The following is a 144179-nucleotide window of genomic DNA, read 5'->3' as shown; positions in this document are numbered from 1 at the left end:
GGCTATGCATATCCTTAAATTATGGCATATATCAAATGTTCTGATATGTCATAGACCCTTTTGGCATTCTCATGAAGCCCAAAAATGCCTTCTCCAAATAATTTTAAATGCATAAAATAAAATGCATATGATTATAAAGGAAATCAATTTTATTGAAATGCAGTCATCAAATATTTTTTAAAAGAAGTTCACAGACCCCAGTTTCAGAACGCTTATTTAGATTTTGGCCAAGGACTCTAATAACAAAGAATAAAAAGAGGGGAGACCAAACTGTCTTTCTCCTTTTGTCAGTGAGATGGGGAAGGGCATAAAGGGGCAGAATGTCAGAAGACGTCACAATACCCATTATTTTTGCTTAACTGTTTTACTTCATGATGAGGAAGGTGGTTTCAATTATGGTAAAAGAGCCTATATTCCGAAATGACTATACTGTGAAAGATATAACATTAATTTTTTTAATGTTTAAATAGAATGGAGTGCCAGCCTGAATTATCTAGAATTTTTTTGAAGAAATAATTTTATTATTTACACTACATATTGAAATGCTAAGCGCTATACAGGTGTCAAGAAAAAGTTCTAACAAAATAGCAGATAAAGCTTCTACTTGGATTGTAAATTGAAAGAGTCCTAAAGTGTAAGGTTATTGCAGCAAATGCATTGAAGATAATATTAACACCTACCTCACCTATTATGAGGATCAAATGATATATAAGATAGATAGATAGATAGATAGACAGACAGACAGACAGACAGATAGATGATAGATAGATAGATAGATAGATAGATAGATAGATAGATAGATAGATAGATAGATAGATAGAAGTCAACAAGAATTTATTAAGTATTTACTATGGGCCAGATACTATGTTAAGCACTGAGACTCCAAATACAAGTGGAAGATATATGTATGTACACCTATGCATATACACACACAAACACATACTTAACATATATATACATATATACACATGTGTGCATATATATGTACATATATATAGTGCTTTGTAAACCTTAAAGTGCCCTACAAATGCTAGCTATTATTAATCAGTTCTAAATGTATCAGTCTTCAAAAAAATATTTTTCTGGGATGCAGCCTTCCCACAATAAATACCAGGGTAATTTTGAAAAATGAAATCATAATCTTTTTCTAGATACTCAGCATAAATTGCCATTCTCTTCCCAAGCAAATAGCTATTCATCATTGCTGCATTTGGCCTTGCAGCTCAGGTTAAAACAAATACCTGGGCTCAAAAATTTCCAGGAAATTCGTTCTCAGGAAGATGAAACAATAATAAATTTATTACCATGCGACTGGCAAACAAAAAGCATATATATATATATATATATATATATATATGTGTGTGTGTGTGTGTGTGTGTGTGTGTATGTATATATACATATATATACGTGTATGTATATGTATATATATATGTATATATATATATACACATACACATTCTCCAAGAGCTGATTAAGGAAAACTGCCCTGAGATACTAGAACCTGACAGTAAAATAGAAATCGAGAGAATCTACCAGACACCTCCTGAAAGAGATCCCAAACTGAAAAGTCCTCAAAATGTTGTGGACAAACTCAAGAACTACCAGGTAAAAGAGAAAATACTTCAAGTGGCCACAAAGAAACAATTCAAATATCAAGGAACCACAGTGAGGATAGCACAGGATTTGGCAGCCTCTACACTGAAAGATCGGAGGCAGTGGAATTCAATTTTCTGGAAGGCAAAAGAGCTCGGGTTACAACCAAGGATCACCTGCCCAGCGAGACTAAGCATATTCTTCCAGGCAAAGAGATGGTCGTTCAATGATATAACAGTTCCAGACCTTCCTGATGAAAAAGCCAGAGCTCAATGGAAAATTCAATCTCCAATTACTAGATGCACAAGTGACACAGAAAGGTAAACAAGGAAAACACACACACACACACACACACACACACACACACACACCCTGTTATTTAATAAGAGCAAACTGTTTATAGACAAGTAGAGGGTATGAGTATAAAATACACAAAATAATGCTTTAAAAATTCTTATTAAGGGCTACAAAGGGACTGCAATGGAAGAAGAGGAATGAATGAAATAGAAAAGGGTAAATTATGCCACACAAAGAGGTATAAAAACAATATAGCAGAGGAAAAGAAGGGAGGGAGATGAGTATTATGTGAGCTTTTCCCTCACTGGGTCTGGTGCAAGGAGGGAATAACAACCAGTTAAGCATAGGACTCTATGGAGAAGAGACACAAAACGTATCATATTAGACGGAAAGAGGGGAGGGTGAAGAGCTTTGTATGAGATTTGTTCCTGTCACTCTTGGTGCGAAGAAGAAATAACATACTTCATTAAGTATAAAAATATCCTACAGGCAGTAGGAGGGGGAAATGGCTATGAAAGTGGGGGGGGATGGTTAGTAGAGAGGGAAGAAGGGGGAAGGGGAGGAAAAGGGAAGGGGACTAATAAGGGAATATTGAGGGAGGTGGTGGTCAAAAGGAAAACTATTAAGGAGGGGAAGGGAGAAGGGGAGAAAAAATATAAGCCTTAATAGGGGAGGGAACAGGATAGAGGGAAAGAAACAGATAATAATCATAACTGTGAATGTGAATGTAATGAACTCTCCAATAAAACAGAGGCAGATAGTAGAATGGATTAAAAATCATAATCCTAAAATATGCTATTTACAAGGAACACATCTGCAACAGAGGGATATACATAGGGTAAAGGTAAAAGGCTGGAGTAAAATATATCATGCCTCAGCTAAAGTAAAAAAAGCAGGGGTAGCAATCCTTATCTCAGATAAAGCAAAAGCAAAAATTGATCTATTTAAAAGAGATAAGGAAGGAAACTATATCCTGCTAAAAGGCACCATCAAGAATGAAACAATATCATTACTTAACATATATGCACCAAGTGGTATAGCATCAAAATTCCTAGAGGAGAAGGTAAAGGAATTAGAGGAAGAAATAAATAGCAAAACTATACCTTAATCTCCTCCTCTCTGAACTTGATAAATCCAACCTCAAAATAAACAAGAAAGAAGTTAAGGAGGTGAGCAGAATTTTAGATAGGTTAGATATGATAGGTCTCTGGAAAAAAACTGAATGGGGATAAAAAGGAATATACTTTCTTCTCAGCAGTTCATGGCACATACTCAAAAATCGACCATGTTCTAGGACATAAAAACCTCACAATTCTGTGCAGTAAGGCAGAAATATTAAATACATTCTTCTTAGATCATGATGCAATAAAAATTATATGCAATAAAGGGCCATGGAAAGACAGACTAAAAACTAATTGGAAATTAAACAATTTGATCCTAAAGAATGAGTGGGTCAAACAAGAAATTATAGAAACAACTAGTAATTTCATTCAAGAGAATGATAATAATGAGACAACATACCAAAATTTGTGGGATGCATTAAAGGCAGTTCTTAGGGGAAGTTTTATATCCTGAGTATATACATGATTAAATTAGACAAAAGGGAGGTTAATGAACTGGGCATGCAATTGAAAAACCTAGAAAAAGAAAAAAATTAAAATCCCCAATTAAATACTAAATTAGAAATACTGAAAACCAAAGGAAAGATTAATAAAATTGAAATTAAGAAAACTATTGAATTAATAAATAAAACTAAGAAGTCTAAGACCTGGTTTTATGAAAAAAAAACCAATAAAATTGATAGACCCTTAGTCAATATGATAAAAAAAAAAAGAAAATCAAATTATGAGTATCAAAAATGAAAAGGGTGAATCTACCTCCAATGAAGAAGAAATCAAAACAATAATTAGGAATTATTTTTCCCAATTGTATGCACATAAACTTGACAATCTTAGGGAAATGGATGAATATTTACAAAAATACAAGTTGCCCAGATTAACTGAAGAGGAAGTAAATTACTTAAATAACCCCATCTCAGAAAAAGAAATTGAACAAGCCATCAGTCAACTCCCTAGCAAAAAATCTCCAGGGCCAGATGGATTTACTAGTGAATTCTATCAAACATTTAAAGAACAATTGATTCCAATACTCTACATACTATTTGGGAAAATTAGTGAAGAAGGAGTCCTACCAAATTCTTTTTATGACACAAATATGGTAGATACCTAAATTAGGAAGAGATAAAACAGAGAAAGAAAATTATAGACCAATCTCCCTCATGAAGTCGAATTTGAACTCAGGTCCTCCTGACTCCAGGGCCGGTGCTCTACTCACTGCGCCCCCTAGACACCCCTTATCACCCTCATTTTACAGATGAGGAAATAGAAGCAACCAAGGGTTAAATAACTTGCCCAGGGTCACAAAAACAATTAGTGTCTGAGGCCAGACTGGAATTCAAGCCTTCCTGACTCCAGGGCTAGTGCTCTATCCAGTGTGCCACCCAACTGCCCCAAAGAATAAACTCAAAGAAACAGAGGCAGCCACATGCTCACAGATGCATAGAGCCTGGATGGGAGATAAAGAAACTGCACCTGACTCTCTGGACAAATTTGAAACACTTTATACACTTCACAGACAGAAGAGAGATAGAGACAGACAGACAGACAGAGGATTCTAGACACTTCTTATACCTTTCCTATGATTTCCCCAAGTCATCAATTAGCCAAATAGGGAATTCATCATCATTATACAATACAGTTCCCTGTCCATGTCTAGAAGTACTTCACCCTGCCTGCCTCTTTCCTCTACCCATACTGTGTATTCCCCAAGCTTCCAAGGGGTAAATTGGTAACAAGAGAATATCTATGTAGCTTCAAGAAGGTCCTCTGGGCCTTGTGTTACAAGGCGCCTAGGACAATACACAGGTCCTGGAGAGAGAGCTGGAATACTCTTTGCTTCCCATTGCCACTTCCAGACTATTCCTTTGCTGTCATCACTCAGCAACATTTTCTCCTTTGAATTTATAGTTTGAAATTTTTCCACCCTATTTAAATAGGGAGTTGTGTACTGGCTTCCCATTCTCCTTCCTTTCTGAAGGAATTTAGCATCTGGCCCACCATGTTCTTATCTTCTCCAACTCCTGCCTTTAAACTAGGGAACTTCAGAATCCATATTGATGCTCCTTCATATTCCCTAACCTCCTTCTTAATCACCTTAGTTGATAGTCAATACACCTTTATTAAGTCCCTACTATGTTCCAGTCACTATGCTATGTACTGGGAATACAATATAAAAAAAGATAGCCCCTGCCTTTAAGGAGCTTACAATCTAACAGGAGAAGACAACACACAAAAGAATGTTTAAGAGGAAGGAGGTATCCAGTTCAGGGTCATGGTGGAGAAGTCAATCAGAGAAGTTCCAAAATAAAGCAACCAGGTAAGAAATGAGGAAATCCATAAATCTTATGACCTGAACTTTGGATTTACCTTAGCCCACACAGAACTGGTCACACACTAGATCTCATCATTACCCATAAGTGTTCTACATCTTTAATAAATACATAAATAAAATTTTAAAAAATTTCTTAAAACTCAGTCATTCCTCTATCTTAGAGGTTCTTAACTTGGTAAATAGATTTTTGGGGGTCCTTGAATTTGGATGAGAAAAAAATTAAATCTTAATTTTTAACTAACATATTAGATAAAGCATTTACAATGTGCAAGGCAGTATGTTAAGCACTGAGAATTAAAATACAAAAAGAAGGAAAAATGGTCCCTATGTGAACATAAAAGGGAGTTGAAAATGGGAATGGAGAGGGAAGGCAACATGAGGGTAAAATAGAAAATAAATCTGTAGCAAGAAGCTGAGTTCTGTTAGAAAACTGGCCCTAGCTTCAGGAGACCGGGGATCGGTCCCGGCCTCAGATACCTGGCACCCACATAAAAAATAACTGGCTGTGTAACCTTAAGCAAGTTACTTAACCCCAACTGCTTAAAAAAAAAAAGAAATGAGCAATGCTAAAAGAGTCCTTGTTCCAGAATCATTCCAATCCTGCCTGTGTGATTTTGGTCAAGTCATTTTATTTCTCTGGGTCTCATTTTCCTCATCTGTAAAATGAGGGGGTTGAAGAATTTGACCTCTGAGGTCATATCCAGCTCTAGACTGAGGTGCACACGGTAGGAACTTAATAAATCTTTCTTAAAAAAAAAAAAGAAGTGAGCAATGCTGGTTTGGGTACTTCCTCAAATGGAATTTAAGAGGAACTCATTAATCAGAGATAGAAACTATAGAAGTAGAGGCATTTCCCTTGTGAGAAGATTGCTGGTGTTGAGATAGAAAAGTGGTCTAGAAAGTCAGGAACCAAGCTGTCTTACAGGACATATAACTTAAATTTAGCATTTCTTTCAATTATGAATTTAGGCAACAAACCACAGTAGTATTAGCCTTCACCAGATGGCCAAAGGGGTAACCTTTGACACCTGAATTATCTGGCTATAATTTCCTATCATTCCATCTCTCCCTATTCCTCTCCTCCTAAATCTATTCAGCACCCTGACCTTCAGTTTCTTTACCCACCCATCTCTAGTACTTTCTCAAGCTGTTACTCCTGCTATGATTTCACTTTTCTCCCTTCCCAGGTTCTATTCATAGTTATGCAATTTAAATCCAAAGTCATCAATTCTCTAACCTAGCAGTCCTCAAATTTTTTAAAGTTCTCAGGGTTCTTTTATACTTTTAAATATCGTTGAGCACTCAAAGAACTTTTGTTTATGTGTATTGTAGTTACTGTTGTTTACTGTATTCGAAATTAAAACATCTTAGTATTATTATGAAAACATTAGTCTTAACCTCATGAACCAGACCCACCAATGGGGGTCCCAAAACCACACTGTGAGAAACATTGCTCTAATCCTCTGCCTTCCCCCCATCTTCAGCCTTGTCTAGTGACTATTTATCCCATGTGTGTGAAATGGAAGAGTTCGGAGTCTAAATCTGAGATCAAAAAAGGTCTTTATTCTTTCTCATGAGAAAGGGCCCTGCCCCTGCCACTCAAATGTCAAACGGCATTTGCCAGGGAGAGCAACATGTGGAAACAAACCCATGGTTATATATTCCCTAATGCAGAAACCCCAACCCCCAACTGGCCTTCACTCCCATTGGTGGGGAGGCAGGCTCACAATCTAAGAATGGGAATCTATCTGAGAGACAAAGAACACGGAGACATGTGGGTGTCCAATGCAAGGCCAGGAAAGCAGTTTTGTCCTTATTTGGCATATCTTGTACTGGGGTGGCCCTGGGGAGGGTCTCCATTGCTCTAAGTCCCAGATTCCTGTAAGGTCAGGCAACTTCTAAACTTAGGCCTAGTGGATGCTGAAGCCACTCTAAATTTGATGTTTCAGAATGGGGAAACTTCACTGCAAGTTATCCCTCACACTTGCTAAAACCCCATCCATAAATTTCTCCTTCAGTCTGTTTCTTCTACTCTTATTCACATGCTACTGAATGCAGCTAAAGGAAATCAAATAACTGTGATGACTGGGTACACTATAAATTCATGTTATATAATTTCAATTGGGCCCTAACTACAGAAAGGCAGTCCTTCAAGTATAGCAACCCCTCTGCTACAAAGAGAGATCCTTTTATTTTATTTTTCCCTAACTGAATCCTTATATCACTCATTATAATAGCTATCCTTAACCTTCTCTTCTTTTCTCAAATCTCCCAAACCTCCCTCTCCCCATATTCTCTCAGCTAAGGACTTTACCTCTTACTTTCCTGAGAAAATTGAAACTATTCTGTATGAATTCCCTCTTTTCCCCTAATCTTCATCTCAAAACCCTTTGACATCACTCTCCATAGTCTTCCTTTTCCCTAATATCAGATAATGGGGTATCATAAAGGACTTTTGGTTCCTTGTTAAAGTTAATCCCTCTACATGTACCCTGAATGCCACCTCATACCATCTTCTCCAGCATATTTCCCCTCAATCAGTACCACTTTCTTACCTTTAACCCTTCTCCAATGCCTTCAAACCTGCCCATGCTTCCACATTGTAGAAAAAAATCTTCATCTTGAGAAGATGCTACAACTACCTTCTAAGTTTCCTCCTAACTGACATACTTTGAGTTTGTGAAATACAGCTTGAATGCTGCAAAGAAAGCTAGAAATAACTTATATAAAGCTAAAAATGGAGTCAGATGTTTACAGATAGGGTCTAAAATGTAGGTAGAAGGCTATAAATGCAGCCATAAAACTAGAAATACTCATATAAAGCTACAAATAGAACTAGAACATAGGAAACGTATATAGAAAAACCAAAAATATGGTTAGAAACCACGTAGTACATCCAGACTGTTATAAAAATAGTTGAGATATACACCAATCCAACTGAAAAACTGAGAATGTAAATATAAAGTTACAAAAGCAGCTTGCAAGCCAGAAAAGAAGGTAGAAAATTATAAATATAGCTAGGAAAGCTACAAATACCCAAAAATCTCAGTCGTGTTAGTCATCTCAAGTTATAGGTTCAAATGGAAAATAGGAGACAGAAAGGTAGGTAGGAAGATAGGTGGGTAGGTAGGTAGGTAGACAGACAGAATGACAAGTTAGATAGCTAGAAAACTACAAATACCCTTTCAGTGATGGAAATTTAGCTAGAAAGCTTCAAATTATGCTATAAATCTACAATTGCAATGGAATTAGCATTTGAAGATGGTAAATATAACAAGAACTTTATATTTGAAGCTGGAAATCTCAGTAGAAATTGACAGATGCAACTAGAATGCAACAAGATCATTTAGAGAATCACAAACATGGCTGGTAAGTTAGGAATCAAAATTTTAAAAGCCACAAAAAGAGCTGAAAAGCAAGATGTGCATTTGAGGAGTTAGAAAATTAAAATACAACTAGAAAGTTGAAAAACAAGTTTACAAATAAATCTAGAAAGCAACATATATCTATAGAAATACAGATATCATTAGAACATTGGACATCTAGCTTGAAAGTTCAAAGTCATGTCAGAAAGCTTCTTATACAACTTCAAATCTAGTATGAATTCTCCAAGTCAGAAATTTACAAATATTCTTATAAAACCAAAAGCCTTCCTAAACTTTTGAATACAGCAATGAGCAAGGCAATTGGGGAGAGAAGCCAAGATGACAGGATAGGAAGAAGTATAGGTGAGCTCTATCTCACAACTCCCAAAAGATCTTTTTTTTTTAAAAAGTGTATCAGATTGACTTCTGATTGGGAAATCCAAGGAAAAATCATAGTGAGGCATTTTTCTAGCCAGGTTATCATAAGGAGACAGATCACAAATCTCTGGATTTGGAGTCTCTTAAAATCATGACAAGAATAGGCAAATACAGGACAAAAGGGGCGGCCAGGTAGCACAGCAAGTAAGAGCACCAGCCCCAGTGTTGGGATGACCTGGAGATCGAATCCCGGGCTCAGACACTTAGCACTCACCCAGAAAAACCTGGCCGTGTAACCTTGAGCAAGTTACTTAACCCCAATTGCTCAGGGGAGGCCAGGTGGCTCAGCGCGTAAGAGCACCAGCTCCAGGGCTGGGATGACCTGGGGATCAAATCTGGGCTCATATACTCAGCACCACACCCAGAAATAACTGGCCGTGTAACCTTGAGCAAGTTACTTAACCCCGATTGCTTTAAAAAAAAGAAAGAAAGAAAAAGAGCCTAGAAATCATCCTTCAAGAAATTCTCAAGGAATATTGCCCTGATATTCTAGAACCAGAAGGCAAAATAGAAACTGAAAGAATTCACCAATCGCCTCTTGAAAAAGATCCCAAAAAGAAAACTATTACAAGCTGTCAAGAAGAAATAATTTGAGTATTGTGGAAACACAATCAGGATAACACAAAATCTAGCAACTTCTACATTAAGGGACTGAAGGGCTTGGAATATGATATTCCAGATGTCAAAGGAATTATGTTTAAAATCAAGAATCACCTACCAGCAAAACTGAGTATAATGCTCCAGGGAAAAATATGCTCATTCAATGAAATAGAGGACTTTCAAGCATTCTTGATGAAAAAACCAGAGCTGAACAGAAAATTTGACTTTCAAATACAAGAAGCAAAAGAAGCACGAGAAGGTAAACAGGAAAAACAAATAATAAGGAACTTATTAAAGTTGAACTATGTACACTCCTACATGGAAAAGCAATAATTGTAACTCATGAGACTTTTCTCAATATGAGAATAGTTAAAGGGAATATATATGTATATATATTTGTGTATGTATTTATATATATGTATACATATACGTATGTATAGGAGGGTGTATGTGTGCATAAATATATGTGAGTGTGTGTATATGTGTGTACATGTATACATAGAGGACACAGGATCAGTTGAACATGAAGGGATGATATCTAAAAAATAAAATTAAGAGGTGAGAAAGGAACATATTGGGAGGAGAAAGGGAGAGACAAAATAGGGTAAATTATCTCATATAAAAGAGGCAAGAGAAAACTGTTACAACAAAGGGGAAGAGCAGAAAGGTGAAAGGGAATGGGTCAACCTTACTCTCATTGAATTTGGCTTAAGGATGGAATAACATACACACTCAATTGGGTGTCTTCCTCTACAGGAAAGTAGGGGGGAAGAGGTTAAGATGGGGGATGATAGAAGAGAGGGCAGATTAAGGGAAAGGGTAATTAGAAGCAAACACTTTTGAAAAGGGACAGGGTAAAAGTAGGAAACAGAGTAAGTGGGGGGCAGGATAGGATGGAGGGAAATATAGTTAGTCTTTCACAGTATAACTACTATGGAAATATTTTGTATAACTACACATGTACAACCTATATTGAATTGCTTGTCTTCCCAGTGGGGGTAGGTGAGGAGGGAAGAAGGGAAAGAATCTGGAAAACAAAGTTTTAAAAACAAATGTTTAAAATAAAATTGGTTCTTTACATACGAGTATAGAAATCCATCTTGCCCTACTAGAAATTTAGGAGGAGCATAGGGAAGGATATAAGAGAGAACAGATTGGGGGAAGGGGTATTCAGTAGGCTCACTATTTTGGGGTGGGGTAGGATAAAGATGGAGAGAAAATTTGTAACTCAAAATCTTGTGGAAATGAATTTTGAAAACTAAAAATAAATAAATAAATTGGAAAAAATAAAACAAAAATAGTGAGTTAAGGATCAGTATAAGATCACCTATTCAAAACTTGTCTAAAATCCTGAAGTACTAGCACTTTTTGGTGCAGAGCATTTTCTCCTAGAGGATTCTGACACTTCAAAAACTTACAAAATGAATTTAATGTAATCCCAAAGATTAAAACAAGGTTTAGATTAAGTAGTGATCCATCACATTTGAAATTTAGTCAACAACAAAGCTATGTGTTCTCACTTTTTTCAGTTTACTCTGTACTTTATCATTTTTTAACATATGAATGCAATTTTAGAAATTAGTGTATAGCACAACTCTGGGCTATCTCTCCATACCTAGCTCTCTTATCTCCTACCATGAGTTACACTTATCAGAACTGTTTCCTGCCTCAACTGTTGATTGGGCTTATTCCCTGAAAGATATGACTATTCTCTTCTTTGATACAAAATGCCATGGATAACAGCAGGGAGAGGGATGAGATGTGATTCTTTCTCAAGAGTTTGGTTCTTCTTCCATAACGGAAGATCTTCTTCTCTATTGTAGAGATCACATTCTGTAAAAGGCTATCTTCTATCTCAACTGCCTACTAAGGAGTATGTCTTGCTTTTTAAAAGCCACCAGGAACATGTCACATCCTTAGTTTTCCAATGGTTTGCTGCCCTTTAATTCTATCAGTTTTAGTTACAAAACTTCTTCACAACTTGAAAATGGTTAACAGAGTATATGTCCTTCTTTACATTTTACTTAAGATGTTAGCACCTCTTTGTCTTTGTTACTTAGCTCTTACCTTCTGTGATTTCTTCAACTGTGTTGGACGTAGGAAAAGAAATCAATCGACCAAGGGTATTCTGCTCAATTCCTCCAAAAAAAAAAAAAAACAACCCTTATGTTTCATTAACATTCATGATTGTTGATGTTAAATGTCTTTCACTGTACTGGACCCTGCTCTTTTTGTGTCTGTCTGCCCACCAGTCACGTCCAGGATTTGAAGGAACCAAGTCACACAGACACAGTCACCTTAAGCTAATGAAAGAGCTTAGTGATAATATGCAAACTACACATAGAACACTCACTCACACAAAAGAGATACAAAAATAAGATGCTTCTGCTTCATTGCCACCTTGATTCTTCATCTTGATTGGCTCTGTGGAATGAAACCACATACATAAACACTCCCAGAAAATTAATTCTCTCTAGCCAAATATAGAATGATTCTAGTTGGTTTGCAGTTGTTAGAGGCTAAGTGGTTTTATCCAGAGTTAGACAAAAGCAGAGAGATCCTTTTGAAAGTACGCCAATTTGGGGCAGCCAGGTAGCACAGCGAGTAAGAGCACTGGCTCCAGTGTTGAGAAGACCTGGAGATCGAATCCCGGGCTCAGACACTTAGCACCCACCCAGAAACACCTGGCTGTGTAACCTTGAGCAAGTTACTTAACCCCAATTGCTTAGGGGCAGCCAGGTGGCTCAGTGAGTAAGAGCACCTGCTCCAGTGTCGGGATGACCTGGATAAAATCTGGACTCAGCACCACACCCAGAAATAACTGGCCATGTAACCTTGAGCAAGTTACTTTGCTTTAAAAAAAAAAAAGTACACCAATTTAAGGTAATCAAACTTCAAGTACCTTTGAACAGATCATTCTTGATTAAGTTAGATGAACATTATACACAGGAACTGGTAGAACTCCTTTGCATTAATATATTCAGCAGTCATTCTCTCTCTCTCTCTCTCTCTCTCTCTCTCTCTCTCTCTCTCTCTCTCTCTCTCTCTCTTTCTCCCCATGCCACCTTCTTTCTCTGAATGAAGAGATCTGATCAAACCATCCTCCCACAAACCTGTGCAAGAAACCAAATTCACAGGTGACCTTGACTTTCTGTTTCTAAACCCATTCTTCTAACTTGTTGACTCATAACCTGACACTACCTTCTTGCTCTCCTCAATTTCTAGACCTACTTCTTCCCAGATTCCATCTTGCCACCACCCCCTCCCAATGTGGAGTAGACCCACCATTAATTCAATAAATATTTATTAAGTTCCTACTATGCGCCAGGCAGTGTGCTAAGTGCTCAAGCCTGCCTCCCTAGCTCTCTGTTGCCTTCTGCTGATGCTGGTTATGTAAACAAACTAAAGACTCAATTGTGTTGTAAAAATGAAGAAACATTCTATTTCCTGATTGGCTGATTTTGATTCCCAGATTATTTCAGCCTCTCCTAGATAATAAGGGAACTCAAGCAGATCAAGGTGATTTATAAACTCATCACTCATTCCATTTCTACATGTTAGTGTCCTCATCTAGCAGTTCTCTCTAGAAACAAATCTAGTCAGCCTTCCATAAATAGAAGCTATAATCACTTTTAGAGAAGAACATTAATTCATGAAACTAAGATCATTAGAAGAGTTTGTCTTATTTGTGAATTCTTCTTTGTTCACTTTCAATAAGATTAAAAGAAAAATCCTTACAGGAAGTGTTTAAAGAAGAAGGAATTGGTTTCAGAAAGATATCTCTTCCAAGGTGTTCAGTGTTACTATTGTTCTGTTTGGTAAATCAAAAACCCTACATTTAAACCATGTATCATGTTTTACTTTGCTAGGGAATTTTTTCCTGTTTCATGATTACCATGAAATATAAGTTGGAAATTGCTTAGAGGAAGAGAGGAAATTCTGATTAGCAAAGGAAATGCTATCTGTCTGGACTACTCTCCAAGCAGAAGGGCTTGTATATTCATAAATTGTCTCTGACGACTTTTGGCTAAAACACAGAGTAGAGCTTGCTTTCTTCCACCACGTGGTAAAATCCTGTTGTGAATCAAAGCATTTTATCATACATGTACTAGCTGAATAAAGAATCCAAAATCTTATATAGACATCCTGTTAATTTTTCATTTAAAAATCAGTTCACATAAAGCTCAACAATTTATTAGTAGTTTACATTTTGTAGATTTTTATCTATAAAGGGTTACAGATTTATAAATATAATTAGTCCATTAATCATGAGTTACATTTGATTTAAAGATAACTGACGGTTGTGTCTCTATCCTTGTGTTTATAGTAGGGTGTTTGCCCATTTCCCTTTGAGTCACAGGGCCTACTAAGGACATGATAATAAGATCTACCATCTCCTTTCTCCCTTCTCCTTAAGAGATCTTCAAAGAGGCAACCAGGGATAATTTGCATAACCCAGATTAGCTGCCCTGAAGGAAGATGGGAGCTAGAAAGAATTAATGTGCCTTTCTGAGAAACCAGTGGGAGAATCTTGAGAAAGAATTATATCATATATAGACCCTGGGGAGGGGATGGGGAGAAGAGAGGAGGCAAATAACTATTGATTCACTGTAAGCCAACCTGGAATGAAAAACAGGTGTTCATTTGAGCAGATCAAGAAAAGTGCAATCACACAGCAATCTGAAAAAAAGATCCTTTTAGTTATGGATGGAATTACAGAAACCAAGTATAAAACAACAGGTTTAAATAGGCCAGACAGGAAAGAGCTTTTAAAATGTCAGCTGAGGCACTAGTGATCAAAGGAAAGAGATCAGAAAAGCAGATATGAGGATCACAAAAGTGACAAAGAGAGCAGTGGGAGGGGTGTGAAGGACCCTGCCAGTAACAAAGAATAGTGAAAGAAGAGGAGCAATGACAAGAATAGAGTGGCTTAGGAAAGAGGGATAAGACACAGACCAATGAAGTGTAACAATAAACCCTGACATACCCTCTGGGAGCCTCTCCCAGGGTTGTTGTGTATGTCCTTAAGGAAGAATGTGGCCCAGCAACGGGATGGGAGAGACTCTGGACTATTCTGTAAGGTCCTATATATACATTTCTTCTATATCCTTTACTATATAAGTAAAACTAGTCTATATTTTCAAGCCTTGTGATCCCAAAAGCTTATAAGAAGGATTAGTGGTTATACTGGGGGAAGTGACAGACACCTGAAGACCTTGAAATCTCAAGGTTCTACCTGATGGACAATAAACCAGATAAGTAAAAGGTCCCCAAAGTATACTAAGTCCCTTTGTGTCAGGGGAAATACAAGGGTCAAAGTCCAAATGTGATTTCTATGTCAAATGTATGACTTTATCTCTGTCCATAGCAACTTACTATATTTTAAAATCTATAAAAATAAAGGTCATACTTCTTACAGTTCTAGCAGTTCTGAACTAGACAACCTTTCTTTTTTTATTAACAGTGAAGCATTCATAGAAAATATCAACTGAGGGTGTTAATAAGTGAAAATGGCAGAATAATAAAAAGTAAAACATTGTGGACTTTTAAAAATATTTTATTTTTCCAACTACATGTAAAAATAATTTTAACATTCTTTTTTTAAATTTTGAGTGCCAAATTCTCTCCCTTCCTCATCTCCCCCTTCCCTGAAAAGGCAAACAATTCTATATAGGTTATACATTTGCGGTCATGCAAAACATATTTCCATATTAGTCATGCTGTGAAAGAAGACAAAAAAAAAGAAAAATTTAAAAAAGTTTTTTAAAAAGTAATACTTCAATCTGAATTAAGACTACATCAATACTTTCTCTGGAAGTAGATAGCATTTTTTCATTTATAAACCCTTCATAATTATCTTAGATCTTTATGTTGCTGAGAATAGCTGTCATTCACCATGGATCTTCATATAATATTACTGTCACTATGTACAATGTTCTCCTGATTCTGCTCACTTCACTTTGATCAGTTCATGTAATTCTTTTCAGATTTTTGTGAAAGCATCCTGCTCATCATTTCTTATAGAACAATAGTATTCCACCATAATCATCTACCATAATTTTTTCAACCATTTCCCCAATTGATGGCCACCCCCCCAATTTCCAGTTCTTTGCCACCACAAAAAGAGCCGCTATAAATATTTTTGTACATGTGAGCCCTTTTCCCTTTTTTATGGTCTCCTTGGGATCCAGACCTAGCAGTGGTATTGCAGGATCAAAAGGTATGTACAGTTTTATAGTCCTTTGGGCATAGTTCCAAACTGTTGGATAAGTTCACAATTCCACCAACAGTGTATTAAGTGTCCCACATTGTACACTTTAAAAAAATTTTTTAAATACAGATCATAAAACTATTTAGTTAATAGATATAATGAATAATAAAAATATGTTTCAGTTCCATATTATGAGCGGAAGCTTAAGCCAGGGTAGAACAGTAGCAATAGGGATGATATACAGCGAGAAAGAGATGTAAAGGAGAGACAGATAAAGAAACAAAATGCTCTAAGGTCCCTATCTTTAGCCTCAGAGAGGACTACAATTTTCCATGAGTTACCCTGCCTACTCTCTTTTCTCCCAGCTCATTCATTCAACCATTCAACAACTATTTATTAATGACCTGTTGTGTTGAAATGACCATACTTAGCAAGAGAAGAGATTGAAGATCAGCTATGCTATAACAGTAGAATAATATATAATAATAACAATAGAAGGAGCACCTGGGTTTAAATCTCTCCTCCTCAATTTACCTAAATGACTTTTGGTAAATCACTTTTTAACCACCAGAGGTAGCTTGTGAGCAAGTTCAGCCTCTTGAACTTGTAGTTCACCATCTTGCTAGGGAGCATCACATTGGTAGCTAGTTAAAATTTTCCTGCTAGGTCAGGATTTCTTAATATTTTGTGTCATGGAACACTTTGGTAGTCTGGCCAAGCCTATGGATTTCTTCTCAAAATAATTTCTTTAATTGTTATTGTCGTTGAGTCATTGCAGTCACATCTAACTCTTCGTGACCCTATTTGGGGTTTCCTTGGCAAAGAATACTGGAGTGGTTTGCCATTTCCTTCTCCAGTTCATTTTACAGATGAGGAACTAAGGCAAAGTTAAGTGACTTGTCCAGGGTCACACAGCTAATAAGTACAGGAGGCCAGATTTGAATTCAGAAAGATGAATCTTCTTGACTTCAGCGCTAGCATTCTATCCACTGTGCCACCTAACTGTCCCAATTTCTTTAATATATAAAATTAAATCCATATGATTATGAAGGAAACCACTTATAGTGAAATACAGTTATCAAAATGTTTTAAAAATAAATTCAGTGATGCCACACTATGAACATCTCTTAGGTTATCATGCAGAGGAGAAGTCCTTTCTCATGTACCCTTCCCTAGGGGCTAGCTTTCATAATGCAGAGAGGACAACTTACCATTCCAGCTTCTTTAGCTAATATAGCATTAACTTTTGCTCACAGAGAGCAGCTTTCTTACTTGTGGTTTCTTTATGAAAAAGAAGGCAAAGCTTTACCTAGGGCTCTATCTTTCTGTATTTGATCTCTGATATTTCTACAAGGCTTATGGAAGATAACATCAGCCATCTTACTGCCTCCATTCAGTTCCATGTCTTTGGCTAAACTGTGGCTTCACCCCCAGTTCACTGAATATCTCATCTTTGGAGAGGAAATACTTTCTATTTCTTTTCAAAAATGTGCACAAAAGAACTAAGCTAAAACAAGTTTTTAATTATATGCATTTTAAATCATACAGATAATGGGGGGGGGAAGCAATTCAAGAAATGGAAGCCTTTTCTCTCTGATTGCCACAGCTGTCTAGCCTTCATATTGAGTAAGGAACAATGCAAGTACTTAAAGGGTTATTGCTTAGCAGTGGGAGAATCTTTTACCTGGATTGACAGAGAAGGAGCAGGAAAGAGCTGTTATGTGGGCTGAGGTCCCTCATCCAGTCTACCACTTCCTTCTGCTTGTGATTGTGCTATCCTTTGTTAATGCCAGTATCCATGAGTCTACCACACCTTCTCAATCCCAGTACTCAACAAACAACTCTAAAAGGCAATTTGCTCCAATTCCCCACTCCAGTGCAGCATGGCTTTTCCTACATCTATCCACAATTACATCATCAAGAACACCCTTCCCACAATCCTTCTTTTAAGTCAAGATCAAAGACAGATCCCCAGAATGTGGGAGATGCTGGGTATTAAACTCTCCTTTCTTCTAAGATACTAGATTTCTTCCCCAAGTGTCCTAAATCACTGTCCCCTGTAGGTAAAACCAAAAAGTAAGTTACAATTTAATCTCTCTTGGCCTCAGTTTCCTCATGTGTAAAATAAGGGTACTGGATGACCTCTGAAGTCTCGCCCAGTTGCATATACTCCTATGACTCCTGCTGTCCTGGACCTTATAGTCAAACAGGAGGAATACCACAAACACAAATTATAGTATTGCACAATAAATATACAACTACAGTGAAAAAATAGATTATAATAAGAATGTAAGAGAACTACAAAGTGATATGTGAGATCAGAGGAATGAAAGATCATTTTCAACTAAGATCAGTAAAGGTTTCATTCACAGGCACACAGAGCTGCAGAGAGCCACACGCACAGAACATGGTAAGCTTTTACTGGAGTCATAGCTCCATCTTGTGGCCTTTTAGCATATTGTCATTAATTATTTTTAAAGTCGTGGTAGGGACAGTATCCCCTGGTATTTGCCCTGAAGGACAAATAAAATTTTGTGGGATGTCTACTTGTTCCAGTCCACTTCAATTGAACACAGAATACAGAAGAAGGGAGGCTCTGATTCTCTGAGTCCAATGCCTTCATGTTAGTGACCACAGATAGAAATAACACAGCTTTGTGTATCTGCAATTCCTTCTTTGGAAAAAGACTGATTTATTACTCCTCCACATCCTGTCATTCTGTTCTTCTCTAAACAGTATATTCCAACTCCTATCTCCATGATTTCGTACAAACTATACCTGAATTGCATTCCTTCCTCATCTCTCCCTCAAAGAATGCATTTAGCTGCTGTTGTTCAGATGTTTTCAGTCGTGTCTAACTCTCCGTGACCCCGTTGGGGTTTTCTTGGCAAAGATACTGGAGTGGTTTGTCATTTCCTTCTCCAGCCCATTTTACAGATGAGGAAACTGAGGTAAACTGGGTTAAGCAGCCTGCCTAGGATAACATAGCTAGTAAGTGTCTGAGGCCAGATTTGATCAGAAGATGAGTCTTCCTGACTCCAGGTCTGGTTCTCTATCCACTAAGCCACCTTGTTGTCAACATATTGGTTGTAGATAATGGCAATATTTAGAGTAATAATCATTTTCAAAGTTGAGGTCGGCATCTATTATAGACCAAGCCTGAATTAGGCTGGTCTGGTGGTTTAAGTTGGAGATAGGAACAAAATGAGAAACTTAATGGACAGTTAAGAAAAAGAGGTTTACCTAGCCACATCAGGTGAAATGATATTTGGCAAGGATACAGTACTGGTCCAGTTAAACAGAGGGGTATCTAGGTGGCACAGGGGATAGAGTGCTGGGCCTGGAGTCAGGAAGATTCATGTTCCTGAGTTCAAATCTGGCTTCAGACATTTACTAGCTGTGTGACCCTGGACAAGTCACTTGAACCTGTTTGCCTCAGTTTCCTCATCCATAAAACGAGCTGGAAAAAGCAATAGCTAACCACTCCAGTGTCTCTGCCAAGAAAACCCTAAATAGAGTCATAAAAAGTTGGACATGATTAAAATGACTCAACAACAAAAGCAATTAAACAAAAGATCACCAGAATGAACAATGACCAAGAAATCCAAAGAACAACAGAAGAAAGTTCATTCATTCATAACCCACAAACTCCTTCATTTAAGGATAGAACAGACAGTTCTTCCACCTGGGAGGAGGTGCCTTAAAACCCTTTTCAGCTTTCTTTTCTGTATTATCTTCTTCCATTAGATCGTATACTCCTTAAGGGCGGGACTGTCTTTCTTCTTTATGTTAGTATCCTCAGTATTTAGCACAGTGACTGGCACATAGTATGCACTTAATAAATGTCTATGGACTATTAACTTTTCATTCCAAGACTGTATAGAACTGCTCAAAAAGCCAGCCAGAAACTGAGGAGCAATTAGAAGAGGGACCATTACTAAAGTCAACACCAATGCTGGCAAACAAGCACCTCACAGCACAACCAGAAATGGGCCCAGAGTCTATAGCGTCTGAAGAGACAACAGAATGGAAGGTTCCCATAAGAAAACCACACAGAAGTCAGAAACTGGACCCTGGAAACCTGAGGAAGTAACAGCAATCGATGAGGCCAGAGCAGTGCTCAGACCAAAAAAACCTAGGCATGCACGGGCTCCAAGCACTCTCTAGTACCCTATTCTCAGACATCATACAAGGTTCTGAACATCTAGCATGCTGAACCTCATATTTCCAGAGTGACTTAACTCTGGGAGGGAGAGGTAAACACACAGGAATAGGAATCCAGAAACTCACTGCACCCAGTACAGCAGGGGTCAGAGCCTGGCCCTGGCACAAAGCCCCAGTTTAGGAACTAAATTGAAATGATGAGCAAACCAAGAAAGATATTATTTTTCAGTCATGTCTGACTCTTCATGACCCCATTTAGAGTTTTCTTGGCAAAGATACTGGAGTGGTTTGTCATTTTCTTCTCCAGCTCATTTTACAGATCTGGAACTGAGGCAAGGAGGGTTAAATGACTTACCCAGAGTCACAAAGTTGTAAAATCTGAGGTTGGATTTGAACTCAGGTCCTCCTGACTCCGGAGCAACACTCTATCCACTATGCTACCTAGCTGCTCCAAAGAAGATATTGACCAATATACAAAATTACTGTAGATCTAGAGATCACCCCTCCAAAAAAAAAAAAGCCTACAAGGAGAGACTATAACAACTGCATAGGAAAAGGGAAAAAGGAAGGGAGAAGAGGGCAATAAAAGGCTTTTCCACAAGGATTATATGAATACCTAAAATAAATACAAGAGATAAAAGATGAATTTAAAAAATGAGAAAATTGAGGAAAGAATGATAAAGGAAAAAAGTAGCACAGAAGAGAAAATGATAAAATTTATCCAAGTAATGGGCTCCCCAGAACTAAAAGAAGCTAAATAGAAATTAATGACTTCATGAGACAGGAAGAAATCAAAAGAATGAAAAATAGAAGAAAAGGTGGTATGTATATCAAAAACAACTGACATGGGAAAAAAGTTCAGGGAAAAAGAAATTTTAAAATCACTAGACTCCCTGGAATATTTTAAATAAATAATAAATATTTAATAAATAAAAATATTTTTTAAAGGGGGAGGTGGGACTGGAAATCAAGAAATCATCCATGAAATCTGTTTAGATGTATTAGAACCAGAGGACAAAATAAAAATGTGCCAAACAACTCCTGAAAAAGAACCCCAAAAGGATAAATCCCAGAAAGCCAAAATCTCGAACTCCCATGTCAAAGAAAAAAAAATGCTGAAAGCATCCAGAAAGAAGTAGGTCTTTTATACAAATAAAATCAGATTTAATAATTTGAGAAATATTAATTGTTCACAGGTAGGTAGGGCTAATACAATTAAAATTGCAATCTTACCTAAACTAATTTGTATATTTAATGTCATCCAATTAATTTACCAAAAAATTACTTTATTCAATTAGAAAAAAATAACAAAACTGATTTGAAAGGACAAAAAGTCAAAAACTATCAAAGGAACTAATGGAAAAAGAAACGTGAAGGAAGGTTCAGCAGTACTAGATTTTAAACTACATTATAAGGCAGTAATTATCAAAAACTATCTGGTAAGGGGCGGCCAGGTGGCTCAGCAAGTAAGAGCACCAGCTCCAGTGTTGGGATGACCTGGATCAAATCTAGGCTCAGATACTCAGCACCACACCCAGAAATAACTGGCCGTGTAACCTTGAGCAAGTTACTTAACCCCGATTGCTTAAAAAAAAAAAAAAAACTATCTGGTACTGGCTAAGAAATAGAAAGATCAGTGGAACAAAGTAGACATACAATTTATAGCAGCAAATAAATATTTGGATTTGACTAGTATAAAGACTTAAGTTTGGGGGATAAAAATGCATTATTTGGTTTAAAAAAATTGTGGAGAAAACTGAAAAGTAGTATGGCAGAAATTGGGCATAGACCAATATGTTACATCATTTACCAAGATAAGGTCAAAATGTAGATGGGACCTAGATATAAAGAGAGATATTACAAGAAAATTTGATGAACATGGAACATGTTACTTATCAGACTTATGGACAGGTGAACAATTTATGAATAAATAAGAAATAGACAGCAGAGTAAGGTGTTAAATGTATAATTTCAATTACATTACATTTAATAGTTTTCATATAAAAAACAAATGTAACCAAGATCAGAAGGAAGGCAGAAAATTGGGGAAAATTTTTATAGACAGTTTCTCATATCTCAAGTATATAAAGAACTTAGTAAAATCTATAAGAATGTGAGTCATTCTCCAACTGATAAATGATCAAAGGATATGAATAGGCAGTTTTTAGATAAATAAATCAAAACAATTTATAGTCATATAAAATGCTCTAAATCATTATTGATTAAATAAATACAAATTAAAACAACCTTGAGACATCATTTTATACCTATCAGATTGACTAAAATGACTGAAGGGTAAAGTGACAAATTTTAGAGGGGATATGGAAAAACTGGGACAATAATTCACTATTGGTAGTATTGTGAACTGATCCAACCATTTTGAAGAGCAATGTGAAATTATATCCAAAGAGTTACTAAACTGCCTATACTCTTTGACCAAGCAATAAACTTACTAGATCTATTTCCAAAGATGATTGGAGAAAAGGAAAAGAGCCTATATGTTCTAAAATATTATAGAAGTTCTCTTTGTGTTGCCAAAGAATTGAACATTTCAGGGGTGTGGTGCTCATCAATGGGGGAATGGCCAAACAAGTTGTGTTAGATGATTGTGATGCAATAATACTGTGCTATAAGAAATGATGAGCTGGAGATGGCTATCATTAGACACAAATATATATGTGTGTATGTATGTATATATGTATGTAAAATCATTCTATACAAACTATATGTGTGTATGTGTGTGTGTCAAATGGCAACCATCTCTAGGGCAGAGGAGGGGGGAAGGAAGAAAAAAGAAATTTACATGATAACCTTATTATATATTTAAAAGGAATAACAAGTTGTACATAATAGATTTGCAGTTTCACATGCAATCATCTTTTTTTATTATACTGTGTTACAGAAGTACTTTTTTATTCCATAAATTAAAAATAATTTTTTTTAATTTCAAGTAGGTCAAGTACCAAGGAACTAAAGTCAGGATCATGCAAGACCTGCCTTCTACACAAATGAAAGGAGAATTTGGAACACAATATTCCAAAAGGTGAAAGATATCAATTTACAATCCAGAATAATTTATCCTAAAAAGCTTATTCTACAGGGTAAAAAAGAGTGGGAAGGAAGATGAATCCTTAATAAAATAGAGGTCTTAAAACCATTTCTGATGGAAAAAAAAGCTGAATAATAACTTTGAAATACAAACACAAGAATCAAGAAAAGTCTTAAAAGGAAATTTTGTTGAATATTTGGAAGGAGCTATATAATATAGTGCTTAACTTTCTGATGGGCAGAAAATGAAAGAAAAATAAATTTCCCTTCACATCCTTAATGTCTTCAAAAGGTAATGATAGAGTTAAAGAAGAAAAACAGGACTTGGAGATGGACTTATTCTCTTCTAAGAATTTTAATAGGGGGTAAAAAAAAGAAGGTAAAAGCATTACACTAGAAAGAAAGGAGGAAGAAGGGGAAGGAACTTGTCATTTCTCCTGAGGGGCGCATGAAAAGAGGAATATACAACACAGAGGAGGGAGTGAGGGAATCAAGTATCAGATGAATCTCATAATCTTATCTGAAGTTGGGAAAGGAGGTTTGAACACAGTCACACATACATACTCATCCACACACATAAACACACACATTTTTGGAATAGAGATATAGCAAACTCATCAAGGAAACAAATGAGGATAGGGAAGGGATGTTACCAGAGAGAATACTACTAGATCCCTGGGGTCCAATTGGTCATATCACATGAATGTCTTCTTCCATCCTCATGCCTCACACAAAGTTAGCCCTTCTTGTCAAGGCAAATCCCTCTACATTCACACAGCATCCCATTCCATCCCATCTTCTTCAGCATATTACTCCCTCTGTCATCTATACCTCCCACCAATCTTTAATCTCTCTTTGTCTACTGATGACCACTTTCTTCTTGCCTACAGACATATCCGTATTTCCTTGATCTCTCCCCCCCCAAAAAAAGATCCTCATTTAATGCCACCACCCTATATATTTTCTCCTTTTAATGCCTAAACTCCTTGACAAAGCTATCTACAAGAAATGCCTTCACTTCCCCTCCTTTTTTCAGTAATTTTTCAGTCATCTCACTTTTTGTGACCCCATTTGGGGTTTTCTTGGCAAAGATACTGGACTGGTTTGCCATTTTCTTCAAGGGTTCATTTTACAGATGAGGAAACTCATCCTCTACTCTTACACCTTCTAAAGTCTTTGAAGTCTAACTTCTGATTTGGTGACTCAACTGAAACTGCTCTTTCCAAAGTTACCAGTGATCTCTTAATCACCATCTAATCATTTTTATTCAGTTTTATTCAATTCTCATCCTTCTTGACTTCTCCATAGCTTTTGACACTGTTGATAACTCTTTGATACTCTCATTTCTCTAAGTTTTTATAACATTGCTCTCTCTCATATCTTATCCTACCAATCTAACCACTCTTCAGTCTCCTTTGTTGAATCTTAATCCAGATCATGTCTACTCACTGTGGGTGTCCTGGAAGGGCCTCTCCTTATCCCTCTTCTCTTCTCCTATATTATCTCACCTGGTGATTATCATCTCCATGCAAATTCTATTTATTCAGTCCTAAGCTCTCTCCTGATTTTCAGTCTCATATCTACAAATCCCTTTTGAACATCTCAACTGGATGTCCCATTGCCATCTTAAATATGCCTTCAGTCAATTTTCAGTCATATCCAACACGTTGTGTCCCTATTTAGGATTTTCTTGGCAAAAATACTGGAGTGATTTGCCATTTCCTTCTCCAGCTCATTTTACAGATGAGAAAACTGAAGCAAACAGGGTTAAGTGACTTGTCCAGAGTCACACAGTAAGTGTCTGAGGGACAGATGTGAACTCAGGAACATAAGTCTTCCTGATTCCAGGTCTGGTATCCACTGTATGACCACTGCCTCAATGTCTAAAACAGAGCTAATTATCTTTCCCCTCATATCATCCCTTCTTCCAAACTTCTCTATTGCTGTTGAGTGTACCACCATACTTCCAATCACCCAGACTTACAACATAGGTGTAATTCTTCATTCCTCACTTTATATTTACCCTACTGTGATAGTAATGGAATATAAAGATCCCCCTGTATTGGCTTGATTTTCAAATTGATTGTGTTAAAACCGAGAGCTTGTTAATCCCACCTGTGGGATGGACTTGTTGACTTGAAAAGAGAGACACGAACTGGGAGGAGCTGGTGACGTAGATTTGGAGAGATAAGAGAGAGGCAGAAGAACTTTTTGGAAGCAGCACCCTCCTGGAGGCAGAGAGAAATTGAGAGGATGGCTGAAGGCCACTTTGAATCGCCCTGGACTTTTGAGACCTGCCCCCGGAGCTGCCAAGGACTGAGGAGACATGGCTGTTTTGCTGGTACTTGGTCTGTCTGTTTTGATGTTGTTTTGCCAGATTTGTCCACTGGTGAAAGACAGTCCTGTTGAAGAAGTCCTGGAACCTGGCTGTTGGCTAAGAGCTCCAGAGACTGTCCTGCAGACAGAGAGTGAATACTGTCCACTGGTGAAGGACAGTGCTGTTGTTGCAGGGGTCTGGGAACCTTTCTGTTGGTTCAGAAGCCCTGAAGAAGGATTTTCTTGTTGTATGTTTACAGAAATCCTGGGAGAGGGCTTTGCTAATGTTTTCAGGGGTTCTAGGGACTGTTCTGCAGACAGAGGATGAATTAATGAAGAGACTGGCAATGTATCTTGTGGCCTTGCTAAGCGTTGTCTCCCCAGGAACTAAGATTGCTGAGAATGTGCCTCGTGTCAAGATGAAGAAAAGATCTCCATTTGGGTATTAAGTGCTGTGCTTAAACTTGTTGTAACTCTGGTGTAGATTCAATTGTGATCCAGGGGTGGGGAACTTTTGACCTTTTTGTGTTCTATGGTTGAACAAATGAACGCACTTTACTTATGATTGGAAACTAATTTCCATTTGAGAAGAGGGGTTTTGTGATGGACTAAATGAAGGTACAGCCTCGGGGTGGAGTAGTATTTAGAACAGGGACTTTGTAATTGATTGAATGAATGGAAGGTCCTGGGGTGGGGTAGTACTTGGAGATTATTTAATCACACTTAGTAAATGCTGTATTTTGAATGATGTCATATTTTGATCTTCTCTGTTCTTAATTTGTCACTGAATATAATGGAGACCACCTATGCTGGTATTTTGAACCTTGGGAAGTTGCCTTTCCTTGGCATTACATTACACCTACATATCCACTATGCTACCAAGCATCTCTCTTACCGTGTTTCCCCGATAATAAGACACTGTCTTATTATTTTTTTTGGACAGAAAACCACCAGAGGGCTTATTTTCAGGGGAGGGCTTATTTTAATGAACATTGACAGCAATTTTAATAAACAGGTAAATGTGAACAAAAAAATGTACCTTTATTCAATAATGATCATGTCATCTTCTTCAACAACATCGTCATAAGTGTCCATACCCTGAATTCCGTCCTGGATGTCTTGCGCCTCCATTTCCTTCAGAAGAAGTGGACCCAATCTGTCATGTCCAGCAATATAGCTCTCTTTAAATGAATATGTCTTGTCCAGGTAACCTGCTCGTAGTGCAGCTCGGAGCGCGGTGTGCGTTTCACCGGGGGGGGGGGGGGGAACAGTGCATACAGAGGGTACTGTAATGTAGCGTGTAGCGCAGGGGATCACCTTCACTACAGTAGCAATCTCAATAGGGCTTATTTTCGGGGGAGGGCTTATTTTAGAGGAATCTTACACAGTAAGGGAAGGGCTTATTTTCGGGATAGGTCTTATTATCGAGGAAACATGGTATATGACCCTTTTCTTCACTCACACAAGCTCATGCCTGGACTATTACAATAACCTTCTGATTGGTCTACCTTCTACCTACTTCAGTTGTCTACTCATTCCAAAGTGATCTTCCTAAAGTTAAGGTCCGACCATGTCACTCCCCTACTCTACTCTAGTGGCTCCCTATTCTAAAAACCTTGAAGATAAAATATAAAATTCTGTTTGGTTTTTAAAGTCCTTCCCTCCTTTCTACTCTTCTCACACTGTACTCCCCTCCACATACTCTACAGTCCAGCAACACTGACCTCCTTACTATTCCTTACCTATGACATTCTTATACTTCTGGGCATTTTCACTTATTGTCCCCCATCCCTGGAATGCATTTCCTTCTCACCTCCATTTCCTGGCTTCTGACTTCTTTCACATCTCAGCTCAAATCCTACCTTCTGCTAGAAGCCTTTCCCAATTCCCTCTGGTACTAGTTCCTTCCCTCCTATATAACATGTTTGTGTGTATGTGTATGTGTCTGTATATATATTTACATAGCATTATGCAGTGGTTTGCATGTTGTCATCTCCATTAGCACATGAGTTTAATGAGGGCATAAATCATCCATCAACACCTAGCAGAGTGTTTCATACATAGTAAGTACTTCACAAATGTTTATCCAACTCAATACAAGCAGATTGTGTATCAGTAGTTATAAGAATCATTTTGATAATGGATGCTGATTCTTTTGGGCTTAGCATTCATTTTTATGAGTAGGAACATATTACCTTTCCTATAGTCAATTCATTTTGTACAGTGAACACTTCTCTTCTTCGTAGGAAAACTCGAGATTTTTGAGCTATAATCTAATTTACTATAATTAGCGTCTGTTATTAAGTCATGTTGGACTCTTGGTGACCCCATGGACCACAGCAGACCAGTGCTGTTCATGGAGTTTTCTTGATAAAGACACTGAAGTGGTTTGCCATTTCCTTTTCCATTGGATTAAGGCAAACAGAGGTTAAGTGACTTGCCCAGGATCATACAGGTATAAGTGTCTAAGGACAGAATTGAACTAAGGTCTTCCTGACTCCAGAATCTAGGATGCTAATATAAAATTAGCAGTAGGGCAACAAGGGGTTATGTAAGAAAAGAAAGCTTATTCTCTCTAAATTAGAATTAGGCTCCCCCAGAAGTGGAACCATTCCAAACTCTATGCCTGGGTACAAAAACTTCACTCTAACCATCATTGCCCACCAAGCTTTCTCTGTCTCTCTCTCTCTCTGTCTCTCTCTGTCTCTCTCTCTGTCTCTCTCTGTCTCTCTCTCTCTCTCTCTCTCTCTGTCTCTCTCTCTCTCTCACACCCAGGGCATCCATCTCTTTATTTATACCAGAATGCATTCCTCTGGATTTATCTTTCCTGCGCCTACAGGTGCCAGGTACTATCTCCATATCCCTCTTTCCTTTTCAACTTCCTTTTATGTATTGTCTTCCCTTTTTAGAATGTAAGCTCCTTGACGGCAGGGATTGTCTTTCATTTTGCTTATATTTATATTCCCAATGCTTAGCACCAGTGCCTGTCACGTGATAAGTATTCAATAAATGCCTGTTGACTGGCTGAGAACAGGTAAGAACCATCGCCCCCTACTCCTGTTGGCCCAGTAGTGTTGTCTCAATGACATACTTATGCTACTTAGTTGAACATGTCAGAGCTAGAAGCAATGGGAAGGGAAGCAAATTTAGACTTAATATAATGGAAAATTTCCTAAGAATTATCCCAAAGTGAAATAGAATGCTCAGTAGATAATGGGTTCCTCTTCACTAAAAGTCTTCAAGTATGAACAACTAATTGTTGGATTTGTTGCTATTTTTCAAATTATGTGCTGAACAAGGACACCTTTGAGATGTCCTTCAACTCTGAAATTCTGTGATTACAATTAAAATGCACATCTTTACTCTCTTAACAAAAGTTAAACTACAAAAGTGAAAAATGATACACATTCTCACTAACAATCACTTCACTAGGCAGTTTGGCTGAATTATTTACATAATCTACTGATGGGGTGCTTGGGATCTATTTTTGTAAAATCAATTTGTAACATCAATTTGTAATACCAATTTGTAACATCAGTAATGATGGGGTGCTTGGGATCTATGTTTGTAACATCAATCTGTAAAACCAATTTGTAAAACCAGTCTGTAAAATCACATTTCCCTTTCCCAGCCTCAAACTCTTCCCCTTCCCCCTAACTGCACTCTGCCTAAGCAACAACTTGAGACTCCTTTGTCCTTGCTTAATCTAGCCCTATTGTAGTTGCCTCATGTCTCCTCCTCTCTGGCCCAAATCTCATCTCCAAGTTAAACTCCTCAAACTTTTATCTATGCACTGAAGTCACAAGTTAGCCTTGGTTCCCTTACATCCATCCTGTAGGCCCTTACAATGGCAGCCCTACCCTTTAAAAGTAAAAGCCTGTGCCCCCTTTCACTTGCAAAAAGTCCCCTAAGGACTCTTGCCCGCTTCATTAAAAACATAAAAATAAACTTTCACTCCAATTAAGCCTGAGACTATTGAATTCTTTCCAGATGCTATGGCAGGTTTTCTGGTCTTAGATAAGATCAGAGCTCCTGCTGAACCTAATAGCCCATCCTCTTCACTACTTTGACGGGGCTTTCTCACATACCTGTTGGAAAGAGTCTGCTGTGTCAAAACAAAATGCATCTGGGAAGACATATTAATTGATGCAGGGTACAATTCAGAAGAGCCAGGAAAACAATAGGCAATGCAAATGAAACGACAAAAAAAAGAAAAAGGAAAGTGAATTGTGTGCTTACAATGATCAAATTTGGCACTGGAAAAGAGATTTTAAAATTCACCTCCTCTTGAGAGGTGGGAAATTACAGACATGAAACAATACACATACTGCATATCCCCTTAATGAAGCCTGAGACCTGGGTTCAAATTCTAACTCCACATGCTACCTGGACAACCCTGGGTGTGTCACTTCCCCTCTCCTGTGCCTCAGTGTTCTCACCTGTAAAATGGGTGAGTTGGCCCACAAAGTGCATTCCAGTTCTAGCGCTAGTATCTTAGGAGTTAGGATTCTGAGTCTTAGCTATCTCGGCCATAAAGTGAGAAGGAAGAGTTGCTCTCTTCCCAGGTGCCACAGGTTCCACAGGTTCCCTGTGTCTCACATCCGCTAGGGTCCTGGGGCTGACAAACAACCTAGGGCATAGGACCCTCCCGCTTTAGCCCCATCCCTTCTGATAGGCCATTTGGGTCACGTGACAAGGACACACACACACACACACACACACACACACACACACACACACACACACACACCCCTCCCCCATTCCCTCTCACTGGCTTCCCCCATTCGGCGGGGCGGAAGTGACGGGTGGGTACCGGAAGTGGGCTGATTTTTCCCTACTCGGCGTGTCTGGCTTGTACTCCTGTTCCCTTCAGTCCGCGAGTTTAGTGGCAGTTCTTCGGCCGAGCCAAGATGTCGATTGAAATTGAGTCGTCAGAGTAAGTGCCGGCGACTAGGGAAAGGTCTGGGGGGCCGAGCCTCGCGAGAGGGAAGAAGAAGGCGGAAGACCAGGGACGCTTCCTGCTGCCTGGGCGCCGGGGCCGCGTCCGACCTGATGGGGCCTGCCTGGAGCAGGAGTCTCCCCGCCCCGCACCTCCGACGCCGCCCTCCCACCTCTCTCTGCGTCCCGATTAACCCCGCGGAGGGAAATTACCAGTAACCAGAGGGTCGTGGGGCAGAGAGTTTGGAAAGGACCCCGGAATGCCCTCTAGTCCAGTATTTTCATCTTACATATGAGGAAACTGTGGCTAGAAGGCGGCGGACGTGACCCGCCTGAGATCACACCTGGGTCTTCATTGAGCTGGGACTAAAACCCCCAAGGTTCTTCCCCACCCACCCCCCTTACAGTGATAACCATTGAGCCTTTGCACTCAGGCTTTCTGGGTTCGCACTGTGTCTGTAGCCAGGCAGCCTAGTTCTTGCTGTCATGTTACTATTCCCAAGGTGAATTCGATCTGCCACCTTCCCTCACTCCCCAAGTTTAAGGACGCAGTTTCCTCATTTCTGTTTCTCAATATAAAGTGCTAACTAATAATAAAGTACTCTGAATTAGTAAAGTATTTTTGTATATTAAGGTAGAAGGAACAAGTCTAAACTTGTACTTACATAGTGATAAAGAATTTGAAGCTAGTGGTGAAAGTAACCACAATAGAAAATACACAACGCTAATAGAAATAGCAATGTTGATCTATTATGTGAGGTTCTTAACAAAAATAAATTTCAATCCCTGGTCAAAGCAGTAGCCTGGCTAGCGAGTTCTAGAGTATGAGTCTGTTAACCTTAGAGTTTTGTGTTCATTTTGTTTTTTATGAGATGCAACATGATATAGAGGAAAGAGTAGTGGACTTTGAATCTGGAAGACCCCAGTTCCATTTCAGTTTCTTAGAAGCTGTGTTTCCCCTGAGCAAATTGTTTAACCTCTCTGAACCTCAGTTTTATCATGTGTGAAATTAGGGGGTTGGGTTTTATAGACTTCCATGTTACTTTACAGCTCTAAATCTGCAATCCTATAGTTAAACTCATGGTATATTTCTTCATTTTCAGTGTTATACGTCTCATCATGCAGTACTTGAAGGAAAATAGTTTACATCGAGCCTTAGCCACTTTGCAGGAGGAGACAACTGTGTCACTGAATACTGTGGACAGCATAGAAAGTTTTGTAGCAGATATTAACAGTGGTCATTGGGATACCGTTTTGCAAGCTATACAGTCCTTGAAATTGCCAGATAAAACACTGATTGACCTCTATGAACAGGTAAGCTTATGTTTATATTCATCCTCTTTGAAGAAAATGGCACATTTAATGCCATTCTATTTTTATTTGTTGGTAGCAAAAGATCCAAAGGAAAATGTTCTTAAGTCAATGAGATTGTCCATGTTCAAGACATTTAACTCTGATTAGAATTTATTTCCCTTCTCTGGTCAGTTTTGTGTCCTACCTCTACCACTGTCTTGCTCCTCCTAAACTTGTTCTTCATCCTCACTGTGATTTCTGGTCCTTCAGTGCCTCTAAGTTCTACCATTTATCACCCTTATTCAGGCTTCATTTCTCTCCTGAACAGTTTTAGCCCTATGATAACAGGTTCACTGAGGTTCACCTTTAAATCCCTTCTTCTTAAGCCCATTATTTTCAGCTCAACCCTGGTCATTCCCATCATAAGTTTCCTCTTTACCTACTCTAGTGCTAATGGATGTTGCTAAAAGAAATAGTGAAATTATATAGACTGAATCTACAACAAATATATATTATTTAACCTCTCTGAGCTTTCAAACACTGCACAGCAATCCTTTTCTTTCAGTAGCTATTACATACCTTCTCAAACTTCCAGCTTCTCCCCAAATACCCGTAACAGCAAGTACCCTAGCATACCCAGGATGGCTGCCAGCACAGGTTCTTTGATCTGCTTTACCAAAGGAAAGCAACTTTAAAGGGGTCAGTAATCTTTAATTAAGCATACACACACACACACACACACACACACCTATTACACACACATTGATTGATTGATATATATCTCATTCACTTAGTTCAGGAGAAAAAGTCAGCACCCTGAACTTCAGAAAATACAGACAGAAAAAATAACATAATTCAACAGACTGACAGACAGGGCTTCTAGCTGTCCAACTGTTACATACATACATAGTTACCAAAGAGAGAAGCACCAACATCTGGGTTGGAGGGTTAGTGCCTGACCAAATCATACAACTCTTCCCTTAAGTAAGCCCCAAAGCAAAAGCTCACCTCAGAGTATTTATACCCTTCTTCAGGGTCAGAGGACATCACAACCGTTGTCACCCACTACCTAATTACAAAGTAACAAAAGGTGTGGGCCTTCCTGAAAAACAAGTCTCCCCCCAATTAAGCCCCTCCTGTTGGGTTCCACTTGAGACCCATTAAGGGGCAGAGAAGATCTTCAAATTCCCTAGGCCTATTAAGGGGCAGGCAAGATCTTCAAATTCCCATTACAGTACCTCTCAAAAGATAACCTCCCCTGCTTGATTGAAAAAAAAAACAAAAGATTGAGACCATCTGAATGAGCTCTCTCATTCTTTCCTCCACACCTCAGAACAGTATGTCTTCACTCATCCTCACCTCATATTTTTCAGGTCTCACGAGAATGAAGTGATCCTTCTCTTTGTAAAGGTTAATACCCAGATTTGTGTCCGTGATCCTTTTTCCTTCAGTTTATGCCAGCAGTTATTGTGTGTCACATCTTCAGCTTCTTCCTATTTCCTAACTTTTTCTTGTCACCTACAAATATGTTCTCCCCCATCTTTTCTAATCTTGCAGTACCTGAAAATCACCATCCAAATCTCAGGGGGGCGGCTAGGTGGTGTAGTGAATAGAGCACCGGCCCTGGAGTCAGGAGGACCTGGGTTCAAATTTGGCCTCAGACTCTTAACACAAAACTAGCTGTGTGACCATGGGCAAGTCACTTAGCCCCAATTGCCCCCGTCCAAAAAGCAAAAACAAAAAACATCCAAATATCTCTTCTCTTTGAGTTCTGAAAGTGCTGAAAGATAGGCTACATTTTCTCCAACGACTTCCTACCCATTTTCTTTCCAACCCCTTATAGTCTGACATTCAGGTTTCACTATTCTGCCTTAAGAATCACTGTTCAAATTCCCTCTCACAGATCACTAATGGCCTTTTAATTGCTAAATCCAGTGGCCTTTTGTCAGCACTCATCCTTGACTGCTATATTCTCTCCTCTCATGGCTTGTCCGTCTAAATTCATGTGCTTCCCTCAGCTTCTTCTCTTTCAGCTTTCCTTCTCCTTTTCTGCCAGAAAAACCACAGTCTTGGAGTTGGAAGGGACTTCAGAGTACATACCAGTAATGTAAGGCTGGTTCAGTATTAGGAAAACTATAAGTATAATTGATCATATTAACAACAAAAAACAACAGAAACAGCTTTTGACAAAATAAAACGCTCATTCCTGTTTAAAACACTAGAAAGCACAAGAATAAACAGCTTTCCTTAAAACGATAAGTAATATCTATCTAAAAGCAAGATCCAGCATTGTTTGTAATAGTGATAAGCTAGAAGCTAAGGGATGAAGTTAGGATGTCTGTTATCGCAATATTATTCAGTCTTGTTCTAGAAACACTAGCTATAGCAGTAAGATAAGAAAAAGATCTTGAAAGAATATACATAGTCATTGAGGAAACCAATCTACCACTTTTTACCAATGATGTGATGATTTACTTAAAGAACCCTAGACAGTCAACTAAAAAGCTAACTGAAACAATGAATAATTTCAGCAGAGTTGCAGGATTTAAAATAAGCCCACACAAATCAAATATTTCTGTATATTGCCAACAAAACCCAACAGGAAAAGAAAGGAAGAGAAATTCCATTTTTAAAAACTACCAACAATATAAAGTGCTTAGGAGTCTACCTGTCAAGATACACTATATGGACATAATTAAAAAACACTCTTTACTCAAATACAGATCTAAATAATTGAAGAAATATTAATTGCCTGATGTTAATTAGTAGGCTAAGCCAATATAATAAAAATGACAATACTACCTAAACTAATTTATTCAATGCCATATTACTCAAATTACCAAAGAATATAGAGCTAGAAAAAAATCATGACAGAGTTCATCTGGAAGAACAAAAGGTCAAGAATATAAAGGGAATCGATGAAAGAAAAAAACTGGAAGGAAAGGAGAGTAGCACTACCAGATCTCAAACTATACCATAAAACTGTAATTACCAAAACCATTTCATACAAGGTAAGAAATAGATTGATCAGTGGAATAGATTAGCTACATATTATATGGAAGCAAATGAACACAGTTACCTAGTGTTTGATAAAACTCCAAAATCCCAGCTACTGGGGCAAGAACTCACTATTTGACAAAAACTGTTAGGAAAACTAGAAAGTGGTCTGGCAGAAGCTAGGCATAGAGCATCCCACACCATACTAAGATAAGTTCAAAATGGGTATACTGTTCAAATATAAAGGGTTATATATGCAGATTAGTGGAACATGAAGGAAATTACTTGCCAGATCAATGGATAGGGAACAGTTCATAATGAAACAAGATATAGAGAAGTTCACAGGAAATAAATTGGATAATTTTGATTAGATAAAATTAAAATGGTTTTACATAAAACCACCACAGCTAAAATTAGAAGAAAAATCAGAAAATTGGGGGAGGGGGAATCTTAGCAAGTTTTTCTGACAAAGGCATCTCTTCTAAAATATGTAGGAAGCTGAGTCAAATTTACGATAGTAAGACCATTCCCCAGTTGATAAATGGTTAAAAGATATAAATATGCAGTTTTCAGAAGAAGAAATTAAAGCTATCTTTAATTTAATTTAACATTTTTTAAATGTTCTGAATCACTGACAATTAGAAAAATGAACATTAAAAATACCAGCTCACAGTCCTCAGATCAGCTAAGATAGAACTGTGCCCCAACAGCTATTAAGCTGTATTTACCCTTTGACCCAACAATACTACTACTAGGTCTGTGGCTCAAAGAGATCAAAGAAAGAGGAAAAGGACCCATATGTTCAAAAGTATTTATAGCCTCTCTTTATGTGGCAGCAAAAAACTGAGTGGATGCCCATAAATTGGGGAATGACTTAATGAGTTATGATATGTGAATGTGATGGAATATTACTGTGCTGTAAGAAATGATGAAGGAGATGGTTTCAGAAAAATTCACTGTGTGAAGTGATCAGAATCAGGAAAATAGTCTGCACGGTAATAGCAATATTATTAATAACTGATCAACTGTGAAAGATTTAATGACTGCTCAACACAATGTCCCACCACAACTCTAAGGGACTCATAATGAAACATGCTGTCCACCTCCAGAAAGAACTGATGGACTCAAAGTACAGTTGGAAGAATATTTTCTTCTTTTCCTTTCTTTTTCTTGGAACAAAGCTAATGTGAAAATTTGTTTTGCATGTCCATATGTTTTTGTTACAGGTTTTGTTTTTCTTAACTTCTCAGTGGATAGGATAGGGTAGGGTAGGGTAGGATGAAAGATAGAATTTGGAACTGAAAATAAAATTGAATTTAAAAAAAAATTTTTTGAATTAAAGGAGATTCCAGATCTAGCTAATTCAGCTTGTATCTGAATAGGGATCCCCTATGCAACATTCCCAAGAGATGATCGTCCAGCTTCCACTTAACTCCAGTAAGCAAGAATCTCTTACCTGCTGAGTATCCTATTCCTTTTTCCAGCAGTTCTAATTGTTAGGAAAGTTTTCCTTGTATCAAGCCATAATTTGTTACTGTGTACCTTCCAACCCTTGCTACTAGTCTGTCCTCTGGGGCCAAACAACACAAATCTCTCCTCTCCCACATGAAAACCTTTCACTTTTTTGAAAAACCTTTTCACTATCATGACTCTCCACACTTTGCTCTTCTCTGTGCTAAACCCCATATCTTCATATGTTATGGTCCGGAGGCCCTCGTTGCCCTCCTGAATGCTGTCCACCTTAAATGTCCTTCCCAGGAGGTGACACCCAAAACTGAACACAATACTCCAAATGTGGTCTGACTATGGCAGAATCTAGTAAGGATGTTACCTCCCTTTTTCTCAATGTTGTGCCTCAGTGCAGCCTTAAGTTCTCCCCTCTTGTAAAAGTTACTGTTACAGATTTAGGGAGAAGAGTGATAATGCTCTTATAGCTACAGTATAAAATGTAACAGCAGTAAGGATGTGCTGCTCTGCAGGACGCTAAAAGAAGGAAAGAATCATTCTTAGTGGGCCATTCCTTCTCAGTTTTTTTTCTGGTTTATCCTCTTCCTCCTGGCTTCTAAATATTCCCCCAGTGCTTTGTCCTAGTCTTTTTCCTCTTTCCTTTCTACACACTTGGCCTTAGTGATCTTATCTCTAAAATATGGGTTCATTTATCACATCTATGCGGTTACTGCCAAAGCTATATCACTCTAATCTCTTCCCTGAGTTTCTTAATCGTATGTATCCATCTGCCTGATGGACATCTTCGTTTGGATGTCCTACCTCAAATTCAGCTTGTCCAAAACAGAACTAAAAATTCCAGGGCAGCTAGGTGGCTCAGTGAATAGAGCACCAGCTCTGGAGTCAGGAGGACCTGAGTTCAAATCTAACCTCAGACACTTAACACTTACTAGCTGTGTGACCTTGAGCAAGTCACTTAATCCCAATTATCCTGCCTTACCCCTTCCAAAAAAGAAAAAAAATTCCACCCCCATTCCCAATTCCATCTTCCTCTCAACTTCCCTATTTCTGTTGATGACATTATTATCTTTCCAATCACCTAAACTGAAAATCTCCCAGACATCTTTGACTATTTCTTCTCCTCCATCCAATCGTTTGTCAAGCCGGGTCATGTCTACCTCCCCAGGCATCTCTCACATTCATCCTCTTTTCCCCTTTCTCACCATCAACAGCCCAATTCAGAGCCTCATCACCTCTAGCCTTTACTGCTGTAATGGGCTTTTCGCTGATCCTCTTACTTCTGTTCTCTTTCCTGTGTTCAAACCATCCTTCACATAACTGCCAAAATAGCCTTCCTAATGCTCAGGTCCAAATATGCCACTCCCCTGCTCAAAAGTCCTATAGGATAAATTACACATGCCTTAGCCTGGCATGTAAGGCCTTCCACATTAGACCTGTTGCCTTCCTTATTAGTGATTTTTCACATTATTTCCCTCAGGTACTGTACTTTGCAATCCAGCACAGTGCTGGATCATAGTAGGCACTTAATAAATGTTGATTGATGGATTGATCATACTGGAAAGGTATTCTCCAAATTCAGCATGCTGCCTCCCACCTTCATGCTTTGGAACAGGTCATTTATTTAGCATGTACTCCTTCCTCATCCCTGTCTTTGGATGTGTACCTGCTGTAGCCTACCAACCCTACCACTACACAGCACAGCACATATGTACACATTCTCTTGAACACATGTGTGTGCACACAAACACTTTTCTCACCTCTGGTAGAATATAATGTTTTGGAGAACAGGGGCTGTTTTATTTTTGTCTTTGTACCCAGCAGGTACCTAGGATAGTCTTACACATAGTAAGCACTTAATAAGCTCCTTAAGGTCAGGACCTCTTTCACATCTATCTTTGTGTTATGCTTAATAAATATTTGTTGATTAAATTGCTTAAAGTAAAAATGAGAAATTGCTTCATATCTCCTTTACATGAGTACAGTCATTACCAGAAGGAAATCCTTGGTGTTAATGGCTGCTAACTGATCAGAGTGGGGGTAGCTGAAGGTTGGGGCATGGCAGTTTCCTAAAGTAAGACAACAGGGAAGTTTGCCACATGGCTTGACTCTTCCTTTCATTTGAACACTTAGAGGCCATTGTAGGGTTATTAATTGGCCTGATTTCGATATTGTTGTGTCTAAGGGAATAGGGAGGCCCAAAGAAAGGGAGAGAGGGAATAGCCAGTCAATGGAGTAATCAGAGCACACAACATTTATCAATTGAATTCGCCATCTATGGGCATGGTTTGTGGTGCCCCCAAACAATTACAATAGTAACATCAAAGATCTCTCATCATAGAACACCATAACAGATATAATAACAATGGAAAAGTGTGAAATATTGCAAGAATTACCAAAAAGTGACACAAAAACAATGTATGTGCTTTTGGTAAAATTGCATTGATAGACTTGCTTGATGCAGAATTGCTACAAACCATCAATTTTTTTTAAAAAAAAAACTCAGTATCTGCAAAGTGCAATAAAGCAAAATATAATAAAATTACATATGCCTGTATTTGTATGCCAAGAGGAAGGAAAACCAATAGATAAAAAATGATGGCTGGACTTTATGGAGTTTAAGCAATGTTATAGTCACTTTTGTAGGGCAACCAGGTAAAAGAAAAATTTTGATTTCTTAATAACTGATGATCTCTTAGCAATATTTTTAGCTCAAAAATTTAACTGAAATTTTTAACTATAAGAAGGTCTTGGGGTGGCCAGGTGGCACAGTGAGTAAGAGCACTGGCCCTGGAGTCGGGAGACCCGGGATCGGTTCTGGCCTCAGATACTTGGCACCCACACAAAATAACTGGCCGTTTTACCTTGAGCAAGTTACTTAACCCCAATTGCTTTCAAAAAAAGAAAAAGTTCTTGAAAATGCTAATTCTTTCTCTCTCATGATTGTCTAGGTTGTCCTGGAATTGATAGAACTTCGTGAATTGGGTGCTGCCAGATCTCTTCTGAGACAGACTGATCCCATGATCATGTTAAAACAGACTCAGCCAGAGAGATACATTCATCTTGAGAACCTCTTAGCTAGGTCCTACTTTGATCCTCGTGAGGTATGCTGGTAACATTGAAAATATTAGCAAAACTTCTTACTATGTTTCTGGGATTATTTTTCCTTATTTATATGAATTTTTTTTTAAATGCATGTATTACTAGAAGACAAAAAGTTGTTAGATTGCAAGGGACCTTAGCAATCATCCAAATTTTGTAATGGTTCCATAAACTTTTTTTTTTATATTTTGATTACTGCATTTCAATATCGGTTTCCTTTATGACATTATACATTTGTTTTATTCATTTAGAAACATTCTGAAAAAGGGCCCTTTGGCTTCACTTGACTGTTAAAGGTGGGAGAGGGGATTCCATGATCAAAAATCAGATCCTTAGTTTAACAGATAAGAAAAAGTGAGGCCTCTATAGATTATATGATTTTCCTAAGGTCACACAAACATAAAGAGGCAAAAACTAGAACAAAAACCCAGGGCTTTTGAATCCAAGTTCAGTGCTCTTTCCATGATGCCACTAGAAACTTGTGTCACTTAGATTCTTTTTTAAATCTATTTCCTAAATGCTTCCTTTTTCACATCAGGTAGTTGTATGTTGGCTAAAGTAAAATTTTTGAGAATGTTTAATTCTAATAGACTTTCCATTTTGGCATAAATGCTTTTTGGACAGACATGTTTGGAGGGACCTTTTGGGTATGTAGGGTAGTATATGAAAATGTAGGTGCTGAAATACACACTTTACCAAACCACCAACCTCAGACTTTTCCATAATGTCTCAAATGTGAATTATACTATCTCCTCTAAGATGTTCCTACCTTTAATTAGCATGAACATAATAACTGAAATTCAGCTAGTCTAAAAGCCTAATTTTAGTAATAGTGCCTCACATTTACATAGTACTTTAAAAATTCTTTTCTCACAACAACTCTGGTAGTAGACAATACAGATATATTTAGCATAGAGAGGTGAAGGTTCTGAAGTGTGGGTGCCAAGGTTTACATGCTTATAAGTGGGATTTTAATCAGTATCTCCAAACACCATTGTGCTTTCCTGACTCTCAGTAGTTTGTCTTCTTCCTTACCAAAATGTTTAGCTCTCACTAATGGGCTGGCAAGAAATAAGAACATAATAGTACTAGAATAATGAAGAAGTAAGCCATTGCATGGAAAATAGAAAAAAGTAATATTCTTAAATTTCTGACTAAAATTGGACATTGTTTAAAATGAATGAATGAAACAGAACAACTTCTTGACTTGTAAGAGTTGTTAGAGTGAAAAGTTACACTGGAAATACATCATCAAACATTTATTAATGCCTACAGTGTTCCAGGCCCTGGAGATGCATTGACAAAAATGAAAGTTACTTCTCTCAAGGAGGTTACATTCTATCAGGGCAGATAAGATGTTCATGAATTAAAATATATGCACAATAAATACAAAGTAAATTTGGCATGGGAGTAAGTCACTAGCTGTGGGTGGGAATCAGGAAAGAGTATATGGAAAGTAGCACTTGAGCAAAGTTTTGAAAGGAACAAAATAGCCTTAGAGGTGGCAGTGAGAAGAGAATAGGCACACAGGACATAGTAAAAGGATATGGAAAGATATGTAATGTGTGAGCAATAAAGAAGGCAACTAATGTTTAATAAGGCTGAAAAGTTAGATGAGGGCCACATTATGAAGAGCTTCAAATGCCAAAAAAACAGAGTAGTTCATATTTTATCCCAAAAACAATAGATCAGAGTACCTTTCTGTGTGTCGTAGGCAGTCTGGTGAAAACTGTTAAACCCCCTTCCAGGATGTTTTCTTTATTTTTTGCAGGAGGAAGGCAGGGCAATTGTGATTAAGTGACTTGCCCAAGGTCACACGCCTAGTTTTGTGTTAAGTGTCTGATGTCGGATTTGAACTCAGGTCCTCCTGACTCCAGGGCTGGTGCTCCATTCACTGTACCACCTAGCCACCCCCAGGATCTTTTTAACATATCCTAAATCTTCTTACATATCCTATGTATAAAATACATAGGATTACAAAGGAAACCAATTATAGTGAAATTGTTATTTTAAAAATTACATATATATTATATATATGTATATATAAGTATATATATATATATATATATAATTTAAGGTCACAGAACTGAAGTTAACTAGAGTTGATTGAATAAGGAAGTGCATGTCAGTACCTGTGCTTTAGAAAAATCACTTTAGCAAAAGGATGAAGGATAGATTTAGAGAAGAGAGAGACCAATTAAGACCAATTTGGAGGCCATTGTAATAGCCATATCTGCAATGCAAGTGAGAGACGATGAGGACCTGAACCAGGTTGGTATCCAGGTTAATTAAAGACAAGTCTTCAGCTGCAAGAAATAGGTAGAAATAAGTTTTGGTAACTAATATGTGGGGTGAAAGAGTATGAGGAATGTGAGATATAACTCTGAGGTTGGGAACTTGGGAGCCTGGAGGGATGGTGGCACCCGCAACAGAAATAAACAAATTCAGAAGAGAGATGGTTTTGTTCAAAAAGATAAACAAGTTCAATTTTGGACATGCTGAGTTTGAAATATTCACTTGACAATTGGAGATCCATAGCTAAAGCATAAGGGAGACAAGAAATGGATAAATAAATTTGGAAGCTATCAGCTCCCATGGGAACTAATGAGTTCACTGAGTGAGTGAGAGAGATTAGAAGTAGACTCAGAACTTAATCTTAGACCCACAGTTAGGAGATGTGATATAGATGATGAAGCAGCAGAGGAGATTGAGGAAAATACAGTCAGATGGGGAAGAAGAGAAGCAAGAGAGAACAGTGTCGCAAAAGCACAGAGAGACCTAAGTGCCAGGCCAGGAAGAAAGGGTTGTGAAAACTATCAGATCTTACACAGAAATCAAGAAGAATGAGGATTTAAAGCCTTTCAAAAGCTGGCCCCAACCTATATTTCTAGCATCTTTATACATTACTCTCCTTCCTTCACACTTACTCCAGCCAAGCTGGCCTCTCCGTCAGAGGCAGCATTCCTCCTCCTGTCTTGTCATTTTTGCTGACTAGTCTCCCATGCTTGGAATATACTCTCTCTTCACCAGTTCTTCACAGATCCCTCACTTCCTTCCAGATACCCACTCAAACATCCCAACTGTTCATGCCCACCCACCCTCCCCAACTTCCTTGCTTTTATTTTGTATTTATTTTGTATGTATTTATTCCACATGCATATGTTGTCCTCCCTGACAGTATAGGCTCCATAAAAGTAGCATGAAAGTTGCTGGGGTGTCTAGGTAGCACAGTGAACAGAGCACTGGCCCTGGAATCAGGAAGACCTGAGTTCAAATGTGGCCTCAGATACTTAACACTTAAAAGCCTTGGACAAGTCACTTAACCCCAATTGCCCTGCCTTCCCCCCTCCAAAAAGAAAAAAAAAGTAGCACTTGTCTTATCTGTTGCAGCACAGTACTGACACCTAGAAGTCACTTAACACATGATTATTGATTTATCAGTTAAGAAATTATAGAACACTTTGGAGGGAGAAGCTTCGATTGAATTATGAGAGTCTGAAAGCCAGATTGCAAAGGATCAAGAAGTGAATGAGTGAGAAGAGAGAAAGTAGAGACAGCTTTTTCTGGAAATTTTGTATGCTAGTGGGGAAAGATAACAGAGTGATCAGTGGAGGAACCGGTAGACATTAATAAAGAGTTTCTTCAGGGATGGACAAGACTTGGATGTGTTTGTAAGAATCAAGAAAGGTATCAGTAAATAGGGAGATGTTAAAGTTTAAAAAGAGGTAGGGATAATGATGGGAAAAGATAGAAGGGAATGAAATCAAAGATCAAGAGAAGAATCACCTCTTCATCAGAGATTAGAGTAAATGAGAGAGTGGGGAATGGTGATGATGATGTCAGGAGGTTCCAAGATGTGGAGAAGAAGCAGGTGACCTCTCTTTAACTTTTTTAACTAAAGCAGGTTAGGTCCTCAGCTGAAAAAGAGGCAATGGGGAGGAGATGGTGTGGAGGACTTGAAAGGAAAAAGAGAAGGTTTAGAACAACTTCTGGAAAATGAATTAGAGAACAGGTAGGGAAGGGAAAAAGAGGAGAAAAAGTGTTATCTTGCTCTGTGATTTGTTGAGTCTATAATAGAATGTACAAGGTGTCTTTATGTTGCCATTCTTCTCATGATTCTATGAAAATTAGGTATGCAAATTTGGGGCCTTTTGAAAACTAAACCTGTAATCCATAGTTCAGATAGTTTTCAATAAAACGATAATGGGATTTTTGAGAGTGATTTTGTCAGTGCCTTATGACTACTTCTTCCTGGAGTGATTTTCACTTGTGGCCCTTTACCAGGCATATCCAGATGGAAGCAGCAAAGAGAAAAGAAGAGCAGCAATTGCACAGGCTTTGGCTGGAGAAGTCAGTGTTGTGCCTCCATCTCGTCTTATGGCACTGTTGGGACAGGTAAAGGACTGTGCATTATTGTTTATAAATTGTCTTTTCAAATTTTAAAGGGTCTTCCGCCAAACTAGGTTCTCTTTATATGTCAACAACTGATCCCTCAAGGCTACCAGGGAAGGTACACAGAAAATTAAATAAATCTAATTTTTCTTCCTTTTTTATTGATACTTTTTGTTTTTATATTACTTTCATTTCCAAATATATCCTTTCCCCAGAGATCCAGCATGTATGCCAAAAAATTGGAAGAGAGATAAAAGCCATTTCAGCAAAACTAACCAACACATTAACTGAATCTGAGAGTACATTATGCTATGTTCCTCCACACTTCTGTAAAAGGGAGGGAGATGCATTTTCTTTTTTATTCTTCAGGGTCAAGCTTGGTCATTATAATTACATAGCATTCAACGTCATCTTCTTCATCTTTTACTAACTTTCCTTCTTACTCTCTTCAGTATTTTTTCAGCCTCATGAGTAGCCTTGAACTTTTTGCCAAACAGTGTTCTGAGAATTATCAAAACAAGATTCCACTGTGTTAGGGTTAAGTTGCAGAACAATTAGCTTTCATATGTTTTAAATTGGATTTCTTTTTAGGCTTTGAAGTGGCAACAACACCAAGGTTTGCTTCCTCCTGGTATGACTATTGATTTGTTCAGAGGTAAAGCAGCTGTAAAAGATGTGGAAGAAGAGAAGTTTCCTACACAGTTAAGCAGACATATTAAGGTAGGATACTTAGAGCATATTTTCTTTTACTTGGCAAACTGTCATTTTTTCAATATAACTTCAGTATTTTAGGAATGTTACAGTCCTAATCCCAGATATGATAACTCAAATTTATATAGTGTTTTAAGGTTTGAAAAGTGATTTCCTCTCAGTGACACTGTAAGGTAGATCAAATATGGTTACACCCCCCCCCCCCTTTCTACAGATGAAAATAAATATTTGTTGAATTCAAAGAGGAAACTGGGGCTCCAAGAAGGTTCCATGACTTGCTCACTGTTCTGGAACAGTTTACATTCAGACCCAGGATTTGAACACTGATTTCCTTATTTTCAAGTCCAGACAATTATTATAAAAAATATGAGTAGTTTATTTAATTTTATACACAGAGCAGTGAAAATTAGAAATGTGAATTTGGCATAATTTCTAGGGATTTATTTGTTCCAACATTATGTTAATCTATTTTTTTCTAGTCTATACTTATGATTATCAGCTAACTTTTTTCTGCTTTTTAACATCCACATTATTTATGAATTATTTAAGAAAGTTTATATTCAGGGTTATTGCCATTTGCATTATGTTACAGCCTCCCTACTTTATTTTGTAATCTCTGTGTGGGTTTCAAGGTAAATTTAATAGAAATATTGCAGAGCATTTTACAATCTTTCAGATCTTTAGCAATGATAGAGCATATTCAATTGGTCTTTTGTATTACCTATTAAGTGTCTATTAAGTATGTAAGCATTTTTATAAGCATGAAGTAGCTAAAGAGAGGGATTGTAACAATAGGTAGAAAATTAACCTGCTTTATCACATACTACCTATGTATGTGATACAAGTCACATAATTCCTCAGTAATGTAGCCAACTGGAAGACTATAAGCAAGAGATGAGTTGTCCTTCTACATCACTGGAAGAAATTCCTTGTATTGATACAATCAAAACCTCCTGAGGGGTTATGTGACTTGCCTGTGGTCACATAGGTAGTATGTGGCAGAGATAAGCCTTGATCCTAAGTCCTCCTGGCTCCAAAGTTAGTTCTCTATCCACTATATCACAATAACTAGGCCTCTAAATGTCACAGTGCATAGGGGCCAGGACTTGGAGTTAGAAAGATCCAAGTTCAAATCCTGCCTAAGACTCTTACCTAGCTAAGTGATCCTGGGCAAGTCACTTAATCTCTCTCAGCCTTAGCTTCCTAATCAGATCAATATACCTCACCCCCTCCATCTCCCAAAAAAGTGGATAAAGAACATGTGAAGATTCATGAGTTGTGTTGTCTCTATTAAAATGTATTATCTCATTATCTTAATTTAGGTAATGAAAAGTGCCTATGTATAGGAGTCAGTAATACTGAAAATGTCTGTATCAATAAAAAAATTTAGGAAGTTTTCAGATGTAACTTTAAAAGGTGAAAGTGATGCCTGTAAATATTATCCTGAAGAGGGAAACTTGGTGGAATCTGATATAGTCTGTTAGAACTAGTGGGGCAGCTAGGTGGCACAGTAAATAGAGCGCTGGCCCTGGAGTCAGGAGGACCTGGGTTCGGATCTGGCCTCAATCACTTCACACACAAAAAAACTAGCCATGTGACCTTGGGCAAGTCACTTACCCCCAATTGCCCTGTCCTCCCCCCTCAAAAAAAAAAAAAGGCAAAGAGAACTAGTGGCACTTTTTGCTATTCGTTCTGTTATAAAGTAGTAGTAGTTGAACTGAAGGGTCTTGGCAAAAATACAGTCTGAGAAAAGGATTTTGCTTCTTCTAGCAAATCCTGGAATTCCAAAGAAAAGACTCCTTAGAAAGCAGACATTTTCTGTCCTCTCAGTCTTTGCTTCACAACTTTCAGTGAGACCAACCAAAGAATTCTTAGTTTATTCTGTGAGATAGTCCTGCATTGCCAGATGGTTAGGGTTTAGATGGGGGGAAAAAAAGCCTCCTTACAGTAAAATAAGTTTTCTTTGTTTAAAACAGTTTGGCCAGAAATCACATGTGGAATGTGCTCGATTTTCTCCAGACGGTCAGTATCTGGTTACTGGCTCTGTTGATGGATTCATTGAAGTGTGGAACTTTACAACTGGAAAGATTAGGAAGGTAATATAAATTTAAAGTGCTTAAATTTTCCTAGAGAAAGAATGGATGACTATAGACTTATTTTAGCTATGAAATCTGAACTCTTAAATGTGGTAGAGAAAAGGATATTCCTGAAACTGTCACAAAGAACTGAGTTGTTAAGAAAATGGAAGACTACTAGTTGCAACAACTCTATAAGTTCCTACTCTGTGCTGGGCACTGAACTAGGCTCTTGGAATACAAAGATGAAAATGAAACAGTTCCTGCCTTCAAGTAAGTTACATTCTTTTGGGAGAAAGCAGCATGTATACAAAGGAGTAATTTTTGGATGGGAGGGAACTAGTAACTTGCAGGATAGCACTTAAGTGAGCCTTGTAAAATGTGGGGGTCATGTGACCAACAAGATGGCAGAATAGGCATTTTTCTCCATTCCTCATGACCTCCCAGATCTCCCCAGAGGCACAAGAGATAAAGCAGTTTTAGCTATCTTCCGTGTTCTAAGATACCAAGAATTTAAACAAAATTAATAATTCAAAGAACTAACTGCGAGAGGTTTGTCTTTAACTCCTAATACACTCACAGAACATCCCCTCACCTACTGCCCGCCACGCTCCAGTAGCAGTGCTGAACAAGCCAACACAACAGAATTCAATTCTACCCTTCCCTCCTCCCAATACCATGGAAATTCAAAAGGCAGAAACTTGCTCAAGCCGGGTCAGCAGCATGGCAGTGCTCTGTGCTGCAAAAGAGCTCAACCAGAGAGCTAAAGGTCAAAGGGAACATGTGTAGGTGGCTCTGTGGCACAACTAAGCCGCAGAGAAAGAACCCAGCATCCATCTAGGAACAGTTCTATATCCCCAAAAATGACTTTGGGCAGCAGGTGAAGCTGATAAATCATGAATTGCTCAGTTTGGGAGGAGGCTCTGAAACCACTTTGAGGTCCAGCCCCCAGAGAAACCACCATCAAAGGGAAAGGGGTCAGAGTATGAACAATAGAGATTTATACCTGGGGTGGGGGGGTTGACTGAAATTGCCAAAAATTTCAGGAATAATAAAACTCAAACTCAAGTCAAGACCTTAAGCATAAATAAATAAACCAACAAGGAAAATTTTAATAACAGGAAGGACTCAGTACAAGCATCTATAAATAAGTTTTGCAAGACAAAGGAAAATGAATCACTACCTTGTGAGGCAGAAGATGCTGTGGGTTCCTAAGAGTGTATGAAGCCACCATAGGATGTTGCTGGATGGTTTAAAAAAGAAGAAAAGGCCCAGGTAGCACAGCAAGTAAGAGCACCAGCTCCAGTGTCAGGATTGACCTGGAGATCGGATCCCCGCCTCAGACACTTAGCACCCACCCAGAAACACCTGGCCGTGTAACCTTGAGCAAGTTACTTAACCCCAATTGCTTAGGGGCAGCCAAGTGGCTCAGCGAATAAGAGCACCGGCTCCAGTGTTGGGACAACCTGGAGATCAAATCCTGGGCTCAGACACTCAGCACCACACCCAGAAATAACTGGCCGTGTGACCTTGAGCAAGTTACTTAACCCCAATTGCTTAAAAAAATAAAAAAGAAGTAAGATGGGGCGGCTAGGTGGTGCAGTGAGTAAGAGCGCTGGCCCTGGAGTCGGGAGGACCCTGGGTCATTTCCAGCGGCAGATACTTAACACCCACACAAAATAACTGGCCATGTAATCTTGAGCAAGTTACTTAACCCCAATTGCTTTAAAAAAAAAAAAGTTGTGAAAGCAGAATTTGTAGCCTATAAAGTAGAAGGGCAAAATACAAAAACTTGAATTTACGATGCCAAGTCTCACCAAAGAAAGAAAAGAGAGAGAATAACTGATTGGGAATGTAAATACATGGAAGTGAAGGACAGTCTGGGAAGAGCAAAAAAGAACTTTAAAATATGATTTCCATACAAATAAAACCTATTGATTTTTGAATCAGGATATATAGAGAGAACTTAAATTATAGGGTTTCCAGAAGAACACAAGTAAAAAATATGAATGTCATAATGCAAGAAATAATATAAGAAAACTGCTGCCCAGAACTTCTGAATACAGAAAACAAAGTTCCAGTTAAAAGACTCCATAGAGGGGCAGCCAGATGGCTCAGCGAGTAAGAGCACCAGCCCCAGTGTTGGGATGACCTGGGGATCGAATTTGGGCTCAGATACTTAGCACCACACCCAGAAATAACTGGCTGTGTAACCTTGAGCAAGTTACTTAACCCCAATTGCTTTAAAAAAAAAAAAAGAAAAAGACTCCATAGATTACCTCCAGGAGGAAAAAACCTATGCTTCAAACTTCAAGAGACTTAATGATTAAATTTTAACTATTCCATTGACAAACAACAATTATGCAAGTGATCAGTAGAAAAAAACTCAAAATAAAAAAGAAATTCAAATAACACAAGATTCTTCTGCACCCACCCAAAGTCACCAGAGAAAATAAAATATGTTCTGAAAAGCAAAGGAGCTCAAGGTACTATCCTACTCTACAAATCTGAGTCTCACCATTAATGAAAAAAGAGACACTCAATAAAAAGAAGCATTTGAAACATTCCTAGAAAGAAAACCATACCTCAAAAAATTACTTGCTTTTCAAAAACCCTCAGACAATGGATAAACAAGAAAGGTAAACAGACAGTAGCAAGTGAAACAACAGAGGAACCATTGAGAGGCTTCTGTCTAAATGCATACAAGAAAGTAAGGGTGAAAGCAGAAGTAAAATAGAAGTGTGGGTGAAGGAAGATCTGAAATGTTACAAACTCAACCTCGAAACATCCCCCACCTACAGGTGAATTAGTAGCCTTTTTATTTTTTTAGGACTAAATTACAGGATAGGAGAATGCATGAAAGTGCTGAAGAAGAAAACGGGGGAATATATGAAGACCCTAACTAAGTCAAAAGCTAGCAATGAAGGATAAATAACTTTAGTCTTTTAAGAAAAAAAAAAAGCATACAAGAGAATGGGCAAGTTAGGAAAGGAAAGGAGTTGACAGGGTAGAAGAGAATGAGAACTAGGAAAATCCTGTTTTAGTGATAGCTAAGGTACCACTGATGAATGCTGTCATGGAAGAAAAAAGAATCTATAAAGGGAGATCAGGAATTTACAACGGATAGAGTCTGCAGGGCTTTCATCCTGCCTCAGGAGAAGGGAATCAGAGCTCCTTGGGGCAGCTGACACCGAGAAGAGTAGGAGAACAGACCTGGGAAGACATTTCAAGGCACGTGGGGAAAAGAGTAACCATGGAAAGGGCAAATGTTAATAATAAACTACATAACCAGGGACATAGGAAAATGTCTTCCATGAGGTGAAATCCTCTCATCACCTGCAAAAATGGGTATTTCTAAGTGGGAGGCATAGCAGAAAAGGGGACCATTGTGAGGAGGGTGAGGATCTATGAGACAAAAAGAGGAATCCAAAAAAGGTGGTATAGAACCTTTCGTTCCTGAGAAAAACAATGAAGGATTAAATAAGCAAAAGGTCCGTAGATTAAAAGGCTAGAATAGGTGAAGATAAATAATGAAGAAAATGAGAGAAAGAAATCATTTTCAGAAAAAGAACCAAAAAAATGAAATTTTAGAAGTTGAAGAGTGATTTTACTTGACTAGATAGAGGAGGGAAAGAAAGGATTTAAAAAGAACTAATAAGTTAAGCAGAACTTTTTTTTTTAATTTATTTACTCTTAGTTTACAGCATTCCGTTCTGCAAGTTTTTGAGGTCCAAATTTTCTCCCTCCCTTGCCGTCCTCCCCCCCCCCATGGCAGCATGCAGTCCAATATAGGTTCTACATATACCTTCACATTAAGCATTAGTCAACTTGTAAAGAAGAATTATAACCAATGGAATGAATAACAAGAAAGAAGAAACAAAACAAAATGAAAAAGAGAGAAAGTAGTTTGCTTCAATCCGCATTCAGACTCCATAATTCTTTCTCTGGATGTGGATAGCCTTTTCCATCATGAGTCCTTTGGGAGTTGTCTTTTATAACCTTGCATTGCTGAGGGGAGCCCAGTCTATCAAAGTCAGTCATCACAGATACTGTGTGTCTGTAATTATATACAGTGTTCTCCTGGAAGCAGAACTTTTTTAACACTAAAGAAAAGGATCATAAACAAGAGGTGGGACTTACAGGCAAAGGGAAGAGAGTTGGTGGGAATGGGGCTGCCTTAAAATACATTAAGCTGAAATAACTTGAGACACCACTATGTTTACATAGGAAGAAGGAAAAAATTCCAATTTGGAGAAAAAAATATTAAAGATAAATGTAGGAAAATAGAAACATAACTCATAACTTTAAATGGGAATAGACTAAACAATCCAGTAAAAATTTAAAAAGTGGCAGAATACATATGAAAACAAAACCTTACAATCTGTTACTTAACAGAAACACATTTTAAAAACAAAGACATATACAAAATTAAAATGAGGGGTAGGAAAACCAATTTACCATGCATTAAGTGAGTCTAAAAAAAGCAGGAATTTCAATCATGCTGTCAGCAAATCAAAACCAAATGTTGAAAACATAAAAAGGGATAAACAAGGAGATTTTTATTATACCAAGAGGAACCATAGACAACAACCAATAACAATACAAAACACGTTTCAAGTACCTTAAAATCCAAATTCATAAAGGAAAAATTAACTACAAGAAGACATAGTAACACAATAGTAGCTGGAGATTTCAGTGTCCCACAGTTTTGGATAAATCTTAACAGAAAGATGAGCAAAATGGAACTGAACAAATTGCTGGACAAATTAGAGCTAAAAGACTTACAGCTTATTCTAAATGAAACTACTTTTAAAAATGTGTATTTCTCTTCACACCACATGGAACTTTTTTTTTGACATGTTTTATAACACAGATATTACAAATAAATGTAAAAAGGTAGAAATAGTTGAGCCTTGAAGGAAGCTAAAGAGTCTAGAAGATAGACATGAGGAGAGAGTTCATTCTAAACATAGCAAAATAGGAGATGGAATATCACAGACAAGGAAGGGCAGCTAATCCACTTTGACTGCAACCAAACTCTGAGGAGGAAAATAATATGCTTTAAGCCTTGAAAAGTAGACGGGGGCCAGATTGTAAAGTGTTTTAAATGCTGAACAGAGGAGTTTATAGTTTATCCTAGAGGCTAGAATTTTTCATAGAGTTCATTATAGTCTTTTTAGCAAAGTTAGTGATATAGCCGGACCTATTTTTTAGGAATTTGGCAACTGTTTAGAGGATGGATTGAAAAAATAGAAGGGCAAGAGGCAAGAAAATTAGGAGCATGTTGCAGTAGTCTAGGTGAGATCTAGTCCTGTACTATACTAGTGATTATTTTGAGTGGAAAGAAAGCGACGGAATTCAAGAGATTGTGAAAATAGAGTCAAGAAGACTTGGCAACTCATTAGACTCAGATAACTCTACAATCTAGGTACAAATCTGAGTGACTGAAAGAATAGTGGCACCCTCAACAGGAGTAGGGAAGTTATAAAGAGGAGAAGGCCCTGGGGGAGGAGGGCAGGAGAGGGGTAGAAAAGCGAGAGAGGGGGCAGGATAATTGGACATCCTGAATTCAAGGTTCCTTTTAGGCTGGCTTCTTAGCACATTACACTCAACTGAAACCACGCTCTCCATTGTTATCTATGATTTCGTAACTGTCAAATCTGATGGTCTTTCTCAGTCCTTATCCTTCTCGGCCTACTCTTGGCCACTCTCTCTTCTAGGTTTTCATGACATTGCTCTACTGGTTTGCCTCCTTCTCAGTATCTTTTGCTGGCTCATCACTCATATTACACACCCCCAACTGGGTATTTCTCAAGATTCTGTCAAAGACCCTATTCTTTTCTTCCTTTCTAGAGTCTCTTTTAGTAACATCAGCTTCCATGGGTTTAACTATCATCTCTATGCAGAGAACTCCCAGAGCTATAAATCTAGCCCCATACTTTCCCCTGAACTTAAATCCTATATCCCCATTGCTTATTTGATATATCAAATTGAATAAACTCAACATGTCCAAAACCAAACTTGTTCATTTTCTACCTAAACCATTCCCTCTTCCACACTCTCCTTTTTCTCTTGAAGGCAGCACCATTCTTCTAGTCTCCCAGGTCAGAAACCTCACCTATTATCCTCAATTCCTTACTCTCCCTCATCCTACATATCTATTCAATTGTCAGATCTTGCCATTTTGATCTTCTCTTTACATTAGACCCCTCCCTTCTCTCCAGTCCATAGCTAGCACTTTAGTTCAAATCCTCATCACTTCTCATTTAGATTATTGCAAAAGACTTTCTAATTGATCTACCTGCCTCATAGCTCTCCCAGTTCCAATCTGTCCTGCACACTGCTACAAAAGTAATTTTCCTTAAACCACAGACCTGATCATGTGACCTTCCTATTCAGTAAACTTCAGTGGCTTCCTGTTGCCTCGAGGATAAAATATAAACTCCTCTCTTAGGTTTTAAAGTCCTGCATAGTCTAGCTTCCAGCCTTTCTTTCCAGCTTTATTAGATGTTACTCAACTCCCATACTCTACATTCTAGCCAAACTGGTCCTCTTTCTGTTCCTTTCACACTGTCTCCAGTCTTTGTGTCTTTAAACTGGGCGTTTCACGTGTCTTAAATGTACTTAAGTAAAAGTAAGTAAAAGGCCAAGTGGGAAAACTCTGTTGAACCTAAGTGAGAGAAGAATGAAGTCTGGCCCCTGACTCCAGTGTGACAGTAGCTGCAACAGCAGCTGCTTCCAGAGCTCCAGGCCCACAGATAGTGGGGGGACCAAATGGCTGACCAGAGGACAATTGCAGGAATCTCTTTGCTGGCACTGAGTCAGGATTCTCTTGCCTTGCCCTGCTTGGATCTGGGTTGCAGTGTTGGGTGGAAGTCCTGGAGTAAGGAGGAGTGCTGGCATGGCAGAGTTTGTCACAGCTGTGGAGAGGGATTCCTCACAATTCTAAGGCAGGTGCCAAGAAGTAACTCTGACAACAGCTATGTAAAACCCCAGAAATGTGGACACCTCACTCTCCACTCTGGAAGCAGAGTTCTATTGTGGCAAAGAGCTCAAAAGTCAAGTAATTGACGGGGGGAAATGAGCAAATAGAGGAAAAGAAATCAGACTATAGAATCTTTCTTTGGTGACAAAGAAGATCAAAACATACAACCAGAAGAAGATAACAAAGTCAAAACTCCTACATCAAAAGCCTTGAAAAAAAAATATGAATTGGCCACAGGCCATGGAGGAGCTCAAAAAGGATTTTGAAAATCAAGAGTAGAGGAAAAATTGGGAAGAGAAATAAGAGTGATGCAAGAAAATCTTGAAAAACAAGTCAAAGCTTGCTAAAGGAGACCCAAAAAAATACTGAAGAAAATAACACCTTAAAAAATAGACTAACTCAAATGACAAAAGAGGTCCAAAAAGCCAGTGAGGAGAAGAATGCCTTAAAAAGAAGAATTAACCAAATGAAAAAGGAAGTCCAAAAGCTCACTGAAAAACATAATTATTTCAGAATTAAAATGGAGCAAATGAAAGCTAATAACTTTATGAGAATCACTATATTATAAAACAGATCCAAAAGAATGAAAAAATAGAAGACAATGTAAAATATCTCATTGGAAAAACAACTAACCTAGAAAATAGAACCAGGAGGAAAGATAATTTTAAAATTATTGGACTATCTGAAAGCCATTATCAAAAAAAGAGCCTAGACGTCATCTTTCAAGAAATTACCAAGGAAGACTGCCCAGATATTCTAGAACCAGAGGGCAAAATAGAAATTAAAAGATTCTACCAATTACCTCTTGAAAAAGATCCTAAAAAGAAAACTCCTAGGAATATTACAGCCAAATTCCAGAGTTCCCAGGTTAAAGAGAAAATGTTACAAGCAGTCAGGAAGAAACAATTTGAGTATTGTAGAAACACAATTAGAGTAATATAAGATCTGTCAGCTTCTACATTAAGGGATTGAAGGGCTTGGAATATGATATTCCAGAGGTCAGGAGCTAGGATTAAAACCAAGGATCACCTACTCAGTCAAACTGAGTATAATACTCCAGGTAAAAATATGTTCATTCAATGAAATAGAGGACTTTCAAGCATTCTTGATGAAAAGACTAGAACTGAACAGAAAATTTGGCCTTCAAATACAAAAATCAAGAAAAGCATGCAAAGGTAAACAGGAAAGAGATATAAGGAACTTATTAAAGTTGAACTGTTTGCATTCCTACACGGAAAGATAATATTTGTAACTCATGAAACTTTTCTCAGTATTAGGATAGTTGAAGAGAGAGAGTGTGTGTGTAGATCCATAGACAGGGCACAGGATCAGTTGAATAGGAAGGGATGATATCTAAAAAATAAAAGGTGTGAGAGGAATATATTGGGAGAAGGAGAAAGGGAGAGATAGAATAGGGTAAATTATCTCACATAAAAGACGCAAGAGAAAGCTGTTAGAATGGAGGGGAAGAGCAAGGAGGTGAAAAGGAATGGGTCAACCTTACTCTCATTGGATTTGACTTAAGGAGCGAATAACATATACACTCAATTGGGTATCTTACCCAACAGGAAAGTAGGGGGGAAAAGATTGGAGGGGATGATAGAAGGGAGGGCAGATGGGGGGAAGGGGCAGTCAGAAGCAAACACTTTTGAAAAAGGACAGGGTCAAAGGAGAAAATAGAATAAATGGGGGGCTGAGTAGGATGGAGGGAAATATAGTTGTCTTTCACAATATAACTACTATGGAAATGTTTTGCATAACTAGACATATATAATCTATGTTCAATTGCTTGTCTTCTCAGTGGGGGTAGGTGAGGAGGGAAAAGGGGAGAGAATCTGGAACTCAGTTTTAAAAACAAATGTTAAAAAATTGTTTTTATATAGAATTGGGAAATAAGATATACAGGCAATGTGGTATAGAAATCCAGCGTGTCCTACAAGAAAGTAAGGGGGGAGAGGGATAAAAGAGAGGGCAGACTGGGGGAAGGGGTAATCAGTATGCTTGCCATCCTGGAATGGGGGTAGGGTAGAGAAGGGGAGAAAATTTGGAACTCAAAATCTTGTGGAAATGAATGTTGAAAACTATAAATGAATGAATAAATAAATAAATCCCCCCCCCCCCCCCAAAAAAAGAAACTATGTTCTCTGTTCCTGAGACACAAGTAGGAGAAATTGACTTGTCTAGACCATGACACACATCACTAATCACACAACCTTGGCAGTATTTGTTTGAATCTTTAACTATTTGAATAAGTCAGAATCATCTGTGTGCATGGTACAGAATTTAGTGATGTGGAGTTTTTCAGAATGTGAAAAAATCAATTGCTCCTGATTTTAAGGAATTTACAGTCTGAAATTAATGGTCTTTTCTAAACAGTTTGATTACAACTGCCTTCATTTTGAGGTGTTAATAACAGTTGAATATCATTTTCTTTAGGATCTCAAGTACCAGGCACAAGACAATTTTATGATGATGGATGATGCTGTACTATGTATGTGTTTCAGCAGAGATACAGAAATGTTAGCAACTGGGGCCCAAGATGGGAAAATAAAGGTATGAATTAATTGTATGAACTCCTTCTCACAGAAATCATCCAAGTTCCATTGCAACAAGATTAGGAAACTGTGGGACTGTATATTTATCATTTCAAGGGAAAAGCCTTCAGCTGATACTTTATTGCTTGTATTTTTTAACTGTTAGACTACTGGGGACCAGGTTGAATTCAAAAGGAGCCCTCTTCCCCCAACAAATTAACTTGGGCTCTAAATTTTATTTAATAGTGTTGAATTAAAAGGATTCGTGTATTGCTATATTTTATGTAGTTCAGCTGAACAAATAATTTTTATGCTATTTTCACAGAATTTAGTTTTTTCACATTTTTAATAACAGATACACAAACAGGAATTGTTTCTTCGTTGGTTGTGTATGATAAAAGGAATGCTCTCACAAACTTAAGCTGTTTTTTAATTTCTCTAGGTGTGGAAGATACAGAGTGGACAGTGTTTACGGAGATTTGAAAGGGCACACAGTAAAGGTGTCACCTGCCTCAGCTTCTCTAAGGATAGCAGTCAGATCCTTAGTGCATCCTTTGATCAGACAATCAGGTACATTTGGGTGAAAAAAATACCATCTTTGATATAAGAAGAAACATGTTGTAGTAGATAAAGCACTTCACCAGAATGGATGAAAACTTCCTCAGATACTTAAATAGCTATAAAGTCATAACAGATCACTTAACTTCTTAGTTTCCTTTTTTTGTAAATTAAAGGTAGTCTTACCATCTACCTCTCAAGGTCGTGAATACAAATGTATAAGCTATGTCAAATTGCTTGCCTTCTCAGTGGGGGTAGGGAGAAAAGGGAGAGAATTTAAAACTCAAAAAAGATTTTTCTTTTAAAGTATTTTGCGGGGTGGCTAGGTGGCACAGTGAGTAAGAGCACCAGCCCCTGAGTCAGGAGGACCCGGGATCAGTTCCAGCCTCAGATACTTAACACCCACACAAAATAACTGGCCATGTAACCTTGGACAAGTTACTTAACCCCAATTGCTTTAAAAAATAAAAAGTAAAAAGTATTTTGAAAGGACAGCTGGGTGGCGCAGTGAATAGAGCACCAGCCCTGGAGTCAGGAGGACCTGACTTCAAATCCGGCCTCAGACACTTAACAGAACAAACTAGACATGTGACCTTGGGAAAGTCACTTAACCCCAGTTGCCCTCCAAAAAGCAAAAAAATAAAAAAAAGTATTTTGCAAACTTTAAATTGACATAAATATGAGTTGTTATATATAAATATGAGTAGTACAAGGATGAGACTCGGGCAGTTGTGTCCCTTATGTCTCCAAGGAGATCATGCTTAGAATATTACAATCAGGTTGGGTCTTTACCAGGAAAATAAGATCACACAATTCTAACAAACAGGTTTGCAGATAATCATCAAAGATAGGGTAGGATACAACCGGTTTACTTTTGGTTAATTAAGTGCATAGTTCCCAAGTATTTAAGTATCTTTCAAAGTAGCTGCATCATCCCCAGTATTATAGCTTAAAGCAAGGTAATTTCTTTTTCTTTTTCTTTTTCTTTTTTTTGCTTTTGTGGGGGGTTGCAATTTGGGGTTAAGTGACTTACCCAAGGTCACAAGGCTAGTTTTTGTGTTAAGTGGCTGATACCGGATTTGAACTCAGGTCCTCCTGACTCCAGGGCCAGTGCTCTATTCACTGTGCCACCTAGCCTCCCCAAAAGCAAGGTAATATCAAAAGTATTTTTTCTTTGTAAGTGATTTCATCACTATTGAACTCTGGATTTAGAATGTCTTTTTTTAAGAAAGCTATTTATGTTTCCTAATTTTGAATGATTTTTCCTTCTTGATATTGCATGCATTATAATTCCATGTCAAGGAAGTATAGTACAGCTATCTGGTGGTATAGTAGCTGGATGGAAATTCAAATCTGCCTATGACACTTAACATCTGTGTGATGATATACAAGTCAGCCTCATTGAGCCTCAGTTTCTTCATCTGTAAAATGGGTATAATGCCAGAAATGCCTACCTTCTAAGGTTGCGGGGATCAAGTGAGATAATATATGTATAGCATGTTATAAAATTTAAAGCATTATAGAAATGTCAGCCATTATTGTTGTTATATTGATTTTGTTTTAAAATTTATTCCATGACAGAATTCATGGCTTAAAATCTGGGAAAACCTTGAAGGAATTTCGTGGTCACTCTTCATTTGTTAATGAAGCTACTTTTACTCAAGATGGACATTATATAATCAGTGCATCATCTGATGGCACTGTGAAGGTTAAGTAATTCACCATTGAAATAGTTTATTTTGGGGTATCTGTTTCATCTTCAGTCTTTGAACCCTTATCAGTGATGAGAGCTACTTGTCACACCTAAATCCATTTCAGTTCAACATATACTTTTTCATTCTTTTTCCTTCCTTTTTTTAATTAACAGAAATCTGTTTTCTCTTCATCCCATCCCTCCATTGAAAAGGAAAGAAAAACAAAACCATTTTAATAAATATTCATAGTCAAGAAAAGCACATTCTTCTATTGGCAATGTCCAAAAAGTGTCTTAGTCTGTATCCCAAGTCTATCATTTCTCTCACAGGAGGTAGGTAGCATTGTTTTATGATTGGTTAAGAGTTAAGTCTTGGGGCAGCTGGTGGCACAGTGAATAGAGCACCGGCCCTGGAGTCAGGAGGACCTGAGTTCAAATCTGGCCTCAGACACTTAACACTTACTAGCCGTGTGACCTTGGGCAAGTCACTTAACCCCAATTGCCCTGCCCTCTCCCCTCCAAAAAAAAGTTGTCTTTCAGAGTTGTTCATTTTTACAATTTTGTTATTATATAAATTCCAGTAAGCGTTTATTAAGCACTTGTGATATACCAGGCAGTGTGCCAAGCACTGAGGATACAAAGACAAGACTGAAAGGACTCTTGCCCTCAGGGAGCTTAAATTCTATTGGAGTGAAGTAGTATGAACATAGAAAATTAAGTACAAAAAAGCAAAGTTATGTTTAGAAAGTCCTGTTGTAACCATGGTTGTATTTAAATTTTTACAACTCTGGTATTTGATGGACAATTAACTCCCTTCTTCCTTTAGTGGTAGGTTGGGCCTAGAAACTGCCATCATCCTTTCAGACATTATTATGAATGAAAAGTAAATAGTCCTCCTTTATGCCAGGGGCTGTCTCATTTTTTGCTTTTGTTTTCCCTTCATATTGCTCAGTGCTTGGCATATAGTAGGAAATTAAGAAACACTTGTTGAATTGAAAAGGTAGTTCAGAAGTACTCACAACTCTCTCATAAGGCTTAATTGAAGAAAAAACTAAGGGTGCTTAACCTGGACTAAAGAAGACTTATAGGACATATAATCATTGTCTTTGAATTTGAATATTTGAAGGGTTATGATGTAGAAGAGGGATTAAGTTTTATTCTATTTAGCCTCAGAGGGAAGAATTAGGAGCTGTGGTTAGAAGCTATAAGAAGAAAGATTTCAGCTGAGAACTTCATAAAAATTAGAGCCATCCAAAATTGGAATGGGCATGCCAGTCCATATCATGTTAGGTAATTGGGTTATCTGTTAAGGAAGATATTTAAGCACAGGTTCAATGTCCTCTTGTCAGGGGTGTTGTAGAGAAGCTTCAGGATTCAGATGGTGTTAGATCTTTCAGTTCAACAAATATATGCTATATGTGGGGCAGTGTGCTAACAACTATGGAGAATATTCAAGAAATACATGGTACATAGGCCATGCCTTTCAAGAACGTGCAGTCAGATTGGGAAATGAAATAAACATACTCCACAAAGCAATATAAAAAAAAGGACTAAAAAATAGTTTAAGAACAATAATGAAGTTCCATTTTTTTTTAGAGCATAAGCAGTTAAATACAGCATGATCAGTAGCTGTTTGCTATATTCATTCTTTCATATGCAGACCCAGATATCCCTAAAGAAGTTGTAATATGTAAAATATTTCATTTCTTATATCATTGCACAAAGTATTTCTGATGGCTAACCAGTGCCCTTTTTTTTTTTTTTTTAAAGCAATTGGGGTTAAGTAACATGCTCAAGATTACACGGCCAGTTATTTCTGGGTGTGGTGCTAAGTATCTGAGGCCGGATTTGATCCCCAGGTCTTCCCACCACTGGAGGCGGTGCTCTTACTCGCTGAGCCACCTGGCCACCCCTAAGCAATTGGGGTTAAGTAACTTGCTCAAGGTTACACGGCCAGGTGTTTCTGGGTGGGTGCTAAGTGTCTGAGCCCAGGATTCTATCCCCAGATTATCCCAACACTGGAGCCGGTGCTCTTACTTGCTGTACTACCTGGCCGCTCCCAACCAGTGCCCTTTTGCAGGAAAAATCAGACTCCAAGACTCTTAGGTACATGTATTTGTTATGTGGTAATAGGTAGTCACAGGAACACTGTTCATTGATTTGAGCTAGATGGCTAAAGCTGTTACTTAGGAGAGATATTGGTACTAGCATCTGTTTCTGTACAATACTCAACATTGTTTTGTGCACCATTTCATAGTGTCCCGAAATGTGCTAAATGATTTCTTAAGGTGTAACCTGTCAGCCAAAACCACCTTATCTTCAGCCTACCAAATGCCAGCATGAAACAGTGATTATCATATATATTCATTTTTTTTTCTTTGCAAAGGAAAGGGGGATGAGGACTTGAGAAAGGAGAGATGTTTGGAAAAGGTACTATGGGAAATAATGACTTTTAAAAATTGATAAGTGGCAGGGAAAAGGCTTTCTGCACAACCACAAAGTTCCAATTCAAGTTATGAAGTGTAAATCTATAAGAGACAAAATCAGTGATTTTTCTTGCCTAGCACTAAGCATTCTAGATGCAGATGGTAGTGGCCACCAATGCTTCAAATTATCAGAGAACAGAAACTGGTCAGTGGTCAAGAAATTAGACAGTTTGCTTGTGGAGTACATAATTGAAATGACTGTTTTGGGTCTCTAGATGGGGTAAATGAGCAAGGGAAACCAAAGCAGATATAAGGGACCTCAAGAATAAGGAAAAGTTCCAAGACCAAGGGTTACAGTGGGGATGGAGCCAGATTCAAAAGGATTGAGGGAGTTTTTAAAAGGTCAAAAGGAAAGGAAATTGTGATTAGAAAGATAATTTTGACCTTTGAGATCTCAAATATAGCTGTCTCAGGTGATAGTAAAATCTAGACCATAAGCATGTCTGTGGGTGACAGAGGTGGGAATCCCTGAAGTTGCCATGACTATTAAAGTCAACGATCCTGATCTGAAAGTAGTAACAGGGAAACGTGGTCATTCTTCTACCTCATCCTGAGAGCTCGGTAGAGTGATTGTAGCAGCAGCTTCCATTGGAAAGGGTTGCAATGAGAAAATGAGCAATATAGGGAAGTCTGTTTTGAGCAGGAGTTTGAAAAGGTAGAGTTAGAAGGGGTTTGAGCTTGGGGAAAAGCAGGAGGAAGATGAGCATCTCAGAGGGAGCAATAGGAAAAGGTGTCATTCACCTGCAGTGAAAGAGGAAGCTTGTCCATTTAGGAACATTATTGTCCCATTTTATTCTGCTTTCAGACTACTTTGTTTAGCTTTAAGTACCAAATTTTAGAAAGAACACTGATAAGTTAGAAAAAATCCAGAGGACAACTAGGATGGTAAGGACACCCATGCTTTTTCCTCAGGAAGATTGATTGAAAGAACTAAGGATATTTGGCCTGAAGAAGAGAAGATTTAGGGGAAACATGATAGTTGTCTTCAAGTGTTTGGAGTGTCAGAAATTGAAGGAAAAACTAGATTTCTTCTGCAAGAAAAAACTTAGGAATGAATAGATTTTTGTCCTGTGGAATGAGCTGCCCTCTGACAGACTTAATTTTCCCCCAGAGTTATTTAAGCAGGGTATAGATGATCATGTATTTGATTGTGTCATAAAGGAAATTCCTTTTCAGTTTTGTGTTGCTCTCGATGGCTTCTGTGGTCCCTTCCATCTGTTAAGACCCTAATTCCTGACGTGGACCTAATTCCTAACTACTGTTCAGGATAATTGAAATTTAGGAATGGGGGAGGGGAGTGGAGAGAGAGAAGTGAAATGTTACTGTGGTGGTAATGTCCCAGGACACTCCCAGAACTAACCTGTTAAGTAAATGCAGCTCCTGATGTGTGACTGAACATTACAGGGGCTCACTTTTAAGTCATCAGCGCTGACTAGAGCCAGAGTTCTCAACTCTGCTGGTCACTCTGGTAAACTGAGATCACAGCACAGGCTTGGTCCTCAGTGACACAGCAAGGTTCCCTTTCTTCCCAGAGCCTTTGACCTAGGATTTTCAAAAAGAGATGTATAAGGATAGGCCTCCTGTGGCCAGTTACAGAATTCTAACTATTAGAGCTCAGTTTAAGTATTTGGCCATGACTGAATGGCAAGAAGTACTTGATTTGGAATTAAAGGACCTACTTTTAATTCACAGCTCTTATCTGTCAGGCTAATTTTTGTTACCTTTGGCAAATCACCTCACCATTCAGCATTTCAGTTTCCCAGTCTGTAAAATAAAGGACTTGGAGTGTGTGTGTGTGTGTGTGTGTGTGTGTGTGTGTGTGTGTGTGTGTGTGTGTGTGTGTGTGTGTGTATTATTTTACATATATATATATTAAAAAGTTCTAATCTCCCAACTCTCTGGGCCTCTATAAATTCTGCATATTCTGTTACAGATTCATCTCTTGTTTGATCCATAACACAGCATTGAAGGAGGTGAAAAGAATTAAGACAGAGAGATCTGCCCTTTAATGTTTTTTTGATAGAATTCATACCAGAGTGATTTTTAGCTGAACTGTCATCATTTCTGCTTCAGTGACTGAAAACTGAGGAAAATATTGTCTCCTCCTACCCCTCTCTGGTTGTCACTTGTAACCACTAAACAAGAAGCAGAAGGCAGAAATAGTAATGATAATAATGAACAAATACTTATTGAGCAATTGCCAATATATAAGGCATAGAATATATCAAAGTAGCATAAAAAGCTTTTAGTTTGTGTTGCCTTAGTTGTCCTTTTAAAAAAAAAAAACTTTTTAACCCTACAGTAGAAGAAATGGCTGTTTTAAATTACTTGCCTGTGTTTCTTGTTTTTATAGATTTGGAATGTGAAGACCACAGAGTGTTCAAATACTTTCAAATCTCTTGGCAGCACTGCAGGGACAGACATCACAGTCAACAGCGTTGTCCTTCTTCCTAAAAATCCTGAGCACTTTGTTGTGTGTAACAGATCAAATACAGTGGTCATCATGAACATGCAAGGCCAGGTAAGTGATCAGAAAGTATACTGGCTCCTTTAGGTACATACATAGGAGTGAATTTTATGACCATCATTTCACCCAAGTTTAGGCTAAAAAACTTCTATCGTTTTATCCTTTCTTTTATAACGTTTTCCCATTATGTGTATAAATTAGGTTTGCTTTATATAAAATCATTTAAATTCCTTAGATTTATGAAACATTTCTTTAAAAGTTCCCCCGTAGGGGGCAGCTAGGTGGCACCAGCCCTGGAGTCAAGGGGACCAGAATTCAAATTTGGCCTGACACTTAACACAAAAACTAGCCGTGTGACCTTGGGCAAGTCATTTAAACCCCAACTGCCCTACCTTCCCCCCTCTAAAAAAAAAAAAGCAAAATAAAAAGTTCCCCCATAACCTTTATGTTTCTCTGTCATACTGTGCTGTCTGCCTTCCTTTATTGTTATATAGTCTACCAAATTTCTTTGCACGTAGTAAATTATTAATTTAATCTGAATACTAGAATATGAAACTTATTAAACATTCACAAAGTAGCTCCCCTAACCTGATTTGCTTTCTCCACTCTTTAGTGTTAGTTTGGTAGTTTCTGTTCAATTTTGGTATTGATAGAAAAGTTACAGTGTGAAAATTTGGAGAGAAATTTCCCACTGAGTAAAGCTCTTGACCTAAAATAACATTAGCTAGCAAGGCAGTGTTAACACATTTCTTTCAGTTCATTGTTCCTGTGGTGATTGATCCTTGTAGTTCCCTAGATAGAAATTTCCTTTACCATTTTGATTAGCATCTTCTCTACAAACTTACAGTCTTAGAGAGTTGCCTGTGGAACAAAAAATTAAGTAACTTGATGAGTGTCCTGACTTCCTGTTTTAAGAGACCAACTCTCTAGCCACTACATCAGGCTATCTCTCCCCTAATATTAAAGAATAAAATTTTTAAATGAACATCTCCCTTATTAATAAAATGTTTAAATTAAAATTTTTAAGTAAAATTAGACTTCGTACAGTGGTTTATTGATTTAGAAAGGCTTTAGTAAATATAATATATGGTGATTTACCAAAGTAACAGGGCTTAGTAGACTAAATCATAGGATTTACTCACAAACCATGAATTTTAAACTTGGATCTACCATTGAGTTTTGTTTATTCTAAGTTCTCTATGTCTGTGCCTTTGAATTATATTCTTTAAAGTAGGTTGGGCTAATTTAGCCTACCAATTTAGAGAGGTGAAGGATTTTTCATCTCATTACAAATTAAAGTACTACATAAATGCAAAATAACATGTGTATGTCACAGACTTGTTAATCCAGAGACAGTTTTGTTTGTTGGAGTGCTGCTGGGTATGTTCATTTTGACTGCACTTGACCTGGCAAGAATCTACAGTAGGCACTTAATACAGACATTTTCCACTGATTGTAGATTGTCAGGAGCTTCAGCTCTGGTAAGAGAGAAGGTGGTGACTTCGTCTGCTGTGCCCTCTCACCACGTGGTGAATGGATCTACTGTGTAGGTGAAGATTTTGTGCTGTACTGTTTCAGCACAGTAACTGGCAAACTGGAACGAACTTTAACAGTGAGTATTACAGCTTCTTTCGCCACCTCAAGAAGTTATAGCGACAGTCTTGTCCATCTGTAGCCCTGAAATTCTTAAGTTTTTCCTTAAGTAGACTGCTTTCATTACAATAATGAATCAGAGTTTTATATATATATATATATATGTCAATGTTTAATAGCTGGATAACAGAACCAGACAGAATAACCTCAAAATTACCTCTCTAAATATATTTTTATCACATATATACAGCCTAATAGAGAAGCATTAAACCCTGGCTTAACTGCTAATGCAGTAAGACTGTGTTATTTTAAAAAATATGACAGTAAACAACTGCAGAACAAAAAGGAACCTTATAGATTGTCTAGAAAAGTTAGGTCAGCCTCTTAATGGTTCAGGCCAAAAGTTATTATGAAACATTAAAACAAAAAATAATAGATTTAGTATGTTCTTCCAACAAACATGGTTATTATTCAGTTTGTTTTGCTTAAGAGTGTGTTATAAAAGGGAGTTGGGGATATTATGAGATAATAGCAATATTAAAAAAATTAATAAAGCTTTTTTTGAAAGATAAAAAACTTAAAGTTTCAAATCAGAATGAATTTAGTTTCTGAGTGTAGGTCTTTGGGGTTATAAAAGAAGAGCATACATTTTCTTATACAGTTGGCCAAAGCAGTATTCCCTCTATCACAGAGGTTCTTAACTTGGGTCCGTGAACTTTTTTTTTTTTTTTATATGTGTTGGTAGCTATTTCAGTGTAATTTATATCCTTTCCTTTGTGTTCCTGTGTATTTCATGCATTTAAAAACATTATCATAAGAAGATATCAGTAGGCTTTACCAGATTATCAAAGGGATCCATGATACCAAAAAGGTTTAAAAAAAATAAAACTCAGTGTGTTGAAATGGTTCACTTTTTCTGACCAAAATCACCAAACCAGAAGGACCAAATATACTTGTCATAATGAAAGAGGAAAACGTTACCAGATGAGCCAAATTAAGCCTAGCAGTTCATGGGATGCTATGTCATGACCATATTGCCTTCACACTCTGATGAGTATATAAAGAACATTCTAGAATTAGTTTTGTAAGAGGAATTATCAAATTAATGTATCATATAATGGTATTAAATAGATTTTAGTGTCTAATAATAAATGCTGATTGATTTTTCAGAAGCCAGCACAAAGCAACTTAGATGTAAAGGCAGGTTAGAGAATAGAATGAGGGTTCTTGTCTCAGCTCTGTCTTGGACCCCTCATTTTACCTTTCTAGGCCTAATTCTCCTTCTTAAAATGAGAGGGTTAGACTAGATGGCCTTTTAGATTCCTTCCTACTCTAAAGGTCTGTGCTTCTGCATGTAAATTAGCCTATCTTTTCTGGAATTGTTCTTAAATAGATACAAGTTAAATTAACCTCAATAAATTTTTGGCAGAGGTGTAAGAAATATATGGAACATAGAAGGTCCTCTAGCTCCAGAAGCTTATAAATGTGGGTTTGCTATATTATATAAAGGAATTATTACATATAAATTCACTGTTTTAATGATACCTATGTTCAGTCATGGCCTTAAGCATGGTCTGATATTAGCATAAGAGCAGTGACAAAACTGGGGAGTAGGGGGAAGCTAATTCTTTGTTTTTCACAAATGTGGAAGAAAGGGTGTCTGCAGTTGTAGTTTGCCAGCATTTTATATTGTAGTTTATTTTTGTATTGTAGTTTACCAGAGTTTTTATATCTTAAGAACTTTAAACTTTTTGAACTCTAAAACCTTTGAACTTTCTTCAAAAAGACTTATTTTGAAAATGTTTCCTTATTAATAAATTGTTTGTGTACTTGATATATATGGCTTAAAAGAAGGAGCAACAGCCTAGGATCCAGAAGACCTAGAACTGTAAGGTGGGAGTGTCTGCCCCACCTACATCACAGAGCTCCAAGATTAAATAAGATTTATATTTGGGAAAGCAGTTTGTTAAATGTAAAGCATTATATACATATATACAAGATGTAAAATAGTGCAAACACTAGTCTGTTGTGAATTACAAATCGTCCCCTTTGTTTATTAGGGCAGTTATCAGCCCTAAAACCAATGTAATCATGGACTGATGAAGAAACTCCATCAACAAGGGCAGAATGACCAGACATTCTTCCTGTCCTACATTAGTAATAGCTCACTTATAACACTTAATAACTGCAAAGTATTTTATACACACTATCTCATATCTCATTTGTCTTCTACAACAAGTCCTGTGAGGTAGGTGGTACAAATATTATTATTTCTATTTAAAAGATGAAGAATCTGATTCTCAAAGAAATAATTTGCCCAAGATCCCACAGCTAGTTAAGCAGCAAAGGTGGAACAAAAAGCCAAGTCTTTTGACTCCAAGTCTAGCACTTTCTTTTCCTTAAAAAAAAAAAAAAAGCCCAGGTCCTTTCCATTATGCCATATTGCAAACAATTCCCATCATAATCTTCCCCACCTCCATCCCTTTTGGGGTTTAGCCCTTTGCTGTGTTGCCCATCCAGGTGGAAACAGCTACAAGGGGGATCTTTGCATCCTGAGTTAACTTCCATGAGCATGGAATATAAAACTGGAAGGACTCTAGGAGCCTTCTAGTCCAACTTCCTTGTTTTACAGATGAGGAAACTAAGACCCAGAAAGTTTAAGAGTGAGACCCAGGAGAGTAAAGAGGAGCGGACACTGGGTTTGGAGTCAGAATGACCTTGGCCCAGATCCCACCTTTGTGTGTAGCTGTGTTGTCTTGGGAAAATCACCCTCCTCTACTAGCTACGAAGCTTCTCCTTGTCCCGCCCTACCCTGCCTGTGGTCCAAACCCACAGCCTGGAATATAAAACTCCTGTTGTCCCTGAACCTCCCTAAAGTTCTGGAATCTAAGGGAGAGTCCTCATATCGCTGTATTCCAGATACTGTATATTAACTGTTTCTGTTCCTCAGGCTCCCACAGAATAAAGGAAAAACAAGAACACCTTACATCTTCAAGGGTGGCATTTCATGAAAGAGAAAAGGACACACTTAAATGATTTAACTCCATAGTCCTTTGAAATTGAAATCTTCCCTTTTAGTGTAATAACAAGAACTTTAGAGGCAGTGTAATTAGGTGTCCCAAGTAACTTTCTAAGATTTGTGTAATCCGGGGCTATACTGGACAAGGAGACTCTATGCCAATGAAATCACAGGTCTTGTCTTTATTTTTTTTTTAAATGCTTTATTAACTTCTGATTTACATCATTCGTTTCTGCCAGATTTTGAGTTACAAATTTTCTCCCCTTTTTTCCCCTACCCACCGCCCCAAAATAGCAGTCCCACAGGATATCCCGTCCTCCAATCTGCTCTCTCCCATATTTTCTCCCATACCCCTTTCTCCTTTTCCAGTGGATCTCTATGCCTCAGTGCCTGTATATTTTATTTCTCAATTACATGTAAGATGGTATTAGAAATAGTATATATATATATATATTTGAATATTTGATTTTAAAACTTTCAATTCCAGATTCATTCCCTTCCTTCCTTGTCACCCACCCTTACTGGGAAGATATGCAGTTCAGTATAGGTTGTACATATGTGGCTAATGCAAAACCATAACATAGTAGATATATTATAAAAGACTGACTATATTTCCCTCCCTCCACAGGTCTTGTCTTTAAAATAAAAATAAAATGAAAAACAAGGACTTCAATAGTTTCTATTTGCATTTGATGAGAGTTACATGGTTGAGTTCTTAATTTTGTTCCAAGAAGGGGTCTTTGGGACAGAAAGGTTTAAATACATGTTAAGTTTCTTTTCCCTTTTGATGTCATCTGATACTTTCCTAACTTCAGGGTGCTATATGAGGACATTTGTTGTGTTTTGCCAAATAATACATTTTGGGCAACAGTCTCTCCCTGTGGGGTAGAATAAGAATAATGCCCCCCACTAATATGAAGGAACAATGACTGACCACATTGATCCCCCTTCAAGAGAAAAGTAGGTGAGGCAACAATAAGGAATTCTTATTCTTCAGAAAAATCGACTAGCCCTAATCTAACAGTTGGATTTTGTTTTGTTCTAGGTTCATGAAAAGGATGTGATTGGCATCGCTCACCATCCCCATCAGAATCTGATTGCTACCTACAGTGAAGATGGGCTCTTAAAGCTCTGGAAACCCTGATTTCATTACTTTGTTTCTACAAGCCTAAGCATATGCAGCTTAAATGGAGACATTCATGTGTTACCTTTTTTTGTTTTGTTTTTTTTTAAGGAGGAAAATTGCCTAAATGTGCTCTGAGAGTAATTTTTGCTAAATTTCTCATTGAAGTAGGTTACCCTTTTTTGTATATTTTTTTAAATATTAGCTGATCTGCTTATAAAGAAGCAGGTACTTAGTGGATAGTATGTTTTCAGTAATCCTGTACCTGAAGAGTGAAACAATGTCATTTCTAGAACAGGTTCCACTCCTTTTGATTATTTGTAATGCTAGTTAATATGTAACTTTCCAAAGTGAAACTTGTAAATAATGAGTGAGCTTTGATTCTCCATCATTGTTAATTAACCATTTTTAGTTTCATTTTGTTTCTTTGAAATGCTTTGATAGAATAAATTTTACTGCCTGCATAGGGACACTTTTGATGTAAAAATTTCCCAGAAAATTATTTTATTGATCTGATAAATGCATCCTTTAGACTTAGAGAAGCATCTGCAGGTTTCTGTGACATTTCCAATGTCGCCAGAGAATAATAATAGCTGACCTTTTTTAAGACATTAAAAGTTCGCAAAATGTTTTGTTTGCGTTGTCCCTACACATGAGAAAACTGAGTCTTAGAAAGCTAAAGTGACTTGTCCATGGTCACACAACCAGTGAGTATCAGAAGCAGGATTAAAACCCACATCTTCCTGACTCTAGTTCCAAAATGTTCATATTGCTATATTACAAGCTATAGTGACAGAGTTTGTTGATGGAATCATAGGGGATAGGGACTATGATTCATTGGTAAAAAAAAAAAAAAATAAGGAAAAAAAACTTCCATTCAGGAAACTTCTTCTGTCAATGTACATCAGCACCTTTTTTACATCATAAATCTTTAAAAGTTACCTAGAGCAGTATGAGGTAAGGTAATGTTTTATGACTCCCTTGTATCTCACAGATCCTCTTACACTCCCTTCTCCCTCTCAATATTCATTATTCTTTTTTGTGACTTACTATAAAAACCAGCACTCATTGACAAAATCAACACAGGAGCTATCACCTAAAGCCTGTGGAGACAGAAAATGAAGCCAAGGAGTCTGGAGAGAGTTGGCCACAGCAGCAGGAGCCCAGATGAGAAGAGATGCTCTAAAACATTGGTGTCAAATTCAAATAGAAATGAGGGCCACTAAACCATACATGAGATCCCCATAGGCCACCTTTGTCTAAGAAAACCAAATATTAACATCTTTGTTTTATTTATTTTGTTAAATATTTTCCCGTTATATATTGATCTCTTTTGGGCTGCACGCTGGAATGTTGTGGGCCATGTACAGCCAAAGGGCTTTGTATTTGACCCTCTGCTCTAAAACAGTTATGAAAGATTCCAAAATTCTGAACAAGAGAAAGAGGGTCCCAGCCCAACAGCTTTGCTACTAGCTTCCTGATTTTAAGTTCATTCATAAATAGAATTATGTCCTAACTTAAAGGAGCTCTTTTTTTTCCCCCCTTCAGCTTCCCTAGCTTAAAAGAGTATAAGTGGGGGCAGCAAGGTGGCACAGTGAATAGAGCACTGGACCTGGAGTCAGGAGGACCTGAGTTCAAATTTGACCTCAGACACAACACACTAGCCCTGTGATCTTGCGCAAGTCACAACCCCAATTGCACTGCCTTCTCCCCTGCAAAAAAAAAAACAAAACACTTAGGGGTGGCTAGGTGGCGCCGTGAATAGAGCACTGGCCCTGGAGTCAGGAGGACCTGGGTTTGGATCTGGCCTCAGACATAACAGAAACTAGCCATATGACCTTGGGCAAGTCACTTAACCTCGATTGCCCTCCAAAAAAGAAAAAAAAAGATTTAAAAGAGTATAAGTGGGCGGAGCCAAGATGGCAGAGTAGAAGCATGACCTTCCCGCAGCTTCAGCTTCCACCTTCCCCAATCCATGTAAAAAGGGGACTCTAAACAAACTTTGGAGCTGCAGAAGCCACAAAATGACACAGAGAAGCTAACCTCCAGCTGAGGACAGCCCGGCAGGCCAGCAGGAATCGGCCAGCACAGCGTTCTGGGAGCCCAGCCCAGCCCCATGTGGAGGCTGACCAGCCGCCTGCCAGAGGGACTCCAGATCAGCAGCAGCTGTGGCCGTTTCCAGATTTATCAATACATAGACTCGAAGGACAAGGTGAGAGGCCAGTGCAGTCTGGACTTTGGGACCAGTAAGTGGGAGTGCGTGGCTTTTACCCCCAGGGCAAGAAACCGCTGAGACGTTGGCACAGCCAGCCAGCGCCACATGGCGGCTTCAGCTCCTGGCCTGCAGAGTGTAGGGGGACCAAGCACCAGTCTGAGGGATAATCGCTCTTGCTTTAACCTGCTTGGATCTGGATTGCAGTCTAGGGTGGAGGTCCTGGGGTGTGTGTCCAGCTTGCCAGAGAGTGTGGAGACCTCAGAGAGGGCACCCATCTAATACCTCCAGCAGCTGAGAAAACCCTAGCGTTTGGGACGAAGACTCCCCTGTCTGGTGGCAGAGTCCTACTGTGGCAAAAAGCCCAAAAGTCAAATCATTGAGTGGCAAAATGAGCAGGCAAAGGAAACAAAGCAGACAGGAGATTCCAACATTACACTCCTATTTTGGGGACAAGAAGGAGCAAGGCATGGAACAGGAGGAAAACAGTGAAGTCAGAACTCCTGCACCAAAAGCTTCAAAGGAAAATACAAGCTGGTTACAGGCCATAGAGGACCTTAAGAAGCAGATAAGAGAAGTGGAGGAAAAACTGGGAAGAGAAATGAGAACAATGCAAGAAAATTATGAAATGAGAGTCAACAGCCTGACTGAAGAAAATAATACCTTAAAAAACAGACTGACTCAAATGGCAAAGGAGGCTCAAAAAGGCAATGAGGAGAAAAATGCCTTAAAAAGTCGAATTTGCCAGATGGAAAAAGAATCTCAAAAGCTCAATGAGGAGAATCATGGCTTCAGAATTAGGTTGGAGCAAATGGAAGCTAATGACTTTATGAGAAATCAAGATGCTGTTAAACAGATCCAAACAAATGAAAGAATAGAAGGTAATGTGAAATATCTCATGGGAAAAACCACTGACCTGGAAAATAGATCCAGGAGAGATAAGTTAAAAATTATTGGACTACCTGAAAGCCATGACCAAAGTAAGAGCCTAGAAATCATCCTCCAGGAAGTTCTCAAAGAAAACTGTCCTGATGTTTTAGTGCCAGAGGGCAAAATAGAGGTTGAAAGAATCCACCGATCACCTCCTGAAAAAGATCCCGAAAAGAAAACTCCTAAGAATATTATAGCCAGGTTCCGGAACTCCCAGATTAAGGAGAGAATATTACAAGCAGCCAGGAAGAAATAATTTTAATATTGTGGAAACACAATCAGAATAACCCAGGATCTGGCAGCTTCTACACTGAGGGATCGAAGGGCTTGGAATGTGATATTCCGGAGGTCAAGGGAGCTGGGACTAAAACCAAGAGTCCCCTACCCAGCAAAACTGAGTATCATGTTTCAGGGGAAAATATGGTCCTTCAGTGGAATAGAGAACTTTCAAGCATTCTTGCTGAAAAAAAACCTGAGTTGAATAGAAAATTTGACATTCAGATACAAGAAGCAAGAGAAGCACAAGAAGGTAAACAGGGAAAAGAAATCATAAGGAACTTATCAAAGTTGAACTATTAACATTCCTACATGGAAAAACAATAATTGTAATTTATGAAACTTTTCTCAGTAGCTGAAGGGATTAGAAATATATATGAGGGTATATGGGCATATGAATACATATGTGAATGTGTGTATGTTTACAGGTATACATAGATAGAGGGCACGGGACCAATTTAACAGGAAGGGATGATACTTAAAAGGTGAAATTAAGAGGTGAGAGGAATATAATGAGAAGAGATGGGGAGAGACAGATTGGGGCAAACTATCTCATACAGAAGAGGCAAGGGAAAATGGTTACAATGGAGGGGAAGAATAGGAAGGCAAAATGAAATGGGAATGGGTCAACCTTATTCCCATTGCATCTGGCTTGAGGAGGGAGTGAAATACACACTAAATAGGGGATCTCACCCTCCAGGAGAATAGGGGGGGAAGGGAATGAGAGGGGGGATGATGGAAGGGAGGGTAGGCTGGGGGGGGAGGGAAGTTGGAAGCACCCACTTTTGAAAAGGGACAGAATCAAAGTAGAGAATAGAACAAGTGGGAGGTGGGATAGGAGGGAGGGAAATATAGTCAGTCTTTTACAATATATCTACTATGTTATTGTTTTGCATTAGCCCCACATGTACAACCTATACTGAACTGCTTGTCTTCCCAGTGGGGGTGGGTGGCAGGGGGGGAAGGGAATGAATCTGGAATTGAAAGTTTTAAAATCAAATATTCAATTATATATATATATATATATGTGTGTGTGTGTGTGTGTGTGTATGTATATATATATACTATTATTAATACCATCTTACATATAATTTAGAAGTAAGATATACAGGCACTGAGGCATAGAGATCTACTGGAAAAGTTGAAACGGGTATGGGAGAAAATATGGGAGAGAGCAGATTGGAGGTGGGGATATCCTGTGGGACTGCTGTTTTGGGGGGATGAGTGGGGGGAAAAGGGGGAGAAAATTTGTAACTCAAAATCTGGCGGAAATGAGTGATATAAATCAGAAGTTAATAAAGCATTAAAAAAAAAGAGTATAAGTGGAGGTCAAGAGTCTGAGGGCTCTCTACCTGTTCTGCTGGATCCTTCCACCTGTGACCCAGCATTTTATGAAGTTTCATTTCCAAGAAATGAAGCAACTCCCAATCCCCTACTGAAGCTGTTGTGTTGATCCCTGCCAATTTTTAGCCTTGACAGCAAGCTGCTCATTTGGTTCCTAGTGAACATCTTTGTGTTATATGACCATGAGTCTTGGATATCTTTGAAAAATAAAAATTCTGAGTCACTGAAAAGCAAATATAACATCGCCAAAAAGAAACTATGCATTAGGATCCACATAAAAGATGTCATCAGGTGGTTTAAAAAGAAAGCTAGATGTGAAGTGAGAGCAAAGAGTAGCCTACACCCTGCTCCACTGATGTCAAATGTCAAAACCACACAAAAGAGGACCAAGAGCGAGTTACTCAGGATGGGATTGCCATCTGCTCCACTAGGGGGAGTGCCCACCATTGTTAAATGTGAAAGCCTTTAAAAGTTAAAAATTTTCGGGTTTTTTTCTTTTATCTTTTTTAGGGTCTGTTTTTGTTTGTTTCTCATGAGGAACAGGAATCGTCAGGTGCCTTTCCTTTCACTTTTCACTCCTGGACACAAATAACCCTCACCTTAAAGGATCTCTTAGGTTGACAGGACCATACTTAAATATGTTACTCCTCAGAATCCAGCAGAGTCTTAAGTTAAAAGTTTTCTCTGAAAGAGCAATATGCCCTGCCCCAAAGGCGGCTAAGGAGTGCTACTAAGAAGAGTAATAGTATCTTACATCCAGATCTAGTATTTCCTGATACTAAGACATTTTAAAATTAAACAACAGTTTCTAGTATACGTTATTGCTTGACATTATAGAGTTCTCCCAATCAGTCCTATCTAAGGCATAGTCAAAACTAGTATTTTAGGAAAAAGCAGAAAGAGGAAGCTTTGCAAATTATAAAAAGGCCCACAGTAATTGATATAAAACCATAATTTTAGTCCAACAACTGTAACCCAATCAGTTGCCACATGGATATATAGCTAATATATAGCTATGATCGAATGGTCTGTTATCAAGTCTTGAGGAAAAGCCATCTAGTGATTTGTAGGTGGGATCAGTTTTCTAAAGTCTAATTGACATTTAGTGCTTTTTCATTCACAAAGCATTTCGTGAAATGTTACCTCATTTTATCTTTACAACCTGACTCTAAAACAATATCCCATTTTACAGATGGTAAAATGGGCGCAGATATTTTGGTAGCTCACCTAGGGTTACACAGCTAATAAGCTTCAGAGCCAGGATACAAGGTTTTCTTTGACTCCAAATCCAATATATCTACTTCACCCCTGTATTTCCATTCCAGTGGGACAATGACTTTAAGGTGTTGCCCTTTGTACTGTGGGTTCCTATTTGTCTGGCTGTGGTTTGGGCCTTCTGAAATACTAGTTTTGCCTATGTGACAGCTTTCTGATGATGCAGAAAAGTTGCATGTTGGAAGTTGAAGCTCTGGACCAGAACAGGACCTCTTAGCTTGCTAAAGTGAGAAGGCATGCACTGAGTTTTCTTGGTCTTTAAAGCTTTTCCTCATTCTTTTAATACCAGAAGCAACCAATTTGAGTTAAGTATAACCTCACAACTACATGGCAGGTATGAAGAGAGAAATCACATGAGTGAAATGAGTTCATCCTGAAGCACATTTTATGCTCTGCAGAGAGGAGAGGGGGTGCTGGGCTAGAATTATGTCTATCTGCACCACCCGCACCCCTACCCCTAAAGGAATATTGCTAGTTTAGGGTGAAATGATGTTTAGATTCAAGTCACTCTCCTGATTATTAGCCCTTAACAGGGAAGGCATGCTTGAATCTGTATCTGAAATCTTAACTCCCTTCCCATAAAAGGTCAGTTACATAAAGGCCACACCACACATTGAAAATATCATGCATAGGGAATAGCAAATAAATCTATTTATCCAAACTGATAGTAAACAGAAGCCCAAGTGGCTATACTAATGAAGGTATACCAGATAATACACATACATGAGGTCTCTTACTGGGAGTGAGGTATCTCAGTTCACCAAAAGTTACAAGTCTAAGGAGAAATTTCCCCCAAAGTTTCTAGGGTAATAAGCTAGGAACAGGGACATGACCAAAATGCCAGCTTCTTTACATGTTGGCTTTCTTTTTTTTCTTCTTGAGGGGGGAAAGCAAGGTGATTGGGGCAAAGTGACTTGCCCAAGGTCACACAGCTAGTATGTCAAGTGTCTGAGGCTGGATTTGAACTCAGGTCCTCCTGACTCCAGGGCCTGTGCTCTATTCACTGCACCACCTAGCTGCCCCCATTTTGGCTGCTTCTTAGTCTTTTTCTCCCTCCAGAGACCTCTACCTGAAGAGAACCTGGGACCTCATGGATCCTTGCTCAATGCCAAAGCAAGAAACCTGACCCCACCACTCCCACAGGCATGGGCATGTAGCAATCATCTTCTTCACCAAGTCCTATACACATCAGGCTTGAACCTTGGGTTACATAATGGACTCTGTTATCATTTTTCTCTTTCCCCTATTTCTATTTTAAAATCCTCTTGATGAGGTTCAGAAAGACCAGCAATCTCTCTTGAACAATGTTAGCTATTATTAATAGTTGTGAAATTTCTCCTAGAGGGTAAAGCTAGGCCTTTTATAGAGGAATCAGCTTCTTGGATCCCAAGGAAGACTGACATGGATCCACAAATGCCACCAGAAGTGAAGAATTCAAGGAAAATACTTTTCTAATTCTATCAGGTTCCATCCCTGGCCAATGGCCTCTCATCCCTAAATGTTAAGCTACAATCCAGAAATCTAAATCCCATTCTTAAATCTCCTATCCTTAACCAGCTGTTCACTTCCCAAACCCACCTCTGCCTTTTTAAGTTCTTACTTTAACTTTTAAATACCACAAGGGCCATAAACTCCAGTTTCTTAACTAGATCTTCATAATCCCTAGCATTGCTTTAAAGGCTCCATCTGTGAAATCATTTGTTCCCACATGAATCACTAAAGGGAGCTAGTAGTTGGCAGATTTAATGTTTCCTAGGATATTCTTCATCACATTGTGGATACATGACCCAAGGCAGATAGATAGCATACCTCCCTATTAATCATTCTTTAGCAGAGACTCACCAACCACAACTTGTTTCCTCCTCCTTGGTTCTTTACTTCTGGTGACATTTGTGGATCTATGTCTGTTTTCCTTGAAATTCCCCTATAAGGGTCTAATTTTACCCTCTATGAGAAATTTTGCAACTATTAATAATAGCTAACAGATCGTTTAGGAGAGACTGCTGGCCTCTGGCTGTAGCTCCAGGTAGCATTACTAAGTTCAGCATAAGTTGAAGCCAGTAACCACTACTACAATTTGGTAGACTTGAAGATATGGAAGCTGTTGATGACTTGAAGCAGTCTATCAACTAGGCCATGGGCTTCAATGAACCAGGGAGGGCTGAGGAAGAAGAAATAATCAAGTCAGTATAACAGTGATAAATTCCTCCCCTGTTGCTTCTATTTCAAAGGAAGGAACAGGAACAGCCAGGGTGGCATTACAGAGAAAGGATCCAACTGGTAGACAAAAAGGACTCATATCACTTGAGAGCAGTAATGACATTAATCTTGAACTCCAGCATTGATAGATAAGAGATAAAAACAGAAATTGTTCAGAGAATCCCCCATCATGGCTTACTTAGATCAGTATCTATCCGGATCTGATGAAGCAATGAGGCAAATGGTTGCTTAATGAAAAATCTAGTTAAAGGAAGTACAAGAAAGGAACATGATTCTTTTTGGAATCTTCAGATTAGGATATGTTGTTCTTAACCCTTTAAGTTTGGGCTTTTGTATGAAAATCTGTCCAAATTTGCTCCATTTCTTACTTTGCAATTTGCATTCTTGAGATTATCTAAGTACTTTCCAAAGGATGAAAAGGCAATTCAAGCTGAAATAATGTCACACTAATCCATCACACTAAGGATACCTATAGCAAAATGGAAGATGTTTTCATATTTTTTCATCTTCTGGCACAAATTATTTCTTTTGGGGGGTGGAGGTGGAGTCTGAAATACCATGAAAGCTGGAAAACTCTAGAGTATCTTAATAAAGCAGATTTCCTGATCTCTAATGCTGTGGGGGAAAGCTAGCTTACACTTTTTATAGCATTCTTCAGAGTTGTAAAACCACGAGATTATGAATGGAATGGCAGGATTTCCCAGTTTAAGTGTTAAGAATAGAGTTGTGTCATTCTTTGTTTTTTCATATTTAAATTAGATCTAAAACTGCCTTCCTCTATATTCCCTTCGGGTTGTATTCTTTCTTTTATGGTTTGTGCTAACATGATTAAGGCCCTCGTACTTTTACTTTGTTTTAGCTAGAACTTAACTACCCATATTTGTTTTTCCCCTTATAATACGTGAACCCATCTTATAAATACAACTTTTAAAATAATGAAACATTTATATAGAGCTTTCAAGGTTTGCAAAGCACTTTTACAAAACACATTTTGTCCTCATAACAACCCTTGCAGTATATATAGTGCTTCACCTTATAGATGAGGAAAATGAGGCTGAGAAAGGTTAATTTGTCAACAGAGTCTGAGGCAATATTCTATATTTAAATCTTCCTGGGAAGAAATGAGAAACTGAACATTTAATCCAGGAGGTTTACATTGCCCTAACACAGCAAGAATATGAAATAGATCCGGTTTATCCATCCTTTATCACCATCTGGATATGGCAACCCACCAAGTCTAGGTGGCCAAGACTCCGTGTGGTTATGACTTTTTGTGCCCTTAAATGACTGGAAGTTTTATGAAGGAAGCTAAGCCCATTAAGACCTTTTGTCTTCTTTTAGATAAAGGTACACAACCATTGTGTGTAGGAGTAAACAAGCTGCATTACAGAAATGATCAGTCATATCACAACCTATGTAATTCAAATTGTTGAGTAGTCATACCTGTCCTTTATCACATTTTTTCCCCAATAAAGGGTTGATTCTACTCTCCTTTGACACTATAATTCCATTGTTTAAAATATATAATAGAAGTGCAACCAAAACAACAAAAAAATCCCATCTGTTGAAAGATTTTTTATTGCACTGTTATTTGTAATAGCAAAGAAACTGGAGGAAATTCAAATATCCAAGAGAAAAATGACTACATAAACTGTGGTACATTTGTGTAATGGAATTACTACAATTTAGTAATTAAGACCCAAAAATGAGGGATCTTCAGAGATCTTTAAGAAATAATTCGAAGGAAGAATTATGCAAAATGTCTGCATCCTTTGACCTAGAGATCCTGCTATATATTCCAAGGTCAGACAAAAAAGGAAGGTCCCATTACATCAAAAATTCATATCAATGTTTTTATGCATTCTTGAAATGAAACAGGTGCCCAAGAACATGGGGAACAAACCATAATACATAAAGCTAATGGAAATAGTAAATGTGAACAAATAGTAAATAAGATTTCAGGAGAACCTTATGCAAAGTGGTACAGAAACAGGGAAACATCTATCATGTGACAAAAAATTCTGAAATTCAATGCTTTGTATACATCAATATACTTCCATATAATCACCATATCTAATGACCATATTCAGTTTAAAAAAAAAATGAGAAAACGAACTTCCCCTTTCAGCAGTTATTTTTTGAGGAGACATGGGTAGAACGACATATATTATCAGATTCAGTTGATGTGTTAAAGTTTTGCCAAACTGCATTCCCCCGTTCCCCTTTTTTTGGGGGTGATTACATGGAGTGATTCTCTAGGTATGGAAGAAGAGAGAAATTTGGAAACAAAAGGAGATGTAAAAAAAGACAATTTAAAAAAAAAAGAATGCAAAAGATAAGAAAGAAACATAAGTATTTACTTATTGCAATCATATAAACAGAAAAGCAAATGATTATGGACAAAGAAATTATGAAGTAGTGATAGTTAAAATTCCAATATTTGGTTAATCAAAATTAATCTAAATAAAAACTTATCATTTTAGTTTTGTTGATGTCCGATATTAAATCTGAAAAACATTTTTAAGGGACAGCTAGGTGGCACAGTGAATAGAGCACCAACCCTGGAATCACGAGGCGGCCTCAGAAGCTCAACCCGTGTGTGACAAGTCACTTAACCCTAACTGCCCTGCCCTCCCCCCTCCAAAAATAAAGCTTAAAACATGTCACATAATTCATGCCATTGTAACTCCTAGCAAGCAAAGCTAATGTTTTAAAAATGGATATTCTTGAATTATGAGTTAAATGGATGAATTCTATTGGCTTTATTTTTAGAAAATAGTCCGTCTGATACTAGATTTTTGTTTTCCCCTTGAAGTACTTTTTCTATGTTTCAAGTTACACTTCATTTTCCTTTATCATCTCTACTAGGGAGCCCAACAGATTTTCGAGTATGTAGTGACATTTACTGAAATTACAAAAATTCTCCTTTTCCTTGATGTTATGGTGGTCAACACGTAAATTTTTTTTCTGGTTCTTCATTATTTCATACAACCTTCCCAAATTTCTGTAAATTCTTCCTCATTGCCATTTCTTATCTGCATTCTTTCTTGTCAGAGTACAATTTGTACAACCATTCCTAAATGATATTCACACCAGTTTGTTTCCAGTTTTCTGATGCTACAGAAAATGCCGTTATTTTTCTTTGTACCTCTAGGATTAAGGGAACCTAGGTGATGTAGTGGATAGAGCCCCATTAAGATGTGAATGCAAAATGAAACCTCAAGATACTTACTAGCTATGATTCCAGGCAAGTCACTTAATCCTGCTTGCCTCAGTTTCCTCATCTATCAAATGAGCTGGAGAAAAAAAAATGGCAACCACTCTAGGCTCTTTTCAAAGAAAACCCCAAATGGGGTCAGCAAGTTGGACATTAAGGACATAGTATTTGTTTAATAAATGCTTAATTGACGATAGACAACTGATTTTTCCCTTGGTTTTTAACCACCTTAGGATATAGAACTCATACCAACTGTCAAGTGACTTCTACGGCACAATTCTAAATAGTTTTTCAGTCCCTCCTACCTCTTCATCCCCACTAAAATACACACCCACACCCCCCCCCTTTCATTTCTTACAGTGCAGTAGCACTCTTATCACATTTATATCCTGTCATTTGTTTGGTCTATTACCCAATTTGTGATGTTTCTAATTCTTTGCTATATATTGAGGTCTTTTATTCTTCTTCCCTTCCTGTTTCCCTACAAGTTTCCATACTCAGCTCTGTATTTTTCCCTCCTTTAACTTATGTTCTTTATTATTTGCTCCAACTATTTCAAGATGACATCAAGTTCAAAGGGACCAGTTGAGGAAACCGGAGATACTTGATGTAAAAATATTTGGTCAAATATTTGGATAACTCTGAGGTATAAGAGGAATATTGTTTGTTGGTCCCTAAGGGCAAAACAAATAACAATATGAAAATTATGGTCCACATATGGAAAAATACCCAAACAGCTTAGCTTGATCACCTTGCAAAGGGAGTACTTCCTTCTCACTAGATAAGAGGTGAATCCTGAATGACCCTTTATAGACTAGAAGACATCTCTATGGTACCTTTAACTCCTGAGAGTCTCATCCCCATTAACCAAGGCTCACAAAAGTAACTTAACTCAAGAGAAACAAGTACCATGGTTTAACAAGTTTGAACACATGACATTTTTGGGAGAGTATTGTGAGGAACTAGCTCTGTTCAGCACTTGCTGACTATAGATAGTAGGAACAGTTGGAAATGTCTGTCACTGTTGTAGCTGTAGAAGAGTAATTGTCAGAATGCAGTAGGTACAGGTACACGGGAACACTTAAGAGGAACAAGGGCTATATAGCTGCTAAGTTTTAAAATTCATCCCTAAAAAGTTTGTCCTAGGTGACTAATAGTGACCAAATTTAGCCATTATTTCACTAATCATCAGACTTCACTTGACCAAGTTAACACATTTTCCACTTAAGTTCAACTTAGTGCTTATTCTTTCCTGGTTTTAACCAAAAAAGGCTATCAAGATACACAAAACCAGGGTTGGGGATATCCGAACAGTATAACAGAAACAAATCTACCCAGAGATAACTTTAAAAAGGGGAAAGCCTTCTCCCAATACCCCCAAGTCTCCTTTTATTTTATCTTCCTGTTTCCTTCACCTATTTCTTACTTTGCCACATTAAACACAACTTGATGGGATACCCATTTTAGATTGGTATAAAACCTATCTTTATAACCACAAAACAATTACACACAGTCATCAATACATTTAGTTAAAACAAATAAAGGTGCCCAGGTCTTTTTCTATGAAATGCTTCACTTACTGAAGATTAGCTTCCTACCTACTATTCACACCTCTCCCGTATTTGAATTTAATACTAAAACCCCCCAAGTCCCAACATGTCATTCAAGGGTTCTCGTGACCTTATTAAAAAAAATAATAAAGCACATTGCCATACCACATGGTATATTTGGGGATTTTGCTATTGAGTAATCAGAAACCAAGATGTGGAATGTCAGGAAAATTTTGTAAAGGCCTGGCTGTAAGACAGACTTCTTTCCCTTTTGATCTACAATCCATGAAGACATTTCTCTTACTTGTAGAGTTACACTGGTTACATTTATTGTAGTTTTACTTTTTATAAGCAGTTGTATTAGATGTTCTGTGTACTTTGGGATTTTTTGCTTGTATAGGGCCCAATATTAAGTTTCTCTATGCCATCCTAAATCAACATTTTATTTACCAAGGCAGATTTCTCCATACTTTCTCCTGAAAATCTGTTAATAAATTGTAAATTACAATGTTATAAAGATGCCTAGCTTCTACTATTTACAGATTGCTTATATGATCTTGACTATGGAAACTGAAACCTCGAAAAACATTTACAGCTACAGCTTGCAATCTGGTCAAGCATTAAACCAGCTAAAATATAAAGCATTAAACTAGTTAAAACAAACATTAAGCTAGCTGGCCTAAATATAACAAAGTCAAACTTAAATTAGTGGCTCTCATCCTGCATGTACATAAAAGAACCCCTTTCTTGCTTGTTATCTGGTAAAACAAACTAGTTAAGTCTAAGTATAGCAAAATTAACTTAATTAGGTGGCTGTCACCCTGCATTCACTGAATATAAAGAACCCCTTTCCCAATCAATATTTAAGAGTTACCCTTTTTTGCCCCTGTTCAGTTCCCAAACCAAGCAAACCCCAAACAGTAGTTAGTATTGGGGGTCCATATTACAGTGAATGGAGAGAGCCAGAGGTAGGACTGGTTTTTACTAGCATTTTTTTTAAAATAACAGCATAATGGCAAAACAGAAAAAAATTCATTCTAAAACCCTAAACCCTCATAGATTCGGGGTTATCATAAACTGTAAATAAAACATCTTCCCTAAAGAATGGGGTTTAAATTTACCCTTGGCATACCACATGTAATCAGAATTATTTGTTATATACAAACAACACCTAAGCAATACAGCAGAACCATCACAACAAATCCCAATTTGACAAACCATACAGACCAGAACATCAACATATTAAAGTTTTCCAATGAATTCAGTACAAAATTTTAATTTCAGAGCTTAACAATTATAAATGCTTACGTACATTTAGTCAACCAAAAATCAAACCTCAGTCTAAGCCACTGCATATACACATTGAAACAAAAAGTACAAGTCATGAAAAAATGCTTGGGGGCTTCTTTACCATAAGAAAATAATTAACTATCTTGCACACACTGAACATCATAAATTGCAAAGTCAGCATTTTATATTACTGATTTTATTAACTTTTAAAAACACAACTATGGTTGAATATTACAACAAAAACAATAGCTAGTAGTGAGTGTGTTAAGATGTCCTTCACTCATTCACTACTGCATACAAAAGCCAGCATTACAATGAAGAGTATTCACTGGCACCACCCCCCATTAAGAGGTTTGACACTGAACCCCACCTCTGGGATGATGCTCATCATCCTCATAAGCTTCTCCATTGTAATGGCGTCTTCTTTCTTGAGATGGATCAAAGTCCACCAGTTCTACCTGATCCATATCTTCAGTCTCTTCTACTTCCTTCCTTTCAGGCAGTAATTTTTCCAACAAAGATAGCTTGTCTGATGAAAGAAAGCCATTCTCTGGGAAATTTACCTGAAAAAAAAAAAAGTTTACTATTCTAATGTTTCTAAAATTATAGGTGACAGTACCTAAGTTTTCCTATAAGAATGGTAATACTGTAACTAAACCCTAGGCTTCCCTTATACACCCTTAACAAGTATTTTTAGGAACAAAATACTTGACACAAATATGGCAATACGGGGAAGCAATGTGGCATGTAAAGGGCACTAGAACAGAACTCAGAATCTGACAATGTTACTAACTCCCGGGGCCTCAATTTCATGACACGAAAAATGGAAGTCTTCCAAAATCAACTGGAATTTTATTTTTGGCATCACTAGTATCTCTCCCCTGACCTTTCAGTTCACAAAGTCTAATCCATCTTTCTATATAGCCCAAACACTTTCTACTTCATTTGATCCTCAAAGAGATTAAAAGAGCCTCTTTTCTGCCAGGGGGAAGGTAAGTCAATTGGGGTTAAGTGACTTGCCCCCAAGATCACACAGCTAGTTTTTGTGTAAGTGTCTGAGGCCCGATTTGAACTCAGGTCCCCTCCTGACTCTGACACTGACACTGAGCCACCTAGCGGCCCCAAGATCCTCTTTTCTGAGTGCTTAAAATTATTTACAAGAAAATTTTTTATGATTTTTAAATCTACTTTAAAATAACTTCCTTTCAAGAGATTATTTTAATTTCAACTTGACAGAGCACGTCACTTTTGCCAAAGTACCATATGAAAATTTGTAATGAAAAGTACTAATTTGGAATTATAAACTGGGATGTAATTCTAATCACTACTTCTTACCCATATAAAGATGGGGGGTGGGGGTGGACAAGGTACAACAGTTCAGTCTAATTCCTCTAGACTTGTTCCTATGGACTAGATGGTTTCTTCCCAAGTTCTAAAACCTAGGATCACATGAACTTTTACTAGAAAAGTACAAGTATGTTAAAAATCAGTTTTTATATAAAGGTGAATGATATAATCATATTCTTCCTCCAAAGTCAGTCAGTTATCTTGCTTACATAAGCTACTTTCAATATTCAGTCCTAAGACATTAGTTTTGCAACTTACCTTGAACTCAATTATTAGAATTCCTTTCTCATAAGGTCGGCGATAAATGGGCATACCTTCATTCAGCACACATTTAATATCTCCATGTTTAACAATCTGACCTAAAAGGGACAATATGTGTTCATTGTTGGGAGGAATAAGAGGATAGAGGAAATAGAATCCTTGATAATCAGAAGGACCATATTTGGGAAAAGTAACTGGTTTTGGTCCTGTCAAAGCTATAGTGATTTGTTTTTTAGGAAGATCCCAAAGGACCACATGACTTATTTTCTGTAATTTCTTCTACATTATAAGATACTACAGATAGTCAACAAAACTCAAACCCTCCCATATCCAACTATCTTTAAATGTTCCCTTAAAGCAATTAAATACAAGGTTAACTATTGATTACTTACCAGGATGAGAAGTAATGACTATAGTTCTATTATCAAGAGTTGTAATTGGTTTCTGAAAGCCACATAATGCTTCAACCAACTGGATATCCATACATGTGAAAAGGTCCTCACCACGTCTATTTAAAAAAAAAAAGTATGTATCTAACCTACTTAATGCTTTTTAAAATAATTTGAATCAGTGTGAATACATAGTTTTAAATGTTTTATTTGTTAAGACAAATTACGCTATAATATTAAGACGCAAGGACTTTTTTTTTTTGGAGGGGGGAAGTGAGGGCAATTGGGGTTAAGTGACTTCCCAAGGTCACATGGCTAGTAAGTATTCACTGTCTGAGGTCTGATTTGAACTCAGGTCCTCCTGACTGCAGGGCCTGTGCTCTATCCATTGTGCCACCTAGCCACACCAGACTTTGTTTTAAAGAATGACCCTTTCCAAAAAGTCTGAGTCATCCTATTCTAATTTAAAGAATTCTCTGGAATAATACAGGAGAAAATTATCTTGTAATACTCTAATTAATACTCAAGAGGCAGACATATAAAGGCTTTAAAAACACATAGGGGTGGGGATAGAAGGGCATTCCCCTTAAGCAAGCTACCTGTGCTAAATAAAAACATTTTTCCCCTTTATACCATATGGACAATTTCTCCCCCTCTTTTCCAATTCCCAACAACAAAAATTTCTATAATGAAATATTTAAGAAAAACGTTCCAGGGGCAGCCAGGTGGCCTCAGCGAGTAAGAGCACTGGCTCCAGTGTTGGGATGACCTGGAGATCGAATCCCAGGCTCAGACACTCAGCACCACACCCAGAAATAACTGGCCGTGTAACCTCGAGCATACTTAACCCCAATTGCTTTAAAAAAAAAAAAGTTCCAAAGTTTGCTTATCAGTTCTCAGATATACTAAAGACTAATTAGAAGCTATTAGCATATATCCTAAACATTATTAAAAACTAACATTAATCCATTAGTTTAAAATGAAAATATCACACTCCCTCCTCCATCCCCCCAAATATACTGCAAGTTGCTGGGAATATGGTTGCAATTTCATCAATCATTCATAGAATAAAAGTGCTTGGACTTAGACATATGACCACTATCTTTCTCTTTCACTGATTTACCCTTATATCAGTCATATTGATTTTGCTGCTCATGCAAATATTGAGAAAGATACTAAAGAAAATCCCAAGAAATTTAAGTGTACAATATAAGCATTCCAAAAGCCTTAGTAACAGTTTTAAGCTACTAAGACTTTTAGAACACCCTGTACTATAAAATTCTGGGCCAAACATAAAAGTGTAACACAGGGATGCAATTAGTTGGAAGGCTCTACTACTACAGTAAGCTTTTTCAAAGACAATAATTAGCAAAGAATAAAAGCTACAAGGGTGATTTTGACTTGACACAAATAACTATGTTGTTCAAAAATGGTAATCAGTTTTATCATCAGATAATGAAATCTCTCATCTTTGATGTATTTAAGCAGAAGCTGGATAACCATCTGCCAAATAAAAGATTTAAGATTAAAAGGGTAGCTTAAAAGACCCCAATCTAGTATACCAGCCTTCATTTCAAAAGTGAAAAATAGTAGCCCTAATTCTAACTTATGACTGGTCAGAATTCCTGACTCAGCACTTTTAAAACTAACAACTGATTTCAACACAACTCAGCAAAATAGGGGCTTCCATTATGATCTTTTGCAAAAATTAATCTCACCCAGTCATCAAGAGCTCATGACGACCACAATTTTCTAAACTGTTGTCAATGGTTAGCAACCTTAAATTAAAAAAAAAAAAACCCAACTCTAATTTAGCTTATATTCTTCCTGCTAAAGCTAGAGCCTACTGAGGAGTAACTAACATGAAGCTCAATGTTCAAATGATTTAATTTTTCTTTTTTACCGTGTAAATATAGCATTGTCCTTCTGATCCAAAACAATGATAATATCTCCTGGCTCAAGTCCTGGCTCCTGGTCACCTTCACCATGGAATGTTATCTTCTGACCATCTTTCATACCTAAAATAAACAACTCATTTGTGTTGGTCCTGAAACAATTCTAGAATACACAAAAAATTTTGGAGGGGAAGTAGAGGTACAGGGGGAATAGGAAGTCCCAAGAGTTATCAACTTATATACAACTATTTTAAGTTTCCTAAGGAAATGAACCAAGTCTCTACTTGTTAACCTCACATTGTAATACTGGATACAATACTGGTTTAACGAGAAAAAGTACAAAAGATGTGGTAGAGATTAAATAGGACAGTTTCTGCTTCATCTATCTCTGCCACATCTTTTAGAGTTTTTCTCATTAAACCAGTATTGCATCCGGTATTCACTCAAGCCTTCTGTAAAATCTAATATAAAAATTAGGAAATGGATTACTAACAGTTTTTCAATTTAGTCTAAATGCTTTGCTGCCTATTCAAGTCTGACAGGCCCTCAAAGTAGCAGCAAACACTTTCTACTATATTTTTACTCCTAAGGTATCACTGGAAATTACTATCTGGCAACTGAATAAAATGAAGATATAATTTTCTACAGCATTTCAAATAAAAGTCTGTTAGAGTCAAAGACATTTAACTAAATTTCCAATAGCCAATGTGAGGTAGGTTTTGAACTCAGATTTTCTTTCTGGAGGCAATCAGGGTTAAATGACTTGCCCAAGAGTCACACAACTATTAAGTGTCTATGGACACATCTGAACCCAGATCCTCCTAACTCCAGGGCCAGTGCCTCATGTATTCAATTGTGAATGTGTATTCAAAATATGGAGGGAACAAACTCAGATTTTTCTGACCAGTTCGATATCCGTGGCATCAATGGTGTCAAACTAAAATGGAAAGGGATTCCTGCAGGCTGCATACTGACTTAGTAAAACACAAATTAACATTGTCTATGTTATATTACATTTTCATTCATTTTGTTAAACATTTCCCAATTATATTTTAACCTGATTTGGCTGCGTGAATTTGACACTTCCGCACTAGGCCATAGAGATTTGAGCTGTGAGACACAAAACTGTTTATCACTTTGAGTCTAGCAGCCTATTCTGGGTACAGAAAAAGACAGGTGAATAGATATCCCTCTTTGTGTCTACATTTTTAATTGTACAACTACTCAATTACAAAAAACAGCTAAAGAAGAAGCTAAGTGGGATCCATTGAACCTCTAATTCAGTTCAGTACAGCAAAACCAATCACTAACAACCTGCAATTAACAGGATAAAAATGTTTTTGTTCCCTCCATATTCTGAATACACATTAAGCCCATAACATTAATTTCTTTTTAAACAGGAAAAAACTGAGTCATTATCTTTTCCTTTTGAAAACCTGAGCAACAGGGCCAAAAAAAAAAAAATACTTTATTCAGTATTAAAGGACAATTCTATAGTATGTCAAAGTTTTTTTTGGCCTTAAATACTATAGACGAATGCTGCAAAGAGAGCCTTTCCTTGACCCAGCTACATAATTTGAATAAAGGCATATACTGCATGTTTTAAAGAAATTTCAGGTTTGTCATTGCAGTTTTTCTCCTAGACCCAGGCATTATTAAATTTTTAAAAGGCCAAAATGTACTCAAATTCACTCACCTTGGGCTTCTAGATATGTCTTTCTCTGGTTACCCAACAAATTTAAATTTACTAATAAGCATCCAACAAACATCCCAAAAAGTATCTTTGCTTTCAGAATAATATGATTACTATGAGATATTTACTAAAGTGGTTTCACTATGAAAAAAGCAGGCATATCCTTTGAGTTATCTATATAGCATGGTCATTATCATAAGGTGACTAAACATAACTGGAACATAGGCTTCCCTTTAAAACATGTTAAGTGCAGGGGCGGCCATGTGGCTCAGCGAGTAAGAACACCGGCTCCAGTGTAGGGTTGACCTGGGGATCAAATCCAGGCTCAGATACTTAGCACCACACCCAGAAATAACTGGCCTTGTAGCCTTGAGCAAGTTACTTAACCCTGATTGCTTTAAAAAAAAAAGTTAAAGTGACTGAAGGTTAAAAAAAAATCACTCAAGATATTTACCCTTGTCAATATGAACCTCCAGAATCTTCTTCTCTCGAACAATTTTCCTTCCGTTACAGCTTTTACATCTATCTTTAGGGCTGATTCGTTCCCCATGTCCTTGGCATTCCATGCAAACTGACTGAATTTGCTGAACCATTCCAGGTCCTATCTGATGAATTCTTATTTGCATTCCAGTACCTCTGCAATTGGGACAGCATTCTACAGCTCCTTTCTTACCGCCCCGTCCTGAACCACAGAAAAATTAAAATTTCAACAAATGAAAGTTTTGTAATTAATAGTTGAGTATTAAAGGTCCATATGAACATGCCTTAAAACATTATCTGCTTCTTACAGTGAGCTACCACAAACAGGAATACTAGAAGGTTTTAGATATATGTAAGGTACAGGCTTACCAATGCATGAGTGAAATAGTTTATTATTTATTAAGCACTTACTACATGCTAAGCACCCTGATAAACACTGGGGATAAGACAATTCCTCCTCTCAAAACAATTACATTCTAACTGGTGAAGGAAATAACAAAATATAGTTCCAATTACACAACAGAAAAGCTGGTGGAACTTAGGATAGTTGCTAAGAATAGCAATGTGTCAATGTTGGGGGTAGTCTAGAGGGTAAGACAGGAAAGATGGCAAGGCTTAGTGGTCTTTTACCTCACCAGGATTTAAGTTCTGTCACCTCTATCTCTCAGGTCAAAGGTACAATTGGAGCCCAGGGAATGTGTTAGGAGTACTTCCCCAGAACAGGCGCTAGTGCCTATTCCTCCTCTTTTCTACCTTGAATTCTAACCTATCAACAAATAACTGTAAAAGGTTTTTACAATAGGAGACCTAGCCTTCTACCACTTCCAACTCTCTCTCCCCACCTTTACCTGGGCCCAACTCTTCTCCCACCACTGTGCCATCCACATACAATCTGGCTATACTTCACTTTGGAATTAATATAAAACTAAAACTTCCCACTTGAATCTATAAATTTAATTTGGAGAAATGGGCAGGTGGAAGAGAAATACTACTTCTCTACCCCGATTCCTATCCTAGCAAGCCTTCCTAGATGTAAGGCAGATAAAACAACCTCATCTAGTTCTCAACAAGTCCTTTCATCTATCCTGATTCTTCCTCCTCTCCAGCAGGGTCTCAAATCTATTTTCTTCAATTTCCTGCTTCACACTCTAAAAATTTCCGTTCACTAGATACACTATCTCTAATGTAAGATGGCAAACATCTTGCTACTGCACCCAAGCCTAAAAGTCTTGTAATTTTTTGAGAATAACACAATAATAACTGAGGATCTCAAAGTAAGATATAAGATTTTTAAAGCAGGAATTTGTAGTTATGTTTTAAGACTATACAGAAAGATTTTTAAAAACATACCTTCACATTTATCACAAATTACATTCTTTTGCAAAGCAAGTTTTCTCGTTGCACCATTATATAAATCTTCTAAGGTCACTGACAACTGATGAACGACATTTTTACCTGCAACCAAGTAGTGAATAGCTTTCAAGTATCTATACATTTTAGTTTGAAATTCCAGTTTGTGTTATGTAACTTAACATAATCAGTCTGAAAACTTGATTCCACTATGCAATGCACTCTGCAAACCTATATAAATATTACTTCTATTTTAAATGTCAAGGTATTCCATGGACAAGTTAGTTTGGGAAAAGCTACTCTATGTTGGAGACCACTGTTTAAATCAACATGTATTGTGTATTTGTATTCATTTTATAGCATATACAACATATTTTTATTATTTTAAATATTTATGAAGTTGCATATTTTCTTCTGATACAAAGTTAGGCAAGTAATTTACATGAAAGACATGCTTCCAGAAAGCCCCTATTTGGCAACTTCTAAAAGAAGTGCTAACCATCTTTCAACCATCTACAGAAGTAGGATGCCCCAACTATTAACTCTGTTGAGCTTAAATCTGCACACCTCCCCTCCTTTCTGCAATCTGAAGATGACAAATATAATGATATGTATATGCTGGAGAGATCTCCCAAATATATTGAACAGACTAGGCTTATTCTTTCCCTAGGTTCTTGGGGATGGGGAAGAGAGATTAATTTTCATGACATGGTTTTACTACACAGATCACACTGAATGCTAGTTTATTTTTATTTAGATGCTCTTAAAATGTGGTGCCCTGCTGTGATATGACAGCAAGATACTATGCTTCTAATTAATACAGCCTGAAGTTAACCTAGCATACCAGTTTCTAAAACTGTGTCGAAAATCTAGTTTCTTCCCCATGAAAAATTGCTGTCAAACCAAGTTTCCCCATTCCTCACTTAACTGGAATTTTTGAGTCTTTAAGTCTAGACTTACTCACTGTTACATTTCATCCTGTCAAAATATCACCCTTAGCCCTAAATTACAATATATTTTGGTTTTTAAAATTCTACATACAATCTGAGAATTTACAATGCCCCTAAAGAATCACTTTAGGATCAACTATTGATGTAAACTAGAGCTCTTAACCTTAGGGGTCATATGACTGATATAAGTAGCAGAGAGATCTGATGTAGGCGAACAAAACAGGAGATAAAAGGAATAATGGATCACAAAATACAGAACTTAAGGATGTTAAGGACATCTAGAACAATCTTCCTTACTTTAACCCAAGGAAATTGAGGCCTAGAGTTTTAACTAGCCAAAGGCCACAACAGACTCAAAACCCAGTTTTTCATAATTTAAACAAGGAACTTTCTGGAAACTCAATAGAACCCAAAGATCACCATAAATAAATCTTCACTTTCACCAATTTAATTCAAGAGATTAAGTAATGAGGTCAAACTCTTCTTGGCTAATAAGCGACTAAACAGAAAAACAAAAAATCTTGTGAGAAAATTACTAGACTACGTTAAGAGTCAATGGCTTAGATTAGGTAACTTGCCCATTATTAAGTATGAGGTAGAATCTGAGTCCAGGTCTTCCTGACTACAAAATCCAGTTCTAAAATATTACAATACCCTGTTCTCTATATGCCCATTTCAGAAGTATAAAATGAGGGAGATGGATTAAACAAACCTAGGTCTCTTTCAACTCTAAATTCTACTAAGCTTTTGCTTTTCTTTTCTACCAAAGGAGTTATACTTCCATAGAGAAGAACAAGGTAAAAGAGCTTAAGAGAGAACCAATACCTTATTATGTGAGACTATAAGAATACACCCAGTTCAATGAGTTCGAGCATAAGACCTGGAAGAAATACATATACAATCCCTCATACTCTCAATTTTCAATTAGGATCTTTAATTCTTCCAATTTTGGGGGGGTGGGGGTGGAGAGGGCAATTGGGGTTAAGTGACTTTCCCAAAGTCACATGGCTAGCGTCAAGTGTCTGAGGCCACATTTGAACTCAGGTCCTCCTGACTCCAGGGCAAGTGCTCTATTCACTGGGCCACCTAGCCACCCCTCAATTCTTTCAATTAAGTCAGTGATAATTTATTTCAAATTCGAGTACAGATACGGTTTCTGAGCGCTTATAAAGGAAATCTATGATCACTGAGAGCCAACAAATCAACAAATTACTTCAGATGACAACAACTATCCTTTTCGAAAGAGGGCTAGTAGATTTCTATCGAGGTGATGTCTATGGCATTATCCTTACCCATCATTATTTCTGGATCTCAGCAAGGCATTTGACAAAGTTGCTTGTTATTTCATTGTGGACAAATTGTGAGATGAGCTACATGGCAAATAATTAGGTAAAACCTACACTAAGAATATATGAATATAATGGAATATTACTTCTACAGAAAAAAAAATGTGTACAATCACAATACTTAGTATAGAGAAAAACCACCAAGATTTTTATAACTGATTAATACAATGAATGATAAGCTCCCAAAATCAAGAGGGCTGAGTATTAAACACAGTACTATCTTTCTACTACAGATAAAAATGCAGCAACACACAGACACATATACACATGAATGGAAGACATGTACGTGGACGATGCTAAGAATTTGTTTTGTTTTGGTGGATAAACATTGTTTTAAAGAGTTTTTTTTTCCTTTGAAAAGATTAGTGAGTGAAAAAAAAGGCAACAATGGGGAGGTAGCAGCAAAAACTTACCAAAAAAATACCTCAATGACTAGACCCAGAATAGTGATTAATGAATCAATGTCAAATTGGAGGAATTTTCACAAACAGTATTTTTTTTTGCCTTGTTCTATTCAAAATGTTGTCAATGGCTTAAAGATAGTATCCTTTTCAAATTGCAGATGACATAAAACCAACAAAAAGGGATAATCCATGTCAAATAACATTAGGAATCCCCCCCCAAATTTAAATTCAGTAAAACTGGACACTGAGGATTAATCAGCACAGGGTGAGGTGTCTTTTTTTTTAATATACACAAATATGCACAGGACAGTTGAGAGGTACCTAATTATCTTGTGAAAGTGTTCATGTTTTAATGAACTTCAAGGACAACAACAAAGTCAGTGTAACACTGCAATCACACACTACTGTACTTGAATAAACTTCTGAAGCTTAACAATCAGCTCTCCCAATTAGTGCCACCTAGTATCACTCTTGTTCTAGATTGGCAAAAACCTTACCTCTCCGTTCCCTTTGCATTCTTCCACCTCCTCCAAAAAACATATCAAAGATATCCATTGGAGAACCAAAGCCACCACCAGAACCACCCTCTTTGATGGCTTGTTCTCCACCTTTATCATATAATTCTCTCTTCTTTGCATCAGAAAGCACTTCATAAGCTTGAGAAATCTGCTTGAACTATTAAAAAAAAAAAAGGGAGGGAGGGGGAGAAGGCCATACTGTAAAAAAAAGTTTAAGAAGATTTAGCCAAGACGGTAAAATCTAGGTTCTAGTCATTTCACATTTAATAGAAATATTAAACTATTAAAATGACTTAAGTATAGATACACACACACACACACACACACACACACACACACACAGACTACAGCTAGGTAAATACAGCAACAAAACTTAAATAGGAATAAAGTTCAGAATAGGACCTGAAACAAAAAGAGGACAATAGTTATCAAAGCTAATCATAACAACGGATTTTTTTCCTCTACATTTAGTACATAGTAAGAATTTTTAAAACATAAAAAATACTTGCCTTTTCTCCTTCATTTGGATTCTTATCTGGGTGATATTTTAAGGCTAGTTTTCTATATGCCTTTTTTAGTTCTTCTTGGGAGGCATTGGGTTTTACCCCCAAAACATCATAGTAAGTAGTTTCCTTCACCATTTTTTATAGCCTGCAATTAAAACCACAACTTTTAAGTTTTCACCTTAAAATCAATCGACACCACCACCTAATCAGATTATTTATTACTGAGTGTGATAACCAAGACAAAACCCAATCTTTGTACTAAGAATTGGGCCGTGTCTCATAAACCTACATAATGGAAAATATCGGATTAGTCTAGCACATAGGCAAACCTAAGGTTTTAAACTATTAATCATTCCAATATTCGTTTCCTATTATTTCACTCTTACAAAGGCTCTTATTTTTTTTTCCTTCCTACCTCCTAACTATATGGTTATAAAATAAAAAATGAACAGTGTAAATAAACTGGAGGCTTTGAACAGTAGAGGATTTGCTACACAATCACGTATTACCCAGAATCTATTAAGAAAAGTCTTGTCCCTGCACCGATTTTTTTTCTATATTATACCTTTGTCCTCATCCCTCTCCCTTCAGGTATCCACTGAAACTAGCCTCTTTTCTAAGCCTTGAAGAAGACACTATCACTGGGCTTCACCATGTATTCTCCCCCACCCCCAATTCTCTTCCTCCTCATCCCCATACCTTCTGGCTTCCTTCAAGATCCAGCACAAGTCAAGTTTCTATGAGAAGCTTCTCTAAATCTGCTTCAACTACAATGCCTTCTGTTTATGATCTCAAATTTATCCTGTTATCTTGTTTTGACAGAATTATATGTTGTCTCCGACATGAAACTTCGACCTCCCAGAGAGCACGAACTGCTCTTACCCTTCTTTGTGCCCCCAGCACTTGGCACAGAAGGGGGCACATGACAGGCTCTTAAAGCTCACAGCTTAACTCCCGACGAAAACGGATGTTTAAAGACCAATGGTTTCCGTGGTGGCCACAATTTAATCTTTTGCAATTTATCCATGACACCTGACCGCCTTACCTATCAAGTTACGAGGGTTTTGTTTGTTTTTTTTTTAAACAGCCACCACAGCAGGGACCCAGGGGAGATTCTCGCCATCCATCTCCCTTCTTAGCGAAGCCCACAGGAGGCGAGGCCACCTCCCCTAGGAGCTTCTCCTCCACCTCCCAGGCTTCCTAGTAACCCCCCTCCTATTTTATTCTCTCCTAATCGAGTCGTTTCCAACGCAACTATTTGTGTGCTGTCTCCCCCAAATGAATGGGACCTGGTGGGGGGACGGGATTTGCTGGGTTTTCCGCCATTCTTGGCATACTGGCGCTGAGCCCTGAGCACGGCACGTAGTAGGACCTCAATCACCGCTTGCTGACCGCCTCTATGGGGTGCTGTTCTGGAGTGGAGGAGGGGGCGCTTGGAGATGAAGCCTGTGTGTGTGTATCCACATACACCACACGCACAAGAAAGGGTTCCTCCGAGGGGAACGGGGACACGCACGCAACGGAGAGCGCGCACGTAGCGCCCCCGGACCCCCGCAAGGACCCAGCAGACGGGGAGGGGGAGGGGAGGGAAAGAGGATGGGGAAAGCCAAAGACATCGCTGAAAGATGGAGGAGAGGAAGAGGGTCGGGAGAGGCGAGGGAGGACGCCGAGCCCATTGTCTGGCGCCCAGGCTGCAGAGCGGGGGCGACACCCTTCGGAAGTCTAGGGCACCGGCCCCCGCACCCTCGGGAGAGGCGCCAACGGCCTCCCAGGGTTCCGGAGGTGCCACGGCTCCTCACCTCCGACGAGGCGGGGGGCGGGGGAGGCCGGGGAGCCGAGTTGTGAGGTGAGGGAGTCGGGATGGACTTACCGGGGAGCGACGCTCGCGGTACGCCCAGTGTCGAAATGCCCACGTCCGGGGTAAAGTGTGGGGGGGCCGCCCAGAAGCCGGTTGGGATGTTAGGGGATCGAGTGGAAGAAAGAGAAGATTGGGGGAGGGGGCGCGAGTTCTTGTGCGCAGAGCTGGAGCGGCGGCAGCTGCTGCCCTCAGCTTCTCGCCGAGTTTTCTGGAAAGTTCCGCTCGCGGCGTCGCATCCGGCGTGTTTTGTAGCCGAGCGGGGGGCACGTCACCCTCAGGAAGTCCCGCCCCCCGCTCCGCCTCCTCCGCTTCTCCCCTTCCGCTTCTCCCCCTCCCTGTCGGAGGTTACCCAGGTAACCGGGAGGGGCGGGGGTGGGACTCCGGAATATTCTAACTGAGGGAGAAGATGAAGGCGGATGCTGGAGGTTGGGCGGCCGCAGGCGCTGGGGAGGCGGGGGAGAAGAGAGGCCTCCACCCAGTCAAGCTGCCTAGGGCCCCGGGAGACCGAAAGTTCTAGGCCCCGTCCCTTCCCCCATGTCTCAGAGCTGGGGGAGCCTAGCTGGGGCCTGGTTGGACTAATGAATGGCGGCAGAGCCCCTGGCTGGACGGGAGCGGACTGGGGGTCCCGACGCCCCGGCCCAGGCTGCTGATGGGTCCTCCCCAGCCCAAGACGCTGAATAACCCATTTTTTATTTTATCATGCCAAAGCCTCTGGGTCTCTAGGTCTTAGGGAGAATTCTTATTCACTTTTTAAGTCAAGAGAATTGATGTTAAGGGAGATGCGAACATTTCTGCTAAAGAGATAGAGGCATGTTAGAAAAATTGTATAAATTTGAAAAAGTGAGACTTAGCAAGCAAATTTCAATAGACAAGAAACACCTTATGGGGGCAAAGCACCTAGGAATTTGGGGATTAATAAGGGTGGGATTCCAGATTTGTGGTCTCCAGTTTGGGAACTCCTTATGTAGAAATTGTCTCCAACTATGTTGTGACTTCAGCCATCTGGAGGGAACAAGGAGGGGAGAATTTGAAACTCAAAATTCGTTTGTTAAAAAAAATGTAATTGGGAAATATTTAATGGGATAAATTAAAATATGTTCAAAAAAAAAGAGGAAAGAAAGAAATTCTCTCCATCTGGGCAGTTTTGCAACCTATCTGTAATTTAAAATCTTGGAGGGTTCCCTGGGGGCACTGAGAGGTTAAGTGATCACACCCTGGTATCTGAGGCAAGATTTGAATACTGATCTTAAAGATTTTGAGGCCAGTTCATTATTCATCACACCATCGAGCCTTTTGGACTTTTGAAAAAATATAAATTTAAAAAACATAGCTAAGCACAGCTTACCTACTGATATGTTGGTCATGTTGGTGTGCTGGTCAAGCCTGACAGCTACCCCTGTTTCCTCTTGGCTTTTGCACTTAGCCATCAAGAAGCTAAGTCAATGATTTAGCTAAGGGGACTGAGGAAATTGAGTTAAGTCTTCTCAGTTAATTATTCTAAGTATGCTTTTAAGGAAAAAATAGCCTAAACTACAAGGTAGATTGCTTCCACCAGGCCACCTCTTAGAGGTGGCAAAGTCCTAAAGGTCTTGACTTTCTACCATCTAAATGGCTTTAGGGCTCTGTAATATAATGCCAAGGAAAGGCAACTTCCCAAGGTTCAAAATACCAGCATAGGTGCTCTCCATTTTATTCAGTGACAAACCAGGAACAGAGAAGATCAAAACATGACATCATTCAAAATACAGCATTTACTAAGTGTGATTAAATAATCTCCAAGTACTACCCCACCCCAGGACCTTCCAATCATTCAATCAATTACAAAGTCTCTGTTCTAAATACTTCTCCACCCCTAGGCTATACCTTAATTAAGTCCACCACAAAGCCCCTCTTCTCAAATGGAGATTAGTTTCCAAACATAAGTACAGTACCTTCATTTGTTCAATCACAGAGCACAAAAAGGTCAAAAGTTCCCCACCCCTGGATCACAATTGAATCTACCCCAGAGTTACATCAAGTTTAAGCACAGCACTTAATACCCAAATGGAGGTCTTTTCTTCATCTTGACATGAGGCAAGTTCTCAGCAATCTTAGTTTCTGGGGAGACAAGGCTTAGCAATGCCACAAGATACATTGCCAGTCCCTTCATTAATTCATCCTCTGTCTGTAGAACAGTCCTAGAACCCCTGAAAACATTAGCAAAACCCTCTCCCAGGATTTCTGTAAACATACAACAAGAAAATCCTTCTTCAGGGCTTCTGAACCAACAGAAAGGTTCCCAGACCCCTGCAACAACAGCACTGTCCTTCACCAGTGGACAGTATTCACTCTCTGTCTGCAGGACAGTCTCTGGAGCTCTTAGCCAACAGCCAGGTTCCAGGACTTCTTCAACAGGACTGTCTTTCACCAGTGGACAAATCTGGCAAAACAACATCAAAACAGACAGACCAAATACCAGCAAAACAGCCATGTCTCCTCAGTCCTTGGCAGCTCAGGAGGCAGGTCTCAAAAGTCCAGGGCAATTCAAAGTGGCCCCCAGCAATTCTCTCAGTCTCTCTGCCTCCAGGAGGGTGCTGCTTCCTAAAAGTTCTGCTGCCTCTCTCGTCTCTCCAAATCTATGTCACCAGCTCCTCCCAGTTCAGGACTCTCTTTTCACATCAACAAGTCCATCCCACAGGTGGGATTAACAAGCTCTGGGTTTTAACACAATCAATTTGAAAACCAAGCCAATACAGGGGAATCTTTAATTGCCATTACTATCACAGGCTCCTACTGGACAAACTAATCTCAAGGCCTGGTGTAGGAAAGTTACCAGAGGAGGACGTTAGGACGAGTGCATAAAAACTAAATAAAAAAATAAAAAAGTCCTATGTGAGTAAGGACTAAGTCTCAAATCTTAATAAATTTGTGGGCAAAGTGATGTAAATCTTTTTATATCACAGTGTGTATCCATTGTTGATCGTGACAGAAAAAGCCCCAGGAACTTCTAGGCCACAGCATAGATGATATTTCTAACAGTCAGTGATCCTTCTTACAGGTCAGGATCATATGCAGTAAGGTAGGTAAGTCTCCATTGGAAACTTAGTGCTAATGTGGATAATGAGATCATCTGTTACTACCAACCTCTCAGATCCCTGGATCACTAACTATGTCATATTCCTCCCTGGGAGCACATTGTAGGTCAAGGGGGGAAGAATACCAAATCTGTGCATCTTTTAGGACCTATGCTGAAGAGCTACTCCCTTCTTCACTGGTGGCTGGGTAAAGACTCCCTTCTTGCCATTCCAGGAATTCAATATTGCTACTAACTCAGGGATGCCCTTTCTTCCAGGCAAACTACACATTCACCTTCATATGGTATCACCCCTTCATTTCCCAAGGCCTTTCCAAGAAGGATTTATCAGAACTGTCCCTGGGAAAAGGAAACTTGCCAAAAGAGGGAGAACTGAACCATTAAATGGAGCCCCTTGAGGGAACAGGAACTTTGAAAGTAGGGACACTGAGCTGGGGACAGAATAAGGAAAGGTGGGAGAGGGTCAACCAGAACTATATCCAAATGCTATCTGTCCTGATCAGTTGTCTTCCTGGAAGCTAAATCTGAGAAATTACTAGACTACAGAACCCCTTCCTTCCTAGGGCAACAGTGATTGGACAACTTCTGGGAGATATGGCACCCAACTATTTTGGGGCGTGATTATGAAGGTGTACAAGTCTCACTAGACTCTTACCATCCCCTCAAGCTATTATCTTATGTTTTTCCTCCCTTTCTCAGCCACAGTCCTTGAAAACCTTGCACATAGAAGTACTATTTCTGGCAAGCTGAAGGACTACCCCATCATCAGAGATTTATTGAAGGAGGAAATAAATGGGGCAAAATAAAGTGAGATGAGGTTTGAGGAAAAGGAGCTCTTGTTGAATAGCCTCAATTTCTTCAGTATGTATGAGTTGAGATCCTCAGTAGAGAAGGTGGAGACAGAGGAAGGCTCTGATTTGGTACAGCTGCTATGGGGAGTGGAATGATTACCTTGCTGCAGTGAGGGTCTATTTGAGATTATATAACTTGGAATTGATATGGTTTTATGATTTCCTACAGCTCTAGTTAGCAGTACATAAATAGGATAGAAGAAGAAAGAATGTAGGAATGACCCAAGGTTGGATTTTGGCAAGATGGTGTCAGTGGTAGGGCAAGAGGCAAAGGATTAAAAAATATAGAGTTGAATTGTTCGCTAAGGGTTTAGATAATGAGAAGAGGAGAAAGTAGTTGGTGAAGAGGTAATAATCTGTGAAAGAACTTAAGAGATGGAAGGAATGGAGGTTATAGTGAGGATAAAAAACATAGGTATGGTAATACATAGCAAAAAGATAAATTATAACATTATGATCAGAGGAATTTTGGAGTTAAAGAACTTTGAAGTGGAACACTTGTGGGTGAAGACAAGATAAAGGGTGTGATCATTTCTGTATGCAGCTTAGGAAGAATGGAAGGAATAAGTCATATGAGCTGAGTGGATTGAAGAAGCATTAGTTAGGGTATTGGAGGGAACATCAATATTAATAATAAAGTCCCTTAATGACAATATAAGAATTGGAGTGTAGAGAAAGACTATGAACCAGGAACTGAATTTATTGAGGAAAGAAGGATAATATCTTAGAGTGCATTAGATAACTGCCATCAGGATCTGGATTGGGGGGATACATTTGGAACTCATGAACCTCACAGGAAGAGATCCTGCTAAGTCACAGTGATAGCAGAGTCTAGAACAAGTAATGAGGAGCAAGGGGCATTCCAACTGATACCACAGCCAGAGTCAGAGGTATGAGTGAAATACAACCAATATTGGAAAGGTTGGAAAGGGAAGCAGAGTTAGCGAGTGGAAGCCAGGCCTCAGTATTCTGAGATGGAAGGAGTAAGAAAGTCAGAGTTTTATATGAAAGCAAGCATAGTGCAAAGAGGGGGTAAATGTGAAGTAAGACATTTGTGGCTTTTGTTGAGGTGGGGGGAAGCAAGCAGGTAGTTGGAATTAGGGAGAAGGGTTTGTATATTGGCAACATACTGGAGGCCTTTTTGGGGGTGTTGGAGGTTGAGGGGATCTTGTCTTGGTATAGCATAGTGGTGGAAAAGGTTCTGAAGGCCAGGTGGTTGGTGAGGTCTTGGCTGGGCCAGGTAGCTGGAGAGGGGAGGGCTAAGAGCCAAAGTCAGGAGGCCAGTGATGTGTAAAACGGAAGTTTCATGTACAATAATGATGGTCCCAGTTGTGATAACAGATAGCCCCAGTGATTTCTCTTACTAGTTGACTGACTGATGAGGTCTAGGGGATGATAATGCTTTATTATATGCTTTTTTTTTTTCTCTCCCATGGGAATTCAGGGTTTCACCTTCCCCCATCTCAGTTTCACTAAAAGAGAAAAAAAGTCTCCTTACGGTCAAAAAACCCTCCCAAACTTTCCATCATTAAATAACATTAGTCAGTGATGGTGACTACTATTTTTTTAATATCAAGGGTAATAAATGTATAAGCTTCTGGGCTCTTAGGCTTCAGTACGTTTCAGGGCGTGGCCAAAGCCGGGGCTACAGTGGGCTAGCTAGCGACAGAGGCATTACAACGAATAAACATCCATAGACAATGCCCTCTTTACTCACGCTGGAGGGATTTTTAAAACCCTTTCGAAAATGCCAGGAGAGTGACAGGGCGGAGAAAGGAGAACAAGGTTAAGAGACCGGAAATAAAAGACTCGGGCTCCATGAGCCGGCGCCCTGGGCGAGGGCAGCCCCAGGACGAATGCGGCAAACCTCCCCTAGGTCATCCTCCATGCGCTTCGAGGATTGGCCGAGAGTGCAACAAAGGAGAAGGGGTGGGACTGCCCCTCCCGACCAATCCCGTGTAGGGAAGAGCTTCGTTGTGACGACATTTCAGTGCGCGCGTGCTGTGGGGAGGGGCCAGAAACTGAGGGATCCGGAATTACACCAGAAGTGCCTGGCGAGGGAGAGCTTTGCGGTATTCCCGGGAACAGTTTCACTTATCCGAGAGGTGAGCTGCCCCGCCTCGTCATTGCTTGTGCTCATTTTATGGCCGTGTCTGGGTCTGAGGAGGCCTGGTCTCAAGGTGGCCACCCACGTGCGCGTGGGAAGGGGGCGGGGCGTTCATCTCCTCAGGAAATGGGGCCTAGAGGGGGGGAGGAGGCGAAGCGAGGCAGAAAAGGCCGCCTGACCTCAGAGCTCCTGCTAACACAGACCCATCTGGGAACAGGTGCCTGCTGGAACAGAAAGAGCGTTGTTGTTCAGCTGTGTATAATCAGTCAGGCGGGACTTTTAGAGTCTTGGAATTGGAGTTCAGCGAAGTTCATTGGAATTGGAGTTCATTGTTATGAGCCTGCTCTCAGAGGTCACAGTCTAGTCCTGCCTGCTAGAAGAAAAGGCAGTGATCCAAGTTAATTGTATTGGAGAAGTACGAACAGTGGTAGAGAAATCAATCCGCAGATGTTTCTGAAGCGCCTGCAGTCCTGAACAGTGAAGGGCCTTGAGGGGAGGAAAAGATTTCAGCCCCTAGAGAAGGGGATTTACACCATTCTGAACATAGGGAGTGGTGAATTGTAAAGGGATAAAGAAAGGCAAGATATGAATGAAGATCTACACAGCCTGCTTAGGCTGGCATGCTCCCCTTGAATGGTGTGTGCCAAGGAGAGCCTGAGAAAACTGCAAAGGAACTAGGTTGCCAGCCTAAGGAGTTTGTATTTTATTCTACTAACAAGGGGGAGCTTTTGAAGGTCTTACACAGGAGAGGAACTTGGTGGTCATCTAGTTTTTGGTAGTGGTTGCTGTTTGAACAGCTCAAGTAATGGCGAGCTCACTACTTTATAAAGCAGTCATTGACAGTTTTGAGATGCTGTAGTTTTTAGTGAAGGTTTTGGGGATATGAAAGGACTATGATAGCACTGTACAGTAGGTAGTAATTAGTAAAGAAATATTTAAGTGAATGTCGGGTGACCAGGTCTCCATTCTTTTTTTTTTTTCTGGGTCTCTTTTTTTTTTTTTTTTGCTTAAAAAAATGCTTTATTAACTTCTGATTTACATCATTCGTTTCCGCCAGATTTTGAGTTACAAATTTTCTCCCCACTTTTCCCCCACCCACCACCCCAAAATAGCAGTCCCACAGGATATCCCCTCCTCCAATCTGCTCTCTCCCATATTTTCTCCCATACCCCTTTCTACTTTTCCAGTGGATCTCTATGCCTCAGTGCCTGTATATCTTATTTCCCAATTACATGTAAGATGGTATTAATAATAGTATATATATATTTATATTTACATACACACACATATATATGTACATATATATTTGAATATTTTATTTTAAAACTTTCAATTCCAGATTCATTCCCTTCCTTCCCCGTCACCCACCTCCTGTTGTACATGTGTGGCTAATGCAAAACAACAACATAATAGATATATTGTAAAAGACTGACTACACTTCCCTCCCTCCCATCCCACCTCCCACCGGCTCCACTCTCCACCCTGATCCTGTCCCTTTTCAAAAGTGGGTGCTTCCAACTACCCTCCCCCCCAGCCTGCCTTCTCTTCCATCATTCCCCCTCTCCTCCCCTTCCCCCCCCCCCATTCTCCTGGAGGGTGAGATATCCTATTTAGTGTATATTTCACTCCCTCCTCAAGCCAGATTCAATGGGAATAAGGTTGACTATTCCCTTTTGTTCTTCCCCTCCGTTGTAACCATTTTCCCTTGTCTCTTCTGTATGATAGTTTACCCCAATCTGTCTCTCCCCATCTCCTCTCATTATATTCCTCTCATCTCTTAATTTCACCTTTTAAGTATCATCCCTTCCTGTTAAATTGGTCCTGTGCCCTCTATCTATGTATGCCTGTAAACATACATACATTCATATGTGTATTCATATGCCCTCATATATAGACATATATATATATATATTTCTAATCCCTTCAAGTACTGAGAAAAGTTTCGAAAGTTACAATTATTGTTTTTCCACGTAGGAATGTCAATAGTTCAACTTTGATAAGTTCCTTATGATTTCTTTTCCCTGTTTACCTTCTCATGCTTCTCTTGCTTCTTCTATCTGAGTGTCAGATTTTCTATTCAACTCTGGTTTTTTCAGCAAGAATGCTTGAAAGTCCTCTATTCCACTGAATGACCATATCTTCCCCTGAAACATGATACTCAGTTTTGCTGGGTAGGTGACTCTTGGTTTTAATCCCAGCTCCTTTGCCCTCCGGAATATCATATTTCAAGCCCTTCGATCCCTCAGTGTAGAAGCTGCCAAATCCTGGGTTATCCTGATTGTGTTTCCACAATATTCAAATTGTTTCTTCCTGGCTGCTTGTAATATTCTCTCCTTAATCTGGGAATTCTGGAACCTGGCTATAATATTCCTAGGAGTTTTCTTTTTGGGATCTTTTTCAGGAGGTGATCAGTGGATTCTTTCAATCTCTATTTTGCCCTCAGGTACTAAAACATCAGGACAGTTTTCTTTGAGAACTTCCTGGAGGATGCTTTCTAGGTTCTTACTTTGGTCATGGCTTTCAGGTAGTCCAATAATTTTTAACTTATCTCTCCTGGATCTATTTTCCAGGTCAGTGGTTTTTCCCATGAGATATTTCACATTGCCTTCTATTCTTTCATTTGTTTGGATCTGTTTAACAGCATCTTGATTTCTCATAAAGTCATTAGCTTCCATTTGCTCCAATCTAATTCTGAAGCCATGATTCTCCTCATTGAGCTTTTGAGATTCTTTTTCCATCTGGCAAATTCGACTTTTTAAGGCATTCTTCTCCTCATTGCCTTTTTGAGCCTCCTTTGCCATTTGAGTCAGTCTGTTTTTTAAGGTATTATTTTCCTTGGTCAGGCTGTTGACTCTCATAATTTTCTTGCATCATTCTCATTTCTCTTCCCAATTTTTCCTCCACTTCTCTTATCTGCTTCTTAAGGTCCTCTATGGCCTGTAAACAGCTCATATTTTCCTTTGAAGCTTTTGGTGCAGGAGTTCTGACTTCACTGTTTTCCTCCTGTTCCATGCCTTACTCCTTCTTGTCCCCAAAATAGGAGTGTAATGTTGGAATCTTCTGTCTGCTTTGTTTCTTTCGCCTGCTCATTTTACCACTCAATTACTTGACTTTTGGGCTTTTTGCCACAGTAGGACTCTGCCACCAGACAGGGGAGCTTTCGTCCCGAAGGCTGGGGTTTTGTCAGCTGCCGGAGGTATTAGATGGGTGTCCTCTCTGAGGCCTCCACACTCTCTGGCAAGCTGGACATGTGCCCCAGGACCTCCACCCTAGACTGTAATTCTAGATCCAAGCTGGTTAAAGCATGAGTGATTATCCCTCAGACTGGTGCTTGGTCCCCCTACACTCTGCAGGCCAGAAGCTGAAGCTGCCATGTGGCACTGGCTGGCTGTGCCAGTCTCAGCTGCTTCTCGCCCCGGGGGTAAAAGCCTCCGTCCACTCCCACTTACTGGTCCCAAAGTCCAGACTGCACTGGCCTCTCACCTTGTCCTTTGCATCTCTGAGTTGATAAATCTGGAAATGGCCACAGCTGCTGCTGATCAGGAGTCCCTCTGGCTGGTGGCTGGTCAGGCCCGCCATGGGGCTAAAGCCTGGGTAGGTGACTCTTGGTTTTAAGGCTGGGCTCGGCTCCCAGAGTGCTGGGCTGAATTCCTGCCGGCCTGCCAGGCTGTCCTCAGTGAGAGGTTAGTTTCTCTGTGTCATTTTGTGGGTTCTACAGCTCCAAAGTTTGTTTAGAGTCCCCTTTTTACATGGATTGGGGAAGGTGGAAGCTGAGGTCATGCTTCTACTCCACCATCTTGGCTCCGCCCCCATGTCTCCATTCGTAAGGAGCTTACACTCTTATTTGGGGAATCGAGTATTATACTCAAGAAACGGTTTTAGAAAACAGCATAACTAAATAATTAAAAGTAAAATTCATCAGGGAAAGCCTGATAGAAAAAATAAGATGCAAAGTATGAATAAGATTTGGAAGGACATTGCAGTCTGTGGAATGAGTATGTAGGTAGGCTTGAATGTAGGTTTTAGAGTTGGAAGGAACCTTAGAGATCTTTACTGAACTCTTTCATTTTACATCTGAGTAAACCAATTTCCAAAGTAGTTGAATTATTTGCCCCAGATCACTCATACAAGAAGTAAATTAACACTCAAAACACTCCATAATGTGGACTCACCAACCTCAGCTTTCAAACAGTACTGAATTTGGTGTCAAAGGCCTATATCTGATAGGTCAAGAATTGGCTACCTAGTTGGGACACATACTTGGAGAAGACAAAAGATTTGTTGTTTTTGTTTTTTTTTTTAAATAATTTTTAAAGATAATTTATTTTTAGTTTTTAGCATTAACTTCCATAAGATTTTGAATTTTCTTCCCCACTCCTCCCTGCACCCCAAGATGGCATGCAGTCTGATATAACTTTACTTATACATTCATCTTAAACATTTTCACATTAGTCATGATGTAAAGAAGAGTTATAAAGAAGAGAAAGAAGAAACAAAACAACAAAAGAAAAGAAGAGCAAATAATATGCTTCTATCTGCATTTAGACTCCAAAGTTCTTTTTGTTGATGTGGATAGCATTTTCCATTGTTAGTCTTTTGGCATTGTCTTAGATCCTACCTTGCTTTGCTGAGGTTTAAATCTGTCAAGGTCAGTCATCCCACAGTGTGGCTGTTACTTTGTACAATGTTCCCCTGGTTCTGCTTGTTTTACTCTGTATCAGTTCATATAAGTCATTCCAGGTTTTTCTAAAGTCTACCTGCTCATCATTTTTTTTTAAAAGCAATTGGGATTAAGTAACTTGCTCAAGGTTACAATGCCAGGTCTTTCTGGGTGGGTGCTAAGTGTCTGAGCCGGGATTCCACCCCAGGTCATCCTGACTCTGGGGCTGGTGTTCTTAACTCGCTGTGCCACCTGGCCGCCCCTAGCTCATCATTTCTTATACTACAGTTGTATTCCATTACATTCATATAAAAGTTCAGCCATTCCCCAATTGATGGTCATTCCATCAATTTCTAGTTCTTTGCCACCACAAAAAGAACTGCTATAAATATTTTTGTACATGTGGGTCCTCCATTTTTATTATCTCTCTGGGATACAGACCTAGAAGTAGTATTGCTGGGTCAAAGGATACACCCAATTTTGTAGATAACCCTTGGGCATAGTTCCAAATTGCTCTCCAAAATGGTTGGATCAATTCACAACTTCACCAACAATGCATTAGTATTCCAATTTTCCCACATCTCTAACATTTACTATTTTCCTGTTTTGTCATGTTAGCCAGTCTGATAGGTGTGATGTGATGATATCACAGAGTCATTTTGATTTGCATTTCTCTGCTCAGTGGTGGTTTAGAGCATTTTTTTCATATGACTACAGATAGCTTTCATTTCTTCCTCTAAAAACTTCCTGTTCATGTTCTTTGACCATTTATCAATTGGGGAATGACTTGTATTCTTATAAATTTGATTCACTTCTCTTTATATTTGAGAAATGAGGCCTTTATCAGAGACACTGGCTGTAAAAATTGTTTCCCAGCTTTCTGCTTCCCTTCTAATCTTGGTTGCATTCACTTTGTGCGAAAACTTTTCAATTTAATGGAATCAAAATCATCCCTTTCGCATTTCATAATGTTCTCTATCTCTTGTTTGGTCATAAATTCTTCCTTTTTCCATACATCTGACAAGTAACTATTCCTTGCTCTCCTACTTTGTTTATAGTATCAGTCTTTATATCTAAGTTGACAAGAGTTTTGAAGAGAGGAAGAGCTAATTTTGGAGTTTGGTGAATTTTGGGAGACCATAAAAAATAAGAAGTTAGGGCAGGAAAAGCCAGTCAGCTAGTCAGTCTGAGAAAGTAGCCATTCACACTGTGTTGCCATACATCTTGCAGGCTCCAGGGCATTAGTTGTGGTGAAGAACTAGAGATTTTGGAAAACCAGAAGACAGAATGACAACTTTAGTCATCTTGAGGATAGAAATTAAAGGGGCAAGAGTTAAGAGACGAAAAAAGGAACAGAAAGTAGGAATTTTGCAGTTTTGCCTACTACCCTATGGGGCCTCATGCCACAGATGCTCAGATGTATCCTTTACTTGATTTTGACATCAGTGAGAAATGCTTATGGAACAGTGGAAGAATAAAATTAATATGATGGCAGTATGCAGGAGAGATTTGAGGAGATACTGGGCCCAAGAAATAATCAGCCTATTGTCTAGGGTGGTAGGATTTAAAGTAGAGAAAAAAGGAAGACTGAAATAACTTTCAGAAGAAGAATCCACAAGACTTTGTGTGAGAGGGGAAATAGCTGAGGAAGGAAAAATGTCTAGTTTTCAAGCTCAGGTGACTGGAAGAATGTGGTGGTATTTTAACAGAAATAGACAAGTTTAGATTAGGAGCTGTTTTGAAGGGAAAGCAGATAATTATAAAATGAGTTTGAGGTAATGGTTAGGCCTTCAAACAAGCGTTAGAAAAATAGGAATATGGGAACTCAGAAAAAGATGTGGGCTCAATTGCAAATTGTTTACCTCTTTGGGAGGACTCAGTTTCTACAGTCTCAGTTCAAATTCTGGGCCTGCCACCTGCTACCTTTGTGAGTTTTTGAAGATTATTTTCAAAAATAACAGCTGAAAGATGAGAATAAAAATTCTGAAAGAATGTAGAGTAGAAAATTGAGGATTTGATTGAATGTCCATATTTAGGAGATGGGAAGATCATAGATTTAAAACTTGAAGAGAACCCAGAAGTCATTTGGACTAAATGTCTTATTTAAGAAAATTAAGACCCAGAGAGAGCATAGGATTTAGCCATGATCACACAGGTATTAAGTGGAAGAACTGCATTGAAGACCAAGAAGAGAAGGAAGAGGAGGAAGCAAAGAAAGAAAAAGAGGGGAAATGGAGAGGAGAGCTGAGAGAAGAGAGAGAATGATTGCATACAAAAAAAGAGGAGAATGGATAGCATCATGGTCTTATGGTCCAATGAAGTGAAAGAGAATGAGGGCCTACAGGAAAAGGAAAGGAACAAGCATTTATTAAGTGCCGACTATGTGTCAGTCACTATACTAAACTCATTACAGTTCTTATTTTATATATATTATTATATACAGATCTTATTTGATCCTCACAACAGCCTTGGGAGGTAGGCTCTATTATTATCTCCATTTTACAGTTGAGAGAACTGAAGCAGATAGAGGTTAAGTGACTTGCCCAAAGTCACTCAGTTGGGAGTATCTGAGGCAGTATTTGAAACCAAGTTCTCCTATCTCCAATCCCAGCACTTCACAGCATCACCTAGCTACTCTAATTAGAAAGTCATTGGTGACTTATGTAAGTATTATTTCCAGTAGAGTGGTAGAAATAGAAACCATAGTGAGAAGGGGTGCCCATGATTTGTTGAATGAACAAATAGAAAAATGAAGGCATAATTTTTAGGATACTCCTGTAAGGTATTCAGTCATGAAAGGAAGAACAAATAGTATGGTTACTTAAGAGGACTACTTAGGGCCGAGTGAAGGTTTTGTTGGGGTTTTTTGGGGGAAGACCTGTGTATCTTTGAAGACAAAGAAAGGAACCAGTAGTGGGAAGGTTTGGAGAAGCTTGACAGAAAGGGCATTATGGAATTAAGGGTATAGAACAGGAAGGGCATCTAGTCCAGCCCTCTCATTTTATAATTGAAAGTGAGACCCAGAGTGGTTAAGTTATTTGCCCAAATCACAAAGTAAGTGGAAAAAGTAAGATTTGTATTCAAGACCTCTAATTACAAATTCTTCACTATGCTTTGTCAGACTGCCTTTCTGAAAGGGCAGAATTCAGTGGTGGGGGTGACTAGATTTGATCATATGTACCATGGAAGGTTAAGGAGCTAAAAGTCTAAAGTATTGAGAGTTATGTTGAAATGAGTGACCATGTTGGGCAAGACATGAAGAAGGGAGGTTAAGGAAAATGGAAGCAGTCAAGTGATTGGAGTTCCCTAAGGTATATAAAAAGCTCTTAGAACATTAGAGGTTGGGTCTCACTTCTATTTGGAATTACTATTCTATTTGGAATTCTATTTGGAATTACTCCTAGAGGATCCTTGAATCCATTTGTCCATCAAGCATTGTCATTTTGGTCATTATTTAGCTTTGAACAAATATGCAGTGTGGGACTCATAAATAAGTAAATATACTTTCTCTAGGATAAACAATGTCTCCCACATATTTTTCAAATGTATGTAGAGGCTTTTGTGATTAGTAAAATACAAGTTTGTATAAGTGTTGCTTCCCATCAGCTTTCTATCATAGTAATAATACTTTCTCCGATACTAATGGTACAAGTTAGTTAGTACACATTTATTAAGAACCTACTATATGCCAGACACTGTGCTAACAGATATTAATAGTAAAACTGCTGTTATGTGTATGTATTCTATGAAATTTTTTGACATTAAAAAAAGGGTCCTTATGAGTTAGAGAATGCAAAGGGAAATGAGAGAAGTGGAAAACAAGAAATGTTCTGCCTCTAATTCAGGCCTCCGAAACCTAATGAAGTGGATCGGGGTGTAATGATAATGTAATGTGACCCCTTTTTATATTGGCAAATAAGCAGGTACTTAGCACTTAGTAACTAATCAGACCTCTGTGAAAGAAACAGAAGGTATGAACCCCTGTTCCTGACATAACAGGAAGGGTTGGCTGAAATAGGAAGTAGTTAATGCTGTATATATAAGAAAAGCCCCAGAGAGGCACAGTCAGAATTTCTTCAGATAAGAATTTGGTGGCAGAAGCTGTTCTGCTAGAGAGAGAATCAAGAACTGAGCCAGAATTTCCTGAGAACTTGTGGTGGTGGAGCTTCTTCTGAACAGGAGTCCAGGATCCGTGTAATAATGTAATGCCATGCACAAGCAGCTTTCCAGAGGACTGCTACTGTGAACAGCTTTTAAGGTTCTGATTACATAGTATAGTGAACACTCTATTCCATAACAAATCAGAGCAAAACGTTCACAGTAAATCAAGGTACAGCATTCACAACGTTACACTTGTCACAGAAAAATCAAAATATAGTATTCTCAACAGCTTATCATTAAAATGGCCACATAGTTTTCACCAAAGTGGTCACAATATTTAGAACAGTCATCTCAAAATACAAGTCAAAATCTTCTACTCATGGGGCACACTAAATTAACTCAGTCAGCGTTCAGTTACTAAGTATCATTAATCACTAAGTACAGTCATTAAAAAATACACAAACCCTCCACACCTAGGTCACTAGTAAACAGCAATTTCATCATTACTCGGTACCCACAGAGAGGTCTTTTCGTCTTGACTTGGGGCTGGTTCTCAGATTTCCTGGATCCCCTTCCATGGTCCCAAGATTTGCCAACACAAAGGGAACTTCAAATTATATTACCATTATGTTGTTATAAAATGAAAATATTCCCCTTGCCTCTCATATTTTTCTTTCTTCACTAGCCCTTTGTTTTCCTTTTGCTCCCTTCCTATGAAACATTCCATAACTTGGAAGTTTGCCCACTATTCTTTCCTCAGTTATCTTCCTTGGAAAGCCTCATCCATTTTGAAGACTACCAGATTTACATATCTAGCTCCAATCTGTGTTGTTAGATTCCATGTTTCCAGCTACATGTAAGACATTTCCACTTGGATAACTTAATTCACCTGAAACAGTCACATGTTGAAAATGGGATTGCTCCCTGCCCCTTTCAAAGCTCTCTCAAAGTTCTCTCTTCCTTAATTCTATTGCTACTGTCAAACTGAATATTTTGGGGATTACTCTGATTCAGTGTTGCCTAATGATAAAAATTCTGTCACTTCTTATCTCCTTCACCTGTTCTTTCGACACTAGGCAAATGCATTTGCAAATCAGGATATAGTCAAGATTTTGTCTTATTGCCATTTACTTTATGGACCCATCTTTAGGAACACATCGTCTGAAAAAAGTAACCATCTGTATTATTATCCATTTTTCAGCTTTTATTGGACACCTGTTATGCACAAAATATATTATTTTCCTGCTCCCCAGACTTACAGTTTCAAAGTTATTTTAGACTCTGCCCTTTTATGTCTAATGTATTGCCATGCCTTACTCATTTTTCCTTTTATTTCTCTTAAGACTTCCCCTTAGGGTAAGCCATCTTGTTGATCTCTTTTTCTCTAGGTTCCTCCATTCTTAACCATCCTGCATACAGCTGCTAGAATAGTATTCCTCAAAAACTTTACATCTTGTCATTCATTCCATGCAGTGGTTCCCTATTGCCAGGATTTCAGATCTAAACTCCTGTCTTCTCTAGCCTCATTTTTTGTAGCTCCCTAATTTAACCCCCTTGTTTTAGCCAAACTAACCCATTTTCTGTCCCCAATATGCATCTTGCGGTGGGCCTTGATAACTCTGGCTCTTGATATTTTCCATTTCACTCAAATGGAATTTGTGTTTTCCCTCTAATAATTCATGTATCTCTAGGCTTACTTTTAGGAAGCCTTCTTTGACTATTCCCACATACCACCTAATTTCCCTATTTTTATAGTGCCTTCAATATAACAAACTTTGTTTTTTATTATCCTATACTTATAAATAGAATATATACATATTTTTTTAAAGATAATTGATTTTCAGTCATTCTTTGGACACCGGATTTTGTGAGAATAGATATTACCAGTTAGATTTCTTGTGGAGTATTGGTATTGGTAGCTCAGATAATAATAAGTAGTGTTTGTTGCTTGCAGAGGAGGTATATACCAAGGACTAGAGTCTTGCCTCAGCCTCTTATAAGTATGTCTCAATAGTGCTATTAGCTTTCAATTTCTTTTGCTTTTTTCCAGTTTTTTATCTTAGGTCAATGACACAGGAATGCTGGTTAGTGAAGCAGGGCAACTGCCACCAACGAATCAGGCTGCCACATTTAGAAACAGTGGTGATAGGACGTGGTCCAGAGACCAGGATAACTGATAAGAAATGTTCGAGACATCAAGGTAAGTAGTGGCTACAGCTAGTCTAAATTTTAGAGATTCTTATGTCACCTGATGACTGCAGGTTCTGTTTGAGAAGTATCAGGTTAAGAAGAGTTGATAATGTTGGAAAATTCTGTGCTGGCTCCCTAACGAGAACCTAGTTGTTGAGCTTTTTCTCTAGGGCCTGATTACAGTTTATTCCCAGTTGTGATGTGACACTTTTCCTTTATCCCATGATTATGGTACTGACTTCAGTTGCTCCTTTCCTTAAAGACAAAGATATAGAAAAAATAAAGATAAAGAAATAGGTTTCAGATTCCCATTGTGATGAGAAAAATTAGCTCCAAGGTGACCACAGGCTATAAATGAGTGTGGGAGGTCCTACCGTGTTTCCCCAATAATAAGACACTGTCATTAATTTTTTTGGAAAGAAAAACACCAGAGGGCTTATTTTCAGGGGAGGGCTTATGTTGTCCTGCCTCAGCTCTCCTCCGCGGCACTACTCTCAATGGCGCCAGCAAGCAGATCACTGGGGAAGAATAGGATGACGCGCTCACTGCTGCAGCTCTGATTGGATGCACCTCGGAGCGCGGTGTGCGTTTGGGTGGGGGGGACGGTGCATACAGAGGGTACCATAATGTAGCATGTAGCGCAGGGGATCACCTTCACTACAGTAGCAATCTCAATAGGGCTTATTTTCGGGGGAGGGCTTATTTTAGAGGAATCTTACACAGTAAGGGGAGGGCTTATTTTCGGGATAGGTCTTATTATCGGGGAAACACGGTAGCTCTTGAAATTGTATCCTTTGCTATCCAGCTTCTAACCTCATCGTTTGGCTTAAATTGCCATCTTTAAAAATGTATTTTTTTTTTAATTTCAGTTAACAAAAATCTGTTTTCTTTCCCTTCCATCTTTGTTCCCTCCATTGAAAAAGAAAGAAAAACAAAACCATTTATAGTCAAGCAAAACAAATTCCTGCATTGGCTGTGTTCAGAAATGTTAATCACTTAATCTGCACCCTTATTCTATCACCTCTCTGTCAGGAAATAGATAACTTGTTTTGTCATGAGTCTTGGAATCACAGTTGATCATTGTGTTGATCAAAGTTGTTAGGTCTTTCAGGGTTCAGCATCAGTGTGGCAGACCTCTGAGAACTGAGAAACATCAGGGCATCTCCTAAGCAAAGCAAAACCCCAGATCTTTTCCACATGGATTGTTGTTGAGCTGTGCTCCCCTGTCTTGTACTTGTGAAACTGATTTTTGAACCAAAAGATACCTGTATTATTTCTCTTAAATTCCATCCTATTAGAAGATCCAAATTGTAGAAGACATTGAAAACCATGCAAAGAGCTCCAAACTTTATTGCCAGAGAAGTAACATGACCAGATATGCAAATGACAAATTAATCTGGCAGCAGTCTATAGGATTGATTAGTAAGTGGAGACTGGAGGTGGAAAGACCTGTTAGGAGACTATGACAGTAATTTCTGTGGGCAGTAATTAGGTCTTTACGTGAGTCAGTTAAGTCAACAAACATTTATTAAGCATTTACTCTGGGCCAGGTACCATTTGAAGAACAGAGGTGACTGAGGTGAAAAAGATTTAAGCTATATGTATGTATCTCAGGGTGCTGGTCTCTCTCAGACTTCTGGGGTCACTCTCTCACCTGGGTAGTAGAAGCTTGTTGAGAGACAGACTGTAATGTTAATGGGATTTAAGATCTTCCCCTTTGGTCCATTAATAGACCTCATGTGAGCCCATTAAGGGAAGCTTGCTTAGGAGAAGCTTTCTTGTAGGAAGGCTTTCACAACTTTTGCTAATTTCTAATTAGGCACTGAGTCATGAGGGTTGTGATGCCTTCTGGTTCTGAGAAGTGTATATATACCCCGAGTTGGTATTTTGCTTTGGGGGCTCGCTTATAAAAGGATTTTGTGATTCCCTGGTCAAGATTCTGTGTGACATTATGTTCAGAACTCCCCAACTGCTCAGATGTAAAGACTCTATCGATCCCGGAATGTATGTAAAGTGTACAGCAATATTGCTTTGATTCAGGCAGCCCTGTCTGTTGGTCTTTATTTCTCTGCTTGTATTTTCTCTGAAGTTCAGGGTACTTAACTTTTCCCCTGAATTAGTGAATGTAATTAAAAAAAAAAAGTAAAGCACATCTAAGAACCTGTGCTAGCAGCCATCCTGGTTTACGCCAGTGTGGTTGCTGCTACATAGGCTGAGTTCCACATTTTATTGAGGACAGATGACCAACAGAGAATTTTGAGAGTTCTCCTAGGAGAACAATTCAACCTCTCATGGTGTTAGTTCCCCAATACTGTTAGTTAGCTAGTCTTGCTGTCAAGTGCTAATGACATGCCCATCAACTGCCCATTCCCAAACCCTTCTCTCGAGTCCTGAGCATCCCAACTGTTCCCTACACCTCCTTGTACCCAGTTTGCTCATCTTCCAGGCCTTTCTGATTTGTTCTGGAGATTACTGTTGGAGTAAGATCCTAAAGGAAGCAGGAGGGGAAGGGGATTGAAAGCACTGGTCCCAATGAGAGGAGCAGCAATGCTTCTTTCTCAGTGGTGGAAGAGAGGGATTGGGGGATGGTGCTCAGAAATTGTTTTTTTTTTTTTTTATGAGCAATCGGGGTTAAGTAACTTGCTCAAGGTTACACAGCAAGTTATTTCTGGGTGTGGTGCTAAGTGTCAGAGCCCAGATTCCATCCCCAGATCATCCCGACACTAGAGCCAGTGCTCTTACTGTCTGTGCTACCTGGCTGCCCCGTTGCTCAGAAGTTTGGGGAACTGAAAAAGGGGAAATTGAGGAAGGTCCCTCCCAAGAATTCCAGTATTCTCCAGCATATTTAAAAGGATGTTTGGAGTGTGGGGAACCTAAGGAGAGGGGAAAGAGTTTGGACCAGCCCTTGTGGGAGAGGAACTAGAAACAATGATGAGAAGGCCCCATGGCTGCCTCCACAGAGAAGCTTTTGGGCAATGCCAAAGCATTGTAAGAAATAGCGGATGTACACTGATGGTGAACAGTGACCAGCTCATCCTAACCATTAGCAGTGTGTGTACAGCAGTTGTAAGGGATGGACAGATTCTCAGGGCATTCTCTGATGAGCTGGCAGCCTACACTTTACGTACCTATGTGACCTTGAGCAAGTTACTCTGGGTCTTGGCTTCCTCTTCTGCAAGAAAAATAAAACTGATTTTTGTATAGTGCTTTAAGGTTTGCAAAGCACTTTACATATATTCATTTATTTGAGCCTCACCACTACCCTCTGAAGTAGGTTCTCTCTTCATCCTCATTTTACAGATAAGAAAACTAAGGCTGAGAGATTTTAGTGACTTGCCAGAGGTCACATGGCTAGTTTGAGGAGCTGGTCTTTTGGATTTCAAGTACAGCACTCTATGCATTACCCCTCTAGCAGGGTAGGACTAGGTGAGCTTGAAGGGAGCTTTGAGCACCAAGGGTAGGATCCTGTGATCTAATCAGATGAGCCAACGGGGCTGCTATTAAGGCTTATTAATATGGTGATACTTCATGGAGACAACATGTGTAAAATTCATAAATAAGGTATGAAATCAACACCTCTTCACTCCATGACCTCTCTGCAGAGGAAAGAATCATTTGACAGTTCCATACAGACCCACTGGCACTACTCCACTACAGATCTTAATGACTGATAAGAGGTGTGCCATAGTATTTTTATGATACTGTAGTGGCCTATTCTCTGAACCATTTCTTTCCTTAGGTTCCAGTATTAAACATTTTACACACCTCTTTCATTACTGTAAATGAATGGTATGTCCTGAGATTTGGATAAATAAAATACATACTTTCAGAGAAATATTGGCAATAAATAATATGTTTATAATGCTAATTACCTGCCTCAGAATTATGAGATTTTGGAACAATTATTCTGTTTTTCATGTAGCTTTTCTATGCCATGAAGTACATTGGACTTTTTCAGTAGAGAATAACAATATCCCATTTATGGTAGAATCTCAGGGTTCTAAGATCAAAGATTTGTTGTTTTTTTTTTTAAAGGAACACTGCTGTCTTGTGAAATTTCCTTAACCTGGGGAAATTTGGCTAAGTGCTGCAAATCCTGCTAGGCCCCTGAGTGGAAAAGTATTTGTCAATCACTTATTATGTACACAGCACTGTGCTAAGGATACAAATAGAAAAATAAGACAGTTCCTACCCTCAAGGAGTTTACATTCTAATAGGAGGAGTCAACATTTATCTGCCGGTTCAGCTTTAGGATAGATAGGAAGGCCTTGTAGGCCTGTATAGTAGCAAAGCACATGGTAATGATTTTAATTAGCATCATTGCTATTGGTGAAAGCATATCTCTTTGACTATGCTGGAGATTTTGGAAAGAACTTACTTTTCCCACTTTTCAGTAGCCGTAGCTACTGAGGAGGCAGCACCTATAACAGCAGTTGCCAGGCTGCATCTCCACATGGGTGACTTCCATGAACAATGGCTTTAGGAGCTGGATTGGAAGCAGGGTCAGTGGTCTGGGGATTGATGCTATATATTCCTTGAGCTTTTAGGTATAGATTCCCAGGCTTCATCTGTTGAGGTATAAAGAATAAGTAGTGTCACAGTAAAATCACCAGAGTATTGTTTTTCCTTTATGCCCAATGTGAAGCTTTGAGCAGCCTTTTGTTACCCTAAAAAACTGTCATGTAAGCTTTTGGGCCTTTGTCTCTTGGTCCTTCAACCAACATTATAAATTCTGAAACTGTCTACTTGTGCCAATGTTAAAAAAGACTTAGGGAGGCCTTAAGAAAATGGTGATTGTGCAGACTTCCTGTTGGGTAAGTGATTTAGGGAAACCTTGTGGGACCACACTGAGTCGTGTTCCATACTAAGATTTTTCTTTTCTCCAGGAAGAGTAGGAACAAGTTGTATTGTTAGAGTATTAATTTTTTTTTAATCTCTTTCAGTGCAGTTGAAAGCAGAATGCAATAAAGGTTATGTCAAAGTAAAGCAGGTACGTGTTTATTGGTTTACTTGTATTTATTTAGCATTTTGTTTTTTGTTTTTTTTTTAAAGCAATCGGGGTTAAGTAACTTGTTCAAGGTTACACAGCCAGTTATTTTTGGGTGTGGTGCTAAGTATCTGAGCCCGGATTAGATCCCCAGGTCATCCTGACACTGGAGCCGGTGCTCTTACTTGCTGTGCTACCTGGCCGCCCCTAGCATTTTGTTTTTGTTAAATATTTTAAATTTAATTGTTTTATTAACCAGTTTTATTTTGACAAATTATATAAAACCCCTGGATCCTCAGTATTGAATCCCTTACAGTATGCAAGCCCCAAAATAGGTAAAGAAAGCAGTATAAAAGAGTAAGCCAGCAGTACCTACAACCTTAGACTTTGGTTATTTTTCACTTCATTACAAGAAATATTAGTTTCATAAATTAGTACCAACATTGTCCAGCGCTTTTGATTTAATTTTTGTTACCCTTTGGAGTTGCCCTTATTTATATAATTGTAGTATTGGAGGTCCCTAAGAGTAGGGTCTTGGGAAGGGGCGGAGGAGGGTGGGGTTCTCATTGCCCTAATAGAGTGTCTTTCACTTGATTTTCTTAAATGTTTGTTGAATTGAATATGGTTCTACTTTGTTCATTCTGTTCTCCTAATATCCTTTACCATTAAACAATTGTTTATTAAGTATTTTGCCAGGCACTGGATTATGTTCTAAGGATTCAGATACATAGAATGAAATCTTCCCTACTCTCAAGGTGTTTGTATTTTACATGTTCATGTGTTGATACAATATGCTGACAAATAAGAAAGTAAGATAATTACACAGTGATTTGGGGGGACATATAAGGGAGATCAGAAAAGGCTTTTTGAAAGATGTGGCCCTTCACCTGAGTTTTAAGGAAAGCTCAGGTTTCCAAGAGGTGCAGGTGAATAGGAAAATATCCTAGACCAGAGGGACAGACAGACAACCTGTGCAAAAGCACAGAGGTAGTATGTGGTGATCAGTAAGTTGGCCAGTCTGGCTGGAGCCTGCCAGTGTGTAAAGGGGAGTAATGTGTAATCAGCAAGAAAAAGAGGCTGGAGTCAGATTGTGAAGGACTTAAATACCAAATAGCAGAGAAGTTTGTATTTATCCCAAAGGGTCATAGGGAACCGCTGAAACTTTTTTTCATGAGGGGAATCAGTCCTAACAGTAAATGAAACCAAAGTAAGAATTCTTTGTTTTACCATGAAGAAATGCTTTGCATTCATGATGGTGAGAATTGCATGTGTATGTGGAATGGATTGTAAACTGGAAAGGCCTTGGGGTGAACCCTTTCCTGGTGATATGGAAGAGGATGTTGGCTTAAATCTGGAGAAAGTAAAGGGACCTGGCAGCAAATAAGATAGGGAGGTGAATTGGCCAAGTTTTTTTTATTGGTCTGGCCCAGGCTTGCAAATGGGGAAGGTAAAATGTACCAGTTCCATTCTGCATTTTTTAGGTTTATTTTATTTTATATTATTTTCCTTAGTTGCCAGTAAATTTATTTTTAAGAATTGAGCCTCTCATAGTGTCTCTTGGGTAAGCTAAGGGGAAAGAAAGGGTTGGCTATACCAAGCTTTAAAACAAATATTAATGGTAACATTGGAGAGATGAAGGACTTGCCACCCTAATAATTCTGGTATCCCAGCCAATAAGGATAGAATATAGAAAAAGAAGAAAACTTCACAGTCTAATTTTCCTATAGTCTAGTTTAGCTACATTTCAAAATTTCTTTCTTAGTGCAAAAATGTTTTAAATTTCAAATAACCATCTTAAAAGTGGACTTCTGGAAGCCATTCCTCCAATTAGGGATTTCTATTAACTGAGGAGAGCACATATGCATGTGCCCCTAAAAATCCTTTCCATTTTGCTGCACTGCATCAAATTTGCTCAAGCTAGTTGGCAGAGAAAAGACTTCTTTTACCTTAATCTGAACTCTGATTTGGCTGTTCTCCCAGTCATTGGACACAGCCCCGGAACATTTAATACACCTCTCACTCTGTCCAAGCCAAGCAGTTTATTTGGCTAGGGCAGGCAGTATTGGGAGCTAGTTTCCTAGTACCTGGGAAACAGTAGTTATTTCCTAAGTATTGTGTAATTCTGAAGAAGAACCCCACCCCTTCCTTACCATCCACCTCCCCTCTTCTCCATCTCTACTCCCTCAGCTTTCTCTTTGTTATGCTCAGAGGCTGTTCAAATAGACTAGAATATGAGAATAAGAGACAGTTCCCTGAAATCAGATCATCCTGTTGTTTCTGATAAAATCTGTGAGTTAGGAATATGGCAAGTATACATATAAATGTTAAGCACTGTATAAATGTATGTTGTCACTCTTAATCTCTAGGAAGTTGTTTCAAACCTACCCTGACTGTGTTGGTCCATCTACAAGTTAATACTAAATTATTTTCCTTCAGTACCCTTTCTACCACCCCTGCATCCTGCTAGTTTTTTGTGTTGTTTTTTTTTAACCTGATCTAGACTTCATCGGGTTTAGGGAGCTCCTGGTAAGAAACTTCTCCTACCAGTACAAATTGGCACCTACTCTTCAACTTTTAGTCTTAGAGAATTCCTGGGGACTCTGAGAGGCCAGATAACCAGTAGCATGTAGCCAATACATGTAAGTAAGAAATAGGACTTGACCTGAGCACTTCCTGATTATAAGGCCACCTATCAGTCCCCTCTGCTATGCTCTTTCTCCTCCCCTCTTCTTTCCTAAATACTAGAGAGTCCTCTCTTATGTCCACTCTTATTCTTATTTCTTGGTCTTCCTTATTTGTTGGATCAGGCTCTATGTTGAACTGTAACAGCACATGGCACCTGATTTGTTGGGGTTTTTTTAAGCTTACTTCTATCTCTTTTCCTAAAAGGTAAGGGGGTTATTCTAGAAAGACTACAATTCTAAGGATTAGTAAAAAACTGAAATAATCTCAGGAAGCAGTTGGTTTTAGATAGAGACTCTTTTGGATTTAAACTAATAAACTTAAAATCTATAAATCTTTCCCTTCCTTTATATCCTTTGTGTTGCCTACCCTCTTTCCTTTTTTGATATAAAACTTTAATTTCTAGGGAGTAGCTCTGTAGCTTTAGGTTTCTTGGAATAAAAGTACATTGTTTAGGTCCAGAAATATATTGTTTTCTTCTTTCTGTTGTCAGAAAATATTAGTATATGTAACATAGGTATATTTGTATCTCTTAGGAAACTACTGGTATTCTTTCTTTCATAGATGGGAGTCAATCCAACCAGTGTTGACTCAGTAATTATTGGGAAAGACCAGGAGGCAACACTAAAGCCAGGACAGATTCTGCACATTGTGAATGAACTTTACCCTTACACTGTACAATTTGTAGAAGAAACTGAGACACCTGTCCTAGGAAGAGAAAGGAAGAGGAAGAGGCCTTGTGACAATAACCAGAATGAAGAGGATGAGGCTGATAAAGCAGAAAAGGTTGTGGAAACGCAGCCCTTGGACCATTCAGAGCATACTTCAGTTCACATGCCAAGCAATGCCAAATCTACTGCAGCACTCAGAAAAGGTGACGGTACTTCCAACCAAAAGGTGAATGGATGGAGGTAACTAGATAGTGATGGCAAGAATATTGCTTGCTCATGGCAAGAAAATCTTTGGGTTTTACCTCTTAATTATTCAAATAAGTAATTTTTTTCCCTTGAAGATTAAACATGGGGATGGGGATCTTACTATTATTCTGTTGTCATGGTTTGTTTTGACATAGGCACATCCCAGCAAAAGCACAAAACCCTCACAAAATACATTCTAAAAGAATGAAGGAAAATCACCTGATACTGATGTTTATTATAGCACTTCCCCTTTCCCACTTTTTAAGCATCCCATTTGTTAATAGAAAGGATGTGTGCTTTCACTTTAGTAATATTGTCCATTGTATTTGACCTGTTTTGTTGTTTAGCATTGTGTTCATTTAATTTGTCATTATATCCAGTGTTCTTTTGTCTCTTCTTTCTTCACTTTGCACACTTCATGTACATCTTCCCGTGTTTTTCTAAATTGTTATTTGTTGTTTCTTACAACACAATATTCCATTATTTTCATAAAGTACAATTTCCGTAGCCATTCCGCAGATGTTGGTCATATAATTGTTTAAAAAAATTTTTTTTAAATATTTTTTGTTTTTTATATCACTATGGTATCTCATGTATCCCTCCCCTCCCAGAGAGCCATCTTCTATGACAGATAGTATTGGGACAGCTAGGTGGTGTGGTGAATAGAGCACCAGTCCTGGAGTCAGGAGGACCTGAGTTCAAATCCAGTCTCAGACACTTAACACTTACTAGCTGTGTGACCTTGGACAAGTCACTTAACCCCAATTGCCCTGCCTTCTACTCTCCAAAAAAGACCCCCCAAAATGGTTATGATAGATAGTATTTTGGGGGGGGGAGTCAGCACAACTGATTAATATAATGAGGAAGTCTGAAAACATGTGCAATGTTTAATACCTGTGAACCTCCATCTCCATAAAGGGTGGGTTAGGGCTGTCTTCTTATATCTTTTCATTCAAGTCCAACTTGATCATTATAATTTTGTTACATTTACTTTTGACTTTTTGGTCTGTATTTGTTCTTTCCATTTACATTGTTGTAATTACTGTGAATATTGTTTTCTTTGCTCTGCTAATTTTACCTTGCATTAGATCATATAGATCTTTCCATGTTTCTCTATTTTTATCATACACATTACTTACACCACAGTAATATTCTATTACATTCATGTAACACAATTTATTTAGCCATTCCCCAGTCAGTGGGCATCTATTTTGTCTCCAGTTCTACTTATTTATATCCTTTGACCATTTATCTGTTGGGGAATGGCTATTAGTTATATATATATATATATATTGTTTATATATTAAATAGCAAACCTTAGCAGAGATATTTGATATAAAATTTTTTTTTCCCATTTGACCACTTCTTCTCTTATCCTAGAAGCAGCATCGTTGTCTGTGAAGCTTTTCAGCTTCATGAGTTCACAGTTTAAAAAAAAAATCTTTAAAATAATGTTTATTGAGATCACTTGTTTTTTATGTAACTTATATTTCTCAATATATCTCTCCCTTTTCCCTCCCAAAAATCCATTTCTTCAACAAAGAATAAAAAAAAAACTGATCAGCACCTAGGGGGGGAAAAAAACACCTGACAGTTATACTACGTCCATAACCATGATACCTCATTTTAGTCACTTCTTAGCATGATTCCAAGTTGATTTTCAACATGGTTGGACCAATTCAAAGTTCTACCACAAATGCATTAGTGGATCATGTCGTTTGTTTACAGATTTTTGCTATTACAGATAGTGTTGCCATGAATATTTTTAAACACAATTGGTTTTTTTTTTTTGCTTTTTGGAGAGGCAGTTGGGGTTAAGTGACTTGCCCAAGGTCACGCGGCTAGTAAGTGTTAAGTGTCTGAGGCTGGATTTCAACTCAGGTCCTCCTGACTCCAGGGCTTGTGCTCTGTTCACTGCGCCACCTAACGGCCCAACAGTTCTTTCTTATTGTCAGTTACCACCTTGGGATATAAACCCAATAGTGACATTTTTTGGGTCGTACGATTTAGAAACTTTTCTTTCATAATTGCAAATTGTTTTTTCAGAGCAGGTGGTTCAAGTTACAGTTGAGCAATAATGAATTAGCAGGGGGTGGCCAGGTAGCACAGCAAGTAAGAGCACCGCCCCAGTGTCGGGATGACCTGGGGATCAAATCTGGGCTCAGACACTTAGCACCCACCTAGAAACACCTGGCCGTGTAACCTTGAGCAAGTTACTTAACCCCAACTTCTTAGGGGCGGCCAGGTGGCTCAGCGAGTAAGAGCACCGGCCCCAGTATTGGGATGACCTGGGGATCAAATCCGGGCTCAGATACTTAGCACCACACCCAGAAATAACTGTCCATATAACCTTGAGCAAGTTACTTAATCCCAATAAAAAAAAAAAGAAAAATAATGAATTAGCAGGTCTAGTTTCCCATATTCCCTTCACTGTATTTTTATATCTTTTACCACCTTTAGCCATTTGATGGGTATGAGCTGTTCCCTCATAATTTTTTAAATTTATATTTAGCAGATTATCAGTGATTTTGAACAGTTTATTGGAGGGTGGTTTGCTTTTCTTTTGAAATTTTTCATATCTTTTAAAATGGTCAGGTTTAAAAACAAGATAATGGCATAGTTGAAATTTCCATTCATAGAATTTCAGATATGTAAAAAAAGCTCTACCTTTTGACATGTTTTTTTCATAATGTATTATATACTATTAAGATTAGTTTAAAATGTATTAATAAATTTTGTGTTGATTCAACATGTACTTCCTAACAAACACCCAAATAAACCTTTTCAAGTACATTTCCTGAAAAAATTAAGTTGTTAACAGAAAGGAGTTCTGTGTCATTAGTATTATCTCAATGTTTTTATATTAGGATTTTATATATATCTTATTATTGTTTAAATGTGGGAGTTTCATGAGAAAGAAAAAATTCATGGTTCCTAATTTTTACCTTTTTATGAACATAAATGAGTTTTTGTGACGGAATAATAGTTACTAGAAAATGACGGTAGAGCAGACTAGAAATCCAGTATTTATTAGAGAATTACAAACAGAAAAACTTGTGTTGTTGTGAGGAAGGAAGGGACTTTGCAAACCCTGTTATTATGGTATCCTTTGAACATTGTCCTCTCTTATACTGTAGGCACCCTTTGGACACTGGAGTCAAGGTTTGAAGATTTCTATGCATGATCCCAAAATGCAGGTAAGATGAAGTACTATATTTGAATTATTTTTAATTCTTTTCAGAAATAACCATCTTACAGAAGCCATATCTATACTACCAGTGGGATAGAGTGAAAAAAATGAATTCTCCACATCTGCAGAACTTAGAAGAAAAGCTATGTCCCTTGGAGGATTTTGCATGTTGTATACATGTGGATGCATATCACATAACTTTAAAAATCCTATTAAGAAAGATGTATATTAATATATCATGATGCATTTTTAAAGAACCAGTCATTACATTTTGACTGTTAGTGGGATTCTTTATATTGGCTGTCTTGTGTGTGAATAATAACCAAACATTTTTTATAAAGGGCTTCCAGATTTATTTTTATTTTTAAAACTTTCTTATTTTTATTAATGCTTTTTTGTTTTTATATTACATTCATTTCTGAATATATCTCTTTTCTGCCTAGAGACCTATCCTTTATAACAAAGATTTTTTTTTTTTAAAGAGGGAAAACAATTCTTCAAATTTAATAAACATTTTCCCCTTGCAACTCTTCTCTAGGGCCCACCTTGGTCATTATTATCACAGAATGTTATTTCATTTTGTATTTTTTCCATTTACATTGTATACATAATGACTAGGATAATGTAAATGGAAAGGACAGATTCATTTTAAATTGCATTCCTATATTGAAAAAAATTTTGACTCTGGCTGTGTGTGAGTGTGTGTGTGTGTGTGTGTGTGTGTGTGTGTGTGTGTGCGTGCGTGTGCACATGCAAGCGTGCACAAATAAAAAGTCCCTTTCCTTAGCAAGCTGCTTTTTAGGGATCTTGAGTCCTCTTCAGCCAGACTGTTGGAAGGGATTGGAGTTGTATGTGAGGGGCTAAATGGAGAGGTGACATGTCCATTGGCTCCAGGAAGAATCTACTAATAAGATGAGAAATCTTGTTTCTTTGTGTATGTTGTATTTTAGTATTTTCTTCTCTTTGCTAGGTTTACAAAGATGACCAGGTAGTTGTGATTAATGACAAATACCCCAAAGCTAGATACCACTGGCTCGTGTTACCATGGATCTCCCTTTCCACTTTGAAGAATTTAAACCAGCAACATGAAGAGCTTCTCAAACATATGCATGCCATAGGAGAAAAGATGATTGAAGAGTGCATGGACTCTAAGCACTTACAGTTTCGGCTGGGTTATCATGCCATTCCTAGCATGAGGTAAGACTTTCTTGTCAGGTATCATTTAGTTACATCATGATGAGTTTCTGATCCCTAGCTACAGGTTAGGCATATTTAATATCAGCTTTTTGAGGTAATTAGCCCCACTAAGTACAGAATGCCCCATCACTTATATTCTGGCCATTGAGTGATGAATTATTTAGCCATGGCAACCCACAAAACAGAAAAATGCAAAATGGCACTCCTTGTGCAGCCCTTTCTGACTCTTCAGTGAGAAGGGTAGAGTTGCAGAGGCATAAGGTGCTAAGAATTTCACTGTTTGTAAACCATTTTGTAAACTTTAACTCAGCTCTTGGTACCCTCATTGTGAGATCCTTAACCAGTAACCAGTGAGTAAACATACTCCAGAGAAATTTAATACAATTCAATAAACATTTATCAGGCACTTACTATGTGCCAGGCTCTGTGCTAAGTACTAGGGATACAAATAAGAAAAAGACAAATCCTGCCCTCAAGGAGCTTACAGTTTAATAGGGGAAGACATCATACAAAGAGAGGTTGGAAAGGTGAGAGGAGACACCTGAGAGTATTGAGCACAAGAGTATTTTATTCTGTAAAGTTGAAACAAGGAAGAATTGTAGATAGAAAAGAGAGTGAGCTGGAAGTCCAATTTCTGCTGTCTATAAAAGGCGACTTTGGGAAGAGTTTGATCCTCTGCCCTCTAGCCCTACAATTAGAGGAGGCTGAGGGAGGTGATATCCAGACTTGAGTGAGCACCATGGTGGTGAGTGAATTGGATGCTCCTACCAAAGGCAAAACTGGGAGTTGGAATGTGAACCCCGAAGTTCTCCTCAGAGAGGAAAATAAAGGATTTGACAGGGTTGGTTTTATTGGGTATCCAGAGGCAGTATCCACATTCTATGGGATATTTGGTCATCTTACATTGTAGTGCGTATCATAAATATTTGAATGAAAATACTTGTAAATTTTATGTACCAACATCTGTTGCAGAGGAGTGTCTACAAAGAACTCAATAAGACCTATTAAAGTATATCAGCATATACTTGGATATGCAGTGACTTCATCAGAAAGGTGGGATGAGTGAGGATGGCAGAAAAACATGTCAAATAATAGCTCAGGAATAATGAAGCTGGGTCCCTGAGCAGGGAGTTGGCCTTGTCTCCTGCTGCTTTGACAAGCCAGGACTCCTCGCTCACTTACCATGCTGGTTTTCTCTCCCCTCACAACACCTGGAGTCCTTGGTGGTCTTCTTGGGCAGTTTTAGATCACAGGGAATCATTGTTGCTTCTCTTTGGGGGTTTTTTATCATAGTTCCTCCTGGTTCATTTTTGGAACTTCGTTGGAGTGTTTGAAGGAGGGTTGAGGTGCTCTAGCTCCTAGATTCTAGTACCTTTCCCATTTCTAACTTACCTAGAAATACACTAATCATCCTCCACTCCTGGAGCACTTTGCTCTCTCACCTCTGCCTCTTATTTCCTCTGACTCCTTCAAGCTTCAATCCACTCTTCTGTAGGAGCTCCTTCTCACTGACCCTGGCTGCCCAGAGGAGCCTTTACTCTCAGATTGCTTTCTGTCTACCAGGTATAGATTGATTTACATGTTGTCGTTTCCATTAGAATGGAAACTCCTTAAAACAGTGACTATTTTTGCTTTTCTTTATGTCCCTCCAGCTTATCACAGTGCCTGTTAATTAGTATGGGCTTAATTAATAGATGGTTGTTGACTGATCTCATTGGTCTTCTGAAATTACGGTCATTACACTGATCAGAGTTCTGCATTATTTCAGTTTTTCTTTATATTATTGTGGTTATAGTATAAATCATGCTGGTTCTGCTTATTTCAACATCAATCCATAAAAGTCTTCCTAAGTTTCTCTGAATTCTTTCTTTTCATCAGTTTTTTTTATAGCACAATTATATTCACATAAGTTTTTTTTTTTTTTTTTAAGCAATCAGGGTTAAGTAACTTGCTCAAGGTTACACAGCCAGTTATTTCTGGGTGTGGTGCTGAGTGTCTGAGCCCGGGATTCGATTTCCAAGTCACCCCAACACTGGAGCTGGTGCTCTTACTCGCTGAGCCACCTGGCTGCCCCTAAGCAGTTGGGGTTAAGTAACTTGCTCAAGGTTACACGGCCAGGTGTTTCTGGGTGGGTGCTAAGTGTCTGAGCCCGGGATTCAATCTCCAGGTCATCCCAACACTGGGGCCAGTGCTCTTACTCTCTGTGCTACCTGGTCGCCCCATATTCACATAAGTTTTAAAGAAACCATTTAAGGACTGGAAATGTTGGGGAAGCTAGATGGTATAGCAGATAGAGGATTAGATTTGTAATCAGGAAGATTTGAAGTTTGAATCCTTCCTCAAACACAAGCTATGTGATTCCAAACAAATCACTTCACTTTTCTCAGCCTCAGTTTCTTTTTTTTTTTTTCTAAAGCAATTGGGGTTAAGTAACTTGCTGAAGGTTATATGGCCAGTTATTTTTGTGTGGGTGCCAAGTATCTGAGGCCGGAACCTATCCCAGGTCTCCCAATGCTGGGGCCGGTGTGTTCTTACTCACTGCGCCACCTGACCACCCTGCGCAGTTTCTTTATCTATAAAATGTGGATAATAATAGCACCCACTTCTGTGGTGAGAATTAAATGGGATAACATGTCAAACCTTAAAGAACTATATTAATGTCAGCTATCATCATCATTTTAAACTTCTTAAAACAGCATTTAAAATAACTTTTTCTTCATCCTTTTTTTCATTATCTTCCCCCATCTAGCCATGTGCATCTTCATGTTATCAGTCAGGATTTTGATTCTCCTTGCCTCAAGAACAAAAAACACTGGAATTCTTTCAATACAGACTACTTCCTTGAGTCACAAGGTAAACAACTTTAAAAAAAACCCTTTTGTTTAATTTTCCTATATCCCTGAATTAAGTCATAATATAGATCTCCCCCAACAAAGTGCATCTTCTGACAACCTCCAAGAACTGTCCAGGTATTTGGGTTGGACTTTAATTTTTTTGTATTGAATGTTTGAAAGAAATGAACCATTTGCTGGGTGGTGGACTTCTTTCATCATGCAAATTTGACACATGGCGTAGTAGTTATATTTTATTTGGAAAAGAAGTAACCAGTCCCCACTTTGGAGATTTTCTGCAGTCTCTCAGTTGTCTTCCATCTCTCCCATCATGTCGTTAGCTAGATCCTTTTGGAGATACTACTGCTGGCAGGGAAGAGGTGCTTACCTAAGTACAAGTTTCTGAGGTTAACTTGTTCTATGGTTGCATATAAATGTCTATGGATTTACTGTTGTTTCGCTTTTCTTAGATATTTTCCCTATCGCTAGGGTGGATAATCAAGAGTTGGCTGTGGTTTGAATAGTGTACAATAAGGGAGATAATATTCGTCGTTAGAGTAGAAATATTATTAGTCACATAAAGTCTAGAGCAGAGTTGGCGAAGCTAAATCCCTTTTCAGGCTATTCGTCCTTTTTCTGATTCTTCCAATCTGAAGTAAGACTTTGGTAATTCATTTTTCCTCCTGTTTGGAATTTAAGCCTTGGTTCAGTGAGGGTGGAAGAAATTATGTTATTATGTATTGACCTCTGCTCTTGAGACTGTTTGCCAAGAGGTCAGCCTTCTCCCATCTTAATCTCTTAATGAATCAGATGCCTTCCCCCACTATCTCCTCCTTCACCCCTCTCCCAAGTAAAGGTGTGCCCCCTTCTTGCCAAGTCAAACCTATCTGTGTGCACAAGTGATCCCTCTTCAGTCTTTCTAGCATATTTCCCCTCTTATCATTCCTACACTCTCACTAATATTCAGTCTCTCCCTCTCTATTGCCTATACACATGCCTATGCCTTCCTTACCCTAAAAATCCCTTACTTAATATCTCCATCACCAGTAACTATTGTCTCATATTTCTTTTCCTTTTTGTGTGGCTAAACTCAGTGAGGAGGCTGCCTGCAATTGATAATCTTCACTCTCCTTTCACTCTGGCTTTCAACCTCATCATCCCACTAAAACTGTTCTCGTCAAAGTTGCTAATGTTCTTTTAATTGCCAGATTTAATGACCTTCTCTCAGTCTTCTACTTTCTGAGCTCTTTGCAGCCTTTCACAGTGCTGGTCAGCCTCTTCTCCCTGGATTCTCACGATGCCGCTTTCTTCAGCTTTTCCTCCTACCTCTCTGACCATTCCTGAGTCTTCTTTGCTGGATCCGGGTCACACCCTCCAGCTATGGATATTACCAGGGCCTTTGTCTTGGTTCTTCTCCCTCTCTGTTTTTTTACTTAGTGATCTCATTAGCTTCTATAAGTTCAGTTATCACATGTAGATGATTCTCAGACAGATAGACACACACGCACACCACACCATACCGCCCCCTGCCTATGGGACATTTTGTACTGGATATCTCCTAGATAATTTAAGTTCAACATGTCCAAAATTGTCCCTCTAATTCCTGCCCTCTTCCTAACTTTCCTGTTACTCCTGAGGGAGTAACACTGTCCTCCCAGGGGAAGGGAAGGGAGCAAGCATTTGTTAAGCTCCTATTGTTTGCCAGGTACCATGCTGAGCACTTTACAGATATTTTCTCTTTTGATCCTTACAACAACCCTGTGAATTAGATGCCATTGTTACAGTTAAGAAAACTGAGGCAGACGGATTTTAAGTGACTTGTAGGGTCACACAGCTGGTAAGTATATGAGATAGATTTGAACTCAGGACTTCGTGACTCCTGCTCAGTGCTCTATCTACTGTACCACCTAGCTGCCCAGTCACCCAGGCTCACATCGGTGACTCCATGACTGTGCTTACCCTCCGCCCACCAGGCATTCTGTTTTTCTATCCTGTTGATGCTACCTTTGTAATATCTCTGGTATTCACCTCTTTCTCTCCTTTGCCACTGCTGCTAACCATGGTGCAGGCTCTCATTGCCTCGTGCCTAATTTGTTGCTGTAATCTGTAGGTGGGGTCTCCCTGCCACAGATGTCTTCCCACTGCAGTTCATTCTCCACTTTGCTATCAAAGTGATCTTCCTAAGGTACAGGTTTGACCGTGTCACCCCTCTCTTCAGTAAACTCCACTGACTCCTTATCATTTCCAGTAACCCTTCCATCTTGTCCTCTTCCTACCTTTGTATCTTCTTACTTGTTATTTTGTGACCCAGTGATGGGGGCCTTTCCATCTCCCTACTCAGTGAGTTTTTACTGGCTATCCCCCATCCTGGGATGCTCTCTCTCCCTTTCTTCCCACCTAGTCTAAAATCTCACCTTCTGTAAGAAACTTCTCACTGAGATTACCTACAGTTTATCATAAACTTTTGTACATAGTCATTTACATGCTTTCTCTCCCGTTTGATTGTGAGCTCATTAAAGGCAGGGGCGCTTTTTACTTTACTGTATATCCCCAACACTTCAGATAATGCCTGGCACATAGAAAGCAATTAATAAGTGTTTACTGACTTGATTTGACCACCTTGTCCCTTGCTGCCTTTACTACACACTTTGTATTGAAGGGGTTATAATTAAGAACTATCTTTTGCCCAAGATCATTAAAAAAAAGTTTTTTAAGCTGATTTTTTTTTGTTTTTCGCATCACTGTGACATCTTCCAATATCCTCTGTCCTTCCTCCCAGTGAGCCATTCCATATAACAAATAATATTTTTAAGAAAGAGATAAAAATCAGCAAAGCCAATCAGTACATTTAAAATAAAAGTGTATGCAGTGTTCCACACCCATGTACCTTCCAGCTCTGTAAAGTGACGGGACAGGAATTTTCTCCTATTTCTTCTTCAGGACCAAACTTGTTCTTTGTAATTTTGTAGCATTCACTTTTCATTATTTTGTGGTGTTGCCTGTCTTTTATTATTAGTGATTTTTAAGCATTTTTTCATATTCTTTGCAATTTGTTTGCAATTTTTCTTTTGAACACTCTATGGAAAGCCATTGAGGAATGGCTTTTAGGTAGATACATAGATGGGCTGATAATTATCTTATGTGAAATAGAGTATCCTGTGAGTGAATTCCAAAATATGATTCAAGCTTATAAGTTCCTTAGTTCAGTTATATGTACCTGTTCTGTTTATCCTATCGAGAATAGTCCTAACTCTCTTCCCCTCCCCCCACAGATGTAATAAAAATGATCCAGAAGGATGGAAAAGTGACTGTTCCAGAAGGAGCATCTGACCTTTTGAAGCTACCACTGCAGTGTCATATATGCAAGGAGCAACAACCTACCATCCCCCAGTTGAAAGATCATCTCAGGAAACATGGATCAAAGAGATTTTGTTGAACTTACTACTTTTAGGGAGACAGTCTGAAGCCTGCGTGTTACCTTTGCTGGATTTTTCAGGAGCAGAAGAACTGATACTTGTTCAATTAAAATGAATAATTTTTTTAAATGCCATGCTTTATTCTTCCGATCACATATGGAAAATATTTTAGTCACATTTCTGAGTTAAGAATTTATATATGCCAGTAATGGGTTGAGGTCATCTAGATAGAGTGCTGGGCCTGGACTTTGACCATGGGGTCATGGAGAGTTGGACATGACTGAACAATAACAAATAATGGGCTATCTGTTATATGTGAATATGACACTCCACTTCATTTAGACCTATGTTTTTTAAAGTTGTTTGTCTCATAGTAGGGATGGTAAAAATTACTTCACCGTGATCATACAGTATCAGAGCAAAGACTTCAAATCTGGTGTTCTTTCTACTACATTGTACTTCTCAAGGCCAAAAGTAAAGCCAGACTCTTTAATAGTGTGTTCCAACAGACCACTGAAAAATCTGCTTTTCAGATTAGCACTGTATTGGGCTATTTTCTCTATTAATGATTCAGGAGATGGTAGAGTTTAGGGAATCAAGTGCTTGGAGACAGCAAGACCTAGGTCCAAATCTCACATTGAATCTTTGGGATCATTGATGAGGCAGTTAATGCTTTAGAGCTTCAGGTGACTCTACAAGTATACATTATATGTGGATTGTATTAGATCACTAATTACTAATCAATTTATTAATAAAGATACTGTTTATTAAAATGTTAGTTATTAAGCGCTTATTAAAGCAATTTATGTTGTTCAGGCAATTATCTTTTCAGGCTTTTTTTTTTTGCTGTTTGGAGTGGGGAAGGTAGGGCATTTGGGGTTAAGTGACTTGTCCAAGGTCACACAGCTAGCTTTTTGTGTTAAGTGTCTGAGGTTGAATTTGAACTCGGGTCCTCCTGAACAGGGCCAGTGTACCACCTAGCTCCCCCTCTGTTCAGACTCTTAAGGAAAATTTAAATGTAATCTGGAGAATATGGTTTTGTAAATTTTAACAGTCTTAGGACATAAGTAGTTGAGACTCTCAAAAGGTCAGATCAGAAACATGGGAAATTCTGAATCACTGAAAGTCATTGCAAGAAGAATATGCATAGAACCAAATAACTTCTTTTTTTTTTTTAGACAAAGATGTGGAGGAAGCGTGTCTACACTCGGATATTCAGAAGAAAAAAAAACTGAAGTAATTAGACCAACTTGAGGCAGGGCAAACCCACAAGGTCAGTTGAGAATAATTTGTTTTCATTTAACGTTAATGTCCTTCACATTGGCAGGAAGCCCTCTACATCTCATCCTCCCTGTCAACTGGGTGTATACTTTGAGTTGTTTTCCCAGGAGCAATGATGTATTTCCTGGGTCTGTCCTTATTCTCTCACCCAATACCTCATCTTGACTATATGGCAAACATTTCTGAGATTCCCAAATGGATTTTGGAGCTCAGTCTATGGCTATGATATGTTGGTATGCAGGGAGGTCACAAGTACACATGGTGATCTATACCACTATTCTGACCTCTGAAGGTCTGAAACAAATAGCAAATGACATAATTTCTAAAATTTTCATTCCGAATCATGCACACCAACACACCCACTCATAGTTGACACACTCTTCATAATGACTGCCAATGGCTGAAGCAAAATGGAGTCTTTTTTTTTTTTAATGGAATCTTCTTGGAAAAGTTCCCCTCTCGTTTATTCTTTCTGCTCCTTGTATTCTGACTCACCCTTCTGAACACTCCTTCCTGTTTCTCAGTGTTTCTTTTCTTTCTTCCTTAGCTGATCACATCCTGTATCTCATATCTGGTTCCTCCTCAAGGGGTTCATGGTGTGGTGTGTGTTTATATTCTTAGCAGCTTGTGTAGCTTAATCTTCAGTCAACTTCGACAACATTTCACATACATTTGTGCTAATTCCCATTATCCCTTGCTGTAGTCTATTTGGCTAATCAGTCATTATCCCAAATCACACAGTTTCGTTGGCATAAGTTTATCCTTGTCTTTCTTATGATGCTGGCACAGTGCATAGCACATAGTAGGCATTTAATACATGTTTGTTGAACTGATTGGGGTAATCCTGTCCATTCTGTTAAAACAGAAACAAACAGAGATGATTTGATATTGATTAGTTGAAGAGTAGCCAGGATGATGAAGGACCCTTAGATCATGGCATATGGAAGGAAGGCAGTAATAACTAACATTTATATAGTGCTAAGTGTTTTACAATATCTCATTTGAGGCAGATGTTAATTACGATCCCCCTTTTTCAGCTGAGGAAACTGAGGAAGACTGATATTAAAGAACTTTCCCGGGGTCATAAAGCTGGTAGATGTCTGAGGTTAGATTTGAACTCGGGTCTTTCAGACTCCAGGCCCAGCACTCTAACCACTTGGCCACCAACATGCCTCTTGGCAATGGGTCTTAGTAGACTATCTCTCTCAGTTTGGAGAGAGGGAGAGAAGTCTATCACTCTCCTACCTATGGTAGCAAGCTGACTACTCTCTCATGGTGACCTGCCTGCAAAGGGAAAGGAATGTTGTATCCACATAGCAGGGATGGGGAGGGCATGGCTCCATATTTCTGTTGATCTGAGAGGATTGGCTGTGAAAGAAAGGACTCCCTGAGCTTCTTCTAAAGAAAAGAGAAATAAATGCCTTTTGTATCCAAGGTACTTTGAGCCTTGGAGTGGTAGTTGTAACACAGTGGTGTCTTTCAGTCTAGGAATTTTGGCTTATGCTGCTTCAGAGATCTCACAAGTCAAATGCTAGAAATAATGGAAATTATGCTCAAGGCTGGCCTAGAGCCACCTATCTGAACTGTAATGGCTACATTTACCTCACTAATTTCCCATCCCTAAAGAAAGATGCCCCAACGTAGGTATGGGACATAATAAACCTCTACAAAATTACGCTTTCTGCCCTTTCTTAGTTTGGGAGTTAATATTAATGACTACATCTTAAATTTTGGTACTGGGGTACTTATTTCAATATTTTAATGAATCTGTGATCTTGATGATATAGCGCTACCTCCAATAATGCAGCTCAGAACCCATCCATGCCCTTTTCTTCAATTCAGCTTGTATCTATATCTTCACAGGAGTTCTGCACAGGAAGTCTACCCATCCTGTTAGGGGCCTTTCTCTAGTCTTCTTTACATTATTACATAGTGTGGAATTCATGAGCTATTCACCAGCCACACTTCGTTCTAACTACAGGACTCATCTGTCCTCTGGCCACACATGTCTCTGCTGGTTGTCATAACACTTCTCTTGTTGATTCTTGATTGATAATGAGTTGTAGCCTCCGCATGCCCACCATGTGTCTTTCCATTATCCTTTGGAAGACTCTCAACTTTAATTCTTTGGAATCTATGAATTTCTATGACTCACAGTGATAGAACTGGGAAAAGATTGTTGCTTAAAAGATGAGCCTTTGCTTCAAGGAGAAAATTCGGGTCTTTAAAGGAATGTTGCAGTCTCCCAAAGATAGTATAGCTTACTCTTCTGGGTCATTGTCATTGTCCGTTTTCAATGTTTTTATGAGATAGTGGACTATTGAGTCAACTCAATGGATTATTCATTCAACTGAATATCCTAGGTAAGGGTAAGAATATTAATCATTGCTTTTGCCAATTGTATTTAGTGTGTCTCACTAACTTGACATGCATCTGCTCTTTTCATAGGCAACAAAATAGTTTGGCTATTGGTAATAGCCAATGCCATTGCCACAGTCTTTGCCTTGAGAGGACCGAGAGTTCATAACCAATTAGGGATTGTTATGGTGTTTACTTCTCTAGTGGAACCCATTAAGAAGTGATTATTGACATGAAGGCTGGTTTAATTTCTGTGCAGTTTCCTGAATAAAGTCATTGGGTTAGGAACAATCTAGAGTCTATGATGTAGATTTAGGGGGAAGTACTATTTTATTCAGATCTGTGCCAAAAGATGATTTTTCTACATACCCATCAGAAGCTATGAGGAGTTAACATAATTTAAAATCTTATATTTGTTGCTATTTCTTTTTATATATCACTTAAAAATTTTTTCTATATCATTTTCATTTTCAAATATAGCCACCTTTCCTCACCCATCTAGAGAGCCAGCTTTTATAACAAAGATTTTAAAGGAAAGGGGGGAAAAACACATCTTCAGAACCAAGCAACACATCAACTGTATCAGATAGTGTATGTAATTATTTCATACCCAAAGTCCTCTATCTCTGCAAAAAGGGAAGGGAGTTGCGTTTTTTCCCACTCTTCTCTGGGGCCAGACTTGGCCATTGTATATACAGCATAAGGTTTCAATTTTCTTTTCCATTTCCATTGTTATAGTCATTGTGTATATTGTTTCCTGGTTGTACTTTCTTTACTCTGCATTCTGTCATATGTCTTTATGCTTCTCTGAATTATTCATGTTTATCATTTCTTGTGGCACAGCAAATTCCATCACAATTCATGTACTATGTATATAAATTTTAATTTATAAAGCCATTCCCCAACTGATGAATATCTATTTAATTTTCAATTTCTGCTATCACAAAATGTGCTGCCATGAATATTTGAGTGTATATATGACCTTCCTTGGGGTCTCTCTGCCTAGCACAGTGGAATCTCTGGGTCTCGAAGACTATGGATATTTAGTCACCTTATTTTTTAAGCATTGTTTCAAATTATCCTGACTTGTTTTGGGGTTTGAATCTGTGATTTCCTTAATGTAGGGAACTCCCAGTGTGAGAATTCTCCCTATTAATTTTCAGTCTTAAAAGAGATGCATGAAACACTGACAGCTTAAGTGACTTGCCCCAGAGTCTCACAGCCAGTATGTATCAGAAGCAGGACTTAAAAATGGGTCTTTCTGACCCTAAAGCCAGCTTCATACATTATGCTATACTGCCTTGTAGCTAATATAGTTTGAAAATCCTGTAGGCTTTCATTTTCAATTTTTAGGAGGGCAAATATATATACGCTGTCTGAAAAAAAAGGATTTTTGTTCTGTTTGTTCAGTTGAACACAAACTTCCAATGATATTGTCATCATCACTTGTTAGTCAATAAACATTTGTTAAGCACCAACTATGTGACAGGTAACGTGCTGAGCACTGGATATACAAAGATTGGTGAGTGACAGTCTCTGCTCTCAAGAAACTTACAGTCAAATGGGGGAAGACAACGTGCAAACAACTATGTATGAACAAGGTATATGTGTACAGGATGCATGGGAAGTAATCAAGGGACATGCTACTATTAAAGGGTATTGGGAAAGGCTTCCTCTAGAGGGTGGGATTTATCTGGGGCTTGGAAGAAGCTTGGGAAGCTACAAGGCAGAGATGCGGAAGGAGAGCATTTCCACCATGGGGGACAGCCAGTGAAAATGTGCAGAGTCTGGAGGTGATGTGTCGTGTGCATGGAACAGAAAGGAGACCAGTGTCACTGGACTGCAGGAGGGGTGTAAGGTGTAGGAAGACTGGAAAGATAGAAGGGGCAGATTATGAAGGGCTTTAAATGTTAGCCAAAGAATTTTATATTTGGTCTTCAAGATGCTAATACACACATATTAAGTGTGTATTAGAGGAGGGTGACCTGGTCAGACCAGCACCCTCTGAAATGTGATTAAAAGCCAAAGACCCACACCAATATTGTGTTCTAAAAAATTGTAGCAATAAACACTCGTCAAGAAAAAGATGTGCTTGCTTTTGTACCATATTATAATTGATTAGATCCTAAGGAAGACAGGGACTTGTACAGCCAGAGTTCTTCATGGTCACAAAGACTTATAGCTTTTTTTGAGCATGCAATTTTTTCAATATACCCAGTCCCCTCTCCTACGGAGTCTTCACCACAAAATCTCACAAAGAGCAAGGTCAGTCCGTAGAGTCCTTTCAAGGGTGAGGTAAAACGTCCTCAATAAACATAGAGCATGGAGATGAGAAAGGTGCAGAAGAGATCCTTGGACTCTCTGGAAAGCAGATAAGAGCTTCACTGTCTGGTCACCCAAGTGTGACGTATGCTTCTCAGTGAAGGAAATTTTGCTCAGAATTCTGTCAAGTATTCTGGGTCGGGGGAAAAGTGAGAGCTGGTAGAGAAAGGGAATAGATGGTTCAAGGAGAATGAGGAAAATCAAAAGTCATATGATGAGAAGACACAAGAGAATCATGAGTTATATAGCAACCATTGTTGTAGCTGCACGGTCATTGATTATGTCCTCCTGGAGTATGACCACATGATCACCCACACCAAGTGAATGAATGAATGAATGAATATCCCATCCCCAGGCAACATGATGGTGCCCTACCCTTCTAAGCAAACTTGACCTTTCAATTTTATTTAATGCATTTCAAATAAGCAAAAAGGACCTGAAACCATTCATCAAAGGCAGGATTTAAAAAAAAATTCTCTATGAATCATAGAAAAATTCATTCTGCTCAATTTGATACGGAAACTCTTATGGAAACTGTGATATGAAACTATCCATGGAAAATCTTGAAGTTGGGAGTAGGGATAGTAGAGGTAGAGTCCTTCTGAGTGATGAAAACCTATTGGGGGGGGGTTTGTTTTTTTTTGCTTTTTGGAGGGGGAGGGCAGGGCAATTGGGGCTAAGTGACTTGCCCAAGGTCACACAGCTAGTAAGTGTTAAGTGTCTGAGGCCACATTTGAACTCAGGTCCTCCTGACTCCAGGGCTGGTGCTCTATTCACTGCTCCACCTAGACTCTTGTTTTTTGATTTTTTTTTCCACATGGAAGAATCTAAAACCTTAAAGAAGTCAAACTGTTGTTTGTTTGTTTTTTTAAGTAATTGGGGTTAAGTAACTTGCCCAAGGTTACACGGCCAGTATTTTTTGTGTGGGTGTTAAGTATCTGAGGCCAGAACTGATCCTGGGTCCTCCCGACTCCAAGACCAGCGCTCTTACTCACTGTGCCACCTAGCCGCCCCAAGAAGTCAAACTGTTAATGCAATAATCATATAGCCTATTACTCTCTTGAGAAATTCCTGCTGCTTCCTGTCATTGCTACTGCATCATTTTCAACTTAGCTACTCAGATGTTTTATACCTGCGGTCTCCTTCAAATGAAATCAGTGATTATAAGTGAATCTCACTGTATATTCTAAGCAGGGGTTACAGAATAAATATTGATTCTCTTAGTCAAATATATTCAAAGTGCTGCTAATTGATTAATGTAAAAATCTACATTGTCTCTCTTTGAGTATTTAATTTCAGGATAAATAGGGGCAGCTAAGTGAAACAATGGATAGAGCACCAGCCCTGGAGTCAGGAGGACCTGAGTTCAAATATGGCCTCAGACACTTACTAGCTGTGTGACCCTGGGCAAGTCACTTAACCCTGTTGACTCCCCCAAAACAAATAAATTTTGTATACATAGAAACAGCATCTTGTAGAGGATAGAGTTGGGAAGGCCAGGGTTCAAGTCCTTTCTCTGTCACATCCTACCTATATGACCCTGGGCAAGTCACTCAACCATTCCAAAGTGTTACAGGCAACTTTGTAGGACAGTTGACAATTTTAATTTGTAGAGGGAGTTTCCTCACCAGATATCCCCTACATCAGTGGTGTCAAACTCAAATGGAAACAGGGACTACCAAACCTTACATGAGAATTCCTGGAGGCTGAGTATTTATTTTATTGTTGTTGTTGTTGTTGTTCAATCATTTTTAGCTGTGTCTGACTCTATGGGACACTATTCAGGGTTTTCTTGGCAGAGATACTGGAGTGATTTGCCATTTCCTTCTCCAGCTCATTTTACAGATGAGGAAACTGAATCAAACAAGATTAAGTAACTTGGCCTGCATCACCCAGCTAAGGAAGGGTCTGAGGCTTTAAACTCAGGTCTTCCTGACTCCAGGAGGGGGAGCTCTATCCAATGTACTGCCTGCCTCACTGGCATGTGGACTTAGAAAACTACATTAATATTTGTTGTTCAGATGTTTCAGTTATGTCTAAATATTTGTGACTCCTTTTGGGGTTTTCTTTGCAAAGATAATGGAATGGTTTATCTTTTTCTTCTCCAACTCACTTCCAGATAAGGAAACTGAGGCAAAGTGACTTGCCCAGGGTCACACAACTAGTAAGCGTCTGAGACCAGATTTGAACTCAATAACATTAAACTTCCTGACTCCAGGGCCTACACTGTACCACCTAGCTGCCCCTACATTAATATTATCCATGTTTTACTGTACTTTTATTTCTTTCTTTCTAAAATATTTCCTAATTATTTCTTAATCTTGTTTGGACCTCCTTTGGGAATATTGTGGACCAAGCTAGTTCTTTTCCTCAAAAAGTATTGGCACTGGGGGAAGCTAGGTGGTCTAGTGAATAGAGCACCAGCCCTGGAGTCAGGAGGACCTGAGTTCAAATCCAGCCTTAGACACTTAACACAAAAAACTAGTCGTGTGACCTTGGGCAAGTCACTTAACCCCAATTGCCCCTCCACAAAGCAAAAAAAACACAAGTATTGGCACTGCCTTTGTGACTTAGTTATCTTGGGCTGTTAGCTCCCTTGTCACATGAGGTAAAGCCATGAGGAACTTCATCTGGTGTCTGAGGCTTTGTACTAATAGACCAGGAGCATGACCAGTGTTGACTGACCAATACCAGGAAGATAAATCAAATCTAACTTTGACAAATATCCTTTCCCCCATTTTCAGTGTCTTTCCTCTGATATGACCAAGTAAACATCCTTTTGATATCTGTTAGATAGATTGCCAAGAGTCTCATTTTGTTTCAGCCTCAAGGCTGAACTACCAGTCATCTCTGGCCTTTGATAGCCTGTAACATAATTTTGCACTCTTGTCCGGTAAGGGCGTGTTTTGGTTTTTGTTTGTTTATCATTCCCTTTGTACTATCCTGTGACCTCATTTCAAGATTAGGAATATACTGGGTGGTACAGTGCCTAGAACACTGGCCCTGGAGTCAGGAGGACCTGAATTCAAATCCAGTCTCAGACCCTGGTTAGCTGTATGACCCTGGGCAAGTTACTTAACTTTGTTTGCCTCAGTTTCCTCATATATAAAATGAGCTGGAGAAAGAGATGGCAAAGCATTCCATTATCTTTGCCAAGAAAACCCCAAATGGGATCACCAAGAGTCAGATATGACTGAACAACTATAACAAAACAAAATAAATTTTAAACAAGGTTAACAGGAGCAGTGAGGTTAAGCTTATGTTCTCACCACTTCCAGGGACACAGGGCATGAATGACAAAGGGCTTCTGCTTGGGCTCTTGATCTTCATGAAGCAGGTGTATGTGTGCATGCCTAAGTAATGTGACAGAGGATTGACCGCTGAGCCAGGAGGAGCTGTCCACTCCTTAGACTTAAAAGGAGAAATCCCTCACTTTCTCTAACTCTCTTAAGAATCAGGAAGCATTCCCTTCCCCAGAAACAGCTAGGAAGTTCACATAAAATGTGACAGTGAGAACATGTGCTTGTCTAGCCAAGCTTGAACTAGGACCTCAAATCCCTGGCTACCTCTTCTGCATTGGTTTCTTTCCCTGAAGACGAGTAACTGAACAGTAGCTCTAGGATGGATATTCCTAGCCTTTGTGGCAACTTTGTGAGTTGCAGAAGTTGGGAACTCCTGGAATCAGCTGTTGTTGGCCAGTGTGAGGTGATCTCTAATTATTTTTTGGACCTAAGATTGCCAGTGTCAGGAGGGTGGTGCAAATGAAAGGATTAAGAAAATCCAAGCCATGCCCTGGCTTTCCAGGAGACCTGGACTTGGGATTTGTTCAGACAGATCAGGTCAAAGGGAAAAATGGAAGAACTGTTCAGCACTTGCACAAAGTATTTCATGTTTTATTTCCCAGCATTCTGGGTCACTATAATAGGAATGATGGATTACTGTTTGATATATTAAGTATCTGTCAATGTGTACTTACAAGTTTATTGTATTTTAAGCATTTCTTTTGTGGTAGAGAAAATAAATAACTGTCTTATACTTTTCTTCTCTTTTTCTGCTTTTTGGGGGGCAATTTGGGGTTAAGTGATTTGCCCAAGGTTACACGGCTAGTTTTTGTGTTAAGTGTCTGAGGCCAGATTTGAAAGCATATATATTGAAAGAATCTATTCACTGCTCCACCTAGCTGCCCTGTCCTACGCTTTTCTAAAAGGTCCTCTGCTAATACCTTTTGGAGAGACCCTAGATCTAAGCCAAACCTAAGCTTTAAGATAATTTCCCTGGAGCTCTAAGCTGGAGGCAATGATGAGCCTGTGAGGGCAAAAAAAAATATCTCATTCTTTCTCTTTAGGATCAGGCGCCCCCAGGACCAAACCTCATCCAGATGAATTCAGAGCAGGAACCACCTTGGGAAAGGAGCATCCCTTGGACTTTGGAGAAGACATGGAAAACAACCCAACAATTTTATTACTCAACTATTTGGCTCACCTTCTGTGCCAGACGGTGTTTGCAAAATACTTACATTCTTATCTTGATTGAGGGGGTATCACTATAAAGAGACAGAGATTTATCAGTCCAATCTATTGGGTTTTCTTCATCTAGAAATCTCAATTCAACATCATTTACCCTCATAACCATGACAGAATTTTGCTTAGAAGAGATTATTTCTTTCATAATATTGTTTGGATACTGTGATAACATTTGTGACATGTGTTACCAGATTATCAAGAGACCTCTTAATATCTCTTGTTACTCAGCTCTCCCTGATCCTACTTGGATTTTTCTTGGCAAAGATACTGGAATGGTTTGCCATTTCCTTCTCCAGCTTATTTTACAGATGAGGAAACTGAGGCAGACAGCATTAAGTGGCTTTTCCAGGGTCACACAGCTAGTGTCTGAAGTCATATTTGAACTCATGAAAATAAGTCTTCCTAATTCCAAGCACAGTACTCTACTGCATCACCTGCCTCTTTAATATCTCTATCCCAACTCTTATAAGAATCCAAAGCTTCATTTTCTAATCACTGCCAGTTTCACACCCCTTGAAATGTTATTTTTTCATTTTTTTAATTCCTTAACTACGTTAGCATTCCAATTCTCCATGACATTGACAGTTAAGGAGATAACTTTGTGCCACCAATTCTTGCAATAAGGACTGAATGAAAGAATATTTATTATTTGTTTACCTTGTGGCAGGCACTGTGCTAAAGTGGTGGGAATACATATTTTTAAAAAGATAGTTCCTGCCCTCAGTGAGCTTATATTCAAGAGAAAGATAATAATTTTAGGTTAAAGGTGGCCAGGGAGAAGTGTTATGGTCAGAGAAATCACAGAGATTGTAAATTGGGTCATAGGGCAATTGACTGAAAATAGCTTCTGCAGGGCAAAGGTGACAGGCAGCATGTGGTAGTGGAGAGAGCACTGGAATTGAAGTCAGAAGACTAAGTTTTGCTCTTCACCAGTTTAGTGATATTGAGCAAGTTACCTAAGCTCAGTGCATTAATTACTTAAAATCGAAGAAAGAATCTTTGTTGACAGCAAAGTTTTCCAAATGTACTTGTCCTTAAGTGACCCTGTAGTAATTGCATTGACTGAGATTCTACGTGGGCTTCTGAATGAAATTTGTAGTCATTCAAAGGAGAGAATACTAACACTATTTAATATTTCTATTGTACTTACTATACACTAAGCACTTATAATCATTATCTCATTTGATCCTCACAACAACCCAGTGAGATGAGTGCTGTTATTATCTCCACCTTACAGATGAGGAAACAGAGGCAAAGTGACTTACCCAGG

The 144179-nt window shown here is 38.6% G+C and overlaps 3 protein-coding genes across 7 annotated transcripts; 2 read left to right on the top strand and 1 right to left on the bottom strand.

The window, feature by feature from the left end:
• Window positions 1-30258: 30258 nt before the first annotated feature.
• SMU1 (SMU1 DNA replication regulator and spliceosomal factor) lies at window positions 30259-69543 on the top strand. The gene is made up of 12 exons (XM_069088073.1): window positions 30259-30418; window positions 31524-31734; window positions 39126-39278; window positions 43561-43671; window positions 44260-44388; window positions 46356-46475; window positions 55876-55992; window positions 56416-56543; window positions 58113-58239; window positions 63064-63231; window positions 64637-64789; window positions 68835-69543. The coding sequence occupies exons 1-12, from the start codon at window positions 30393-30395 to the stop codon at window positions 68931-68933; spliced, it is 1542 nt and encodes a 513-aa protein (XP_068944174.1). The 5' UTR covers window positions 30259-30392; the 3' UTR covers window positions 68934-69543.
• Window positions 69544-78729: 9186 nt separating this feature from the next.
• Window positions 78730-96504, bottom strand: LOC138161291 (dnaJ homolog subfamily A member 1). Of its 2 annotated transcripts, XM_069088071.1 has the most exons (9): window positions 96236-96500; window positions 94369-94510; window positions 93839-94016; window positions 90642-90746; window positions 89266-89493; window positions 87127-87241; window positions 85227-85342; window positions 84832-84932; window positions 78730-83789 (listed from the first exon to the last, which is right to left on the bottom strand). In XM_069088071.1, the coding sequence occupies exons 2-9, from the start codon at window positions 94498-94500 to the stop codon at window positions 83571-83573; spliced, it is 1194 nt and encodes a 397-aa protein (XP_068944172.1). In that variant the 5' UTR covers window positions 94501-94510; window positions 96236-96500; the 3' UTR covers window positions 78730-83570. The 2 variants fall into 2 exon arrangements, with proteins under 2 accessions (XP_068944172.1, XP_068944173.1); XM_069088072.1 differs by lacking the exons at window positions 89266-89493; window positions 90642-90746 and having other exon boundaries at window positions 96236-96504.
• Window positions 96505-102096: 5592 nt separating this feature from the next.
• APTX (aprataxin) lies at window positions 102097-133245 on the top strand. Of its 4 annotated transcripts, XM_069088067.1 has the most exons (8): window positions 102097-102252; window positions 113066-113215; window positions 118149-118195; window positions 121439-121771; window positions 124929-124988; window positions 125952-126178; window positions 128928-129031; window positions 132282-133245. In XM_069088067.1, the coding sequence occupies exons 2-8, from the start codon at window positions 113083-113085 to the stop codon at window positions 132443-132445; spliced, it is 1068 nt and encodes a 355-aa protein (XP_068944168.1). In that variant the 5' UTR covers window positions 102097-102252; window positions 113066-113082; the 3' UTR covers window positions 132446-133245. The 4 variants fall into 4 exon arrangements, with proteins under 4 accessions (XP_068944168.1, XP_068944171.1, XP_068944169.1 ...); XM_069088070.1 differs by lacking the exon at window positions 121439-121771; XM_069088068.1 differs by lacking the exon at window positions 102097-102252 and having other exon boundaries at window positions 113120-113215; window positions 118154-118195.
• Window positions 133246-144179: the final 10934 nt, after the last annotated feature.

The sequence above is a fragment of the Petaurus breviceps genome, unplaced genomic scaffold, assembly GCF_028583685.1.
Source record: "Petaurus breviceps papuanus isolate PSGF00001 unplaced genomic scaffold, PetGlider_PUasm1.0 184, whole genome shotgun sequence".
Lineage (NCBI taxonomy): Eukaryota > Metazoa > Chordata > Mammalia > Diprotodontia > Petauridae > Petaurus > Petaurus breviceps.
This window is presented reverse-complemented; position numbering and strand designations above follow the sequence as displayed.

Coding starts and splice junctions, on each gene's coding strand:
- APTX (XM_069088067.1), top strand. CDS start 113,083: ATGACACAGGAATGCTGGTTAGTGAAGCAGGGCAACTGCCACCAACGA. Junction 124,989..125,951: donor TGCATGATCCCAAAATGCAG/GTAAGATGAAGT, acceptor TCTCTTTGCTAG/GTTTACAAAGATGACCAGGT. Junction 129,032..132,281: donor CTACTTCCTTGAGTCACAAG/GTAAACAACTTT, acceptor CTCCCCCCACAG/ATGTAATAAAAATGATCCAG.
- SMU1 (XM_069088073.1), top strand. CDS start 30,393: ATGTCGATTGAAATTGAGTCGTCAGA. Junction 31,735..39,125: donor TGATTGACCTCTATGAACAG/GTAAGCTTATGT, acceptor ATGATTGTCTAG/GTTGTCCTGGAATTGATAGA. Junction 58,240..63,063: donor CATCTGATGGCACTGTGAAG/GTTAAGTAATTC, acceptor TTGTTTTTATAG/ATTTGGAATGTGAAGACCAC.
- LOC138161291 (XM_069088071.1), bottom strand. CDS start 94,500: ATGGTGAAGGAAACTACTTACTATGATGTTTTGGGGGTAAAACCCAAT. Junction 94,017..94,368: donor ATCCAAATGAAGGAGAAAAG/GCAAGTATTTTT, acceptor TTTTTTTAATAG/TTCAAGCAGATTTCTCAAGC. Junction 85,343..87,126: donor GACAATGCTATATTTACACG/GTAAAAAAGAAA, acceptor TTTTTTAAATAG/ACGTGGTGAGGACCTTTTCA.